This window comes from Barbatula barbatula (assembly GCF_947034865.1).
Source record: "Barbatula barbatula genome assembly, chromosome: 6".
Taxonomy (NCBI): domain Eukaryota; kingdom Metazoa; phylum Chordata; class Actinopteri; order Cypriniformes; family Nemacheilidae; genus Barbatula; species Barbatula barbatula.
Window position 1 is genome coordinate 13,653,806 of NC_136765.1, and position 144,179 is coordinate 13,797,984.

The 144,179-nt window shown below is 39.0% G+C and overlaps 3 protein-coding genes and 1 long non-coding RNA gene across 6 annotated transcripts; 2 read left to right on the plus strand and 2 right to left on the minus strand.

Moving 5' to 3' along the window:
* Positions 1 to 15,260: 15,260 nt before the first annotated feature.
* fut8a (fucosyltransferase 8a (alpha (1,6) fucosyltransferase)) lies at positions 15,261 to 82,795 on the minus strand. Of its 2 annotated transcripts, XM_079458927.1 has the most exons (11): positions 82,527 to 82,795; positions 61,849 to 61,908; positions 43,868 to 44,363; positions 28,991 to 29,109; positions 26,993 to 27,155; positions 25,634 to 25,748; positions 23,030 to 23,267; positions 20,319 to 20,565; positions 18,526 to 18,702; positions 17,520 to 17,670; positions 15,261 to 16,589 (listed from the first exon to the last, which is right to left on the minus strand). In XM_079458927.1, exons 3-11 carry the CDS (start codon positions 44,068 to 44,070, stop codon positions 16,257 to 16,259), a joined length of 1,746 nt encoding a protein of 581 aa, XP_079315053.1. In that variant the 5' UTR covers positions 44,071 to 44,363; positions 61,849 to 61,908; positions 82,527 to 82,795; the 3' UTR covers positions 15,261 to 16,256. The 2 variants fall into 2 exon arrangements, with proteins under 2 accessions (XP_079315053.1, XP_079315054.1); XM_079458928.1 differs by lacking the exons at positions 61,849 to 61,908; positions 82,527 to 82,795 and adding an exon at positions 48,518 to 48,731.
* On the plus strand, positions 74,084 to 86,289 carry dnal1 (dynein, axonemal, light chain 1). 2 transcript variants are annotated; one of them, XM_079458931.1, is made up of 8 exons: positions 74,084 to 74,172; positions 84,207 to 84,245; positions 84,366 to 84,475; positions 84,577 to 84,632; positions 85,039 to 85,094; positions 85,183 to 85,309; positions 85,433 to 85,573; positions 85,916 to 86,289. In XM_079458931.1, the coding sequence occupies exons 3-8, from the start codon at positions 84,441 to 84,443 to the stop codon at positions 85,963 to 85,965; spliced, it is 465 nt and encodes a 154-aa protein (XP_079315057.1). In that variant the 5' UTR covers positions 74,084 to 74,172; positions 84,207 to 84,245; positions 84,366 to 84,440; the 3' UTR covers positions 85,966 to 86,289. The 2 variants fall into 2 exon arrangements, with proteins under 2 accessions (XP_079315057.1, XP_079315056.1); XM_079458930.1 differs by lacking the exon at positions 74,084 to 74,172 and having other exon boundaries at positions 83,759 to 84,245.
* Positions 86,290 to 87,214: 925 nt separating this feature from the next.
* tedc1 (tubulin epsilon and delta complex 1) lies at positions 87,215 to 94,932 on the plus strand. Its single transcript, XM_079458967.1, has 8 exons — positions 87,215 to 87,454; positions 88,077 to 88,167; positions 88,249 to 88,460; positions 89,222 to 89,395; positions 89,495 to 89,584; positions 91,169 to 91,255; positions 92,800 to 93,000; positions 94,395 to 94,932. Exons 1-8 carry the CDS (start codon positions 87,272 to 87,274, stop codon positions 94,755 to 94,757), a joined length of 1,401 nt encoding a protein of 466 aa, XP_079315093.1. The 5' UTR covers positions 87,215 to 87,271; the 3' UTR covers positions 94,758 to 94,932.
* LOC306895598 lies at positions 91,546 to 93,980 on the minus strand. The gene is made up of 3 exons (XR_013786800.1): positions 93,883 to 93,980; positions 92,759 to 92,946; positions 91,546 to 92,658 (listed from the first exon to the last, which is right to left on the minus strand). It is a non-coding gene; the product is annotated as an uncharacterized lncRNA (long non-coding RNA).
* Positions 94,933 to 144,179: the final 49,247 nt, after the last annotated feature.

The window sequence follows — 144,179 nt, forward strand, 5'->3', positions numbered from 1 at the left end:
GTGACTCCTGTCACAACGAAGCAAAATAAAACTAATAGACGCAGTGTATTAGAGTTGAAAAATGAAATTTATAGAAGTTTATAGAAGGTACATTCTATATATAATGAGGGAATTGAAGCGTAGCGTTCATGTCAAAACGCATATACATTGGGTCTGGAAAATGATGAATTGTACTATGGTGAAATGTTAGCTAATGACTATTCAGAGAGTGTTTGCGTTACGTCGAAACCGTATTTGTTTTATTTGTAACAAAACCAGTAACCAGAAATTTACTATGATCATGCAGCCAAACTACAAATGTAAATAAAACGCCAAAACTACATTATTTCGTTTAATTTTTTTCTAAGGGATTACTAAAGTGAATCTACACACCACTGGTAGTTTGTGCTGTGCTCAAACATACAGACCTGCGGACTCAAACTGAATTGCAATGCCTAGGTGCCCTGAACAATAGGATTGTCCAGTAGATGGCAGCAGCGCGCTTATATAGGTTCTGATGGGCCTGAACGCTTGTGGTTTAAGCCTGTTTATTCCACTCAGTTCTGATCACATGTTATTGTGTTGTTAGCCCACTATTCTTGCACATCTTAATGTAAATCGTGGCACAAGTGCAACATGAAAATGACGCCATTGTTAAATAAGCTGGCTATATACAAAAAAGAGCCTCATAAAGGCAAATGGGCCAGAACTGGTGTTATTTCTTAGATTATAGCGGTACAAAGGCAGTGACGAATATAAGGGAGATGATCCGCCATCCTTGAATTACACACACACAATTTAGATTTGTATGAAATGAACAAAAACAGAAATGAAACAAACCTCTGTTGTCTCAGAACTTGGATCAGGTGGTGTCATCTCCACCTAAACCCACCGAGCTCAAGGAGCACTATATTTGACAACAAAGGTGTCTAAATGGGTCCAACAGGCACACAGTCTATTCCACTTTTCTGTAGTCTCGTTCTTTCAAGAAATAGTTCCATCTCAAAATCAAAACCCAGTCATTTACTCGCCCTCGTGTTTAAAAGCTGTATTATTTTATTTAGTCTGTGGATGGCAGGAGTTTTTCAGTATGTCCAAGTAGCTCTTTTAAATGCAATGAACGTGAATGTCCTGGCATGCAAACATTTCAAAGCAACATTTTCGATCCATTGCATATTATATTTCAGTCTGTTTCTTACAGAAATATATCACATTCCTTCAGAAGACTTGCAATGTAGTACAGAAGTTGTAAAGTCTAATTTTCATGATGCTTTATGATGATTTTAGGAGCTTGACATCTCCGGGTCTCTATCCACATCCATTGTATGGAAGAGAGCAGACAAACATGCACATTTGATGTGTTCATTTTGAAATGAATTTTCCCTTTAAAACATACAGCCAAACCGTATCGCGACAGGGAAAAGGCAAAGATGGAGGGGTTACAAAGGCGGCAAAAAAGACAGGATTTCGCCAGCATAGCACAGAAAAGTGTACGTCAGGCCAAGCGAATGCTCAAAGAGAGAAATCTAAAATCTCGTGAGACCCCGAAGAGACCGTTGTTGTGATCTGTGAGCTGTGAATAGCATCTAACCTCAACCTCCTACTTGCACGAGGGCTCGTTCTCTTGTCCAGATTGATGGCTTTGCATAAATGTAAAGCAATATACTTGCAGGGTCATAAAATCCAGGCGGATTAGAAGTGCAGAAGGGCATCATATGGCACAATGTGCTGTTAAAACACACCCCTCTGATCGTGATTATTGCATTACCTAGAAAATCTGCTGTACTGAGGTAAGCACTGCAATTATGAACCCTGCATCTCTGTGTGATTCCAATTATCACTCAACGTGTAATCTCTCGCTCTCACTCACTTTCAGACTTTGAACAAGAAAGGAAGAGCAAACGAGGGTAGGATAATGATAAGAACTACATTTTTACATTTTCAGACTGTGCGAAACTCATCATCATGATGCTGGTGGTGGTTTACCAGGGCTCTGTTGCTATGGTGTTCCGTGTAGGTGGTTGCTTACTGGCACAACCAAGTATTTCAGTCTGGCAGTGGCACATTCATGTGGCTTGGGTTTATCCTTCAATGGAAATCAAGTTTTTTTATCTTATTGTATTGTCCACAGGGCAAAATCTGGAGTCTGATCATTTAGAAAAATAAGAGCACACTTCAATCCACATTGCCCGTAGTTTGATTTATGTCTGTAGCACAAACAGTATGGAACGAGTTTCGTGTCAATGTTTGATACATTGGGCCAGGGATTTGTTCAGATCCCTTACTATAAGTGTGAGCACAGTACAAAAGCACAAGTACAAAAAGTGTAAGCAAATATCTGTTTCTAATGAGAAGGCGACGTATTTGTGAATTATTCTCCATGTATTACTTCCATTAATGATTCAAAACTCAGAAGTGACGAAGTCATCCAACGGCAAAGTGAAATTTAGTTTTCCTAAATGCATTTACAAATATTACTGTTGTATTGCTTAGAAGTGAATATGAAAAATACTGAGCATCTTTTCATCAACAAAAAACATTTTTTTATTAAAAATTGTATTTAAAGTAAGTCGTTCACAGAATGAAACAATAAGGATAGTTTTACCTAAAGAGTTATAATAATAATAATTTTAAATTTGATCTTCTAATATTTTATGTGGCTGGGTGATTGTCCTTCCATCTTCTGCAGGCTGAAATAGCAGCTAAGGGACCTTTAGTTCCTGTGTGCAGAAGAGTGGCCAATTTAGCTTCAAAGCCAAAAGAAACAAACCTCCACAAGGGTTTCTCCTGACGTTTCTTCATTTGTGCTGTTTTGATATGTTTTTTATCACATTTCAACTCTTGTGTTCTGTTCCCCCTCAGGCATAAAGAATGTGAACACACACACGCGCGCGTCCCATGGTCTTCTAAAACCATCAAACATAAACAAGACAGCTTGACTCTAACGTGTCCTAAAGCTTGGACACAAAATATGAGGTGTCTGTGTGTTCAAACAAGCGCTTCTGGATCCTATTTCTTACTGTCTTTCAGGTTAACACACAAAGCTTGTGAGCATCCAAACTCTGACTCTCCATGGTCAACAATGGCAAACGAGCCAATATGCAAACATGCGAACGCTAAGAAGGATCCAAATTTGGAGACCATACTCTAGAGGCCAACCCATATTTATCAGTTCATCAGAGGAGACAAATGAAAAAAGACAAGCTTTATTCCGCTCTCATTATTTGATACTGGCAAATCGAGCGCTTCCTTCTCGTTGCACGCCTGTCACGGCGAAACAAAAAAGCTTTTTAGAAGGGAGGAATTATTTGAGATAATGTGCCTTCTCCCTGTGAGACTCACAACTGATTTAACCTGGCTGCGAGTTGCCGTGGAGATGCGTGAGAAGGGTGTGCGCCACAGTGCCGCATCTCTCTTGGTCGCTGGTGGGAATAAAGTGGAGAAATTCGAAACATAATTTTTTATATTCTGTGCTGCTCCTCTACACAGCCAGTAAACTTGAAAATAACATTTGCCCTCGTTTGACATTGTTGCGATCATGTGAGTGTGTGTTTTTAGAGATGCAGAGGTAAATGCTTTATGTCAATGTCAGTTCAGAAAACAATGTCAATTCACGTTACCAAATGTAAACCTATAGACGGCAACCGTTGACCCTGTCACAGTACTTTTAGATTTCTTAAAATATCTAATTTATAAAACAATATCTTTGCATTAAAATCTTATCACTATAAACACAAGCATAGCAGCGAGTAAATAATCTTGGCTGCAGTTCCAGCAACATTGCAGTTTCCAGACAAGATATAGCCTACAGAAAGAATGGCAAACACAATACACTTACTGCACAGAATGTACAATATTCACAATATATACATAATAATTCACAATATACTGGATACAGTATATGTGGCATTGGAGTGCAGTAACAGGCATTAGCATTCATATGCTGTGGATATGGGATAGTCAGAGACCAGCATAGACTAATAAAGAGTCCAGTGAAGACTAATAAAGTGCAAAGGGTATCAGAGTGCAGAAGTCTGATAGCTCGGAGGAAAAAGCTGTCCCATAGTCGACTAGATGCTACAGATCATCTCTCTCCCTTAAATCTGTAATAATCCTCCAGGTTTTCCTCCACCGCGCCTGGTGTAGATGTCCTGGAGGGAGGAGGTGGTTCACACCACTGTGAATTAAATCTCATAGTAGCCAGTTTTATTGTGTTCCGATGTAATTAAGTGTATTTTTATAATTGAAAATTGATCATAAAAATTGGTGTGTGCCGTGATGAAATTGTGTGCCAGCTTTTTATATTGAACTTTATGTAAATTTAAATATATTTGCTAATCTATAGTATTATGTATTGTGCTATGAACAATATTTCTGACAGTAGGGTGAAACAAATGAAGTAAAAAGCATTTTATAAAAAGAAACCCATAGGCAATAAAAGCATGTATTTATTTCATTAAATAAAAATACAAAGGTAAATTATTTCATTTTGCAATCTATTCAAATATAATGATGATAAATGGATTTACACAAACTGTCAGATATTCTGATGAAAAACAAACACGTTAAAGTGTCACAGGAACACACATTGCATGCAAATGGCTCACTTTCAGTTCCATTAATCTCATTTTACCATATTTAAATCCGTTTCACAGAATTATGCAAATTCCCGCCCCACGATATGTGCTCAAAATGAGAAGAAAGGGACAGATTCCATGTGTTCCTAGTTTTCAACTCTTTTCTTTCTTTCTTCCTATAGCTTTCTTTTCTTTTTCAGGCGTTTTAGACCTTTATATTGTTGTTATGATGTGATTGAATCTATCTACTTGTTATCCTTCTTGTATTATTCCCATTTGCATGCTTCTGTTCCACCTTTCTTTCTTTCCTTCTAGCTTTCTTTTCTTTTTCAGGTGTTCTAGACCTTTATCTTGTTGCTATGATTTTCCTGAATCTATCTACCTGTCCCTCCTCTCGTATTATTCCCTTTTGCATTCTTCTGTCCCACTTTTCTTTTCTTCATTGCAATAGACCCGCCCATTCACACACAGCCTATTCTTCTTCTGTGGACTCCACCCCTGTTTTGTTACTTGGGCTCTCTCTAGTTTCTGCTTAACTTCATCTGTATCTCAATTTCATCATCCGAACACCTTTCTTTCCCTCTGTCACCTTCCCTTGTCCCCATTTCTCATCTCTTTGCCTGTCCTACCCTTTGTCTGTTCTCCTTTCATCCGAACTCTCTATTTCTCTTACTCACATCATTCCCACGTCACTAATCACCAGAGATGTGGAGTTAAATGTGGAAATGAGGCACATGCAACAGGAGGAAGAAGTTACTCCATTTTATGCCCGTTCAGCCGTTCCATCCATCACTCAGCACGGCACGGCCTCTCATCTCTGCCCTGTCTGATTCATTATTGCGCTCAGGCAACGTAATGTGAAATGGGCCCTAGAATGTTTTAAAGATTCAATTTAGGGTATCGCTCTTCATCCATTCCCAATAAATGCCATCATTATAGTGGCTTTTGCTTATCACGGAAAAGAGAGGTTGCATGGATCTTCCGCCGCCCCACGTGATTTGCCACCTGTGACCAATGTGGAGGTCTGGGTGTAATTTACAAGGTTCTTATTTGTGAATATTTTTGCTTCTCAGTGAATGAGAAAAGACATATTATACCACAGCATGTGTACTGTGCACAGTATGGACATTTTTTGTATGCATGGAATAATCTAATGACCTGGAACATTTGACGAAATGTGCATCAGAGCTCACTGCGTGGATGTATCCCACAATGCAATGCACTCAATTGAATCTTCCTTTTCCAGTGTAATGCATAAAAACTGGTAATATATTTCCCAAACATAGTTTGCAAACACAAAAAGCACAAGTGTGTGTTACATCAGAAAGACTTAGGGGCGGTGTCATGCACAAGTTTACATGTTTAGTCTTTCCTGTTGCTCAGTGGTTGCAGCATGGCGCTAGCAACGTCAAGGTCTTGGGTTCGATCCTAGGGTTTGCACATAGTCAGAAACAAATTTATAGTACAATGTAATGTACGTCGCTTTGGATAAAAGCGTCTGCAAACTTCATAAATGTAAATGTAGTCTGTATCCTACTGAAAAATAAAACAGGTAGAACAAGCCTGAGATGGTTAAGCAAGTTGGTTTTGGACACTTCGTAGCTGGTCAAGCTGGTTTAAGCTGCACAGGCTTGAACTCACCAGATAAAAACCAGCTTTGCCAAGCTGTGTTGACCAGCTAAAACCAGCAAGTTCAGCTGGTTTTAGCTGGTGGGTTTCAGCCTTACCAGCTAGACTAGTTAAAAAAGTAGACTGCTGGTGTAAAAAAATGTTTTCAGTAGGGAAGCCAAATGTATATTTACCGCACCACTGCAACCAGCGGAGACACATTTTTAACATACATCAAACTTTAAACATACAAATACGTCAACAAACTCAAAACAAACTTTTGAGTTAAACTTAAATATGTGTATGTGCATAGTGTAATACAGCATTTTTGCTCATTTTCATGGATCCATGTAAACGCATACAACAACATTGTTGTGTGTACGTCAAACTTCTTAAAACGCAAACAAAAAAACTTTCCCACTTTCTTCATCATCGCGGTTCTGCAAACAGCCCCCTAGTTTACGAGTAGGCTGTAGTACATGAACCCTGGAAGAAAAATGGCTCGATAAACGATACCTAAAATGGTAGGAGATTAGCTGGTAAAAATCAATTCAATTCAATGCAAGTTATCACCATGACAGAAATACACACACACATGGAACAGGATGGAGAAATACATCTTTATCTTCTACTTACAGTGTCTCTCTGACCATATGTTCACCCACACTACCTGTTTACTACAGCAGGAATGAGACACTTGGGACAGCTGCTGAAATGGACTGTTGGTGAATGTGTGTCCTCACACATATGTCAACTTGGAGGAATTATTCATCAAAGTGAGAGCTCCTGCTTGCTGTGTGTCAGCATTGGTTTGGTGATTGGATTCCGTCTCAACTTGGCAAAGCAGCTTACCCTGCGGAGGAGAGAAAGACACTTTGTTTGTACTTTCTCTCTATCGGCTGGGCATGTAATGGATTGCGGTGTTTGTGTCAGCTGAGTAAACAAGTCCATTTAAGCTGCTTCATCAACATTGTGTCCAGCCCAACTGACAACAGAATCGACACAGACAAAGAGACACTAAATAACAATGCATTTTAGGAAAAATTGAGCAAATGGTCATTTAGCAGACGCTTTCCATTCCGAAGCGACGTCTAGTGCGCTTATTAAAGAGACGATAAATCGGAGGATAAGTGGAAAGTACAAATCGAAAAATGGGACGAACAGAAAAAGGAAGAATGCTAGTGAAAGATAGACAGAGTCACCATTTACTCCCATTCTATGGAAAAAAAGAGCAATGTTAGCATTTTTTAAATGTCTCCTCTCGTCTTTCATGCACAGAAGTGACGCAGATTTTACATTTGTCTTCCTCCAACCCAGGCCTACATACATTCAAAAATCTAATTTATGGATGTTCATGTATGAATGTCGAAGATGTTTAACTATGCAAATATGTATTTCAAAATACTATAAAATTGTCAGCTTAATATACTGTAAGTTATGAAAATATGACATATACTTTATTCCCCTGTCTTATGGTCGAAGACAAACCTTTCTCGGCCTCTCTTTATTTCAAACCTGTATGACTTTCTTTTTTCTGCAGAACACAAAAGAAGATATTTTGAAGAATGTTGGTAAGCGAACAACTGTGATCCCCAGGTACACGAAACCAAAGCGAGTCAACGGGTACCGCTGTTGTTCGTTTTACCAACATTCTTCCAAATATCCTTGTTTGTGTCCTACAGAAGAAAGAATCAAACAGTGTGCAGGTTTTGAACCACGTGAGGGTGAATACATGATGACATTATTGTTTTGTTGGGGTGGGGGGGTGAAATCACCGACTTTATTTTTGTTCTGTTAGATCGGAAGTGTTGTACCAAATCTGTTTTAATCAGACGAGAGCTTGTGCTCAATCTGTAAAAAGAACCATATACATCAGCTCTGTTAATTAGACTTATAACCTCATTTTCTCTGTCCATTTGCCCGAGCACAAATGAACAGACTCAAACCAAATGATTTTATCTCGTGAAATGAAGCTTTTGTGCTTGGTGAACATCTTTGTCTAACATCGCAGTTAAATTGGGAGTCACCGAACTGCATTTCACAGCAGCGAGCCAGAGCTGGACACTTTGTACTGAAACAGAGACGTTTGAAGTGGTCAAAGCATAATTCTTTTTAATGATTTTAATTGTATCCATGAGATCCATTCATGCTTTCAGTCAAGGTTATTTGACTGAAAGCAATTCATGATCAATGGTTTTTCGCTACACTGTGTAATGTTAAGGAGGATCTAATGACAGAAATGCAATATAATATACACAACTATGTCTTCAGAGGTGTATAAAGACCTTACGTAATGAAGCGTTATGTTTTTATTACCTTAGAATGAGCTATTTCTATCCACATACACCGAGGGTCCCCATGCATGGAATTCATCATGTTGTTATGCCATGTAATGTTTTTTTGAATCTGAAAGACTGTTGTTCTCCCCCCATTGACTTCCGTTGCATGGACAAACATAAATACAGAGACATTTCTCACAATATCTTCTTTTGTGTTTGAGATTTTGTGTGCATGAGATTTGGCATGACATGAGGGTATGTAAATTATAACTTACTTTGAATTTTTGGGTGGCTATCCTCTTAACAAGCATTACCATCTAGATCAAAAGACGCTTAATCTAGAACCAAAAAAGCGAGCAATTGCTATTAAGATAAATGTCAATGTTAACAAAAAAGCTTTCTCTCTATGTTACAGATCTCGTAGATGATTCCTAGAAGATCAAGATCAATAAAAACGTGTCCCACACCCACACAGAAACCACTTTGGATCCAAAGAGTCTCCCCCGCACTGTAACAGGTTCCCTCACTGTAGTCCGCAGGGGCCTTGGCATTGCAAAGTCAGCGCATTTCATCCCATTATAGCTGTCACCACAAGGGCAGCCCACTTCTCCTTTCTCACTATTTCAAACATGGCGTCACACAGGGCTGCAGACTCTGACAGCTCTCCAGCTGCGCCTCTCGGTCAGGAGCCGTTACGTCTTCATGTTTGACATCAGAAGATCTGGGCACTGACCCAGAGAGCAACTTTAGGAGTTCCACCCAAGAGCAAGTTCCGGCATCTATAGTGGGCCAGCAGACTGTCAGAACACAAACCTCATCAACTATTCATCCGAAAGAGACGTTAGTCTCTCATCTCAGTTATCAGCAGGGAGAACGGAGAGAAGAACACGAAGTGTGTCCTTTTACACTCGAAGTGAGCAGAAATGAAACATGTCATGCCAAGATCTTGAATTGGGGGGGGAAAGAAGGACATCTCCAGTCATAAAATAGTCTGGCTTGGTTTTAAGAGGTTTTCATCCAAACACATACAGTGCAAGGTTCTTCACAACGATGCTGTAGAAGAACCAGTTTTTGGTTCCCCAAAGAATCATTTTGTCAAAGGTTCTTAAAAATAAACATTTATTTTGCACATTATTTTCAAAAGTCTTCTGTGAAAGGTAGCACCATACAGCCCAATTTCTTTAGCATCGTTTAGCACCTATATGTATCTCCATATTTTTTGTTGTTGTTGCCATAAATCATTATTATTAGCCACCCTTTATGTTTATCACTCGGTTTTGTAAATATATAACCAATAAAATTATTAAAAATGTGATTGGCAACTTAGGCTACACAGTATTCAATCATTAAAAAAGTACCGTGTTTTTTCCATTTCTTAAAAATGGTGAATTTGGACATCAAAGGTATTTATATGACCTGCTTGAAGATGCTTTTAAAAATCATATTTTTGTTCCACAGAAGAGAGCGTTAATGGTTTGGAATAACATATGGGTACAGTCCAGGAGTAATGAGTTGTACACTGTACAAACTGTATATTTGACCACTAACCCAACCCCTAAACCTAAAGATTGGCAAAAAGTATCGTTCTGTACAATATATAAGCTTTTGTGCACGTGGGGACCTAACTTTTGGTCCCCACGAGTTGGTGTGCATTCAGGTTTAGGTCCCCACTAACATATAAAAACCACACACACACACAATGTATGTCTTCAAAGCTTCTGCTTTTGTCATTCTTTAGGGCAAACCATGTGGACCAAGCCTCTCTGTTCCTCTAAATTATTCAGCCTCAAAGTCTCCTTCAGCTTAGCTAAACTTTGACTTCTGCAGAACATCACTAGTCACGCACACACTGCAAACTTCTTCATGAACTCAGAAGCACATTATCATGGCAATAGCCCCTTTTTACATACTAGATAGCATCACTGTAAGGCTCTAAGACCCTGATTAAATTTTCATGGTTTGAAGATCAATCCTTCATACCTCAGGAGACTTGAGAGCTCTCAGTCAGTCCTAGATGTTTCTCTTAAAATGTCGGAGGAAAAATACACACAACAGAAACTATTGGCTTTTTTTCACGAATACCTATAATTTACAGAAAATATACAACATACAGACATGCTGTGCATATACTGTGAATAAATAAATGGGCGATTCCATGCAGATGTCAACCTAAAGATGAAGAAAATTTCGCCCAACTGATTGGTCAGACGTGGTTTGAATATGTGACGTTTCTTTTAAAATTTTAAAACAGTTTTCAGGTCATAGTGAATCACAGTCTATATTCCTCATAAATGGACACATGAAAATTTAAATACAGTAACAATTTTATGTTCCATAGAGAGTCATCCCTTCTCCATTTGTTGGGTAATATTGCTTTTAGTTTTCATCCTTTTTTGTCACATACACAAGACTTACCTTATTCCCTCTCTTAAAATAGAAAACTAGCATTTTTAAACCTTTACAGGCTTAGTAAAATATAAACAGATGATTCAACCTTCTCTTAGCATTTATAGTTTTGACCCGTAACACTGGAATTGCCCAAATGCAATAAAGTTATATTTATTGTAATCAAAAATAGTTTTATCAAAAGATTGATGAGTAGGAAAACCTGTGTAAATGGAAAAGAAAATGCTTGATGTGTATTAGGATAACAGATATCTTCACTAGCTCATGGTAGCATCATTGAGGTCTTGCCCGCTGCGGTCACCAATGATTGAGTTCAATTGTAGCACACTAGAGAGTTCTGTAGGGATTTAACTCTGTTCAATAGCTCTTAAAGTCAACAATCTACTCTCTATTGAGCACTTCCGACCGAACAGCATCATATACCTGATGCAAGCTTTCACTGAAACACTTATCATATTTATATTCATAATATCCTTTAGTGATTTAGATTTGATTATGTGTCATGGGCCGCATGCGTTTAATATTTAATGAAGGAGGCAAAAAAACAAATGGAATTCAGTATAATACTCCTCCGTTATTTCCTTTTTATTTTCACGAGGGAATATAAACAAAGAGATGGGACATTCTCACACTGGAGGTGAGCAAACCGTGTTGTACGCCGCAATAGGATTCTTGAAAAGCGTCTGGAAAATGAAATGATAATAAAAAGCGCTCATTTAGCCGTCTAACAGCCAGCTGCCCACCGAACCATTCACACCCGCCCGCACGGGATCCCTCTTTTTAACAGACTCATTATTCAGCTATAACCAGACGACAGTCGCGGCAGCTGAACCAGAGAGAACTCTGGGAAATCAAACTTACAGGGGACTCCGCCGCTCCATCATTCTCTCACACGTGCAACCTATTCTCACTTCTCCACCAAGGACTAATCTTTCTCACAGACATTCATTACAGTACACAAACATAGACACAAGTGCGGATGACTTCAGGTTTGACCAGATGTGGCACAAAAGTCATTGTTTAAGATGAATAGAAACTTAAGGAGAGTGAAAAGAAGAGCGAATATTGACATAATGGCATTCTGTGAAAGGGAAAGTGGATTAAAATGAAGCAAAATTGTATTGCTATGCTGAATGATATATTTCAAACTTGCATGGCTTCCTTTCTTCCACAGAACACAAAAGAAGATATTTTGAAGAATATTGGTAACCGAAAAACGCCGGTACCCAGGTACTTCTGCTGTATCACAAAACCAATGCAAGTCAATGGTGCCGTCGTGGTTCAGTTTCAAACATTCTTCAAAATATCTTCTTTAGTTTTCTGGAGAAAAAGAGAGTCATACAGGTTAGGAATGACACAAGAGTGACTAGATGATAAACAGCTTTTATTTACAGATTTTCACAGTGAAGCATCATTTGCCAAAAGTGTGCCAAGAGTTTGCAGAAAATGTACCCCTCCGTCTTGCCAAAGCAATGCTGCCTTCACTACATATTTATTAAAGTGTCTAAGATTGGCAGCTTAATTACAACGGATGGCCCGTGTTCCCGGGATCGGTCAACTCTTTCACAAGCTCCTTTTCTCTCTCTCTCTCTCTCTCTCTCTCGCTTGCTCACTAACTGCCGTACAGGGTCACGGCCAGCGCTCATCATTTAATAGTGTTTGTTTATTCTTTAGTGGCGTTAATTAAAATGTCTCATTCTCAGAGGACTAAAGCAGCATTACCGGTACGATAAAACAGCTCGTGAGAGTGGGATATTGGTCAGGCAGCGATCCCAGCATGCTCTCGTGCACATGCACATGCAAGCATACACAGTCCATTAAATGACAGTCCAAATGACAGTTACTTCTTTTCAATGCAAAATCCCCTCAAAAAAGCTTTTAAAGTAAGGGATTCCATCTGCTGACTGATGTGGTTCAGCGATTTCTCATTTAAAGCGCTGACAAAGTCATTTGTCATTTCAAAGCATCCATACGACTCGCCTCCAATCGGCCGAGTGAAAATCTAAGGGGAAGTTTCTTCATTTAAAAGCTTCTGGGGTCATTGACATCCTTTAGAAGCGTCAGAGATTCTTTAAACCGCCGCATATTCAGAGTGGAGGTCAATTTAAATGGTTAGCTGGTTTAGAAAGGCTTTGTTTTTGGGCAGTCAGAGTCAAGACGTATAAGGACGCATCACTTAAAGCGTCTGTTATGTGTGGCTTCATAAAATAGGGCTGTTTTTTGAAGATGCACTACATGTATGGCAGTTATGGCAAACGTCGTGACAATTAATACGTTTGGAAGCATTTTTTGAAGTCATGTTTCAGGTTTAAAGGTGTGGTGTGCAATTCGTCATGTTGTTTCTACAGAAGCCCTAAATGCACAAAGTTAGTTTAGTCAGTTTATGTTTGTTAACCCCTAACCCGCTGTCTGCACTTGGGTCATCCGTCTCTGGTCCCGCAAACATGTCCCTGACATTCCTGTTTTTACAAAACAGTAAGTAACAGTATGAGTTACCAAAAGGGAGACAAAATGGAAATGTTTCATTGTGGCTAAACAATGCATCATAAAACGACAGCCTGATCGCACAAGAATTCATAGCTATTTTACTAGATGACTAATTCATGTGAGTTCCTATGATGCGAATCGTACCAAAAAAATCGATAATTGGAAAAAATGTATACTGAAGCCCCTCCCCTTGGCCTGACGTCACGTAAAAATCAATAAAGATTTTCTGAATTCATACGAATAAGCCACTTTCGTAAAATAGTTACGAATTCCTGTTAGATTGTGTGGAAAAGGTAACTGGTAAATGTCTACAGAGTGACTAAAGCTCACTTTTTAGTTTTCGCCATCAGGCCTGCAAAGGCTTACCTTAAGCACTCATTGACATTCAGTAACAGAGTTGAGATTGATTAAAGACAGAATAATACTGTACCCCGTTCCCTTCAAATCTCTATTCTACAGTCCCGCATCTGGAGTGGAAAAAGACAGATGGAGCGGCGAAGATGAGGGCCGGCTGTAAAAGCAAAGACGTTAACGTGTGAAGCGATAAGAGCCATGCTGCAATTTCTCGGCGTGCCGCACCGGAGACGCAACCTCTTAATCACCCGTGCTATCAGATCAGCCCAGCTGCTAACAGGCCTAAAAGCCCAGACGCTCGACGACCAGAAACACGCCGTTGCAGCCAACATGCTAACTAATGCCGATGAGATGAAGAAAGAGAGAGATAGTGATGTTGGGGTCTTTGGCAGTTAATTGAGGTTGCATGCAGACTGGGCGCTAATCGTTTTGAAAAACGTATTTGGCAGGTGATTTTTCAATTCCTACTTGGACAAAATGTTGGTCTTTATTGAAGCACTTCATCTTAGTCTCCTAAAGAACTACAGCTGCTGTTTGGAACGGTTCACAAAAATGGTAGGATCTTAGGATCGGCAGAGTGCCAAGACTTTCATTTGAACATTCATTGTATTGAAAATTCAGCTTTTTGAGGAATAAGTTCCTTAAGGGATACTCTGCCCAAGAATGAAAATTCAGTCTTCCTTTACTCACCCTCAAGTTCTAAATATTCGACATTTCTTTCTTCCGATGAACACAAAGCCACTAACATTGTTCGGACACCTTTGATTATCATTAACATTTCTCCAAATATCGTTCTTTGTGTTCATCGGAAATGTACATAGGTTTGGAACAACTTCATGACAGAATTTTCCTTTTTGGGGGGAGTATCCAGGTTTCTACAACATGAGGATGAGTAACCAATGATGTAATGCAATTCACAGTCCAGCACAGGTGAACCCAAAAGGCACCGGACAACAGATTGTGTCCTTTTGAAAGCCTCCAAAAACAACATAACATCTTGCTGGGAGTTTATTTATCTTTTTGTATATTTTCCCCTGTGCAAGTTGGCTCATTGATCAATAAAATGAATCAAAATGTCAAACACTTGTTCAAAATGTTGCGGTTTCATTAAAGAGACCCTTTGTGTTCAGAATCACCTGTGAAACGTTCACATCTTGCTTGTTTAGTCTACTGCTGGGAGCAGGACACGGTGCTGTTATTTGGACTATGAGACACAAACCTCATTAGCAAATAAGTTGTTTGATAAGACTAAACCTCTTTCCTAGGGTACACCCATGGACACGCCCCTGCCAAAGCAAGACTGATGGATGAGGGTGTTGTCCAAGTTCAATGTCACCTTTTACACAGCGCAAAGGAGTGACAAATTTCATAAGTCACTTGGATCCTTTTCCAGAGGCTTTGTACTGGGCAGACCCGCCCGGAGCGAAATGTCATTTATTCAAATTCCAGCTTCATTGATCTGAAAACATCAAGTTCCTTCAAGCATAAAACTCTTTTTTTATCAGATTAAATTTTAGAAATGTGAACACACGCACACACACAGTATTTAAAAATACATACAGAATCTTAGTTTGGCCGATCAGGTTTATTTGATCTGCTTACCAAAGACAATGCCCGCAAACATAAAACAATGAACAATTCCTTCATGGTTAGCTAAAACGTTGAATGACAACAAGTGTCACTGTTCCTATAATTACTCTTTCTCATCTCATATCATTATTAATAATATTAGTATCATTATCTTCATATTACATATCACTTTTCTTATCTTATTGTATTTTAAAACGCAACAACATAAAATGATCTCTTAAAAAACATGATGGAGGGGTGAGTGCGTGTGGATAAGACACCGTGTGGAAAGGGGGAGTGCAATGTAAATCCACGTGGAAAGGCTGGTCCGTAAGGCTCCAGAGTCAAATATCATGAAATTCCTAAACAGCATAAAAGTCAATCGTCCGCCCTGACAGGCACCGTTTTCCAAACGCACGTACAAACACATGATAAACCATACAATGAAAATTAAAAACAGCGAGAAGTCACATTTAAAAGCACAGTATGGCAGTGGAAATTAAAAGCTCATGGGTGTGGAGTATCAGTTGGCGTAGAGAAACAGGTGAAGTGCCGCTAGAGTACAGAATGCCATCATTGTGCACAAGGAGGTATAAGAGCATAGGAGGAAAAGCGAAACCAGGTCATTTCTATTTTCATGATCGGTTCAAGGGGTTGCAGAGTCGTCCAGTTGTGTTCTTAAATAAACGTATCAATTCCCTTCATTACCCGGAGATTCATTAGAAAGTACCTACAGTACAGTGCCTTCTGTTTTTTGTCAAGCTCTTCCTCTTCGTTATTTATTCCTTTTGTCATCCATGACCCTGATAGGCATTTCCGAGGGACTCAAAGTCCAAGCACCAGGGTTTAGGACGTGTCCAAAACCCTGTAATCAAGCCCTAGACTACACACACAAACGCACACATGAATACATTCATACACATTCACACACACAAAGTGCATTCCCGTCCAGGTGGTCCAGGGTTATCTCACTTCGGTACACAAGTATTTATACCGTTTACTGCTTCTTGATCAGTTTGTCCGCCTCTGGGTACGTCGGATACTTCACAGTCTCGATTTTCTCTTTGACTTTATAGGACGGGTACAAACCGGTGCGGCCCGTCTTGCGGTTGATGCCCTTGGAATACCCGTCCCAGTGGTTGCCCGCAACGCCGATCACATCTCCGGGCTCCAGCGGGATGTCGTCGCTGCTGCGCGGCTGATGGGGGTGGATGGCGATCTGGTTGTGGGCGTTCTGGCCGCCGAAGTAGTAGACGTCGTCGAGGGAGTAGAAGAAGGAAGAGGCATCCGGGTGCAGAGTTTGCATGATCTCATAGGCCACACGACACACCTGCGTGGAGAATAAAAGCAGAGATGCTCGTTCATGCGGCGCTTCAAAGCAGGACCATTAGCTTTTGTGTGGAGATGAGAGGACATGCAGGTGTACTTGACAAAGATGAATGCACTTTACAATGGTAAGTGCCCCTTATAAAAAGCTGAAGTGAAGATTAAGGAGCGTTGGAACAAAGTACCTGCACACCATTCAGAGAGAGATGCATACGGTATACTGGATGCAAAAGGTTTAATGTGATAGGCTGGTTTAATGTATGTTCAGAGAGTCAGATTGGTTTTATCGGTCTGCTGGAAAGCTGCAACAACCACTTTTGGGGACGTTAGTACGTACTTAGTAGTACGAAAATGGGAGATCATTGAGTATAACTGTATGTATTCAATCTGAAATATGTGTAATAAATCTCAAAGATTTGATTCACCGGCTCTGTAGAGTTCGATAAAAACAAATGGTGGTGTTTTTTTGTAACAGCCAGTCAGACCTTCCTGTCTTAGTCGACGGATTCAAGCCAAAATAAATCGAAAAGTGCACCAGATGTTCTGATGATGGTCAAAGCAAAGCTTTGCATGGCTATTCATTGTCAGACAACATGTCTGGAAATAAAACCAAAAGTTCAGACCGAATATAAAATTAAATTGCCATTTATCCAACTCAAAGTTAACCATAAAGAGGACATATAAAAAAAGCTGAGGATAACCAAAGATGGTTTAAAAAACGAAACAAAATTATAAAGCAAAGCCACAAAAGAACGGTTTAAAAAATGGAGGGTAATGTATCGGTCACGTCCTCACTGCACTCAGTACATGCAAGAAAACCCAGAATGATCACCGCAGTTAAACGAGTTCTGTGAAAGGACAAAATGTAATGTACTGTAGGTGACTGAGAGACCAACAGAACAAAACCGTTCACAAGAAGTGGGTCAAACTGTACCTGTGATGAAAAGGTGCACACGAGGAAGTTGGTCCTAGACAGGAAGTGGATATCCAGGATGACTCCTCGCAGAGAGTTTTCAGTGTAGCGGTTGTGTAGCCCAGCAGACCATGAAATTGAATTATCACTTATGAACTCATAGTCAGGATACCTGCATGCACACAAATAAAAACAAATGTGTTAATAGACATTTCCTACTGCAAATATTTGGCTTTGCTCCAAACCGTGAACTGCCACATACAGATACAACCATTATAAGAGCTCTCCTGATGCGAAAACTGTTTTAAACAGCAGGGAGGAAAATTATTCAATCTTAAGAAGCATCTCGCTTCGGCCAAATTCTACTTTGTCAATCCCAGAATGCATTACAGGATTTCTTAAATTGTCGGATTTCTGTAAATCGTTTTAATTTCATGTTTATGTTCAGTATTAAAAAGTAGAGATACAAAATGAAAAATAAATAAATAATTTGTTAGTGATGTGTATGTAATGAGATCACGTTAGCTTAGCAACATGCTAAAGTCCGACTCCACTACCATCAACTACTAAATGGCATAGTTCACACAAAAATGTAATTTATTTTATTTTATTTACTCCTCTTCATGTCATTCGCTACCTGTATGACTTTCTTCTGCAGAATACAAAAGAAGATATTTTCAAGAACGTAACCAAACAACACTGGACCCCATTGACTTCCATTGCATGGACACAAAACCAGCGAGAAAATCTTAAAATATCTTCTTTTGTGCTCCACAGTATAAACAGTCATATACAGGTTTTGGACCACATGAGGGTGAATAAATGATGAGATTTTTTGGGTGAAGTGTTCCTTTAAGAGTCTGTTATCTAGTAAGATGGTAACCTTGTGCTGTACAATCTTCTGTATTTAGCCACTTACAGGATTTTGTTATATCTAAATTCTATATAATCCCTTCAGAAAAGACCTTCAATGATCTGTCGAGCTACCATCATTTCTTAAAGGTTTCACACAGCCGTCCGCACTCACTTGGTCTTGGCCTCCTGCAGTAGAGAGGGGTCATCGGTGGCGAGGTAAACGCGTTTCTTATCCACGTGCATGCGCTGGGCCAGGCTCTGGTAATGGTCCTCCACGTGCGCCATGTACTCCTCTATTGGGTGGAAGGCAGCCTCCGTCCCCACCTTATCTGTCCGCCGCACATGCACCCTGGAGAGAGAGGCAACACCTGGGTCAGACCGATTGTGCGTCTGGGTGAGAAAGCCATTCAAGGTCAACAAAGAAAAGGAGAAATACAGCACGGAGGAATAACATTTCCCCCAGTTCTTTTTAACAGATGTTTAAAGGTTTTACACTTAAGTTCGGGAAATGCCAGCCATTGTGTGCCTGTGTGCGGGCAGAAGCAGGGGCGCAATAAAAAGGCGAGCGTGTGTGAGAGAGATAGATACAGGGAGATGGCTGCGAGCGCTTGGGCTCCCAGTAGACGGCAAAGTGGATGTAAGTGGAGATTGATTGTTGGAGCAGAGCTGGTTTGAGTGAAAGTGTCTCTCGCTCTTTCTCTCTATCCCCTGGTCACTCCTGTAGGACCCGCTGAGTGCTCTGTGCCCTCACATACTGCGGGAAGACCAAAGTACATGATCTCTTTACACACACACACATTCAAACCTGTCAGTGCTTTTGGTTCTTTCATTTGGGCTTCACATCATAGGTCTGCACACACACACGCACACGCGCTGCATCGAAGGAATGAAAAAGATTTTGAAAAAGCTTTTCGTTTTTTACTTTTAGACGGAAGAAAAACTCACTAAACCTGTAAGTTATAAAACAAATCGTTTTAAGCTACATTAGAAGAAATACAGCAGAGCGCTTATGTAACGTCGCATTATATATTAATGCACAAGCTGCCACACCATTATGACTGGAGGCAAAATGAACTTTAGTTTATTCAGATTTATTAACATTTCTTGAACATCGGAGGCTTTCATTCATAATGATATATTTATCATCTGCATATACTGAGCATCAAAGCCGTTAATCATACAGGTTTTATGCAAAAAAGTACTTTTGTTGGGAACTAAATGTATTTTCTAATAGACTTAAAACGCTATTTTATAATAAAAGGAAGTGAAGGGAATGCGGCGATAGGTAGGAGTCATTTCCGACATCACCACCAGCATTAATATTTATTTATATTATAATATTTAGTTTGAATAGATATTGCTTAATATGATGTGATGTTTATTGTCTTAAGCAGTGGTTCTCAAGTTGAGGCCCGGGATCCAGATGGACCACAGATTTTGTGGCATTTTATGAAATTTAGACATTTTTCATAAATGTTATGCACTCAAACATCAGAAAAATAAGACCACCAACCAAAATAATTGATGTCCCAGAATTCTATAACTGATAATGATAATCAAACTTTTAAGATTAAGATCATAAGTCTTTATTTGGGGGCCGCAGAGCGATGCACCCTACACAAAAGGGTCTCAAAAAAGTTTGAGAGCCCCTGGTCTAAAGAAACTATAACTTTATTTTGACTTTATTTATTTGTCTTTCAGGTCTCACCATTTAATAAATTGTTTTTTAAATAGAATTTAGCAATAAAAAAACTGTACTACATTATACTTCAAGTTTTCCAATGGTTGAGCAGCTGGGTGCGATATCTCCCTAATATTAAAATATCTCTGACTGACCATATTCAAGTTTAATGTTTAGGGTTAAGGGTGTGTTCAAATCTCGTATCATTCATATGCACAACAGCAAAATAAGAAATAAGACTATAATACAAGTAATGCAAGATGTGTTTAGTGCGTCAGTCTCACCCTATTATGGGATGCTTAAATCCCATCTTGGCAGTGGCCTCTTCCATTTCCTTAATCAGCCAGGCCTGAGGGCGGATCAGGTACTTGACAAACTGAGAGACCCACCACACGGGGGGATCTCCATGAAGCCTCTGCAGCCGGTCTGCCAGGTCCTCCGGGATGGCCAGGGGAAGGTAAGGGGGGCGAGGGTGGAGGCTGTCCACGATGGGCAACTCAATAACCTGAACGTCCCGATCGTTAGCCTCACCTACAGACAAAAGCACAAGATTGAGTGGAAATGATGGAGGAACAAAGTGAAGAAATGAATGTGGCACGGACTGTTATTTGGCACAACACGCTTTTCCAATATGAGATTAATTTACAATTAGCAAGTCAATAAGGCCTGACAGAGATGCACAGAACAGCGTGGGCACGGGACAGCAAAACACAGATGCAAATGCTTAGCCAGTACATCACTAGCACACGGTCCTGCTGGACATACTTAAAGTTCGTAACAAACCTCAAGATTTAAGGGGATGACACGTACTACATACGTCTGAGTCTTTGTAATGTGTTTCAGCAATATATTTCTAACATTAATGATGTGTTTAGAAATTATTCTCTGATTTCTCTTTATCCGCTCTTTGTGTTGTTATATAAGTAAAATTAAATGAAATTGTGCAAAATGTATAGTAAATACATTAAGTTTTAACAAGAGAGCAAGTTTCACCGTAGACTTTTTAGATAATAATAGTGAGAATTAAAGTCGTTTTCTTCATTATTCACTCCAAGTGCAAAGTCAACTTCTTTAAATAAAATGAATATGCTGAATAATGTTTTTTATTCATTTAAATTAAATTAAAAAAGGTTAAACATTTGAGTCAGGTGACCCTAAACATTGAATAGTAGTTTATAGTGTAATAAATGTAACATTTTTAATAACATATATTATATTTTGGTGAAATCTTATTGCTTATTATATTTTTGGAACTTTGGTGTGCCGACTTTATATACAATTTTTCCCCCTTTTTTTGGTCGAGCACCCACTTGGGGTTGATGTGCATGCTTTGGTCTTCATTTTATCATCAATAACATAATTCGTCAATCTAGACATGATTCCTTTAAATGTTTTAGTATGAGCAAAAATAATTCATCAGGACAATCCTCAGCAGTAAGCCTTTAAACAGACTGTACTGCATGTGCCGAGCTTCAATTCTGCCATTCACTGCATAAAATGTTAAGAAGGCATTGCTTCACACGAAGAAGAGCTGAAGAAACTCCCCAGTTGTTCTTATATAACCTTGCTGTCAGGGTTTGCATGGAGATGAGGTTTTTCCAAGCCAGCACCCCTCACTGCACTGATAAACAAAATAACTCTCTCATCCTCATTAGAGCTGCAAGAGAATCTAAATTACATCTTGTCCTTGTATCCTGATGAATAAATTGAAGGGGGCTCCAGGGAGGAGGAATCTTTATTATTTTTAATTCATAGGGTCCGTGTCTGATGCCCGCTCATTTTAATGCCGCTTGCGTTTGGATTATTCTGTGGGATTGTGTCTGACCTTTGACCTCCTGTGTGTCAGAACGGGAGATATTAAGAGGGTTACGTTATGAGCCTTGCTGGGCTTGTTTCGTGAAAGCTCCGCTGGAAAAACAGGAATTCAGTAGAGAACTGTCAAAATCCAGAAGTTGAAACAGCACTTTCAACATGGCTTACACTGTCTTTGGTTTATTGAACCTGCTTAAGAAAACAGACTACTCTAAGCTGACACACTGACATGGGTAGGGCTTGTTTAGCTGGTTTGCCATTTTCAATATCAGCTCTAACCTAGACCGGCCAAACCAGGCTGGTTTGGCCAGTTTTTTCTTCCAACAGGGAATAGGGAGAAATTCAGGCTTTAGGGCAAACTAAAAGAGATTCCGTCCTCTGGGATAAAAAGTACAAAGAAAGAGGGACAGCAAAGTGCTGCTTTGTTTTGAGGTCATTTCTTTCATGTTTTAAAGGCAGCATCTCCTTCCCCTCGGCTTTCTTTAAGAGGCACAGCAGGCTCACTGCAGCTGTAGAAAGATTACCCCGAACGCCGGATTCAGTCTATTAGCTTGATTCTACAGACAAGTCAGTTTCATGCATTGATGCATTTGGCAGATGCTTTTATCCAAAGTGACTTAAAGCTATACATTTTTATCAGTATAAGCATTCCCTGGGAGTCGAACCCATGAGCTTGGTGTTGCTAATGATATGCTGCTTGTATTGTTTCAAGACACTTCAAGAGTTATGGATGTGACATTTTCAGTCGAAACTTTAAATATAAACTCTCAAAGAATGTATTTATTACCGGTGTATGTAATCATAGGTTTATATTTTTCAAAACCCCTGTTGATAAGAGATCAGACATCAAATGTGAAATGTGTTATGGATGTGACAAAAAAGGACACGTTTTTAGGAGACAAGATACTTTGTAGGATTTCTGTGAAATAAAATGCACAAACCAGCAGCAATAGTACCCCACAAATGGAGAAGGGATGGCTCTTCATACATAAAATAGTTATTATTTGAATGTTCAATGAGCAATATGGAGCGTTACGGAGGTAACAATTCTGAAAGCCTAACTTACAGAAAAATGAAAAAAAAAGCTTTAAAACATTTAAAGAACATATTTAAACCACCAAATTCAGACATCTGAGCTATCAATATGGTGTTTTCAAATATCTTTTAGAAAATTGTTACTTACCAGACCAGTGTCCCGTAGAAGCGCCGGTCCGGTCTGTACACGTTTCGCTCACAGGTTTAAAGACCGTTTCCCAGCCGCCGGTGGCGTAACGCCAATTCTGTGACTCCAGTATGAGTGTCCGCTGCGTGCCGTAGGCGATCATGAAGCAGTAAACCACATGATGGAGTTGGCAACCGTAACCACAACCTTTATTGATGTTACACACCAGCTTGCGCGCTTTACTGCAGTCCTGAGGGTTCTGTGGATATAGATGAGCAGAGAAAGAATTGGAGAGCGTTCTGTATGTATAGTTTCTTGACTGTCAGATGTCAATGCGCAACACCACATGAATTAGCATTTGGCAAACACAAACAGCTCAGTGTTATTGTGCTGCTCACAGAGCAGGTCCAGGACATTTGTATTTTACGGCTTTAAAGGCAGCCAGCAAGAAAAAACATGACGGAACACAAAACAAATAGGGTGGAGAACATTATTCCGGTTCTCACTCATTTCAAGACATTATTTGTCACGACACTTTATGTGACTAACAACTATAAAATGTACGCAATAACACCGTAATAGTAATAGTCACCAACAAGCTAAAATTACATGTAAATCAATAAATGAACAGCATCTCCAGCAGTTTATAAATTCAGAAAAAAGGCAACAACATGACCAAGGAAATTTCATGGTAACATAAAAAGTGTCTAGCAACAGATTGTAACATTGCTAATGTTCTTTAAATAAAATTGTAGGACATTTACAGTAATCTGTGAGCAGTTTGTCACTGAACGCTCGCTAACAGGAGAACCGTATTTTGACATTTTCAGGGACACATGGAAACCCTGATGATGATTGGTTGAGGATTTTGAAATGCTTTTAGGACAATATTTTTAGAATGTGCTCGAGGAAATGATAAATGTGGACCTGATGGCAGAAGAGTACGATGAGTATGATGTGTGAATGATCTGGTCTTGATAAAACAGATGAAACAGACATAATGGAAAATAGAAAGAGCGAGCGAGAGACAGAGAGAGATTTAAAAAAGGATGAGAGAGAGAGCAGGTGAGCTGTAAATAAAAGATGGTGACAGTGCTGTAGTGAGACAGGCCCAAATGTCATTCCTCATAAGAGACACATAGACAGGCTTCTTTGTTATTAAACTGTCTCTCTCTCACACTCCAACAGTATAACACAGTCCATCACTTTAATCACACTTCTGTACTCATTACTTCTGTCTCTCTCTCTCTCTCTCTCTCACAGACACACACACACGTCTGGTTAATTATCTCCGTGGGGACAGTCAAAGCCGTAATGTTTATACAGTAAAAACTGTATATTCTATCCCCTTCCCCTAACCCAACCCCTAAACCTAAAGATCATAGAGAGCTTTTAGCATTGTTAGATTTAAAAATATATATCGTTCTGTACAATTTATAAGCCTTTTTGCCCATGGGGACCTCAATTTTGGTCGCCACTGTGACACAATTCCCCATTAGCTGGTGTTTATTCAGGTTTAGGTCCCAATCGGGATATAAAACAAGGTCACACACACACACTAAAGTTAACTTACTACTAAACATGTACAAGCCTGATGTAGAGAGTAAACACCTGTTCACAACAAGAATGATAACTATAAAAATAACTACAAGAGACAATATTGTTGGGGTCACTTCACATTTTCTTCTAGGTAATGAACAATAAACTGTGTAATATTACACAGTTGGATTTTGACACAAAATGTCTTCAAATTTAATAATTATTTTGCCACAATGTTAAATTTACAATTGAATGTCATTATATTAATTTAATTCCACAATTTCATTTCACTCTGACTAAAAAAAGCATTTAATTGAATCAATAAAAATAACATTTGAAATGATAATAACTCAGCAAAATAAAAGTGTGGATTCATTAAAACCGTTTAATCATCATTATGATTTACCTAGTATTTGTTTTTGATAACAAAATATCAATTATTATTGACATTACTCAATAATGCTGAATACATACTCGATTTAAGTCATATTTAGGATATATGGTTTTATCGAAGGTTATAATATAACAATTTATTTTATATCCATATTTTATTGTATATTCATTGTATAAAGTTAAAACTACTCAACAGTTATTGAGTGCGGAGGTCAACCGGAAGTAAAGTTTGGCCACATAAAGTATGTTCATGTTGTTGCTGCTGAAACAGTCTATATACTGGAAGTCAGTGATACAAGTCAATATATCACATGTCATAACTGACAGCGGTTTAACGTTTTTCTGAAGGTTAAATACAATCAAGCTCAGCTGGTTACACCCTGTACACTTTATCTGGTGCAAAACAACCTACTCTCATTTCACAAAGAGAGACAATACGCTGCTTTTCCACCAAATGCTATATAAAGACACCCGTTAATACATACAGGGGAATGCAGCAGGGTGTGTGAACATGTACAGTACGTGTACTTGTTCTGCTATAAGCTTTAGTCAAAGTACACGGCATATTTAATGTGATGTATGAAAATGAGGTTGAGAGGGATGGAAGTGGTGCTGTCACTACTGCTGAGAGGAACACTTCCACCGATTATAAGATTTCGTCCACCAATATGTGTGTTTGTGTGTGGGATCTACCTGTAGGTACATAATTCTGTTCTGCACTAGGTCGGAGAGTTCTTTGGCCTCCTTCTCCCTCCAATCTCCAGCGCCGTCTGCCTGGCTCAGATGATACAGGTCTGTCATGATGGACCTAACGATCACAAAACACAGTTACAGCTCCTAAACCGCACCAAGAAGCTTCAGTTAAAGCCATCAGTTATGACTAATTAAAGAGCATTTGCCACAGAAACATAATATTAAACGAATCTTGCGGTCAGGATTCAACCCAAAGCCGGGCTTCTGAGCATGGCTGATCATCCACACCACAATTATGATCGCTCTATTAATGACATCATTTGTTAGCTTCTGCACGGCATTACCCGGGCGACTTCTTTTGACGTGCGAGCAAACGCGCTGATCTGAACGTACACACCCATTAAAGCAGGCTAATGGCATTACAAGCCCGTGAGATTAAAGCGGTTCATAAAGAGATTAGAGAGGGAGAGAATTTTTCCCTTTAATGAAATGTAGCACATGATTATAGCAAGTGAATGCGATCTTAAGCGTGAAAAAGTGTGTTTGCGCGTGTCAGGATATTCTGCTTGCGTGCTTTATATTAAGAAATGCGCTCAAGCTATGCATGCTGTACTCTAACCCTAACTAGACGGAAAACTTTATTTCTTTCGGTTTTAATCATTTCTGTCATTGTGATTCATTTTATTAACCAGAAACGTATCAATTATCCGCCAAAGGTTAAACAGAATATCATCTTAATATGTAACTACAGCCACGGAAAAAAAATTCAAAGACTATTTTCAGTTTTTTTGAAATATTTATAGGTATCTGTGGTAGGTAAAATGATTATATTTCTTTTATTCTGTGAACTACTAACAATATTTCGGATCGACTTGTGTATAGAAAAGTCTGGATTGACTGGTTCTTGCCATGAATATAGCCTGAGGTGCTGGAATGGTGCATGAATAAAAGAAAAACAAACAATGCTTCTCCCAAATGTCAAACCAAAATCTTGTTTCTATTTGCAGAAAACTAAAAGTGGAATAACAGGTCAAAATAACAGAAAATATGCGTTGAATTTCTCTATATCTGTGTCAAATACTGCAAAGAAAACACGTTGATATTCGCTTTTAAGCAACACAACAGCAATACTTGTACATTTAGGAAAAGTTAAAAACAATGTTTTTATGTGATAACACAGTTTTCATGCGTCTTGTTTTGCTGTCAGTCTTTCACATTGCTGTTGGATGACTTTTTGTCACTCCTGGTTTGATTTGTTGAAATTGGACAGGAATGGCCACAACACCTTAAAGATTTGGAATGGTCTTGTATTTTTCCACGGCTGTATAAATATGTACTGTATATCTGTATGTGTATAACCTCTGCTGGTGTCCCAGGTCCTGCCGGAGAGTGTCGACATGTTTCTGCAAAGCTCCCGTCTCCACCTGCGGCAGTTTTTTCACCTCGCTGCGTACAAAATACCACAGTTCTCTAACGCCGTTCTCTACCTTCCTCCTCAGCTCCTCCTGATCTTTTCCTGGGCCTGCAGAAAGCACACACAAGCAAACATTCATTGGTATATGGCATATTTGACCACTTCAAATGTTAGTGTAGTTATATCGCATTTAACATTTCAGGTAAGGTTTACATGCTGTAGACCATGATGTGTCATTTCTGTGTGTGTGTTTGTGCTACCGGCTGTATGAAAGATGTGTGTGCCTTGTACTGCACCCATGTAAATGAGTGCAGAATAAAACGTTGAGTAGTGTAAGTGAATAAGGGTATCAGTGGCTGTAAAACAATCCTGCACAAGCCTGTGATCTATATACTGTTACACAAGTGCTTCCTAAGAACGCAGACACACAAAAGTGCAATACTATAAGAGCTGCTGACCCAGAAAAACTGCGCAGAGGGGGTATGTGTGTGTGTCTGTGTGCGTTTAGGGTCATACAGGACTAAAGAAAGGATCAAAGCTTAAACCAGGATTCCCACAGTATGAAGTTTATATATACAAGAAAGAATATTGAAACAGTTCAAAATAAAATGAATGTCTTTACATCAATGTGTAAATGTCACTTGTTTTTATCTGTAATCTATGCAATTTACTTTTATACTGTATGTTTGAATGTGAAAGTGTGAAGTGTATCATTTCAATATCAACAAATAAGTTTGAGCAAATAGAACGGGTTACAAAACACTTCCTGTTGGCCGTTGGATATATTTCTTCAAAATAACCCAGCTACTGCTGTATCAGGTTAGTCAGGATGCTCAAAAAAAGCTTTTTTTCATACTTCCATCCATCTACAAATGGTTTACTTATATCTGTATTTGCCAAATGTTTTATAAATTATACAATTCCCCTTATAGTGTCCAAAAAATGCTAAATGGTTGTGTGTTCAAAACGCAACTGGTCACTACAGACTCACAGTGCCCTTTTCTGTGAACCCACATGCACGCTTTTATCAACATTAAAAGGCTCCTATACATTTTAAACATCTTTCCTTTACTCAACATTAGCAGCATCAAGGCATCGAGAGCTTTCAGGAGAAATGTGTGCTTACGTTCGTATGTTCCAGTGAGCTTTCATATCATGTAAATGTGTTTTTAAGCTCAAAAGCTCAAATGCAAAGATTTACAGTGATTTTCTGAACATTTGTTTTTGTAAATTGGGATGATGCAAATAGTTGTCAAGCTAGCTGACATACAAGGTTTTGTCAGGGTGTTCAGTAATAAGTCATACTGTATGCCATCATCTTACAGCCTTAAAAGTTGTCACAGAGCGTAAAATGCTATTACCGTGGAATAAAGCTAAATCATTTACTGTACTTTTTATAATTTGGTGGGAATAAAAAAATGAGACGACCTACATTTTTTATGATATTTGAATTATGTTTAAATAGGCTTTTTTGGTACTTTAATAAATAATAAAATAGTTGTAAAATCATAGTAAAAATAGAGATGCACTGATATATATATAGATTTTACAAATGTTTCACACAATAGAGTAAAATAGCAATAGAGTACCTCAAAGATTACATATTTTTGTATCCAGAAGTGAGTTATAATTTTAGCACTTTTTGGTTTGAAGTTCAATATCAATACACATTATATCGATAAATAACATTCAGAAAGGTTAAGATTTATAAATATAATCTTTTGAATTGGTCAACATTTTGAATAATCTACTATCGTTTTGGTGGAGACATTTCTCTGTTGTAAAAAATAATACTATAGTTTTTATCAATGACAAATATATAATGTTTTTTTATTCAAGGTCGGTAAAATGAGCCTGAATTCTCTTGAGACATATTAGCTTTCTATAAAAAAATGATATGGTATGACCCCATTTGGATAAGTTAAACATTAGTTGTCACACACCATCAGCCGGGAGACTGCGGTAAGAGTTGATCTTCTCCTTAGCTCTGATCAGTTGCTCTTCAAGGTTGCGTAATTTCCCCACGGCTCCAGGACCAGCATCAGCCTGTCCGTCAGGCAACCTGGAAGAGGAGAGAAAGAGTTAGCATGAGCTTCGCCTGGGGAAGCTTTGCGTTTACCAGTCGTGCGTTCACACTTGTGAACATCAGTGGTCGTATGAGTGAGAGTGAATGTGAGAGTCTGGCCTACTGGGTCAAGGTGAATTGTGGTTGGCTAATTTCCCAGGGGTCTTTGCTCTTATGCTCCTTGCTTCCATTTCCAATTTAATGCAATGATCTGTTGCGGCAGCCAACGCGGGCAATTCATTTGGTGGCAGGAGCTATTCATCACACACACTGACACACAAACTGTTGACCTGAGCCTGCACGGCGTGGGTTCCTAACACCTATCACACACAAACATTTTCATCTCATAAACTTCATTACAGACAAACATCCCAAGACCTGAACCTCCATCATAACCTGACACTCCTTCAACCTGCAGTTAATTTATCAGATGAAAAACTTTAGACACACACACACACACACACACACACACACACACACACACACACACAGAGGACAGCATCACAGGGCTCTCTTCTCACGCAGCCACTGTGTCCTTGCATTGGGTTTGTAGTGGAAATCTGAGCTGGATTTGAAATTGCGTTTGACGTGAATGGAAATCATTGTGAAGCATTGCCACACCTGAAAGTGAGACGCCGATAGAGAGAAAGGGAGGAAAGGGAGGAGGTGTCATGATTCTCGGAGGAAGAACCCAATTGCAGGCCGCGAAAATGAAGGGGTAAACAGAAGCTTTATTATAAAGCACAAAACAAACATCCACGATGGGAAAAAACTCTAACCAAACTTGATACAAAAACTGAAAACAAAGACTTCCCACAAGGGGGGCAAAAAGAAACAACTAGGACTAACAAACACGGAACTTGAACTATACATACAAGAACATGACTGGGACCAGGGCAGGAAACATGACCAAGAAACAGGTACCGCATACAAGTATAACGAGCGAGCACAAGACAATAGACAAGAGGGCATTTTATAGGGAGACTAACAAAGGAGATAACAATGGGCAGGTGTGGGTACTGAAACACTCAGGGAAGGTTAACGAGACAAAAGGGCGGGAAACACTGACGAGACACGAGAAAGCACATGGCAAGTCAGAATCAAAACAAAGCCATGCCTTTCTCACACAAAACCTAAGGCCATGCCATGACTCCGCTGCAAGACTAAGAATAAACATGACATGATGGCGGAATCATGACAGGAGGGGGAGAGGGGGATAGGTAGCCTTATCTGAAGAGAAAAGGATGGAAATGTATTTGCGGGAAGGCGTGTGAGTGGTCTTGAAATGGTATACGATGCATTTCTATTCCACCTGGATGTAAATGGTCATATGGATGTCAAAGAGAGAGAGATTGGGCGAGAGTGTGAGTGGGGGAGGGATGATGAAATTGGGTGAAAAATCGCTATATCAAACATTCATGCTATTCTTGGCTGATCAAGTACAAAATGAGATTAAGAAAATTTGTTTATGTGCATCGGGGACTTTTGCTTCACGTTTGAGCGATATGTCAAGAAAGTATATGGTGTTAAAAACAGCTTAATCTGAGTGAATCCAGGGCTCTAGACTAACTTTTTGCACTGGTGCGCCTAAATTTTCGACGGGATAATAGAGACAATAATAGAGTTGTTACATGAACATGGATGATTTTGGTTACATGTGGAATAAAGTGTTTTTATCGACTTCAAATCTTCAGTTTCCTCCAAACTCCATTTTGCGATTCATTGCTGTATGCTGCATGTCTATTTACCTTACCGTGTTTCGATCTGAGGTCAGTAGTATTGTCAAAGACACTTTGTGTCGTTTCTTTAATTAAAATCTCATAATACTAGTTAACTTTAAATGTAGTAATTGATTAGTATTGGTGTATATAGGCTAATATATCTATCCATTTAATCTAAATTAGTAAAATAATCCCTTCAATGACGTTTTCAGAAGCCAATAAGGAACATAACACGTATGTCTAACCAGACTATATTAATTTACATCGCTTTGGATAAAAGCGTCTGCTAAATGACTAATTGTACATGAAGAAAGAACTACAAAGTCAGGGGAAACATTACAGTATTTCAAACTGACTTGACAGAACGCATAGTGAAATGAGAACAGGTGGACAGCAGCGAAGTAAATTGAGTATTGTATTTAATTTAACAGTAAAAACATATAAACAAAGTAAAACAAAGCTGCGCAAGCGTGGAACAGATCGTGCAGTGTCGTAAATCATCGCACAGCTAAATCATCATTTGCGCATGAGCGGTTTCTACAACGTCGTTGTGCGCATGCGCGAACGGATCGTGCAGGTGGAACGGATCGTGTACTGACATACGGACTGTTCGCAACGTGCACAGACGTATTTTTTTCAACGTATCTGCGATGACTCCTATAATTTGGGCGCGCAACATCGTTGTATTAGAACCTGCCACAAATGCACTTTTGCCGGGCATGGTCTTCCCACACTCTTTACAGTAAATGCAGTGCATTATTTCATCAGCTTTGTATCTCAGCCAGGGAAACTTGTCGAGCCACCCTCTTCGAAATCTATATACTTTCGCCCTTTTCATTTCAGTCGGCTCGGACTCGATCGTATCTGGCTCATTATCGAATGCCGTCTTCGGACCAATGCTTGACATATCCTGGGAGGTTGATGGCTCCGTGTCAGAGCAATGTTTAAGATTATTGCACGGATTGCTGCAGATTTTTTTAAATCGCACCATTGAGAATATAGGTCGCATGTGCGACCAAATTAGTCGCACTCTAGAGCCCTGGAATCTGAATCCAATTCACTTATTTACCAAGTTTTAAGGAAAAGTTCACCCCAAAATGAACTCTCATTTACTCACCCTCGAGTTGTTCCAAATCTGCATACATTTCTTAGATGAACACAGATAAAGATATTTGAAACAATGCTTGTATCCAAACACTTCTTGGCCACCATTGCATACCCTAGTAGGAAAAATTACAATGCTAGTCGAAAGTGCCCCAGAACTGTTTGCTTTCCTATATTTAAGACATTTACGAAGCAATTCTTTCTATGATGGTGGTCAATGGTGGCTAAGAACTATTTGGTTACAAGCATTCTTCCAAACATCTTTCCCTATGTTCATCAGAACCAAGAAATGTATAGAGATTTGGAACAACTTGAGGGTCAACGTTTCGGTGGTTAGCAAAGGCCAGTTAGCCCTTAGTGACCGAAGCTGTAACGGCACCTGCCACTCCCTAAAAAAGCATGCTTTGTTGGCCATTTAAAAGCAGCTTTGGATTCAGAGTAAATAAACCCATAAGTAAACAACAATTAGTATAATGAAATATGTTGCGTCGAAAGTTTCAATTCATCGGAGCACACGGCTATCTTTAAATGACCATCAATAGATAAACGTCTTACTCATACTAAAATGATGTAGTTATAAACTCAACCAGCAGGGGCTAATGGCACCATACTAACCATGCCAGCAACCTCTGACACCCTGTTTCATTTACAGTGATGTGTACTTTTAAACACCCAATTGAATCCTAAACAATAGATTTCGCATAAATAGACTTGTATAGATGTATTCATATATTGACTTAAATGAAAGTGTACACTTTTGTCCATTTTGAGCTCTGACAGCCTCTAGTCCCCATTCACTTCAATTATAAAACAGAACAGTAGTTCTAAACGTATCTGCTAAACTTATCCTTAATTCGTACAACTTTAGAGCTACACAGAGGTTAGGAACAGCACGTGGGTGAGCAAACGACATCAAAATGTCTGTTTTGAGTGTAACTATACCTTTAAGACACCTGCTCCTAACACAGAGTTTTGACACCCACATCACTCTGATTGTCTACATACAACCACAGAACTGTTGTTGCCCTCCACGCCAGGCTGTGTGTGTAAGAAACACTAGATGGTATATACTATATTTAATCCACTAAAAATAAAAGCGTGCATTTTGTGTCAGTTTTTTAAGCTCTGACAGCCTCTAATCCCCATTCACTTTCATTTTAAAACAGACCAGTACAGATTTAAACTTATCTGCTAAACATATCCTTGTATACTTCAATGTGTCACTTTTACACAGAGGTTAGGAACAGCACGACGTGTGTGAGCAAACGACATCAAAATGTCAATTTTGAGCATAACAATCTCTTTTAGACAGCTACTCTAAACACAGTTTTGACACCCACGTCACTCTGACAGTCTACATACAACCACACAAGTCCCTCCACGCTGGGCTATACGTGCCTCTAGATGGTCTCTTCAATCTGGTTATTTTAATGCCTGCGACAATAGAGGCTCCACCTGACGCTTGTTTGACATTTCTCTCCCTTTCGCCTCACACATCCCCTCGCCTCAGACACCTGAGCTTCATCATGTGGCGTTACATAACCAGCCATCACTAGCTAATGAGGATGCATCACTCACAGCAGGGACAGAGAGAAACATTTAGAAACACACTGCGCTTTGCGAGAATGGCTGTCAGGGAGGTGTGATGGAAATCCCATGAGGCCTTGTGTTTTCTGCTGATGCTGAGACGTTGTACCAGCCGCTGAGACACATGTACCGAAGTAGGATGCTCGCGCACACACATACGCTCGCAGAAGGGACCAGGAGAGTGTGTGAAAATGGAAAGTAACAGATGCATAAAACCGTCAGACGTTCAGGCAAAAGAACCCACGGCTTGCTTCCGGCTATGGGTTCGGCTCACTCTGAGTGACAGATAGACAGCTAACCTCCTCAGTTATTTTTGACGTTTTGGACAACGGTTTGTGATTCCTGGTGTGCAGGTGTGTGTTCAGATTTAAAAGCACAAAATGATGGGACAATTCGACTGCTGCTTCAAGTCGTCAGATCGAAGGGGATCGTGTGGTGCAGCGGTTAAAACCACTCTGGGCCGGTAAGCAAAAGGTTGCGGCTGTATTTCCCGCTGGGAGCCAATCACGATCCATCACCATTGTGTCCTTGAGCGAGGCACTTAACCTCACGGTAATCCTGCGGGATTGTCCCTGTAATAAGTTCACACTCCCCCTGCCCTAGTTGTGTGGTCACGAATAAATGAGAAGTTGACATGTTCGACTCCGTCTAAAACCAACAGACATTTCTAATTTTGCTCAATCTTAACGCACACCACCAATGAACTCAATAATTGAGGGACTACAATATTTGTACTTGGTATTACCGTGATCCTTATAACTCCTAGTATACAGGATATTATTTATCATAGGGCTGCTCGATTATGACAAAAATCATAATAGCGATTATTTTGGCCAATATTGAGAACCCGATTATTTAACACGATTACTCATTAACCTTTAAAACAACAAAGAAAAAAAAAACTCCACTAATTCTGAATTTAACTGAAAAATAAATGTAAAGAAATAGCACTGCAGAACCACAACATTGTACCAGACAATTTCTAAATCGTTATAATAAGCTAATTGCTGTGATTTGTAATATACTTATTCAAATATTTTTACTAACAAAATTGACAAATTGCAGCTTTAAGAATAAAAGGACAAATTCTGCCATTCAGTTATAGAAGGCAAGAACATAACCAAACGTTATGTGGCCCAAACTTAACTTCTGGTGGACCTCCGCAAAGAATCAATAACTGTTGAGTAGTTTTAATATTAATATAAATTTAGATGAATGTAGATTAAATCTAAAATAAATTGTTATGTTATAAACAGGCGTGGCCAGGCGTGTGTGTCTGATGAAACCGTCTATATTTTTTTTTTGTAAAAATGGAACCAAAACATTAATCACAATAATTTATTCTGTTTGACAGTTGTATCATAGAATAGCGCAATGAATCTGAACAGTAGTCCCTAGAATCTGATTATGTATCTTGGTTCACCCAGCCTCTGGTTGGGAACAACTGCTTACAATATTGCAAGTACAGCAAAAAACAAAAGCAGTGCCCATCTGTGGTAACGGTTTCTTATATTATTGATGCAAGATTTCATTCCCTATGACAAAGCTACACAAACCACAAAACTGCACAGCACACCCCACTGCAGAATGGGCCGGAACTACAGAAATAAACAGGACTGACCTGCTGGATAGCTTGGGATAAACCAGTGCGCAAAACCAGCTGTAAGAAGTGTGGCACGACCCATTTCAAATAATCACAGGCAAAGTTGTTCTACTTAAAATGTAAATACATTCCTGTATAAACATATGCCATATAACAGATATAATGCATGTATCCATGTTACGATTACTGTGTTCTGACAGTTATTAGACGGCCCCCTCCCAGCCTTATGACAAATGGAGAGTTTTAAAGGAATAGTCTATCTTGAAATCCAAAATTCTGCCATCATTTACACGCCCTCTTGTCGTTTCAAACCTGTATGACTTCTGCAGACCACAAAAGAAGATATTTAGAAACATGTTGTGAAGAGAACAGCGTAACCCCAATTCGCCTCTATTGTAACCGTTGCAAGTGAATGGAGGGGGCTGTTTACAAAATTCTTTAAAAAAGAAAGTCAAAGGTTTGAAATGACAGAAGGTTGAGTAAATGATGACAGAATTTTCATTTTCAAAGTGAATTACTCCTTTAAAAAGGTTTTAACCTAAAGTTTTATGCAATGCTATAGTTATAAAAATGTAAAACTATGTAAAAGTAAATGGGATAACGGGTAATTATTTAAGAAACGTTCCCACGGTGTGTCTTTGTGTCTGTTGTTCTGATGAGGAGAATGACTCTTCAAGTGCTCATTTGATAGACAAAAGTGTGTTCTTGCTTCAACCAACACAGTAACTTCTGTTATGGGTAGTTTGTTTTAAACGGAAAACATTTTTCAGTGTGTTCGTGCGTCTGTGGAGGAAGGGAGGGGTTTGCAACCCAAATCTCATGTAATTAGAGTTTGATATATTTTATTACAGCTGCACCAAACAGGGCGGCCAAATAGACCGACACCAGCCCACACCCGAGTGTAATTAGTCACATTTAAGAGGCACTAATGGACTGTCAAATCCACAGTTCACTGTCGCTATGGCGATACATCCTGCGCTGTGATTGGCTCCAACCTCACGCGTGTATGGCCTCCAGGCTGCGTTTATTGGCTGGCCAATTATTAAAATCAATGCGAAGACCTCATAGGAAAGAAAGAAATCCCAAAGGATATTTAATATTTCGATTGTTTTGCCAAGACAGCAATAATATTTAAGGGAGCAAATGGACACATTTGCATAAATCCAGATTTTCTTCTAAAAACACCAGTTCTCTTCTGTGTATATGTTTTAGAGTTTCATAAGTCAACTTAGTATTAATACCAAAAGGGCTCATGGGATAAGCACTCTCAGAAAGTTGGCACGATTTATTAGGGTCTTCATGAAATGTCGGTAAAAACTATTTTTTTGTCGAAAAAAACCCCAGCTACGCTAAAACAACAACCCGTCTCTTTAATTGATATTGAGTTCCTGCCCACCCCTCTTCCGTCCGGCGTGTCGACACAACACACGTGATAGATTTGTAATTCAATGACCCCTTTAAGAACTGCGATCAAAAAGTCATAAATGAAATCAAATATATGTAATAATATGGTAAGAATGAACTGTGTGGCATTTTTATTTTCGTGTTTACCTGAAAAACAAACCTTAATTTGTTTTCTTACATTCTAAGGATTTTCATTAACCTGAGGAAATGTTACTACCTGAAATAAATGACTTTAAACCTCATTACAAATGGTTTTTACTTTTCAGCCTAACAAACAACTTTTTAAATATTCGGTCTTTGAGCTATGAAAAAGAATGCTAAAATATTATAAAGACATTCATAATAAAACAGAGGCGTATGTAAAGCTTAACAAGAACTGTTGAACGAGTTTGATATGCTAGTGTGTGTCAGCAAGATATAAAATGGCATCAAATGTGACAAAACCAAAGCGACTTACACATGCTGGCACATGCCTTGATAAAAAGCGTGTGTGTATGTGTTGCCTTTGTCATAAAAAATGTAAATATCTGACCTCAGCGGCTGAAGTCCACTCCTTTTTCTTATCTCGCTGTTCACTCCCGCTTGCACAAACATCTCGATATAATTTAGCTTTCTGATGATATTCTACATACAGTACCTGATTATTTGCAAATTTTGTAAAATGTATAATTGTTTTTTGTTTGTTTATCATATTGATCACATCCACTCTCTTAACACACACGCTTAAGTATACTGTATATATGACTGTCTATTGTGTCTCTGAATATGGGTATTATCCTCATTGCTTTGTGGTAGTCCCCTTCTACCGACACCGCATTACAGCACGTCATTGCTTCTCTGTGTGTATGGTGTATGAGGGAGAAGCAATGAGTGCCTTTTTTTTCCATCAAGCTGGCTGCCTCTCCATCAATCACAGCACCATCTTTGGCCTGCCCCATCACTCATCCTCATATCTGCTGAACTCACCCTCTGTGTGTGTTTGTGCGTGTTTCATTTATCCAGAAGTCAATATAAAGAGAGACGAAGGCTCTAATGGGTCATCACGGTGTATGTGTGTGCGTTTCAACAGCTGATAAATCCTACAGGTAGGGTTTAATGAGAGACTGACAGTATTGACGCAATACTCCGGTGAAGAGATAGGAGGAGAACTAAGTGCTACAATTCATTAAGGTTGTATAGGTTTATATATTTCAAGAAGGATGGGGAGGCGTTTTAATCTACCATTATTCATATAGCCGGTGTGTGAATGTAACAGCAGGCCTACAAAAATGCACACTGGATTCTGGGCTACCACATTGAGTGTATCCTTTACAGAAAATGTACAGTCAGACGATTATTATTGCAAAATAAACCCAGACAGGGCGATAAGAATCACTCTAAATGTTTTATTTAGCGAATACGACCATATTACTGTACAATACTTGCAATAAAAAATAAACAGTACAGTATCTCCTGGCATGAGATCTGGAATGGGCTCCATCACCGCCCATGACCCAGACGTGCAGTATACATGGTAGTTAACTTCCGGTCTGTGTTTGTGGATTGGTCTGGCTAGTGGCTAATAATATAACAGTTTATATTTTATTTTATTTATATTAATATTTTATTGTATGCTAATTGGATTAAATTAAAATATTTAAGAATTCTATTGTATTTTCAGTTGTTTAAAGAGTAGATAACTAGGGATTTTTAAGGTCCTACTTTGGTTAATGGAGTGTCCAACAACAAGTGTATGTACATAGAAGGTGTAAAAACACTATTATTTCGTAATAATAGGCAGTTATTCTTGCTTTACTTCTTGACTGACTCTCAAATGATTCGTTACGCGATTCATCTGTTTAATCCCCTCCTTTCTGCTAGCCTAGTCTGATGTGTTTAGTCAGATGGTCTAGTCTGCTGTGATTGGTCTACCGCGAATGAGGAAGTTAAGTTTGGACCCCAAAAGTGTGTATGTAAAGTTTGTTTATGTTGTTGCGTTGAAACCATCTCTTGAAAACCAATAGATGGATATTGATTTAAAAATTCTCGTGATGTACGGCAGTGGTTATTCAGGAATATCAGACTGCTGGAAGGTGTGATTGACCAATCAGAATGTAGCCACATGCTAAACATAGTTATTGGGAGTAGGTCATTGAGAATGATTATAGACCTCATCTTCATTTACATGAGAAGGACGGGTACATTAACATTCAAAGTTACTCATTTACATGCTACCACAACCTCCAAAATGTAGGCTGTAAATGTTCAGTATTTCAAAAAATACAGTCGGATTTACTGAACAGAATGTCATTGCATGTGAAACTGCAATAATCACATTTTGTAAAAGTCACATAATGCCAAAAAAGCGTTTTAAGTAGGTTTGTTTTGAGTTCAGCATGTGAAATGCCAAAACATACATGGAGTATCTGGGCGCCAAAATGAATCCATACTATAAACACAATATGGGTAAAACAGGTCTAAGCCTTCCTTGTTCTTGTCCTAACCGTTAATAGTAGTGATATGTAGTGCATCCAAATTTGTGTACTGTATACTGCACATGGTTTCATTTAGTAGACTAAAGTGTACACGTGCCCTCTTACATTGTGTTTTTGTATTGTTCTACAGCTGTATGTACATAAAATTCCTCTGGCTATGATGTGTGGCAATATTGTATTCCTCTATCCAGTCCGACTCTGAGTTGGCACACACACAGTCGAGAAGTCAAATATCTGCTGCATGCAAACACTTCAATCAGAATGTGTTCTCGCTGTTCAGCACTGTTTACTTTACCAGTCAGATCAGAGCTACTGTAAACAGTACAGAGCAAACAACATTCAATGCCCATTTCTAAAGAGAGAAAGATGGAGACAGAAAAGAAAAACATACAAAAAATGGTTGTATACATTTTTCTGAGTAAATGCAATTGGTGCTCGCTAATGTAGGGTTCTGTAGGTAGTTAGCATAGCAATGCTTTACGATTAAAAGCGTTTCGGTTGGTTGGCAGAGGGTTGCTGTACGGTTGGTATATGGTTGGCAGAGGGTTGTGTGTACATTATATTCTGCTCCATCCAATAGCCATCCCTGACACAAATATTAATGAAACAATCTGTTTGGTGAAACCAAGTTAGAAATAAGGAACATTACATATTGGTTGCGGCAGCATTTCAATTAATCTTATTGCGCTAAAACAAAGACTTGGCCAAGTCTGCCCTGTTTAATGCCCGTAAAAGCCTGTCACTAAAATCATACTTTTTTCCGACTTCTTAGTCTTTTATCCTATAGCTTTCACAGCAGTTGTTTTCGTCAGTGTTCAACTGTCTGTAACTTAAATGATCTGTAGTGGAGAAATACATCGGGTTCTCACTGAAACTGCATTTATTTAAAGCCTTCGAGTTCAAAATAGCTGAAAAATCTTCTCTTTGAAAACGCTTCTAAAAACTGTGCTATAAACAGTGTCTGAGTTTCTGTAGATGTTCTGCCAAGTAAATCACCAAACGGATCTATTGTTTTGTTCATACTTGTTTACATCCTTGCTGGAAGTAGGATGTTGCGTTTCCTCTTTTTGTTTACAGAAGGCTGATTTTCATATTATCTGTAGAGGAAGGGTCAAAAGTAGGTTTGGTGTTGATATAAATAATGATAAATTTGATTTGTTTGATGTTAACCAAAGCTTATTACGTACGGTGTTCTGAATAATCCCAAATTAGGACTCATGACAGAAGTGTAATTTATTAATGCCGCACATAGAGAAAGTGAAGGTACGGAACGTGGTCAAAGTAAATCATACGAGTTGATTATACATTACAGTTTAGTCAATGTTCATCCGTGCACATTAAAAATAAAAAATAAACCTGTTTTCTGAGTAGAAAAAACTAACAATGAAAACAATTATGCTATTTCATATAATACATATAAACATGGATCATTTTAAATAATATATTATTATTAGTTCCTTTTAATTTTTTTTTCATATTTTTCAACTACCCACATGTGAAAAGGAATGCAGAACATGTAAGATGATCCTATAAACAGGAACTAAACATGTTCCTGTTCATCTCAAATAATGAAAATTACACAAGAACGTGCGTTTACTCATTTGCCTTTGGTTCACGCGTTCAGTACACAATATTTTCTTGCGGTCTGCCTTCTTTGTTGCGTGCTGTCTTAAGTGTGTACTTGTTTTTCGCTTGCAACACGCCGGTGCAAATTGTGCTGCTGAACTGAAATCATGCATGCAGCCCTGCCCCAATAGGACAAGTGACAGTTCGATTAACTGGCCCAAATCTCTCTTACACTGGCCCCGGGACAACCTTATTGTCGAGCCCTGCCATAAATCTAAAACATAACAAAAGTGTGTGTTTATGCAGCACATTTCAGCGTGGATTGTTTTGTGATCCTGTCACACTGTAATGCAGGCGTTGCAAAAGAGGGGCTGTTTGTGAAGGATGGAGCTGTGCCACGTTTTTAGCAGTTTTTTCATTTTTCATGTAAGTGTTGGTCCTTAAAATAGCCCCAAAAGGCACAGTAGCAAACATCAGTCGCAAAAATGATCTTTTTATGTGAAAAAATAAGCTTTCCTGTGGCTCGGTGGTTTGAGCATGGTGTTAGCAATGCCAAGGTCATGGGTTCGATCCCAGGGATTTCACATACTTAGAAACAAATGTATAGTATAATGGAATGTAAATTAAGATTTTGTTTCATTAAAAAAAAACAATATGTTTAAATTTGTTTTAAGTGTATCAGAAACAAAGCTACTGTAGAAACAAAACGGCGAATTCCATGTTAGGGGACCCACGGTGTACGTAGTTATAGTTTGAGATGTCTCTGTCATCCTGCTGACAAACTACATTTAAACTTACCTTTGTGCATAATTTTAGCCCTAGGTGTGCCATCTATTTTTTTGCAGACTTTACAGGCTATAATTTAAGAAATGCAAGGTTCAATTTAGAAAACCCCACTGACTTACATTGCTTACCATAGAAAACCTAACCTACAGCGATGACATACATTGGGATATTTGCATACTCAAATGTCATCAGTCTTGTCTTCCAATACTGCAAAAGTGCAAAGTCATATGTTGATTCTTACACACATCCAACTGCAAACAGGACACATGTCACGGCAACCGAGAAATGGCTATAATGCAGTATTTTATACTGTATATCCACAATCAAAACTTGAAACCTATTCTATTGATTCCGTGCAAGCTTTAGTATGTTTATATATGTATGAAGTCAAATGTCAGAAAAATTAGGAGGCACATTTGTAGACACACGGGTCATTTGAATAAATTACTATAACACTGATAACTGACCTTGACAGACCACAGTCCAAGTAAATGAATGGTGAGTGAGTTTGCATACTGTATACACACTAGGGGTTGAACGACCTCCGATTTTTTTAAGTCGACTATTATGTGATAAAAGTTAACGTCAATGTCGACTAGTTGATGACGAGTTGATGACGTCATTAATACATAAAATAATAGCGAGAGAAGTAATGTTTTGCAACGGGATGGTTGTGGGCAAAGACACTTGTGTGTACGTTCGGCTGCGGGAAAATGGTGGAACTCCCTTAAAAATAGCCTCTAAATATATAAAATACAAATACAAATAAACTGTTGTTCAACTATTGCACAAGAGCAACAACAACTAAAATAAAACTTTTTTAAAGTGTGAGGTCGGTGGTAGCAGGGCTATGCAGTAAAAGAGCAGCGGGCGGATCTCTACAGCAGATCTGAAGTGTTTGTACAGACCAAACTTCCCTGACATTTACACCAAGTCAATTGAAAGGGTCATGTGTAGTACTAGATGAAACAACTGAAAGGTGTGTCGAGTTTGTTTCTGACGCCGTTCGACTTAAGAACAACGTCAATATATTTATTAGCTAATGCAGCAGACGCTTTATAATAACGGACTTACAAAGACAGCACCTCAGTGACAGCAGACAATATGATACTTTTTGTTATTAATTTTTAGTTTCTTTCAAGTTTTATTTAATGGGGAACAAATAAAAAAATTGCATATCATCCGAAAATATCTCTGTGTAGAAGCACAGCGCACTGAAATCTATGTAAAGTTATGCTTTAACTTTACCTGCAAGCTTTCGAGGTGTCAGATCAAATCGTGAATGTTATGGACGATAACAGGACAAGATAACATATAGGAGTGTGACGGAATTGGCTGAAGCGGATGGGAATGACATCCGCCCCACAGGCAGTTCTCTTGGAGAAGCCTGTTCTTTAAGGTATAGTGTTAAAATCACATGACCCGCGACTAGTCGACTAATTCGTGCAACCTCTAATGCACACTGCAATAATTCACCATGGAACATACACACAGAGCAGACTTTAGTGTGTTTCAATGCAATATTTTACACTTGGTTCATAAAACCTGAACCACATGCATGCAGAGGCTACGGCACGAGTGGGTAAGCTGTAAAGAAGAGTGTTTATGTTGGTTGATGATATGAGGCTTCCTCCAGGATAATGATCATTTAATTAGCAAAGCAATTCAGAAATAGCTATGTGGCTATCTGTCAAACCCCACAATGCATAGCAGAAAGGCACTAAGAATGACCTGAACGTTTAAAACCAGCGCTGTCTAATGAGGTCCAGTGGTAACTAGGCTGGCCAATAAAGTAAGGATATTACATAAACTGTTTTTATATTTAGCAAAATTTCTATATAAATCTTGATATTTTTATATTAGCTTTGAATTGGCTTAAAGGGATACTCCATCTAAAAAGTAAAATAAATGAGTAACATTTTTGGGTAGACTATCCCTTTAAAATTTCGATTTTTTTAACCCAAACTATTTTTTAAGAAACCATAATTTCGTACAGTCATTGTAGGTCATAATTACATAAATGTAAAATACATAACGCTCAATACTTATTGTTACTTTAATAAACCACAATTTGTATTTGTTTTGGTAACACTTTACAATAAGGTTGTTTTTGTTAACATTAGTAACATGAACTAACAGTAAACATTACTTTTACAGCATTTATACATCTTAGTTCATGTTAATTTCAGCATTTACTTAAACATTTTTAAAATCAAACATTGTCATTGTTCACATAAGTAAATGCACCATGAACTAACATGAATAACTGTTTTGACATGAAGTAACATGAACAAGGATTAATAAATGCTGAAAAACTATATTGTTCATTGTTAGTTTATGTGTGTTAATGCATTTACTACTGTTAACAAAAAGCGTTACCCTAATTTTTATAAGGGACATCCCAGATTTATGTTAAATCATAACCATCTTAAAACATTTCAAGTTCAAAGAGAATTCCATTAAAACAATGTGAGATTTGTAAAGTGTTTTGAGAAATCCCAAAAGCTTACCTGAGTGTCTCGGCCATACGTCTCAGATCTTCATTCTGCTGTTTCAGCCTCTCCAGCTTGGCCAGGATCTTGGAGAGCTCCCTGCTGGACCGTTCCGGATGATCATTGTCCCGCACAAGGTGACCCCCGATGTAGAAAAGCAGCGTGCCCCAGGCCAGCAGCACTAGCATAATCCAGCGCCACGAGCCCGTCCAGGGACGCATGGCGCCTACTGCTGCCCAGAACACACTCCTTTCACAACACAGGAGTCTGAGGCATGCTCACACCAGCAGCGACGCACCACCTCAAGGCACCTCAACAGCAGAGGGTGAACGTCAGGAGTCGCTGGGGCTCTTCTTGAGTGCGTGTAAACGTTCAGAGGTTATATCATGGCAGTGGAGAAGCAGAGCGTTCAAGTATGCGCGGATCTTGTTTTCCCCCTGCCTCGAGATCCTCGGAGAACTGATGGCTCAGATTAGTTCCTCTTCCTCCAGGGCGTCTCCAAGGATTTATGCTTCTGTAAAAACACAGCAGCGTGTGTGATAAGTGAGATGGCAGGACATGCTTGCAGTAACAGCGAGAGATAAAGGAATAAGTGAGGTCTGAGATTATCAGCTCCGCCCTTCCCTCCACATGGATATAAGACTGAAATAAGGTCCACTGCTGAGAAGGCTACAGTCGCACAGCTATTAAAGAAGATTCAAATGAGCTCAAGAAGTCAAAGCAAGATTCAAGTCAGCAGAAAGTTATTGTGAATTATGAACTTCTGATGGGCTTGATGGAAAAGTGTATTTATAGAGTTAAAAATGATGCTTGATTCTGTAATAGTATAAGTATTATGATTCAGCGAATATGTAGATTGATTTAAGCGGATAACTTTTTAGTTGTAAGTCTTTTGATGCATTAAAGGAAACTGTATAAAACATCATAATAGGGCTCCTGTTATATACACAGTATGTACGCACAGTACACAGTGTGGGATACTGTATTTGTACAATGCACTCAGGTTGACCCGTAATTTTCATGTGACCATGGAATAGAAAGTTATGCCTACTAAAATGCTTATTATATTTTGCCAATGTCTTTCTAAGGTCATAACTCGATGCAACTAGTGAAAATAAAGGCGTAATGAAAGGCATTTTGTTAAACAAATTTATTGTTAATGTCAACACAGCATTTGACTACATGATTGCGAACGCGCACGCACGCACGCACACACATTTATATTAGTATAGGCACAAATAGCTAAAAAAGATTATATAGAAAATTCATAACTTTCATGCTGTTGAGTAACTTGAGGTTTGTTTCTGTTGAAATTCAACAGACACAAGTCTGAAATGACAATGAATACGAGCAGGAATGCCGATTTAAAGCAAAACTAGAGTTGCCTTGCCTTGCCTTTACATTTTATACACACACATTCAATGCACCCCGATACGGAACCGTTGCAAGCACCATTTAAGCTCTAGGAACAGCAACAGAAAGACATGTTTTATTGTCTTTGTATTATGTATGGCACTCTGTCTTTTTTATCTCATCACATTCAATTCAGACGACGAACTCACGGCTCACAATAATTCATTTCGCCGTGGCAGCGCAGATTGAGGCTCGGTGCTGAAAAGCGGCGTGGGACACGCCGTGACAGGCACGCACAAACCTGCGTTGTGACTTTCGCTCGACTCGAGAACGCTTGTACATTCATTTATTGACTCAAATGAGCAATCACAGTTGAACTGCACTTGTATCACAATCTTAAGTTAATACAAACGGCACACCCACGGCCATATCTTAAAAGCAAAGCATTTACGGAGCCGGTATAATGTGCCACTCACTGTGCATGTAAAACGAGGCTGACGGATGGGAGTATCTGACAGATAGGGGAATGCAAGCAGTGCTTATCCTTCATTATGAATGAGGGCGGAATATAGAGAGCCATTATGGATTTCTGCGCGGAGCATATACAATGTATTATAGATTGTGGTGGTGTGTCAAACCCGGTAATCAAAGGCTGCAGTGCGGGACTGAATCAATAGAGTGACCTTCTGCTTGTGTCTGAGTACAGCATACCGGCAGCTATTTATGCACATCGCTACTGCAGTCAACAGGGCGTATGTGCACCGGGCGCTAAACGTAAACAAAAGACGTTGCACACGCTCTTATTAGCATACACAACATCATCTTATGATCTTATGCATGCATCCTACTGATTAAAACAGGGCTAAGACATGGAAATCTGGATTTTTCTTGCTCTTTTGACACAATAGTACACAACGACACATTTTAACATCTCTAAAAATAATTGTATCCAGTTCCAGGCACTGATGTCGAAAGCGATGTCATGCTAAGAATATTAACATTACTCCCTGCGTTTACACATCATATTCAGCTATTATGGTAGCCTCCACATAGCACAATCTCATTGGCCCAAATCTGACTTATAACATTTGCTATCATTGTCATCTCCGCTTAGGATGCAATGTGAGGTTCAGAGAGAAGAAGAGTCACGGTATTAAAACGGTAAATTCAATCTGTTCCTTAAAGGTCCAGTGTAGGAAATGTAGCGGCATCTAGAGGTGAGGTTGCGAATTGCAACCAACGGCTCACTTCACCGCTCCCTTTCAAAGCACTACGGTGGCTGACACAGTGACTGGTTTTCACGTCTTTGCCAGAGGAGATTACATATTTACGAAATTAAATCTGTAAAGCAGTTTGTCCGTTTAGGGCTACTGTAGAAACAACATGGAGAATTCCATGTAAGGAGGCCCACGGTGTATGTAGATAGAAAAAGCTAATTCTAAGGTCATAAAACATCTCTAAAGACATAGTTATGTACCGGAATATTATATTGCATTTCTGTGAATAGATCCTTTGACCTCAACACAGATTATTTCATATTATTTAAAAAAAAAAATGTTTATTTTTTACTCCAAAATCGTACAAATACAGCTCTAACCGCATAAGTCGACATCTGCTTAGCAAAATGAAATGTGTAAAAATGACACTACGACACCTTAAAATCAAGTCACTCTAGTGCCATTCAGCACAAATACATTCGTGACAAAGAATGATATATAATTTCTTCAGGCCTGAAGTGTGCAATAGGGGACGACACATCTATTTACAACACCAAATAAAGTGCCTCTCCACAATGACATTGTACTTATTTAAGCTTATAATTAACTTGGCACACCCAGGGGTGAATTGGGCATTCCAAGTTTCCTGCACAAACATACATCACAGACAGCAAGTGTAAGTATACGCTCAACATCCTCATTACAGAAATGTCACCAGTCACTGCTATAAGTCTTAGTTTTAAATGGAAAATGGGTAGCAAGTCATTAAAATGCTGCATTAAACCGAACCGGACGATTTGGTCCTGAAAGAGAAATAATCTGTAAACTGCACCGTCCTGCATGAGCGCACCCTCCAGTATCCCGCTCCTAGAGCTCATGAATAATTGAGATCTGCATAGTGACACAGCAGCAACGTGCAGGCAAGGACAGCAATAAATCCATAATTAATGCCTGCAGGATGGCATCCTGGGTATTACCAGTCATGCTTCTCAACAAAGTAATGACATATAAACCCCATTTATGAAAAACATACAACCACACATTGGTTTTACAGCAAAACCATCAAATGATCTTCTTTGTTCACCCAAAAATGAAAATTCTGTCATTGTTTACTCACACTCACACCCAAATCTGTTGGCATTTCATTGTTCTAAACACAATTGAAGATATTTGGAAAAATGTCAGCAACCAAATAGATCGCATCCCCCATTGACTCCCAGTATTTACTTTCCCTACTATGGCAGAAAATGGGGGATGTGATCTGCTTGGTTACTGACATTCTTCCAAATATCTTCCTTTGTATTCAACAGAACAAAGACATTTGTACAGTTTTGGAACAACACGAAGATGAGCAAATGATGACAGAAATTTCATTTCTGCATGAACTTTAAGCTCCAATGTGTGCTGTGATGTAACTGCTGATACCCAGCGCTAATTTCAAGCTTGTTCTTCATTTTAAAACTATAAAACACAAAGTGAGCCAATAAACTCAAACAGCTGAGCAGCCATTTATACAGTCATGCCACAGTGACTTTCACCATTAGGTTTTTCATACCGCAGACCTTCAACGTACCATGAAATATGTGTAACAAACGTTCGATGCACGGCTTTTTCGTAGAGCAGCTGGGAATGACAGACTCTTAAAAGTGTCAAATACTAATATTTAAAAATCAATATTTATCGATTGAATGCTACCATGACAAACTATCACATTTTGCCACAGTGTTTCCTAAACGATTTTTATGCAGTATTTCATCAGTAAAACTCCCCCTCATCGACACCAAACCAGTTTTATCATTAATATCACTAAAACTGCCATTATTACAATTAATCACACATACATAAACCATTAGGAAATTTACGATGTGGTTGAAAAATAAACTCGGTACATGTCTCAGGTCATTGAGACACCCGAGCTTGCATGTTTTTTAAGTTTTTACAGTTCTGCTGTAAGTCATGGTGACACTTTCGAGATGAGTAAACAGAAACTTCTGTCATCAGTAAACAAATCGGACTAAAAGTGCTATCTACACATAGCCAAAACATGTTTTGCATCCTTCACAAACATTCAGCACGATAAATAAAAGCATCTACTCACTTTTCCAACCTCTGCGCCATACAGTGATGTGATAATACAGCATAAAGTGTCTTTAAAGGTCTGTAACATCTCTCGCTCTCTCTCCCGCTCTCATATGAGCCACATCATCTCTCATTCAAACACAGGTGTTATGAGGCGCACACCCACAGGTTTAATGGATTAGTCATTTAAGAACCAACTACATGCCTTAGTGGACGATAACATTGTTTACTTTAAGCTTGCAGGGATTCAGATTCACATTTTAAACGAGTCAAATCTCCTCCTTTACCCCTGGAGTAGCCTATATGTTAGCTTCTTCTGTTGGTTATACTTATTTTAGCACCATTTTTACAGCGTTGCCTTCAGGAGCGTATTTATTTCTGTCAGGATAAATGTCCTCTAAAAGTAATTTTCAGAAACATTTTGTTACAAATCACACAGCACACAGTTGTCATTTTATGTCAAATACTACAATTGAATCAATACAAATGGTCACTATGCTGTCTAAAGCTATGGGCCTAAATGTAATACTCTGAAACATAAACCCACAGGAACAAACTACATGTGATTTTTATATTACCCATAGCATTCATTTTCTGATCTTACTATATGTTTTATTGAAATCCATATGGCGATTGAGAGTAGTTTAGTTCAGTTTGTTGTCTATGCAGCTATAAATAAACAAGATAGCCTTTTGATAGATGAAGCACACACAAACATCTAGAATAATGGATTCTCTGACGTTCTTTCCCATTCTGAGAAATGTCAGGTGAACTCCTTTTATCAATAGAGGTGCATTGTGGGAGCCCTATATGTCTATCGACCACTCCCTCTTACTGCATTATCTAGCCTATTCTTCCACCAGACTGCGGTACAGATCCGATGTCCTGTGAAACTCTGATAACCTATTAGCTTTCAGCTTAAGTAGAAGATCAACATATTAATAACTCGGAAGGAGGACGAGGAATGGGTTCATTATATGCTATGAAATACAAGCATGTTAAATTCAGGTGTGGCCTATATGCTTGTGTACTGTAAGTGTGCTTTATACAATATCTAGAACAGTTTATCCTACGGGGGATAAATGTGAGAGGGTTCATTAAGTCATTACACACAAACAAAAACACAAAAGTTGACAATGTTTTCACATGAAAACCAGGCTTTGCTTTTTCAGAGCTTGAGACTTCGGAAATGGGACACTTCACATACTTCAAGGCATCGTAAGGATGACGTGGGATCTTTAAGAGAACGTTTTTCTCTTAAAAACCTCTCAGAGGACAGACATGCTATCGCTTAAAGCAACCCACTTAAACGTGGGCCATTCAAACATACCTCTCATGCAAACTCTTCAGAGGTGAAAAGATCACATGGTGTGAAAAATGATGTGCTTATCTATAAAATTTGCATCATGCCTCAAAACATACCATATGCATAAGTTATTTTTATCAACAGGGATAACAATGTAGCCCAGTATAATCCCACCTGGTATCATGACTAACAGTAAACATCCAATGTTCAACATTTTTAAATCCTGGATTCTATGTTCACTGTATTTTGTGTCTTACATCGAGGAATATTAAGGTGTTTACACTGCAAAGAAAAACTGCACCTTATCTCTATAGCTGGAAGCACATTTAGTCTTACTTAAGTTAAAGAAAACACACTGCAGCTGTCACACACAGAGACCCAGAGCCACTGCGCTAACGTCTGCCTTAGTTAAAGATGCGGCCGGCCATTTTCACTGACATTGGCTTATTTAAACTCTTCTAAGGCATTGACAGGTAAGTAGAAAAATTGATGGTCAATGTTCGTTTAAAATGTATGTTATTATGAATTGTATATGGAGTATTTTACGGCAATCCTTCCATCTCAGATACTTGAAATAACAACACGATTTTGATTTTTCCACATTTTTCCAGAACTCCTGAAGAGCCGGTTGAACGTTTTGCTCACCTGGGGCGAATTCGTACTTCAATGCTGAAACTTTCTCCTGAATAAGGACAGGCTAATCAATTAAATGAAAATGTGGACTGACAATTGAATTTGCATCTTAAATTTGCAAACTTTGAATATCAGTAGAAATCTGCACGTATTGTTCCTGCGGAGACGGAAAATCAACATGCTCAAAAGAAGACATAAAAATAAATTCCCTACATCTTCTGTATTTAATATTTTTAACAAAAAGGGAGAGAATTATGGAGGCTGATCAAAACAATGAATTTATTCCACTAGACAAGAACTTCTTTGGGACATTTGAAGTGCAAAAAAGCACCAAAGTAGACTCATCTAAGAGGTTGCTTGCTCACAATACTCAAAAGACCTCTCCACAAGCAATTATTATTATTTTGTATTTAAAGGGCAGTTGATGATTTCCATTGCCAACCAAAAGTCCCCACAAAAGAGGATCTGTCCACCCTCAAATGATCAGCCCTCTGGCCCCATTACTGCCGGCCCAGGTCCAGAGTCACAACAGGAGCAGGTGGCCAGGAGGACAGGCACAGACCACCACTGGCAGGGTGTGATGACATGAGGTGCACCTGATGCGTACCATGCCTCATTACCGCTACTATAAACCCAGCATTAGGTCACACCTTTGGAGTGACAGATCCCCCCACGTGCAAGCATCAGGTGTCTTCAAGGTCCGTGGATGTGCGACATATTGTCGTTGAACTGAAGAAAAGTTAATGCCAAGTTGGTACGTGGTCTCTCGACCTACTGGCACGTGTGCAAGAGCAGAACTGAACTTATCTGGCACAACAAGGACACCATGCCCCATTTTGATGACCCTCTAGATATTTATACACCTACTTCACCTATTTATACTCCTTTTGTCTTTTATTTGTATGACTATGGACACTTTCTGATATAGCCTGAATAAACTTTTGACTAAATATACAGTGTCCAATGTAAAATGACAACAACAAGTTTGGTTAGTCTAGTAAGCTTGTATACACATGCCTTTTCTAAACATTACCGGTGCACATCTTACGACAAAAGACTGAGTATAATACAAGTTTTCGGTTAAGCCATTCTATCAGCATTGTCTTAATACATGGATTTCTTTGTTCGTTTCAATAGAAGATACAGTATGTAAAACAAATGATGCATTTACACACCCATGCCAGACCAACCCATATGACTCTCTCCTATGGAACGAAACTACAAATAAAACACTACAACCAAGCCAGTCAGATGTATGTGATCGATTAAAATATCAACATTTTTTCTATACGTTTTAGAAAATGTTCATTTCGGTGTGTTCTGTTGGTCTACATACCGAATAGAGCACGTTTCACTTTGCCTTTTCACTGTAAGCTTTAGGCCCTGTTTGATGTAGCGTTAACCTGAGACAATATAAATTTTTGACTTCTCCATTTCTCTGCAAATGAAGCTGTGAGCAGAGTTTGTGTGAGGTTTGTCAGATGCATCGTGAGACTGTTGAGTTTGTGGTTGAACGTGTGAAAGTTGTGCAGGAAAACTGGCGAGGTTGCAAAACCTCCACGTTGAAGCAAGACAATGCGAATGTGTTACCCCGGTTGTTTGTGTGTGTGTGTTTTGTTTTAGTCTGCTCTGATAGCGAGTGGAGTTTATGTAAAAGGTGTGGCCTGAGGCTATCTCTGATCATCAGGGAAAAGGTCACACCTGCTCGGAAAGAACAGACACGTTCTCCAAGGGTTCATGTGTATAAAAAACAATTATGCAAAAGAGTGGGCCTGTTCGAACAGGGGGTGGGAGGGCAATTAGGAGAGGGAAGCTTGGGTTTGTCTCTTTCATCAGTTTTATATTCAATAAGTGTCACATTAGGCAGGCAACACCTGTTAAGGCAATCTGGTGTTGCCTCTGTAGTTGTGTGTGTGTATGAGCATGTGCGTATTGTACAACAAAGCTGATGTGAAGTTAACTAAATACTTGAGGCTATACAGACTGTATGTGACCCTGGACAATAAAACCAGTCTTTTGGGTAAATTTGTCAAAATTGAGATTTATACATAATCTAAAAGCTGAATAAGATAAGCTTTCCATTGACATATTGTTTGTTATAGAATATAATATTTTGCTGAGAAACTATTTAAAACTCTGGAATCTGAGGGTGCAAGGACATTTACTAAAAATCTTCATGGAACATGATCTTTACTTGCATAAAAGAAAAATCAATAATTTTGACCTATAGAATGTTTTGTTTACTTTGATACAAATATTCCGTTGCCACTCAAAACTGGTTGGTGGTCCAGGGTCACATATATCACTATTTTCCTTCTTAACCTTGTACCTCCATATTTCGTGATTTTTATTTTTGCCATAAATCATTATAATTGAATTGAATTAGTCACTGTTTTGCAAATGTCTTACCAATAAAAAGTATGAAGAACTGCTTTTCAACTTGAACAGCGCAGTATTTAATCATGTAAAATGTACAGTGCCTTTCCATATCCTGAAAAACTTCAAATTTGTATAGCCGAGGATTCAGAAGGACAGCAATGAAACGGTGCTTAGTGTCTCTTATTGTATCAGAATTGCAGTGAATACAATACATGAAATGCCCCAAAAAGATGTGGGTTGTTGCCAGAGAGATGCTAAGGTGGTCTAAATAGATTTTAGTGGGTTCCTTTGGCGTTATTAGGTTGTTTAAGGTTGGTTGCTTAGTGGTTGCGTGTTGGGCCAAGTGAAAGAGATACCACCTCACCTAGTCTCTACGATACTCTGGTTTATAGCTCATTTGGAGCACACAAATAGATCAATTCACATCTACAGCACAAGTAGCACGTCAAAATCTAAAAACTACAAAACTAAATTGCAATGCAAGAACAAATAATAGTAAAGGCTGCCTTGCCAATCACCATTAACATCATTACCACCCATAATCGCAGTCCACTGCTCACCACATGATCACTGGGGCCCTCAGGGATCGGTGCTTGGACCGCTGATTTTTTGCTATCTACACGACATCCTTGGGACCCATCATACAGGCACACAGCTTCTCGTATCACTGTTATGCTGATGACACACAGATCTACATCTAGTTTCACCCAGACGATACCACTGTAGCAGCTCGCATGTAACAGCCTGTCTAGAATACATCTCAGCTTGGATGAAAGAGCATCACCTCCAGCTGAACCTGGCCAAGACAGAACTACTTGTGTTTCAGGCACACCCCACGGTGCAAAACAATCTCACCATCTAATTTTGACAATCCCACAATCACTCCTTCCAAAACAGCCAGGAACCTCTGAGTCATATTTGATGAACAGCTGTCTTTCAATGATTACATTGCAAAGACAACCGGATCATGCCGATATGCCATATTCAACATTAGAAAGGTTAGATCCTATCTCACTGAGCATGCAGCACAACTCCTTGTCCAGGCCCTGGTAATGTCAGGGTTGGACTTATGCAATGCTCTCCTTGCTGGTCTTCCTGCAAAGGCTACCAAACCACTCCAGCTGGATCAAAACTCAGCAGCACGCCTCATCTTCCAACAGCCCAAAAGGGCTCATGTGACACCCCTTTTCATCTCTCTCCACTGGCAACCGGTTGAAGCCTGTATCCGATTCAGGTCACTAATGCTTACCTGCAGGATAATCACTGGATCTGCACCGGCATACTTTCACACCCTACTACACCCCATCAAGAACCCTTCGTTCAGCAGACGAGCTGCGGCTTGTATTGCCTTCTCATAAGGGCAGTAATTTTTCCCGCTCATTCTCCTTCACAACTCCTTCCTGGTGGAACATTCTTCCTAACTTGGTCTGGTCAACCACATCTCTTACAACCTTCAAAAAACTACTTAAAACGCATCTCTTCTGTGAATACTTGACAGACAAATGAAAAAAAATATTTCATGTACACTAAGCCTCTCAGTTTCTCTCAACGTGTAGTGAGAGTTTTGTTGAAACGAGTGACTTTGTATTAGAATCTATTGTATTATTGCTCCTGTTTGACATATCGTCTATTGTTCCCTGAACTTTTTGTAAGTCGATTTGGATAAAAGTGTCTGCTAAATGACTAAATGTAAATGTAATCTCTAGTGACACTATATATAAGTACAGTCCTTTATTTAATAGCAATATTCATGATCGAGGTTCAACAAAACTGATCATACAGATGACTCTGAATGAATCAGCTGCTGAATCATTTCAGTCCTTTAAAGTTTTGAGTCAAGAGCTGTAATAAACTTAATGACTCTCATTGGGCCACGAGTGAGATTGGGGGTATACGTGTGAAGGAGGGGATAACTTTGATTTAACTTCTTATTAGAGATTAAGTGTACATGTGGGTGTTTTATTGACTAGCTATAGTAGATCAAAAAGACAAATCTATTTCCATCCATCACAGCAGTAGATTAAAGTTTGAGAGATGTTTAAAAGATTAAGAGCCGTCACAATTCAAACTGAAATGTGTGAGGATGGAATTCTGTTAAAGGGGACATTAGTGGACGACTGGATTTTTGAAATAGACAATAATATTTGTATATGTTAGATAATGTAAATGAACAACAGAAGATTGATAAACGAATATCTTTAAGATTGCATTATACATGTCTTAAAATAATGAAACTGTAATGGCTTCTGAACTGTGGTGTGCACAGGCCTGTTATGTTGTTTTCCTTGAAGCGACAGCATTAGACCATTTATTGCAATTATACATATTTTACTGACAGACCTTGAAAGAACACCTTATAGCCTTGCACAAGAAGTCAGTACAAAGCCATATTTTGTCTTAATAGCAAGGCACTAGATGTCGAGCATCACTGCAGTGGTCCCTGGAAGGGCGTCAAATCTATTTAATGTCAAGTTAGTTTACTGAGGCTGTATGATAGAGCAGATGCGGACAGCGTCAAGACTTGTTCTTTTTTTATGAGCTAATACAACACATGACCTTTACTTCATCATGTGTGCTAGAGATGGTTGCCAGAGTACGACAGAAAGAGAGAAAGAGAGAAAACTCTCATTTTGCCTTTAAGTTAATGGTTGTTTATGGTTTGCACCAGGAAATGTGTGAAGATATTTAGGAATGCACCGATACCAGTTTTTCTCTGCTGATCCGATTCCGATACTGAACCAAATCCGATACCAGTTATTGTTGACCTTTTAAGGTTTAGAATGTCTGTAACTCACACAGTCATTAAATTTATCTGCTTAAAGTCAAGCTTTGTATATTCATGAAATACATCAAAACTTAGATAAATAATATACGCAGTATGACGAACATCTTTATTAAGAACACTGTGCTAAACTTGTAATTGAAATAAATTAAATTGAATCAAGCTATGGAGTCATCCAAATGACAATCTGTATTTTCCAACCATCCAGCATTTCTTTGATTGAAGCTGAAATCACGCTGCTTCTGTGTGATCCTCGCAACTCTTTAGCATGTAGCACAGCACTCTGCAATGCGTAACCAGAATCCATCCAATGCGCTGTTACACTCAAAAGGGAATGGGACACACGTCGGAGCTCAAAATATTAGTAGTGAGGCTCAAAGATTTTACATCTTTTAACTGATCCGCAACATGCGACGAGACTGTAAAATAACTCGGGGAAAGCGGTTTCAGAAATGTATTTACGCGATGGTAAACTAACGCGGTTCAGGCGACGGAAGCCTACATTTTCCACAACAGATCGAGGCTGATCATCTAGTACAATAAATTCCACAACTTTTTCTGTGATTTTTACAGATTTTTTGTCGGCTTTATTAAGTTTTTCTTGCTTTTGAAATACTTCCTGGAAGGTTTGGTGCTTTAATTCGTCCTTTTTGTGTTTCGCTTGTACAAACTCTTCGTGATCTTTTCCGTGATGCTTCTGAAGATGTTTGACTAAATGTGTCGTATTGTAACACGCAACAGTACTTCCACCTCTTCCACACTGGAAGCTGTGCTGCTTTCTGTTATTTCAAGCGTGAAATATTTCCACATCTGCGACATCTTTAACGCGCTGAAGTTAATTTCCATATAGGCATAAAGTTGGGTCCTGAAAGGTCTCCCCGCTAAACTCGACTGTCAGGCAATTACGCAAAATAAATTTCAAAGTATTTAATTATTATTTTTAAGTAAATGCATTTTTCGTTTTACTGAAAAAGCAGTGTTTTCTTAAATACAGCTCCCCGTTCAACAATTGCTGGTAATTTGGTATTGGATTTGGATCGGTCGTGCTGACTCGCGCATGATCGATACCCGATCCTTTCAAAAAGGTATGGATCGGAGCGAAATCCGATCCAGAATATCGGATTGGTACATCCCTAGAGGTATTCAAAGCTAAATAAATAAAGGGTCACCCTCACGTGATTCCAAACATGTATGACATTCTTTTAGAAGTGAGACTGGGGTCACAGTTGCGAGAAGCAAGTTAATGCCTGAAGTGTTTAGAGACATCTCTCTACGTCTTCCAAGTCTGACAGTCTCAAACACTCCATTTGCGTCTCTGAGTGAGAGAACGTTATGTGTACTGACATAGTGATTACACTCCTTCACTGTCAAACAACCCTACACAGGACTCCCGAAAAGAAGAAACAAAATCACGAAACAATGAAAAAGCAGTGTTTAGAGAGTTGAAAGTACAATCTCTCACAACTTTTCAAATCCTTGGACAAGATAATGACAGCGAAAGAGAAACCTAAAGCCCCCCAACCGAAAGATGGAGAACACAAATCAATTACCTCCGCTTTCTTCAAGTATGCTCCCTTCAAAGTGGAACAGGAAGAAATTAGCCGAACGAGTTGTTTTGCGTGTTAGCAATTGAGTAAGATGTCCTTCTGTGTGCTTTAATTTAGTCTCTGGACAGTCTGGGCAGTTGTTTGAAATCGGTCTCGGAGCTTCTTCTCTGGCTTACGCTCTGAGCATTGCTTGGTTAATAAGGAGTCGGTCTCAGTGACGAGCATAGAGCTAATCGGTTTGTGACTGCCTCTGAGAGATGAATGAACATGGGAAAACCTGTGTGTGGGGGCGTGTCAGAACTCTGCCCATCTTTACACCTCGGGCTGTGTTGAGATCGCTGACGCGAGAGCATGCATTTTGGAGTCTCGCCCTGTAGTTTCATGTGTAAAAGTCACTTTATTATTGGAACATATGTCTCACATGATTCCGTCTCGCCTGCTATTGTTCTGTCTTGTATCTCTTTCTCTCTCTCTCTAATACCTCATCTCTCTTTCATTCTTTGTCAGTCCGCCCACCCTATAATGGGTATGGTTATGTGTTTCAGACCAGTTGGAACAAAAAACTTATATTGCGTGTATATGGATATATACAGTATTATATGACTAAGGGCTTACGTAACTTAAAGGTATAGTTCACGCAAAACAAAAAAAAGGTATAGTTCACGCAAAACCAAAAACATAATAAATTATGTTAAAAAACATAATTTACTCACCAACATGTCACTCCAAATCAGTATGACTTTCTTTCTTATGCAGAAGAAAAAAGAAGACCTTTTGAGGAACATTGGTAACCGAACAACATCGGACCCATTGACTTTAATTGTATGGAAACAAAATTCCATTACTCAACATATCTTCATCTGTGTTCCAAAGAAGAAAGAGTCATATACGGTTTTAAATTACATGGGCGTGAATTAATGATGACAGAATGTTTATCTTTGGGTGAACTATTGCTTTAACTAGGCACAGGTTTCATCTCCCTTTTAACCCCAATGTTGCTACTTTTAGGGTTTCTGTGCCAGCCATCTTAGTCACAATAGGGCACTGGCTGATCCTCGCACATCAACCTCTTTCCATCCAACCACAATGGGGCCTCTTACAGCATCCGAACGCTCTTGTCTAAGCAAAACTGGCTCCCCTGACGTCTCCGAACAATGGAGGGCAGTGATCTCTGACAGTGACCCTCAAGGCAATCGCCTAAATAAAAGAAAACAAAAGAGGTGGGTGACCACAGTCCCAAACATCTAATCTTAGAGCCAAACAAAAGGGAGGCGACGCTTTCTTCGAATCTCAGTTTCTCAAAGGCTGTCAAGTGCTGGATGTGGATGGAGGAAGCTGGGGTGGACTCAAGCCGGCATGCTGAAGGGGTCTTGCGGAGTCTGAGCCTGCTCCCAGTTTGTGCCGTTACAGCCTGGAGAGCAAACAACTACACGCCACACAAACAAACATGACCACACACGCACCAGTGCCTGCACAAACGTTATCTCCAATCTCATAAACAAGCCAATCTCTGTCTGTACTGTTTATGGCTGCTATGATATGGGTTTTCTAGCGAATAGACGCAGCGTGCAGGAATGTCAACATCACAGCCTTCTTCTGGATGATGTAGGTCAGTTCACATCCCGTTCTTCTTTTGCACCGCTGTAGGAGCAGTCAGCTCACGTGAGCTCTGATGAAAAACGTTTGCCGAGCCAGCAGCTTCAAAGCAAATATACAGTTTATATTGAGAATATTTAAACGTCTGGGACTTGCTGGTCCAACCGCTTTCTCTCAAACAGGAAGGAACAGCGTTTTAGTAGTACTTTGGCCGGCTTTTTTGAAATGTGTTAATTCTCGTTTTTTTACTCTGATAGCAACTCTGCCTAGTTTATTTATTTGTTATGGTATATGACACGCATTGTTTGCATGCCATAACAGGAATCAGTAGCGACTTGTAAAAATACAAGATTATTTCATTTTGGCATTTGGCAGACGCCTTTATCCAAAGCGACTTACATAGCATTATCCTATACATCTTGTTTTTCTCTTTTCGGGTGTCACATGCTGCACCTATAGGAAGGACTTTGTCGATATGACTTCATTTTTTTATGGTCTTTAATATTACAGTTCTTGTTTACTTGATTTCACAGTGTTTTCACGATAACGATATATTTCAGTGTAACAATCTCCCATTATAATTCTATTTCTCATACCTAATTTTTCTTAGATTGACTTAATTTATTTATTACAGTTCATTTGAATGCTCATCATAGTTATAAAATATCAAATTAAGTTCTGATAATGAAATGTATTATTTATTGATCTTTTGGCTATATCATATGTATACACTAGGAAGATAGACAACAAGTATAACAATGAAGAATAAATGCATAAACAATGAGAGTACAGTATTTGACTGGTTTTATAAACTGGTGTTCATGGGGTCTGTACTGTACGTCTTTATTGTTCTTTACTTTCTATTAGATGCTCACTTTTAGTTTTTTTTATTTGTTGTGACTCTCTTTCTTTAGGTTTCTTTATTCTTATGCTTGTCTTTGCACTGCGAGTCTCTGGTGACTCCACACGCGTCTCCCAAAACGGGGGTTCACGTCAAAGCGCTCACGCTGTAAGCATCGTCGCGCATTTGAGCGCAAGTTTCGCCTCGGCTCGACTAAAGTTGAATTTTATTAAAACTATTAACAGCTTTACAACACAATCTGACTTCTGAAATACGTGAGAATTCGTTTTTTTTATATGCACGTGCAGATAACTGCACCCCTACTCAAGAACTCTGGGTGAGAGAGAGAAAGCGCCGATGTGGTGCCGAAAAACGACTCCCCATTTACATTAGGTGTTAGGATTGGGTGTGGGAGAGGGGTAAGGATTAGCTAATCCCCCAGCAGTTTCAATGAGGGGAGTCGGAATCTGGTGGGGAGTCCAAATTTGGGACAACACCGGACTGGAGCGAATCACGAAACTACAGACTGAAAGAAAGTCAAAAGTGTATTTGATTTGTTACTTTGTTATGGGTGCATTCATTCACATATTTCTTCTTCATAACTCCCATATTTTTTTTACTTATTTACATTCCGTGGAATGCACGAAATAGAAAAATATTTGACAGTTGACATTTTATTCCGTGGTAACGGTATATTCCGTCATTCTGCCCAGCCCTATTTACGTCATGGGATTATTTCTTGGCTCCCATCCTAAATGCATGTACGTGTGTCAATTTCAGTGACTCTTCTGTTAATGTGTTTGCCATTGTTCTTTGATAAGGAATGTGTGATGTAACATCACTGTTTAGATGTTTTACATTCCAGTGTCTTTACAATTTAAGCTGGTAATACCACGTCTCATTTATCTCCAGTGACGACAATGGTGAGGAGAAGGCTTCTGATTTCATGACTTATAACATCAGTATGTCATTGTATGCTAATAATTGCTGTATGTTAATCCATGTTGATTATTATTATAATTATAAATAAAAAACATGCCAGTGTTCCAACCCAACATATTTGAACTTTAGTCTTATGGCATTTCAAAAGAAAAGCTCATTGTTCCATGTCTGAATCACAGCACCGTTTGTTAAACAATATGCTGGCATGAAAGAGGAAACTGAAAAAGAGGATGTACCAAATTTAGATCCGTATTACGAATCTTTAGGTAGAAGTTGTCATGTTAGGGTTTTCTTGTTTAAGGATGTATACGTTTCAAGACCTTTCCTAATAACAGTTCTGCTTTACGACCCTCATTAAGTCCTGCAGGTAAGGTTGAATGAATTAAGTAGGTTACTAGCAACTCTGCTTAGGTCTTGAAGAAAAGCCTGTAAGAATGTTACAGAGACATGCAGGTGAAACATTAGACTTCGTGATGTCTGTCATATTAAACATGGAAAAAATGAAGAGCCACATCCTGAGTGTCTATCTTTAGGATAGGCGAATAATGAAACTCTTGAGCTATGAGATGTGACACATTTGCCCCCTGACTGTGGCGTCAGATGGACGGAATGCAGAAAAAGAGAGCGAGAAAAAGAGAGGAAGAGTGTTTTCAGGGGGTTTAGGGAGAATGAGGCCGAGAGGCTCCTGTCATGCTCTAGTTGGCTTGCTGAAAGATGCTTGAGACATGTTTAAGAGGGTGGGGAGTCTGTGCTGGGATTCTCCTTCACTGAGCAGCTTTGAGTCTGGACAGAGACAGCAGTAACAAGCCCGACTCACTCCGTACTTCCACAACCCACATGGAGGACAACATTAACTCACTGAGAGAGAAACATTACCAAATACAGCCTCGTGTTTAACGCTGCCAGACCTGTAACATGCACACTCGCAGCAAAGAATGTAGAAAGAATATGTGGACATAAAAAAAATACTTCAGCAGATGCATGTTTGGATGGAGTATGCATGGATGCACACATACAAACCTAGATCTTTAATATTGATTAAAAGGATAGTTCACACAAAAATGTAAATTCGGTCACCATTCACTATTTTCTTGTCATTTCTAACATGTATGACTTTCTCTCCTCCGCAGAACACAAAATAATATATTTGGAAAAATGTTGGTAACCAAACAACAGCGGTATACGTTCACTTCTATATAGCAGAAGGTAACGCTGGTTTTCGGTTACCAACATTCTTCGAAAGGTCTTTTTATTTGTGTTCTGATTGACAAATATGTATTGCAGTTAAACAAGCAGCCAAAATGTGAATGCAGATCCCACTTACCAGACTAGACGTCCCGTAAATATGCTTAGCTGTGACACATGCGGATGGTTCTCTTTCCTCCTGTAACACACACAAAAATTCACATCACTGACACACAGTAAATATTCTCACTGTTTTTTTTTTAGAGTCAGCAAAAAAAGAGCTCTTAGACAGGGGTAATTTATCTTCTCCTCAAGGGTATTCATGGAGGACCGGAAAGAGCATCTGGGTAAGTTACCGCATAAAGTAAAACAGTAGAAGTTTTGAGGGGAAGTGTGTGTATGAGATGCCCGCTGTTTCAATCACAAACTAGTGCTGATGCTGAGGGCTCAAAACAGCGACACCCACTCTCCCCTGCTGCCGTAGCAACAGAACTTAGGATGGATGGTGCCATCAGCTGTAACAGAAACCCATTAAGCCAAGCTCAGGTCCAAAGCAACGACATACAAACACACGCTGTATAAACACCTTTAAAGAGATCAAGAAGCAGAAATGTTAGTGTCTGGCTTAAATGCTTATGAGACACACAACATGACTGTAATGCCACAATGTTGGAGTACTTTAAATGCACCGTTGCATTGGATAAAGTATCTGGCAAATGCATAAATGTAAATAAAAACATCAATGTATGAATAAAAATAATAATTTAGATACAACATGGCAAATAAGGCAAAACCCTTTTCACAGAGGGGATGTTAAAATAATTCTTACTTCACTGCAATGCCAAATCCTAGGCTACAGATATTAGATATAGAGGCTAGTTATGTTTTATTAAATGCTCTCTTCCAGAGATAGTGCACCTACGAGATGCTTAATATTTCAGCGGTAGACATTGGAATTCTGACTGTGGTGAAGGGGAAGATGTGTGGCTGCTGTCTCCACGAAGTCTAATCAGAATGGTTTATGAGGGGTTTGGTCATTGGCATCCCAGTCAGTCGCCAGGATGCCGTCCGCCGCTCTGTTTGCCCGTACAGTTTGGGATGACAAATTCTTTGCAAAAGAAATGTAGCAGGTCATGCCTGCTGCGATTCACATCTCATGATAGTTTTTTCACATAAACCATTCACACCAATGCTACACATGGCAAAGAAACTTTAAACTTAAAGGGATAGTTCACCCAATAATGAAATGTCTTAACCTACTCACCCCCTTGTTATTTTATACCTGTATGACTTTCTCTGCAGAAAACGCAATAAGACTTTCTGAAGAATGTTGGTAACCAAACAATGACGGTATACATTGACTTGCATTGGTTTTGTGTCCATACAATAGAAGTGAATGGGAACCGCTGTTGTTCGGTTATACCAACATTCTTCAAAATATCTTAGGGGCCGTTTACACGAGACTGTTTTCAAGTGAAAGCGCAAAACAATTTATGCGATTTGGCTGTCCATTTACACGGAAACGGCGTTTTAGGGGACTGATAACGCAAGCTTTTGAAAACCGCGGCGTTCTCATTCCCGTGTAAACCCCGAAGTATGCAAGAATGAGAAAACGACATTGTGCGCATGCGTATTAGGTGTGGGGGTGTTGTATGCACGTGTACACCCAAACAAAACGAAGAAGAAACAAATACAACAGTGGCGGATGACATGGGATTTTTTGTGCTGCGCAATAGTTTGTTAACGCTTCTCCAGCAAAGTGTAGATTTACTAAACCAGTTCTAGAACCACCAGCGGACACAAATTATTTACCAACAGCAAAATCTTAACAGTCATTCACGGCGATGAAGGGTTTTTAAACGGCGCTTTTGGATCAGATGTGGGAGGACGAGAAGATGGAAGGAAAACTTTCGAATGTCCACTTTTCGTCATCTTATTGGTTTGTATATGTGCGCACGCTTCTCTTAACTATAAATGAGGAGAAATGCAGCGCTCTGTATTGTATGGTCTCTTTAGCGATGGAAGTCCGCCTTCCAATAAACCGTCAAGGCCACTTATTTAGGATGCATTGCTTTGCTTTCAAACCTGTTGTGACAAAAACGCTTTTGACAAAAATTCAGTGCGAATAAGCCTCGATAAACCCTGCAATCTATTCTCGCCTTTGAGGCAGCAATGTTTAGCGCACATGCACGAACCAAAGCAAATGTCATCAAGCTCATTAGAAGCATCGACTGCTGAGCAGAGCCTTTTACTGCAGTAAGTCAGCAGTGCTGGAGATCAAAGGTGAAACCAAAGGTAAAATGTCAGTGGGGATGTGATGGGCACCACTGTAATCTGTTTCTCCTCATGCTGTGCAGTCGCTGCAGACTAGCACATTTTCTACAAGCGCACGGAGGACGGGACGGAGGGACAACGAAACACCCCTGCAGTGTGTTTGCACTGTCAATGTGTGTGGAGCTGCCAGGTATAAGAGCATACACACGGATCTCACTGGAGGAGGTAGAAGCACAGATGGGCATTTCTGGATGGATGCTTCTCCTGGAGGGGTCAAAAGCGGTGGGCGGTGTTGGCAGACCTATTATGCTGCCGCACCAGCACATTGCGAACACATGCTCAACAAACATATGCCCTCATTGAGAAGTGTATATGGGCATAACAAGACATCTTGGCCTTATTAACCTAATGCTGAATTCTGCTCTTACGATTGCTCTTTAGTTTCGAATTTAGCATACAATTGGCTTGACTTGGGTCACGACAGCACGGCTAAAGATGCACCGAGATTTCATTTTTCTACCGATACAAATATTCTGATATTATTCATAGTTGGAATCTGCCGATGCTGATTTTGAAGATACATTTTAAGATAAATAACTTTTATTAATTAATATAATGACAAATTATATTGAACAAACTGGTGATGCTTTTTAAAAGGATACTCTGTTAGTACTCTATAATTCTGTTATCATTTACTCTGTATCCAAACCTGTGTAAATTTCTTGCAACTCTGGGAGATTATTGACTACGTAGTAGAAAACAAAAGTTAGTCAAAAGGTGGCCCAGAACTGTTTGCTTTCTTAAAGGGGTCATATGACACGGCTAAATTGAATATATTTAAGGTTCAAAAATGCTGTATTTTCCACATACCCAGCCTCTCTGAAACGCACAGATTTTTTTACAAAGCTCATCTCTCTGAAAAGCGAGGTGTGCTATGATTGGCCAGTTAACCAGTGCGCAATGATTGGTCAAATACTGCAAGCGTGTGATGGAAATGTAATGCCTCTTAGCCTATTTGGAACATCAGGTACTGCATGCTGTAGTGCTGGCCGGTATGACCATGAATTTATATAACAGTCTTTTCCAGATTTATACCAGTTCCGGTACATGACGGTATTTTTTAACCACATTTTATACTGATTAAGATAGGAAATCATGCAGTTGATTGACTTAAAATGCCCTTTTATACCGTCATATGGTGAGTGAATATTGTAGAAAAATGCCAAACTTGTGTTATATAGATAAGCAAGTCCCACAAAATGATGTTTTTTATTAAGAGGTTGAACTCATGAAATGAAGGAATCAGGATGCAAGACAGTTGCAGTCAAAATACAGAACCTTTTAATTTAGCAAATTTTAGCAAACTTCACAATGTAAACAATCCCCTTCCTATATTATAACAGCAAAATTAGGCTACTGTAATAACTGAATCGCATGCAAAGGTAACTTGCATACATTATTTAAGCAAATAAATAGAGACCAAAAAAAAAGTGTCCAAAAGTGTCACGCAGTGCCGCGTCCAGCACATTCTTTAAGCTACATACATCGGTAACACAGTATATTCAAAATGTAATAACAGAAATTCACACTGGTATTCCGTAAGAACCGGTATACCGCCCAGCCCTAACTGACAGGTATATCCACCTTACTTGCGTAAACATTTGGGCGGTCTTTGTCAAATCATACCACCAACTGACATGGATTTGTGAGGGTGTGTTTACACAAGGCAGGATTGGGTAAGCATTCGCTTTCAGATAGAATGCATCTTTTGTACCGACACTTTAATATTTGCAATTTTAAGTGTCTAATACATGCATGACACACCAAAGACACAGAAAGACACGTATTTGCATCATGTGACCCCTTTAAATTCCTCAAAATATCTTCTTGTCTGTTCTACAGAACAAAAAGAATGATGCAATATTTTTAGTTTGTTTTTTTGTGGGTATCCCTTTTACATTTTCTATATACAGAGCACATATTCATTGCATTGTCCTGTCCTCTTTTGATTGACAGGATGGATCTACCGACCCTGATCATCAGCTGTTTTAAAATGGCCATTATTCATTAGTATGAATCATTACCGATTATTTGCCGATTCTGAAGAATTAAACACACAAGGCAGTTTTTTGACCATTAGTGGAAAAAACAATTCAAGAGACATGATTGTGCCTTACGACAACACAAAGAGAATTGTACTATGTAAAGATTTTAAGTAAGACTGCAAAGCTTGCATGCGGCACAAGTTTCGGTGTGTTTCTAAAGCCCTACACAGATGAGCTAGTGATCCAAAGAAAAAGGAAGTAGAAAGAGAGAATAGTGCAAGGTAGACTGAAATCCTTGTTTGGAAATAAGTCTTGTTTCTTCCTCTCTTCTTCCCGCAGACACCATCACAAGTGTTTGCACAACAAATGCACATAATCTTCAGGAAATCGTGCACTCCATAATTAAATTGTAATTATTATTTACTCACCCCATTATTATTGTTACAAACATGAATGAGTTTACTCTTGATGTGTACCACAAAAGCTTCCATATAATAAAACAATTTAGGACTAGAGCTGTCAATCGCTAACAGTGACAGACTATTCTGTACAAAATCTGTCTAAAATCTAGAAAGGTCAATAATACTGTTGCTCTACTCAAAAATCTGCTTTAGCTCTATTGGTAATGATAAAAATAAAACTGTCCAAATTCCTAAACAAAGTTTGATTGTTTTAATGAATTGGCTGATCTAGTTCACAAAACCAGTCTGAATGATTCATTTATGAACCAGACCGATTCAGCTCTTACTGACTCAATGATTGCGAAGTTTGACAGTTCACTGGAGGGGAAAATTATCACTGAATAATGACTCGAATTTCAGGCTGTTACTTACACAAGAAAATGTTAAATATAGTGCACGAGTCTCATGAACAACATGCCCCATTTAAATACATGGAAAAAAGCCTTTCGTGATTCACAGAAAAAGAAAAAAAACTGTTTGGGAATAATAAGGAAGAGCAAATGACAGAATTTTCATTTTTGAGTGAACTTTTCGAGTCCGACAAATGTTTAATGGCTATGAACCAATTCAACCAAATGCTGAGTACAGCAAATGTGCGATATATTATACATTTCCAAACACTCTCTAACTACAGACGGTGTGAAAGAGGTGCCGTGCCATCACTCAGAGCCCTGCAGGCAGTGCAGATGAGGAGTTAAACCACGGAGGTTGGGGTAATTTGCATAGTAGATAATAAGGATGTGTGAGCAGTCATTGGGACTGTAGGTTTCCACTATATGCATTATAGGAAGGTGAACTGGAGCACCGTGGAACGTTAGCCCCAGGGTATTTTAAGCCACATATAATTCCATTAACATGAAAGTACGGGCACACGTGTACCCTTACGCTTCACTTGTTTAATTGACTAACACACTGATGCGTCAAAAGCAAATTGCTCCCATTATAGTCTATAAAGCTGTCTTCACATTTCCTCATGTCGATATGTCCTCAAATAATTGGTCTGTGTTACTGAATTAAAGTTGCATTCATGATATAGACAAGGTGTAACCATAACTTGCTTATAAAGCTGTAAAACTTTAGAGCATCAGGTCATGTATTCATGGACGCGTGCATTCATAGAGACAAACGACAGTACATGGTGCTGCTAGCTGAGCATGTGAATATTAAATTATGTTTGTTGTGGAATTAAGTCGGTTTAAATGATATGTTGATGAACTTGAGAAGCTCTTGTCTTGGAAGCATCCTTAAGTAACTCTATTAGCTTCCCTGGGTTATGGCTTCTAGGTATATGAGGTCACATATGTTTACAAATCTTCATATGCTTGTTGCATGAATTGAATTGATCGATTGTGTCATGTTTGATAAATGACAACAATATTAAGTGTCTCAGCACACAACCCAAACGGGAAGAAAATGAAATGCTTGAGAAACAAGATAGAAGGAGTCTGTCTGTTAGTAGAAGAGAGGCAACCAAAAGCTAAATGTACGTATTGCTATGGTGTTACTGGATAGCTGAATAGCAATTTCTCTATATTGATCCCTCTGATTCCTTTTTAATGTTAGGTCTATTGGATTTCTATAGCTTCTTTGTACATGTGCTAGGTGAACACCGTAGGTCCTCTCAGAAGTTACACACTCAAAAAGAAAAAAAGGGTTGTGGATTTTGTCTTGGAAGCCCCAGTGATTAACAAACAAATTAGCACCTTGCTGAATCCTACGAAGAACAGGGCATACAAAGCATGCACACCGGTTATCTCATAGAGGCGAAATCATTTATATAATGAGGAGTAGATAATCCAATTCGCAAAAGAAAAGATTGATGGTGTGTTTAATAAATGACATTATTGGCATGTACCCAAAAGGCTTTCAACGCACAGACGATATAATTTGCCTGACAAGGAACAGTTTGTATTTCATTTGATTATACAAATAAAGAACACTGGACTGGGTAAACTTTAAAAAACTTTAAGACTGTTTGAAATTATATATATTGTCGCTGTCCTTACGAACGTAAGTTCTCAGGAAATGGAAAAAATACTGTACGTTTTAAATGATTATGTTACAACGCCAATTCTTTTAGTTTATAAGCACTTTTTAATATGTGGTTTGGTTATATATCTGCAAACCCAGTGACAAACATAAATGTACAGTAACTAAGAATAAACAAAACATTAAATGACGAAAAATGGGTCTTCCAACACAGGTCTTCGAATTTGTGGCTTACACTCTTTTTTTGCTTACACAAAATGAATGGTTGTTTGTTACCAAGTGTTCGGTCAAAAGGGGACAAACCTAACCATTGGGTAAAATGAACCCAGAAAATGTTTTGACCCAACAAAGGATTAAAACAACCCAGCACATGTTCACTTTTAACCCAGTGGTTGAGTTTGTCCCAATGCACTGTTGAAACTAACCCAGCATTTTAGCATAAAATGAGCTCACACAATCAATTTTCTTAAATGAAAGGAACTCTATATAGCAACAGTTCTGAATAAACTCCTTCTACCCAACACATCGGTTTGTAAATCCTTAATGGAAATTTCACCACATAAAAGACAGAATTATAAAGATAAATGTTGGGAGTGCAATTAGTACCGCAGACCCCGTGCCAGACACGACCCTGCGGAAGTTCACTCAACGTTGGGCCTGATGGTGCTATCACATCTTCACACTCCGCTCTACACACAAGACTTTTCATGACGAGGGTGATGAGTTTCAGCATCATTAGGCCCGTACCATTCTGCACCAAATTGCTGCATGTGTGCAAGTGTAATTTGCCTGGCGGAGAAACCGGGCCTATTCAGTGATCAAGAAAGACTGAAGCAAACCGACAATTGGTTATGCCGTAGAGACAGATTTGAGGGAGTGTTCTTGTGTGTTTCTGAGAATCTGTCTGACAGATGGTTTTCAGTGGGTTCTGGGCAAAGACTCAAGCTAATTTGGAGATGGTTATATTGATTGGAAGGCAGTTGGCTGAGGGTGGTAGTACTGAGCTGAAGAGGTGGGTACAGGCAGAGCGGAGCTTAAGGATCACTACCACTCCACCGCCTCATTCTGGCTTATGTGATACTCGTAATCGCTCAGGATGTTTTTAATAAAATGAGGCACAGACGGAGTGCTAGACTTCTTTTTGAAATACAGCTTGATTAAGCACCTAATCACACATCTGAATAAAAAAACAACCCATTTGGCATTTGAAATACAATTTATTATAAGCAAGAGCTGTAAAGGAAAGAAATAAAAACGTGTGTACAAGACTACATTACTAGTACAAGAAATAGTCATCAATGTTTCTCATGGACACACCATAGCACTCAAACACTAACGGCCATAAAGAGCAACAACTTTACCACCCGCAGTATTAACATAAAGGTGAACTGTTGTATTTGGCAGAGGAACAGTGCCGGATTCGATCTGATAAAAGATCAGTTTTGAGTTGTAAGTAAAGTGTAAAACCCTGCCCTTTATTTAAAGTGTAAACATCAAACCAAAAAGCTGAATCTGAATCAAGACACGTGTCAAGGGTAGGTGACAGTAGGTAGGTAACCAGGAAAAAGCTGGTTAGCACTCCCGGAGCTGGGCTGATATCAGAAACTGTAATTGCCAGGCAATAAGACCCCTCATAAACTGAAACGTTCGAAGTGCAATGTTACTAATACACTAGACATGACTAGCATGATTTAACACAAAAAGAAAAGGTACATTTTCTAATTCAGGATACATTTTTTGTCTACAAAATCAATAAAAATCAACATGTATATAGTCACATACACAGCCTAAACTCAACTGACACATCTGTAGTTCGAAAATCCTTCCAAAAAACATACAAGAAACCTGCAGTTTCTAATCTGTCATATTTTGAGCCTTTTACGTCAAGCAATCTTTCACATCGTTTCTTGAATGCGCAGCATAAACAAACCTGTCATCTGCGATTTTATCATACATCCAGAAGTCAACATCACCCCCGTTGAGTCCTTGACATTTGCGTATAGAATAAAAAATATCTTTGCATTTCTCAAACCCATAGCTTGAAAAGCTTAAAACAAAGAGCTCAAAGATCACATCAAGAATGGTAAATCCGATAACACTGTGCTCTCAGAAAAGGGTGAAAGAGGCCTCTGTGCACTACAGTAAGTGAAGAAACCTACACTACGACATGCATTGCTCCAAGACAATAAATCAGAGATCACCAACAATTAGCCTTTCTGTGGAAAATCTTTGGCCTGAGCAATGCTAGGCTTGACACTGAAAACGAGCTGCAAACGGTGTATGATTATACCCAACATAGAATTGTGTATCCTAAATTCTAACCATAACGAAAAATAATCCATAAGAAACCAAACAACATTGGCAGTGGGTTGGAACCAAAGGGCTATTTCTCACGGGCACGTATGTAATGGACCACAACTCTTTGTCTTGAGGAAAATTGTAACAAAAAACAGATGAATTGTGGAGGAGATCTCAGACGCAAGTAGCCCCGCCATTCTGATCCATTGCCGAGGGCAAGAACGTTAAATGAAAAAGTTCTCATCAAGAGCGAAGAGGGCTTCTCCTTTGAAATAAATGGCACCCACACCTCTAGCTTGTAGAAAGGAGACGCAAAGATAATGAAACGGCTGGCGGATGTTTATCGACTTTTATGAATTCTATTTGATCCTTCTTGTTTGGCAAAAACACAAAATGCCCTTGTGCCGCCGGTGCCGAGGGTGGGCAGGACAGCAGAGGGAATATGACAAGGAATGCAAGCAGGCAACAGATGGGAAACAGAGTGGCCAATTACATGATGCTATAAAAATCGCTGGGTGTACGGCATGAGAGGAGGAGATGAGGTGATTCATTCAGACAAATGATACCTCTCGCACGATGCCTCCTGCTAGAACCCGCTTTATGTCACGCTTTGTTTCCAGCTACCGTGCACATTAGGACCCACACGGAAGGTATACTGAAGAATGCTAATGCATCACCCAAACCGCACAGAAGAAGCTGCTAGGTGAATTAATAGTGGCGATTGATCTCAAATAAATGCGGTATTGTCAGAAGAACACAAAGTGCTTGCCGTGCGGTAAGCCACAGGCATCCCAAAACATTGCGAAGCTTCTTTGTGATTGTTTCCCGAGGGCATTCTCGCTGCCCTGAAATTCAGTTTTGCCATCCCGAAAAGCCTGTTTACGCGCAATTCTTTATGCTCACAAAGGACGCTCTGATCGCACCAATAAACCGTGCAAATCGCAGAATTACCGAAACATCCATTCAAACCAAACTCATGAGAGCAGCGACTGCAACGTCTGTCACTAGGCATGCTTATTACCATGCATGTCAGTGGATCACTGAAGAGGCCAGTTTACTCGATATCTGGACCTCAGCAAAATAAACCACATACTGCTGTCTGTCCTGTCTTCTTCTGTTCTCTGACATGCTATCAGTATTCATTATTCCTGCAAATCTCAGCCAAGGCAAGGTGCATACATTTGAAAGCCTAATAAATTAACCTTAGATTATTTATTACATGCCAGTTTGGTAAATCTGTTGTCTACCTTTAAGGCATTCAAAATTAAATCAACTGTGTCATTTCTTATCAGCATATCGTCATATAGTTTGGCCTTAATTCTAAGGTGGCTCCTAAGATGTCAAACAAAAACTTTTAAAAGAAACTTGCATCAACAAACATGATCTGCAATGTTTACAAAATGTCCATTTCATAGCATGTTTTGCAAAAAAAGAAAGAAAAGAGAGAAGCAATGATGTCTAAGCAACTTTTATAAATCCTACCTAGTAATTAGACATTAATGATGTAATAATTATATGTGGAAATCTTCAGTAGTGATAACCAATAGTCTTGTAAACAGTTTTTTAAATCTTTTTATAATTTTTTATCTGAGAGAAATAAAAATAAATATTTTATAGGTTGCCTTTTGGAAGGTACAGGTTGATTTGTTACTTCAAACAAAATCAAGCTTAATGTAAAGATCTCTGTGTGTGTGTGTGTGTGTGTGTGTGTGTGTGTGTATACAAAATGTTGCGGAGGATGAGAACATCAGTCATGGACACTTTTCCCCACACTTCTTTATTTGTATTATACATGAATTTTCTGACAATTTCTTTATCAATTGAGAAGATCTAGTAGAGCATCCAATTACTTTTTTTCACAACCTTTTAATTTTATTCATGTAGCTACTCAGACATAGCTGGACGCATTATGGTAATGAGATTTTCCAGAAGAAAATTAAATAAAATAATAAAATAACTTATTCCTATGTTAAAATTATTCTTTGTGCAAGGTAGAGAACATAATTATCTTTATCAGTGTTTCCCCTACCATTACATTAGGGGGACGCTCCAACCCTCCAACAGCAGCCCCCCTCCAACCTCCCTTGAAGGTCAAGTTAATTTTATTTTCTATATAGCGCCATATCACAAAAGAAGTCATTTAAGGTTACCTTTCCAATAGAACATGTCTATTCCTTGTTCTTTTATTAAACCAACTAAATAGCATTATGTTACTTATCTTATTTACACGGTGCAATTTCTATTTCGGTTTCTAGATCTGGCCAGATACGCGAATTTTGTCATTTAGGAGACACTTTTATCCAAAGCGACTTTCGAAGTAGGGCTAAACAATAGAAGAAATTTGTGCAACCAAAGAACAACAATGCATAGGTGCAGTAAAACTGGTCTCACGTGTCGGGAAATATGTCGCATCATCCACCTGCTCCGAGTCTAAGCACAGCCTGCCCTGCACCTGACAAGCAGCAAAAGTTCAGTCACCACCGGATGACAGGTTTTCACCCAACTTGGCTTTGTTCCATCCGGACCGCGAATCAAAATGAAACATCAAAACATCAGACTATTTCTGTAGTTTAAATTGAGCAGCGCGTCTACATAACTGAGCTGTACACATCACGTCATTCATACTGTGGAATATGAAATAAATGGCCTGATAATACATTACATGCTAACTTTTTATATACATATTCGACAGGGCTCAACTGATTAACTATGATTTATCAAAAAACATATTGTCCGGACCTCCACTGCAAAGAAAATATAGACACCACCCACCCGTCCCCCAAAGCTGTAAACCTTTAGGGGAAACACTGTTTATAATAAAGATTTTTGTGTAGCTATACGTTTAATATTTAAAATCATTACTGCCATGATTAGGGTGGTGTATAGACAACAACTTCAAGATACACATCCCGATACGATATGTATTCTGATATGGGTTTTACAAATAGACAATATGTATGATGAATAAATATGAATATATGCATAAAACGTGCAGTCAGAGTAAATAGATTTAATTAAAAAAAATAAATGTGTTGAATTGAAATAGATAATGGATTTCTAGATGTTAGAATTCTAGATATAAGATTATATATGTAAAGGTGCTGAAAGTTTAAGCAGGTCTTTGCCCTTCAATTTCTATTACGTGCACGTGGAGCTCTTCCACGTCTTATCAAATGTGTTACTGTATTATTAGCGGGCGCCGCGTCACTATATCCCTCCAGCGGTGGCAGTTTCATTGATTGTAAGCTTGTGCAATAGTGCTAGTTTTATGGTGGATAAGGCAGAAGCAGTGCTGCGTCAAGTATGTGTTGAATCAACGTCTAAATTACACTAACTGTACACTTTGCCTTAAACGCAACCGTTTAAGTGAAGTATACTGCGGTCACAGATGTAGAGGTAAGCTCTTAAACTTTCATTTTATGATGGTGAAATTTTGCAGTTAATCTGCCGGTCACATGCATATAGAATCCTGAGGGGCGATAAAAACATTCATAAACTCATAATTGTTACACGATATTTTTTGCACAATAATTGGCTAATTTCAAAAGTGCAGCAGAATCGATACGGAGGCCGATGTTTTGATACGCATCGCCAGGAGCTCATGACGATGTATCAATATTTTGAACATAAATCGACAAATCCACTGATCAGATTATCTCTCTGAACAGGATCTTCCCTGCCTTACACTCGCTAGCACAGGCCGGTGTCTAAACTGCATTTGATAGTCGGGTTCAACCCATCGATTCCAAGGAAAATGAAAGAAAAATGGAAGACTGAAACAGCCCACAAATGAGAAATGAAGAGTTAAAGCAAGAAAATTAAAGGCAGGGTAAAGACAGTGTGCTTTTGCTAAACAACTCACCTGCACGATGAAGTGAAAAGGTTACCTGCATAACCTTTTCTGCACTGTTCAAAACGATCGAAGTTGAAAATGCAAAAATAAACATAAAATGTGACAGGTCTACGCTCTGTGACATCAATGTCATGTGAGGTTTGCTTCTGTGGCTCTGAACCAAATTTGCATTCGATTCATGTGGCCATGTAAACCACCAACAGATGATAAACAATCCATGATCATTAACTTTTGAGAAATGGTACAATGCCCAAATTTTTATATCACATGGACAGCAGTTACTTCTCTGTATCTAGTAATGGTTTGTGATGATGAACGCAAACGCATTCCAGATAGATACGAAAAAAGATTCCAGAAAGGGGACCTAGTAACTAACAGGATCAGTCCCGGAAAGCGCCCTGTGTGAACAAAAGGCAGAAACAATGCCGTAAAAGCCGTGTACTGATGGCACACATCTATAATAAATTGTAAATAATTTGGCTATGAAAACAAATATGGTTAAGCGATTAATTCTTTTGATTGTAAATCAAAAATTAAAAAATAGGCCTACTATTAGTCCTAATCGCCAAAGTTAAGGTCAGATGCGAGAATAGAGTTGTCTGCTTCTAGTTGTCTGCTGTTTAAACTTGAAATTACTTTTATTAAAACTATTAACACAAAAATACACAGCGCTTAAATAAACTTGATCACTTACCAACCTTTAAAACAATGCTGTGTGCACTTTCCGTGCACCTGCTGCGGAGAAGCCTGTGTGTTTCTGTGCAAAATTTGAAATATCGAATAAGCACCGTTTCCATCCAACTAGTCGGCCGTCACTGTCCTAATAAACTGCCACAAAATATCAGTATGAAAAGTAAGAGAAGCCACTGAATATCATAATTTTCATATATAACAATACCTGCGCAAGCAGACGATTACGCAACACAATAAATGCAAGATCAGTACTCTAGATAGTCAGGTTTCGCCATCTCATAGCGCAGTTATGTGACTTTTTGGCTCCATCTGCCATTATTCGCATCAACTCTTATCCGAAAACTAACTAATTAATAAAGGAAGGCAGTAATAATAACAAACTACGCTATTTAGCAACCTAAAAACACTTTCACCGTGATCAACCCTCATTTCACGACAAAAACATTTCTTTGCAGTATATTACACCACGTGTCTTTACAGGATCTTCACAGGATGTGTGTGAACGCACGCACGGATTTCATCAAATCACTGGCAATGTGAATCAACAAATTCTAACGATCCCGGGACAAATTCCCGGACACATTTTCTGTGTATTTTCCGGGATCTCTATGTCAAAAGGGCTAATAATGACAAACAACTTAAGAGTTTAAATCGGCTTATGTAAACATCAATGGAGTGAGGCAAATATTTTCCTACCTCTACGAGGGCTAAAGTTCAAACAGCAACTATACAAATATACGACTTGGGATTGGGATAGCAATTTTCAAAGGACAGAAAAAAGACCTCATTGATATGAAGTCATAAAATGGAATTAACAGTAAAAGGAGTACAAGGAAGAACTGTAAGAAATTGTATGTTAAAGAAAATGAATCAAAAGAACAGGCGGCACAATTAATCAAACTTTAATCGCAATGTGGCCTAGTGTGATTATTAAACCGCAAAAGGCTTAATTATACATATAGTCTGCATGTGCTGCACACTTTAAAGAGAATGAGCATCGCTCTGTCGTGTCTGTTATGTTTTTAGCACATGGAGTCTTGTTTTATGTCCAAACTTTACACAAACTCTTGAGGTGCTGTGAGAGTTCAGCCTGGATTTTATAAAATCATCAAATACGCATAAACTCCCTGGCAGTTTTTATGCCTTAATAAAAGCTTACAAAAACAATATTTTCCTATGATTGAAATAATTTCCACATAAAAACAAAACAATTGAAAAGTGAATAAAACACAGGATAAAGTTATCATTATTCTTTATATTTAAATACACTAATTATTGAACCCAAATATGAACATTCTGTCATTAATTCACCCTCTTGTCATTTCAAACCTGTATAACTTTCTTTTTTCTGCAGAACACAAAAGAAGATATTTAAAAAAATTACTGTAACGAAGCAACGGTGGTACCCATTGACTTGCATTGGTTTTGAGAATTGAATTGGTTCAGTAAGACCAACATTCTTTAAAATATCTTCTTTTGTGTTCTGCAGAAGAAAGGAAGTAGTTCAGGTCTGAAATGACAAGAGGGTGAATAAATTACAGAAATTTGTATTTTTGGGTGAACTATGCCTTTAAGTAGTACATCTGCTTCATGCATGGTTTGTATACTAAGAACAGAGGGAAGACGACAGCAAGGATTTATGGACAGTCATAGCCAAGATGATATACAGACCAATTTATGATAAGGAGCCTTCTGCAGCTATGTATGTGAAGTGAATTACCCACCATGGTCCTATAGCCAGTGATACAAATATAGTCTATAGGTTCTGTATGCTGTATTGAATATATCAATCGGTACAAGGTAAAATCCAATCATGCCAATCTAGCCATATTCCTGTGAATCCTCTTAGCATTACAATCCCCCAACCATGCTTCAAGGATACAATATGCTGATGTGCCCCGCTCCGACAACCATCAACTATAGCCATGTCTCCCGAGGTCTAGCACTTAGCAGATGATATGCCCCTATCCCTGCAAATCTGGTTTGTTTAATAACTTTCCAATAGACATCTTTACGGGCCCTATGACCCGAACTCTGTTGCTTTTTTACATGGAGCCCCATCTATCGTTGTGAGCACCGAAGAGATTTTTAATTGTCCCACAGAAGCAGTTAGTGATCCATAAGGCATTTGAGATGCCATAGAGCATGCTCCGGTTGAGCTGAGACAGCGTATTATTGCTGGGGTAACTGCTGAGCAATGCAGACTGAATACTTCAAAAATATTTCCATCCTCCTTACCCTGGATAGGAGTCCCTAGGGATTTTAGTCTAACTCACTCCCTCCCTTTTTTGCAGTGTGGCTCTAGGTCCTTTAGTTTTAGAGGGCGTGTTGGTGTACCTTTGGATAGGGCTCCACTGTGAAGGTGTGTATGTTGGCACGAAGGTAAATTGCAGGGTGTAACAATAACGGAAAGCATGGCACTGTCTGTCAAAGTAATCTTCACAGTCATAGAATAGAAAACAACACGCCTGGAGGTATTGAAAATTATGGACTTCCTGTAATGGGCAGGTCATTTATTCTGTGAAAAGGTCAACCATTTAAACTATGAATGGGTTGGATATTTTAAATGAAACATTTAAATTATGTCTTCATTTAATTCCAAATAAGTATACATTTCTTTGTTCTGTTGAACAGAAAATAAGATATTTTGAAGAATGTAGGAAAGCAGACCGTTCTTTTGACTACTATTGTAATCTTTCCTACTATGGTAGTCTATGGTGGTCAAGAGCTGTTTTGTTACAAGCATGCCCCCAATTTTCTTTCTCAGTGTTCATCAGAACAAAGAAATGTACACAGATTTGGAAGAACTAGATGACAATTTTTTAAGGGTTAAAAATCTACAAGCTGATGTAAGTGTCTCCAAATTATTCAAGAGACTCCATGTTCTTATCCGATGAAAAGACATTTCACTTAAGTATTCCTGAGCATGGTGCTTTCCTATGACAGATTTCTCAAAGGCGAGTTCCTTTTGCGTCCTTGAAGGGGTCACACAAAGGGTCTTTCCAAATAAAGATTTTCTTTTCTGTCGCCAAGCACAAAAAAAACCCCATTCCAGGTACTAGGTACTGTGCCCAGTTGAAAACCCCCCAAAAGTGAGCGAAAAGCACCTTAAAAAGTCTCTAAAGGGTCTTGGTTTGGTTTTCAAAACAGTTATCCGCTATACAGTCTAGGAGTCTCCCAACAGCTCTTGCAGATGTTCACTTGGCAAAATGGTTCATGTTTCATCTGTCGGCAACGGCACGGAGGACTCGGAGTAAAGCGCTGTCATGTGCTACAAATTTCCCCTAGTTTAACTGAAGACCTCCAATAGGCAATCATTGACTATTGTGAATGCAAAATTAAAGGCTTGCAGGGTGAATTTGCCCATTTATTCATTTTAGCCGCATGTTTATGCAAAACCGTGCAGGGGTCACACAAGGTCTGCGCATGGTGTAATTCTGACCCTTCTCTGCTTGTCTGTGGCCAATGGCAAAGCAGTTCCCCTGCAGCTGCTAGATCGTCGCTCCACATTGCAGTGCGGTATTTATAGCCGATGAAACAGCTCCCTGAGGTGGGCCGCTGTCAAATCTGATGGGTGCAAAAGCAGTCAGCCAAAAACCTACCAGCAAAACACACAAAGATTTTTACTATGTCCACGGGGCTTTGAAGAATTAGTCATGGTCTCCTCATTCTGGAAAGTAGAGAGTAAAATAGAACGTTAGGGCTCTTGATCCTCACCACGCAACTATAATGGAGTAAGAATAAGTGGAAATGTTCATCATGTGTAAGGCTACATGGTCTGCTATTAGGATCCCTGCCAGCAATCTAGTCCTTGTGATTATCCCACCCCACTGCTGGCTTCTTCATCCATCGCAAACACCTGCACGTGCACACGCTACGCCATATTTCCGTGCCGCCCCCCCCCCGTCCCACGCCTCTTTTCTATTCCAATCGAAACCTATTGGACGATATTTTTCATCTCCTCCTCAGAGAGGCAAACTACACTGCCATTAAAACTGATCAGAATCTCTTTATCCCCGCCCACTGCCAACATTGCTATGGAAACTCAGCCAAGACTAGTCACCTGATATTGGCAGAACAGAGGAGATGAGCATGGGCAGTGGGGGAGGGGAGTAAAAATCCCTTCATTCCTGTCTGATCTGTGATTTGGAGGTTTATTATAGCCCCATCCTGACCTTCACATCGCAGCACGAGGGCAATGTATGTAGCAAAAGTGGCAAAGCCCCTGCACTCGATTACTCCTCCATTCAATCTCAATAAAACGAGCATAAACCAGAACCGTCTTTTCCTGGGTTAGTAATTCTTCTTCATAATTCACCCCAGGAGACAATTATCTATCGCGGGCATTATTAGATTTCCCAGTTCATTACTCAAATATGACAAATATGACAAGCAGTGGATTTCCGCTAGACAAAGTGTCCTGTTATGTGATCATGTGACCGACGTGTGCGACTGCCACATCAGCATCATTCATTTAAATATCTGCTGAAATGAGGACAAAACACTTGCACGCACAGGACAGGTAGATCTGAATCAAGTGGAAAGACTCTGAGCTACACATTATGGAAATCTCGTTACCACGCTATGCTTTCGAGTTAATGTTTCATGACCATAATAGGCCAATCAGATAGCAAAACTCTCATGTGTGGCAGAAACTGAAATGAGACTACAGAGGGCTGTGACAAAGTAATATTTGTGTACGATTGATTTGTAAAAAGTTAAGATGTTAATATCTTTTACACAACATCAATAACTAATAGACGCATTTATAAAACTAAAAGTCTGATAAATTGGTACTGTAGAGTAAAGATTCACTGAAGCTTTCCTTGGGCACCAGAACCTTTTCTTTCACCAACAGCACAGACAAATATAAGCACTTTAGATTGAAGTTAAAATTTAAACCATTTATGCATTCTTTGCACTTATTTTAGATTAGAACGTGAAGTTTGATTCCGCACTATATAGTGGAACCACACAGTTGTTACCTTAAAGGGATAATTCACCCAAAAATAAAGATTCTGTCATAAGTTATTCACCCTCATGTAATTTCATACCTGTATAAATGACTACTAGTCAGACAAACTTTGATCTGACATTAGTAAGAATGTTAGTCATTTCAGTTCCAAAACATCATTGACTACCATAGTAGGAAATATTTTATGGTAGTAAAAGGTGTCCCAGAACCGTTTGTTTTCCTAAATTCTTCATTGTGTGTTCAACAGAACAAATAAAAGAAATATAAATGTTCTTACTATCAGAGGTGGGAAGTACAATCAGTATTAAGAAATGTATGCAGGTTTGAAACAATATGAATACAAAACAGAATTTTTATTTTTGGGTGGACTATCCCTTCGAAGGAATTCAAAACGCAAAAGAAGATCATTTGAAAGACGTTGGTTACCAAAAATCTTTGGCCCCAATTGACTTCTATTGTATGGACACCAAACCAATGCAAGTCAATAGGGTTGGTTTTCTGTTTTCCAACATTTTTTCAAAATATCTTCGTTTGTGTTATGCAGAAGAAAGAAAGTCACACAGGTTTCAAATGACAAGAGGGCGTCTAAATAATGACAGTATTTTAGTTTTGAAAGTGAACTATTTATTTGATACATACCGTAATCTAACCTTTAACAATGACTCGTTTACTTTAGGTTACCTAATGTCTTTGATCTAATCATATTAAAAATACATTGTGCTTAAATGACACCACATAAAACACATGTAGGTCACCTAAGAAAACATATTTACAGTGTGCGAGACTTTTCTTTTTAATTCCCCGTGGCTAAATAAACATCTCTTTGGAGAAGTTCCAGGGAATGGATTGGATAGCTCTGAGGACCACTGTAAATAAACACAAGAGAGCAATGTCCAATAAGTTCCATCAATTTGTGAGAATTTGCAGCTGCTTCCCAAAGGGGCTATTTCTACCTGAGCCAAAAAAACGGTGCTGCAACCGGTGCTGCCCAATGCAATTCAAAAACACAGGTTTAATCATTTGATGCCGACTATTTGACCTGAGAGGCTAAACATTGCATCATCTTTACTCAAAAACCCAAAGCACGACTAGAATCCTTCGAAGGTATCATCTATCACAGCGAATAATTGTTTTGTTTAATTCCAAGCAGCAAGATAAGCTGCTCAATTTCGTGAAAGCGTCATTAAACATGTATGAATGCAGAGAGAATGCACAAAACTCCAGGTAGATGAATTAGCACCCTTGACTGAGAACGTCTGTTAACGTGTACACCTGGAAAACGGGGACCGCGTGACCAAACATCGGTAAAAGACATTGATTTTACAAGACTCCTAAGCGAAGCTAATGCTTTTTTTAATTAAAAAGGTGGAATACATGGCAAGCGATAAAACAAACAATGTCAAAAGAGATAAACCAAATAGTTATCCCATGATAATTAATGATGCCCATCCCAAAGCCTGTCAAATGGGTTTGCTTTAAGAGTGAAAACACCTGAAGATAAAAACAATGGTTGTCTATGACGCCCAAATATAACTTACTAGACTCCTTCGGATAACAAATTCTGATCCTAATGCAGAACGGCTTAATAATGACAGGTCCTGTGGGAACTGAGTTAGGGAAAACAGTCATCATGATAAACATTATTTATTATTGAATGTTTGAGAAACAGACTTCTCAAGATAGGCCAATGTGTACTACGTTCACTTCGCAGAGTTCATCAGTTATACCAGGCTTCTTTACAAGGGTCTAAAGGTAAACCATCTTTATTACGGGAAAGGAGGCAGTCTTATCATTTTCTACCCACATAAACACAGACACTCTGCGCTGCTGCTGTGATTTCTGCTAAACGTCTGCCCGACATATCGGCCATTTACGCCGCACCGCTTCAACAGCCATTTATTCAAACCTTTATTCGTCCATTCGTGTGGATGGTTTTAAAGGTCCGTGCTGAAGAATGCTGTCTCTGCATTTGACATGTAATTCGTCCTCACCTCTTTCCAGCACAGAGACACAGTTCACGGTGTGCCGTGGTCATACTGGTGCCAGAATGACTGTATGAGCAGGACGTATCACGGTGCGACAACACAATGCACTCCAGCGGCAGACCTGACCGTTATTTTTCCGCACAACAATCGAGTTAGCTAGCAACAGGCCGGGATGGAGACAACTCGCCGGCGGACAAAAAACGTCGCTTTCTTTAACGTAACGCAGTCGTAAAATAACGCTTACCTTGTTTTCGCGTGAGAGTACGCGTATCTCCAAAGCGCGTATGCTTTATTGAAATGGATGCTTTGTGGCGATGTGCGTCCTGAGTCGTGGCGGAAACAGGAACTGGGGAGACTGACTGCCGCTGTCTGAATTCTCGCTCGCTGCTGCTCTCGAGGAGACTGCTTGCCAGTCACTGGGCTGCACTGCGCATGCGTGTGTCAGATTGCCGCGATACGAGCGCTTCTCGGCTCCTTGGATCTCATTATTCATAGTTTTGTCGGCTGATCGTCTCGGTACACGTGTGACACAATATATTAATACAATAATGGGACTGTGGGGAAAGCTATTTAATGCAGTGCCTCAACCTACATTTCACAGCAAGTTTCATCCTGTGTCTAATGTATTATCTATGTAAAATGTATAGGATAATGCGATGTAAGTCGCTTTGGATAAAAGCGTCTGCCAAATGCCTAAATGCAACTGTGCCAAACTGTTGTGACAAACAGACATATTTAAGATTTGTCGGTTTCATTCAAAATCAATGATTAATAATAGTATAATATCATTATTATTTTATAATTATAACACACGGATGTATATTACACCGTAATAAAGTCCAAAATAAGGCTTGAAACACTTTCATATGATGTGTGATCATGCCTTTAAACTTAACCTTCACGCAACTGTTGACATCATTTGATTCAGAGCATCATGACTTGGCCATTTTGTGAGAATTAAAGAGCGAGGGCGACTTCACAAGTCGGTTTGCAACATCATTCAATAGTTTTATGAGGACCTTTTCAATTTCAAATGGCCTTCAAAAGTAAAGTAAAACCTGCTCGCACACCTATGCAATATTTTAACGTTACGTTATGGTCTTCCACACCGAATCAGTAGGAATTAATTCGTTGTTGCATCACTCCCACCTAGTGCTGAAACTTTAGAATCACACCACGAACTGTTTTTGGGCTTAATAAAACTCAGTCAAATTTACACCGGTGGAGCATGAGACTTACATTATACCCAATATAAAGGTAATAGCGAAATACAAGAAATACAGGGCTATAAACTTTGTAAAAACTATTGTTATTTGTTAACGTTTACAAAACTGGAAATCAAATAACATGGTTAAGTTTTAATATGATAAAGTACTATGATAGTACAAATCATTAACAATACATGGACATTGTGCTTGTTTTTTCTCGGACGCATACAAGCGCGATGTTTGTGTTGTGGATGACTACAAGTCGGAAGCATGATTTTGCGCACGCGCTTTGCGTCAGGGTAGTTCCATAGCAACCGTAAACCAACATGGTGAGTTTCCGTTCTTCTTTGCATTCAATACACTTTATTCTGCGATATTATATAGCGAAAACATAACACATTGTCCTAAATTAGTTATGCAAGAATTTGATGTTTATTATGTTTATTTTGCAAATATTGCGAATCTGCATTTGTACGAATCTGTATTCATCAGACAGTAGCGATGTATTTGATGTATCTCGATGTCTTAGGTATTAAACGTATTAATATCAGGTAAAAGGGGTTGCAGGTTGTGCCAGAGTACACGTGTCGCCGTAAATGTCGTTAAGGATAGCGAGCTTCTCTGTGCTGAGTTTCGTGGAAATCCAACAATAAATGTATTGATGTGTTTAACATAATTTTCCTCACAAAAATCATTTATGTTTGTTTTTCCCGCAGGCAAAAGCAACAACAATCAAAGAGGCTTTGGAGAAATGGGTAAAACGTGTATTATATGCTATACTGTACATACATAGAAAAAATTGAATAAAAGCGTCTGCTAAATGACTAAATCATGTGTTAATCTGTGTTAATCGATTGCAATGTGTTTTTTACTAGGAGGAGAAAACTAAAGAAAAGGCGAGCGAGGCCACAGCAGTGAAGCTTTACTGTCAGATTCCTCCCATTGAGAAAATGGATGCATCCCTTTCCAATCTTGTCAACTGCGAGTGAGTCGACAAAATATGCAACTCAGTTTGTGTTTTTTCCTAAAAAACAACTTCCATTTCTATCAGATTTATTAACTCTTAAATATATCCTCACTGTCTAGGAGATTATCCTTATCTACAAACTGTATTGAGAAAATTGCCAACTTGAATGGCTTGAGTAAGTATCTGAATTCCCTCACATGCGCAGCTGGTGAATACAGTAGTGATGCACCGATAACAATATCGGTATCGGGCCCAATACTAAGCTCACGTACTCGCTATATATACTCGTAGAAATGCATATCAAAGACCGATACCTCATTTGACATAATTGACCAAACTGACAGATTTCTTTTGTTCTTTTGCTTTGGAAGTTTGTGAAAAGCACATACCATTTATTTCATATTGTGTTTAAGGTGGAGATGTTTGTAATTATGGAGCTATTCTATTTTTATTAGTCTCACTGTGTTGTGAAAAGGTACAGGCATCGGTACTCGTACTCGGCCTTTAAGAAATGGTATCGGTGCATTCCTAGTATACATATTTATCAAATATGTATAATAATGAAACTATTGTTTGCATAGAGAACCTGAAAATACTGTCCCTAGGGAGGAACAACATCAAAAACCTCAATGGACTTGTAAGTAACAAAACAAATGCTTATGTTGAAGGAGATTGTTCGACATGGATCTTGATGATATCTTTCATGGCTTCTCTGATCCCCACAGGAGGCAGTAGGTGATACTTTGGAGGAGCTGTGGATCTCTTATAACCTCATAGAAAAGCTAAAGGGGATACATGTTATGAAGAAACTCAAAGTTCTGTACATGTCCAACAACTTGGTCAAGGAGTGGGGTGAGCATAGCAGAAAGATTACTTTAAGAAGCACAGGAACTTTATAATGTGTTATGAGACATTACCATGTTAATGTGTTTTGACAGTGTGTGGCACCTATTATAAGGTTCTTTGTTTCTTCAGCTGAGTTTCTGAAGATGGCAGACCTTCCATCTCTGGTGGATCTTGTGTTTGTGGGGAACCCATTAGAAGAAAAGTATGCTGCTGATGGGAACTGGATAGAGGAAGCTACAAAGAGGCTTCCCAAGCTTAAAAAGCTAGATGGTGAGCTCAGTTAATTTCCGGATGCTTCTTTTTTAGCCAAATGTAAACAGATTATGAATCAAGAATGATGCTGTTTTAGGCAATATCATACAAGCAGTGCTAATATCGAGGACAAAAGCATTAATTCGAGTTTGTTAATAAAGTGTTATGAAATAAAATACCATACAACAGACACAATGATACAAACAGTGAGACTTCCCAGTGCACTGCTTGAACCAATCAAACTTTCCCAATCAAAACTGCTGCATAATTGTAATCAGTATCAAAGTCTCAATTATTTCATTAGCTTATGGTGCCAGGATGGCAAAACTTGATTCTGAAAATAATTATTTTTATTTTTAGGCATCCCAGTCATCAAGCAGGAGGAAGAGGAAGCTGAAGGGGAAAGTTAATGCTTTTTTAAATTCTAAAATTGCTATGTTCTATGTCAAACACCAGCATTTTACCAATGAAAATTCTGTGCAATATTTGAATTATTTTCATTTTTATTGTGTATTTATATAAGCTGGAAAGCTACATTCACTTTCTCCAATACATGATGTATGTATTACGGAGATAATTAAAACTCCTTTCAATCTTAGAGGGTTAAAAAAAAGTCTAATCTAAGGGCAGTTTTTGCTCGACGGGTTCTTTATTACACATTGTTCTTATAGTAAATTGTAAGCACAAGGTGATTCATTTGATATAGAAGCCTTTTTTCTTCGAGTCATTTTAAAAATCACTGGGACTGAGTAATTCACTATGTTTGGCAGTGGCGCTATAACCACAATTGTAACCATAATGTAATGTTATTGGATTTTTTTCCTGTAAATGCCTTTTTTATTGTTTTTTAAATATATAATAAACTTATTAATATTATTTAATCAAACATGTGTAGCATGTGTTAAGGAATGGTAATAACTGAGGAATTCTGTGACCTCTAAATGGTATGAAGATAATATTTTTTGTCTACTATTTTATACCCCAAGGAATTTAAAAAAAAAATTCCTCTGCTATAAATTGTGATTACATTTTATTATATTCAACAGATTTGTATGGCAATGCATTACAATTTTGATTAAGCGAGATGACAATTCTTCAACAGCAGAGGGCACTGGGTGATTTGAAAACAATACCAATAACAGAAACTTACTTTTCTGACTTTAGATCAAAATGAATCAACATGGACAGTAATGTGTTTCCAGATTTACAACAATTGTAACATATTAACAAACTATTAAGAAAATCTATCATGTTACGTGTCGTATTAATTTATTGACCAGGTTAAATGCCACTCTCTCTGTGAATGTTCCTTATTCTTTTTTTTAAGTAAGACAAATAAATAAAATAAATGTATTGTCGAGAATAGAGAATTTTGACAGGTGATTGCTTCGTTTTTATAATAATTAATTTTATAAAGTGCAACAGAATACCGAATAATATTGAGAATACACATAATAAAGCATTGAGTAATTAGTTTTGAGTAATATTTTTTTATAAATGTCCTTTAAAAATATGTTTCTTTTTTAAAAATATCTGCCAGCAGTCTAACTCTCATGTTCAAATGAAGCCTTTGAAGTCTAGAATCCTTATTGGACAGCTTTCACGTGACGCCTTTGAAGTCTAGAATCCTTATTGGACAGCTTTCACGTCAATCATATAACGCGCCAAAACAGTAACTAATCAAAACTGGGTAAATGTCAGCCAACTAGGAAGTGTATGTTGCTTAACGACTATCAACGCTGTAAACAAACTACACAACCCAGCAAAATGCAGCGCGAAAGGAGTTTTAAAGTGAAGGAAGTCATCACGGCTCTTTGCAGACTTCTCTCGGGATTGAACGTCGGATCGATCCCGACAGCCGAAGCGTTCAGGAGAGCCAAATTTAACAGAATAGACGCAGTAGGTTATATTCCATGTAATGCTGCCTGTACATATATAGCACTGTAAGATGTTAGACAACAGATCTAACGAGCTTTAACGGTCTACACTTGTTTATCAAACCAATATACGGTTTGTAGTTTGAGCTACTGATATAATAGAAGTCATGATTGACTCTTAAAGTGACTAACCATTGCATACCATGGGAAAGCCACAGTACAGCTTTACAATGTACAGTGTGTACGGATGCGCGCTGTCACTTAAATGAATAGTAAATCTTCAAAATGAATATTCTGTCATCACTTACTAACCCTGTTTTAATTTTAAACCTGTGTGATGTTCTTTTTTCTGCAAAACACAAAAGAAGATCATTTGATCATTCTAGTCTTTGGTCCCCATTGACTTCTATTGTATGGACAGGACACTTTGTGTTATCAGAACCAAGAAATGTATATGGGTTTGAAACAACCCGAGGGTGAGTAAATGATGACAGAATGTTTATTTTTGGGTGAACTATCCCTTTAATGTTTCTCTGGTCAAATATTGGAAATCTGATTTAGCTAACTGAGGCTCTGTCTTCATTCGTTTGATAAACGTGAACCTTAAATATCCCAGTCTTCTCAAACACGCATTTTTGTTTTAGGCAGTGGACATGTGGAGTTTGTTAAGCAGTCTCCTGCAGAGGACCTTTGTGCTAGATTGCGCATGCCGGGACTCTAAAGACAAAGATTTTGGTAATATATTTATTTCTGCTCATAACGAAAGTTCGTCTGGGATATGTTATATTATTGCACATCTTACTATTGTATTTGCAGACATGCAGCTCCTGTTTGTAAGGAGTGCCTTATGGCACTGTGGTTACAGGGCCTTGTGGGTGGTGGGACCCCAACCCCCTAGTCACATAGAAGGAGTGGGAAGCCGAGATCTGCTCCTAGCATTGGGCTGGATGCTGTCGTTTAGAAATCCGCTGGAGTCCCTGCTGGCAGAAAAGGTTTATCAGTTAGACACGCTCTCATCTGCACCAAAGGTGAGACCTTGAGTTTTGATATGACCATGTGATATACAAATATTGTGATCCAATCATGACGAAGATTAAGAAGTTAATAACTCTACTACTGCAAAATAAATCAATTTATAATGGGATAGCTTATTAACTGCTATTCTGTCTATGGCCAGCAGAGAGCAGAATAGCACCACACTGTGTTCTTCGCACAAGAATCTAATCCGCACTATTAAAAACAACAATGGTCTATGGAAATCTTATCAGTGGCCTCTCAGGAGCAATGTTACATAAGCTGAATGATTACCTTGCGGTTTTGTGTGTTCCTTTCTGGCCTAATGTAATTGACTTTCTAATAAAAATAAATCGCAAACAGATCAGAATGAATCAAATCCTGTTTGCTTCTGGATCAATTTTAAAGTTGTTTCGCCCGTTCTTGGAAATCTAATTGGTCAAATCCTAAAACTCTAATCTAGTAAAGCTTTCAGAATCTTCTTAGTTTATCTATTTATTAGAGGCACTTGCTAAGGTAAGCATTGTGTGGATCAAGACGAGTGCTATTACTATTCTAAGCATTCAGACGTGTGTTTTTGTTTTGTTTGGTGGATGGGTAAAATACTGTCGATTTCTATATCTAGGAACAAGAATATCAGGAATTTTGAGTTGGGCCACCTTGTAGGTTTGGGGGTCTGCATAGCAACACCCTGGTATTGTGCCATTAAGATTAAGTGATATATTTAATGATATATTTGATCATATCTTAACATTTGGACATGTATGTCCTTAAGGGTATAATGCTGGGTCAAAGGAACACATTGTCACATGGACCACAAGAAGAAGAGACAGACGCTATGCAGAATGATCAGACACTGCAGACACTACAGTGGCGATATGGGAAACTAAGGCTTCAGTGGAAGAGCTTACTCTCAGCTCAAGAGGAAAGGTCCAGACTCACCCACAGGGCAAGTCACTCAACCTTTGTACTATAGTCTGAAATACTTGTAAATACGTTTTAAACTACAGAAAGGTAATAAAGCAGTTGTCTTTGATCTGTTCTTTAGGTTGTCTCCAATATGAACGCCTCTGCTAACTGTCAGATTAACATCACTGGTTCCCATCACATCAACATGACATCAACTGCACTCGACAAGGTGACCTGAAAACGAAAGAACATTCGAATGAAATTTCAGTTTGAGATAAAGGCTTAAGCTTTATGAATTTACCATTACTGAGCCCTTTATTATTGTCATTACGTGAGAACTAACACCTTCACTAATATAGATTCGGCACTGGAGATATTTAGCATTTGCATTCCCTGGGCGTATGTCAAGTGCATCTATCTTTTGTCAGAGCATATGGTGATCAGCGCTCGATAATAACCGCCGTAAGCTAGGTAACAAGCTCATTTCGATCGCGGGATGATTGCACGCAGCTGTCAAACAGTTTTTTATGCCCTGGCTTATTCTGGGGAGATTGTAGTGACTATAACGCCTCTGTGGATCTGCAGTCGCGTGGTTTTGTGCGACAGGTTGACAGGCTGGAAAATCCTTGTGTGATGAGGCCGGATCTTGATCATAGAAGTCAAAAGGCCCACGCTTTCTCATTCCCTTCATCTTTCCCTTGCTCTTAAGAGGCTTTGTTGGAGTATTTTATCTGAAAGAAAAAGGGTTCCTCCTGACATCCAAAGAAGGGCTGGTTGTTTATGATGTTCGGAAAGAGAAATGAATTGACAGACACCAAGAAAGAGGAGGAAAAACTAAAACTTGGCTTTGCTGATGATTTATTAATCAGAGGAAACATTATTTGATCCGTCATTGTTGCGGATGCTGAAGGTTAAATCGGAAAATTAATAATTATAAAAATGTATGCATCATAATATAGTAAACAATTAAGACATGTTTTCTACTGCATACACTTATTTAAGATTATTATTATTCATAATATTTTTTATTAATACTTTCTAATTATACAAATTATTTTTATTATTAATAATATGGTTAAATAATAATTATTAACTACATTATTAATACAAATATAATAATTATATTATTATTATTAGTAATTTCATTACTAATAGATTAATAATAATTGTTAATTTATTAATAAAGTATTTTTCCTTGATTGATAAAAACGATTTCTGTTTGTTTATTGTTATCATAATTATTAATATTAATTTAATACATAGTAATAAATAAAAAATATTTACCAACAAATATTTTTAACAATTGCAGTTTAAGGCAAGCCAAATTCCATGTGCAGCCCATTTGATGAATTATGCGAGCTATTAAAATACCTTTCTTTATCGCTTTTGTTTCTCAGTTTGTCAAAGAAAATGCAGAAGTTAGCACAGGGGGTGGGTTTCTATGTCAAGTCTCGGGAGAATACGATGTGGGATGAGGCCAGACAGATGCTAATGGGTCGCTCTTCTCCAGCTCTGTGAACGATGGGGCAGATCAGGGATCTCTCTCTTTCTCATCATTGCCCTTTAGTCTGTGTGGGGTACAGAGAGGAGTTATCGGTCTCAACTCCCTTCAGCACTTCTGTTTTAACTGCATGGACTTGAGGTATTAGCCAGGCTACTATAGGGAAAAATTGCCCAGGAGTAAAGATCAAAGTGTCTGCCGAGCGTTCACTTACCTGTACTTGCACTGTTGGGCCACTGGGGGTTTTATTGTTCTAAAAACAACAGAGCCAGACTGCGTGTAATCGCTTCTTACGCTTTGCTTGTGTTGTAGGAACTGGAGCGAATACAGACGCTGAACGGAATTCTAGAAGCGTATCTGGATTGGAAACTTCATGAGCCTTTATTCTGGTGCTGGATGGTATGTTTGCTATAGTCAGATGGCACTTTCACAGACCTCCTGCAGTTCATTCGATATCTGTTTGATCCACGTTGCATGCAATTTTAATATAGACTATTTTACAACACTGGTCCAAAAGCACTCGCTGTCTCATTTTAACAGGACACACTTTTGAACAAAATGCAACCAATGGTACATTTAGAACTGAATTGAAATTTGAAACAAACATATTAAGACTTAATTACATGTGTGAAATGTAAAAAAAAGAAAGAATCTGAAGTGCTTCATGTCTTGCAAAAAATATACCAGTCTGAACTTCTTTATGGTTTATTTAATCCAAGCGAGAATTATTTGAACGACAAACACACACCACTTTATCGTATATTCTGTTTGTTCATTCTGTTGCGTCATTGTTTAATGGTCGATCATCACACGTATTCGTGCATGCCCGCCAGGTAAAAGTGGCTCGCCGCACATTCCCCCTTCTAAAATCCTACTAATGACTCTTAAATCTAATATGTATATTAGCCCAGCTGTTGTCTGAGAGCCAGACTGCTGCTCCAGCGATGGTAACCTTGCCCAGCTTTGAGCTGTCACTCACGGTGATACGCTAGCGCTCCCGGGCTCTGAATCTGCCAGACAAGAGCCCTCACTCAGGTTGGCACATATTCAAGTTGAAATGAAGTTGTAAAGAAGTCTCCGGCTTGCAGGAGTGGATTCCGAGCACTTGGCAGGAGTTCAGTTTTTCATTCTGAGTGTGCATATTGAAGTAAAGAAGGGGATGTTTTAACTGCTTTTCAGTAAGAGAGGTGATCTCATGGGTATCTTTGAGTTGAACAAATGCAGCAGGGTCTGTGTTGTCCTAGGGCAACAGAGTGTTAAAAGGTCTGAAATATTTCATCCGTGATTCCTTTTTGCTGCTCCTTAGAGTCATTAGAAGAAGCCCAATAAAAATAAAGTGCATTACGAAGATCACATTATTTTAGTTTCATTGAGAACAAAAACCTCTATCAAACGATGCATATTGAAGAGAAAGCTGATTTTTAGAATGACCCCTTAAATTCAAGCAGATTTTTAGAATGACCCTGTAAATCCAATTTGCAGAGGCCTTTAGTGAGATATTCAATCAGCGGCTCTGAGGCGCGAGAAGACTTTCTCTTGTCCAATAAAGAGGAAGTCAGGGAATGGAAATCAAACAGAAGCGCCATCGCGACAATGGAAAATCTATGTGGCTTGATGAAAACCAAACATTTTGGGGATGGAATGCTATTTGGACAGGATTGTCTTGTCATTGTCCACACGGGAGGGATTGTAGAGCTCAGGTTCATGATTTTCTTTTGGAGAAACTCAAGGAAAGTTTCATTTTGTGAGGACCAGATCATGTACAGAGTATGCTTCTAACCTGGGATGTGAAATAAAAATGTCTATGGACAAAGAAAAAAAGCCTTTTTAGAAAATGAATTAAGGACATTCTCATTCTTTTAGCAAAGCATGTTGATCTGGCATGGAGCAATATAACCCAACCTTGATAAACCTGTTGCACTAGCTCTCTTGTCTTTGCTCAGGACAGCGTGATTGACAGCTCCCTCGTCGATGCATGCGAGGTGAAGTCCGACGATTGGACACCGGGGGAGCGGGCTGTCACTCTTAAGTGTCCCCACGGCGACAAGGCAAGGAGGGCAGTCAGACGGCTTGACAAGATGTTGCTGAGGCTGCAGACAGAACTGAGGGTCAGAAGAATAGAGCGGCCCACGCTCACCTCACAGGTAATGACCGGTCAGTAGATAAGATCCATCTGCACGAGCTCCTGACAGCAAGGCTTAAACTTATAAAAAGGTCAGGCTTTCTACCGCAAAACTTTCAGTTCCTTTCAGTACTGGAGTTCATGGTCTGTCAGTTTTAGTGGTTAAGATGCTGAAAGCGTGGCTTAAAGCATCACGAAACAAAAATCGATATTAACTCAATACACAAATAAACATAAATATACCTAGCATATACGTAAATAGTTTTTATCTGGTTTTTTCCACTATTTTATTAATCCTGTATTGTCTGCTATTTTTGTACATTAAATCAATGCATTCTGGAATTACATATTTTACAAAGCTAATGACGCTAAGCTAGCAACTATATTTTGTCTTCGTCTATCATTTTTCAGTACTGAATACATCAAAATCAACCTTCTACTCAGTTTGTCTGCTATTTTTGTGTTTTGACCCTAAGCAATGCTTTCTGGGATTACATACTTCAGCAAATGTAGCTAAACTTTCAATAACACGCTAATGAGCATAAATATACAGTACACAGCGCATACTAGTTTTTTTAACCAACAGTTGTTCTGTATTCTGTATTTACATGCTAAACAAACCGAGTAACCCTAGGCCAACAATATATGCATATTTAGCATAAATAAATAAAAAAATGGAATTGTTTTTGTATTGAAAACATGTACATCAAAATCAACCTTTCTCTTGGTTTGTCTGCTATTTTTGTTCCCTGACCTCAACACGATGCATTCTGGGATTACATACTCCACTAAAGATACATTCAATGCTTCTTTAGACTTTGCTTTTGGCGACTATAATATTATTGGAATAGCCTTCACCTTAGAAAGCAGCTAGGTTTGGAAAAGAGATCACTTCATTTATTACCTAGTTTGTTTCCCAATTTCTTCCTAATCCTTCTTTTAAGTTTTACCCGTATCACCCAATTTCTTTTTAAGATGGGTGGTTTGCTGCGAAGTTTCTTCATCATGTTTTATTACATGTGTTCAAAGGTTCTTTCAACAGACTTCAGAAGGGTTTTAATATCCTGATAATGATAAATGAGATAAAAAACTGGGTCATCTCATCATTGCATTCTGTTATTTCCTGAATAAATGAAACCTCATTACAAGAAAATCCAGTGTGGTGGGTCTGACAGATAATTAGGTGGTCTTTATGATACACAGATGGATAAAACCAATTGGATTAATGAGTGTCGGCATAGTTGAATCTAGTCTGAATGTTTTCTTCATTTCAATTCTCAATGTATTCTTTGTGCTGTACGAGTCAACTATTTATATCCCAGCTTTATCTTCCGGGCTCTGCTTTTGATATTAGTGTCCATTTGAAGTTTGATCAGTATTCCAGTCTGTTAAGACTTGTGCTCTCGTTCTCATTAGGGAAGACATCAGGAGGTCTCTCAGCTCTCTGAAAGGCAAAGAATAGAGGTGGAGAAGAAGGTTGCGGGCTATTTGGAAGGCCTCCGTTTCTCAAACGCCTCCACAATGACATCAAGAGGGTTCCTGCCATGTCTCCAGGACTCGCCACCCGCAAAGCCATCACACAGGCTGCGGACGGGGGAACCTGGCTTGACTGGGACAGTTGGAAAGCTCCAGGCATCGTGGGCTTTAAAAGAGCTGAGGGACAGAGAAGCTGTACTGCAATGGCAGCTGGACAGACTGAGGCAAAATATGAGAGGCGAAATTCATAAACTTGCCAGCACAATGGAAGGGGTGGTACTCATCCCCCCAATCAAGAGATAAATACTTTTTATGACACTTTATATACAAGGAGATCCTTATATAAAGGTGCACAGACTGAACTTTGAGTTCTTAAACGATGGATGTACTGTATATGGTAGATAGGGACTGTTTTACAGTCTGTTTATATATGAACCCACTGCAATGTGTTTGGAAAATAAAGAGACTTTCTACATTCAAGGCTGTTCTTTTACTCGCATAAAAAGGTTAAGTTCACGAACAGAAGAATATGAAACTACACACTGAAAACAACTCTAATGACTGACTCAAACAAATAAGTTGACCTCTGTGCTCTAGTACTCAATGCGGAGGAAATGGAAGACGTTTCAAAACATTTTTTAATGCCTGCCATTTCTTGGAAGAAAACAGCCTGCCGTTTCAAAAGTAGGTCATTCTTCTCGATGTTTTTCAACACGTAAAGTTAGGATCGAAGTTAGAGATATTAAACGCCAATCATTATCAGCAGCTATACTTCTCAGAGACCAAAACATGGTTTGTGGTCAGCAGTTCATAATACAGATACTGAGTTTGATACTATACCAGCCAATACCAGCGTGGTCTCGATTACATTTGGAAAGCTGTAAACACGCTAGGTATGCAAGATTACATGAGCGGTTGGCAAACTAAAGCAGCTGGCACAGGGGACGGCATTAGCTTATTAAGAAAGTCATTTCCAACACTGATTTTCATTAGGATTATATTCAGAAATCCTTATCTAGACGCTGCATGACAAGTTCTAAAAGGATTACCCTCAGCGTTCTTATCTAGGACAGAGTTATTGTTTACAACGTGAATGCAGACATGGCGGATCTGTTTTGCTGCTTTTTCAAATGAACTACTGTAAGTGAAATTGTATGTACGGTTGTTTGGTGAGAGCCTGTGTGGGTGGCTACAACTTTCTGAACATTTGAATAACAAGCCCTTTTTCACGCATATCATCTATCATAAATATCTGTTTCAAAATCTTTTTGATGACATCCATTGTCATCCAGAACATCACAATACTGTTTGCTCTGTTAAAATGTCTGTTAAAAAAAATGGAACTCAGGAGTGACAAAGTCATCCAAATGCAATGTGAATGACTGACAGCATGACAAGACACAAGGAAACTGATAAAAATCTAGTTTTTTTTAACTATTTTTAAAAACATTCTAAATACAAATATTACTGTTGTATTGCTTGTTTTCTTTGCCGTAGTTGAGGTCTGAAAAAATACAGAGCATCTTCTGTTATTTTGATCCATTTCCCCAGATTTGATTTTCTGCAAATAAATGCAAACAGAAACAATATTTTTATTTGGAATTTGCTAGAAATTTTGTTAGTAGTTCACAGAATGAAACAAAAATGATAATTTTACCGAAACACATAACTTTAAGTAGTAAATTCAGACAAACTGAAAATAATTTGAAATGGTCTCCTATTGAAAGCTGAAAATAGATGGTGCATTTTGTTGCAGCTTGAATTGTTAAATATAGATCAAATAATTTATTTAGATAAGCTTTTTTACCTGAGGGAGGGGTTCAAGCCAGGACTCGAACTTGGGTCGCCCGGAGCGCAATAGCGCCATATGTCAGAGCACTTACCACAACGCGATCGGCTCCGACAAACTTGAAGGACTTTTGCATTAGTCTGGTCCAGTCAAGTGAGCTTTATTGTCATTCCACTACATGTGGCATGTAGTAACCCAACTATGGGTTGGTATAGCACCTTCCCAACTATGGGTTATTCTAACCCAATTAATTGGGTTAAAAAGCCATTGGGTTAAATGTAACCCAACTATGGGTTGGTGTAGCACCTTCCCAACTATGGGTTATTTTAAACCATTGAATTGTGTTAAAAAGCCATTGGGTTAAAAGTAACCCAACAGTTGAGTTTACTGTAAATTGACATAATTTTAACAAATACAGCATACATTTCAAATTCAGATAGTTTATTTGTACAATTTGTTTACCAATACGATGTAATAAAATTGGTGAGGTTGGCATTTCATATTTGCACATGTCTAAAAGGTTCAAAATAAACAAAGAAAAGGAAAAACCTACACATAGAAAAAAATAAAAATTACATTCAGAACACAAATGTGCACTTACAAATTACACAAGTTCAAAATACATATCACATTCTATTAACGCATTCAAATCACAAATGCACACACCATAAACAAATGTGTATACTGTACACCAATTCGGAACACAAATGTGCATTTACATAACACAAATTCAAAACAAGTGCACATAGCGTACAGGAACAAATGTGCACATGCCAAAACACATTCAAATCACAAACGTGTACACTAATTCAGAACACAAATGAGCATTTACTGTAACACATTCATTTAATCACAAAATCTGTAAACACACTGTGCACCAATTCAGAACATGTGCATATACTGAACACAAATGCAAAACACAAAATGTTCACATACCTTACACAAATTCAGAAGGCAAAATCTGTCTACACAGAGGACATAACTTAAAGAAATACTGTATAATAAAAAAGCATACAATAATAAACATTTTTCAATCAATGAATTGTGTCAGACACCTACACTTTTATGTCTGCTGTTTAGTGGAATTACTTACTGAATACAAAGTTTTTAAGGAGGCAGCAATGTTTTGAAGGAACTCCTCCAGGAATATTATAGACTGCATGCTGCAAGAACTCCCAAATGGGAGCAGAGGGCTTTGGATAGTTAATGTCATAGATGTAGAACATTGTGATGCATAAATCCACTGCTTTAAGTGAGGTCTCCTCTTCAACTGCCTCTTCGTCGAAAAATGGTGAAAACTTGAGTAATTCTCTTTGTTCCCAAGCACAAAGATATGTGTATCCCGGCTTGTCACACTGTTCAGATACTGCACCAAAAAAGATTAACTATAATTGGCATAGATTGTTACAGCTTTTCTCGATTGTTTACACACAAATATTGGTACTTGAGACACAATGACCACAACATGTAACTCATGCACCAACCCCCTGAACCAATTCTGCTAAACTACAAGCACAATTCCTGCTTTACACTCACATTGCAGATCTAAAACACACTTTTTTCAAAACACAAGTCATTATGATGAATGGAGAAGTTTTCCATTCATCATAGTGTAGAGCACATCAGTGTTCAACTGGTTCTTATAAATGTCTATTCATATGATGGTTTGTGTTTGTCATTTGAAAACAAAATACCATTTTGAGAAGAAAGAACATTGTTTTGAATCTAAAGTTACATTTTGCAGGAGAATTGAGGGGTTTTGCCCATTGTGTGTGTGTTTTTTTATTTGTGTGTAGAGTTCTGAGAGTATGAGGCATGCTGTAACAACAGAAAAACTGTAACATTTCATGCACAATATAACAATTTTTATACTGTAAATTAATCCACAAAATCGCCAGTGTAACATTGTCTTCAAGTAACACAGAAGCAGCACTGTAGTGAATTAAAGTTCATTAACTCTTAAAGTGAGGAGTGACCGTTAGTCGTAACACATGCCAATAACAATCTTATATACATAAAGCAGACGTTAACGTTACTAGTTGAGTGATTTTTGTGACGTGCAATCTTTATCGGTACAGATTTCACCAGGCATTTTTATAACATTAAGCAAAACTTCTCTAAACAGTTACCATAGTCTTTCTGGTAATGCTTTATTGATGCTAGCCATCACCACTGGGGCAAACTTGGCTAACGTGAACTTATCGAGCATTAGTCGGAAGTCGGAGGAAGAGAAAACTGACTAAAGATCAGAACTTTTCATTTGCAATTAAAGTTTATGTAACATTGTAACTTTTCCCCAACAGGTATCTTGAAGGATTCAAAGGAGGAAGCAAGAGGCTGGTATACAAAACATTAACCTTATTTTATTAGTACAAATGGTATAGTTCAAATGTTGCGGCTCGGCAAGCAATACTGGACATAGGCACACTCACGGCCAATAGCAGCACCTCACAATCACAGTGTATCAAATACCGCAATCTGAATTAATTAACACAGCATTCCCAATATAACAACCCTGTACACAGCAAGCTCAAACTGAATAGTACATGTGGAACCACTCCAACTCCATGCTAAAGGTAAGCTATGGGTAATTGAGCACAATGTTACGATACCATTTGCCGAACCGTTCATAAAACCACAGAAAAGAAAACAAAAACAAACAAACAAACTAAATACAATACAACTTGGAGGTACAGTACAATTATCTAAAATATAATAAGGGGAAAGCGGCAATTACACCCCGAAGCACTCGGTTTCTGCAATAAATAAAACATACCATAAGCACACATATCATAAAACAAACTGCACCAGTTTCCTTCCATTTGTATTATTCTTCCCTGGGTTACCACAATAGTGTTTCACCAAATATAACATCCCCTTTCCAACCCATCATACCGAAGAAATGTATAAAACTCTGTTTCTCATCACAGCAATAACGCAACCCCTTTAAGCAGGGAAGGGATAAACAAATGGCACCATACATTCCACATTAATGCTTAAAATCATTACAGCTTGCAACAATAAATCACTACCTTGCACTTAGGATCCTAGCACCTAGTTGTGTCGATTCCCGGTGCTCCGCTCGGCTACTTGGCTCCCCATTTAATCCCAGAAAACTGAGAGCCAGGAGAATATCTTAATTAAAATACGGCCTTGGTTACTTTCCAAGTTGCACGTTACAGCCAAGAAACAGCTGCTTACCGTTTCTACTACAACCAGTTGGACGTCTCCCATGTGAATGAAAAACTGCAAACCCTTCTGTTGTAGATCACTTCCACCAACTCGACCTTAACACATGCTGCCCGGGCCAAACAAACATTTCATTCACCCTACACGTGCACATGCTTTTATCCACTTCCTAGTGGAACTAAGCAAAGGCGGTTAGTCTGCAAACGACTCCCTCTATAGGAAGGGAGTAGGTATAGGTAGCCTAAATAGTCATCCAAATCCTGACAACACTTCACCTGGTCACATCCACCCCAGTATTGAGAATTCACCGTCCCGGTGAGGATATCCCACGTTCTAATTATACCCAAGGTCTAAATGTTACCAACACAGGAGTAGGGGTTATGAGTCTTCCCTCAATTGAGTTAGTTTGGCCCATGTTGCCACGGGCATTTCTAGGCAGATTGAATGGGTTACTATGTTGGCCTGCAGTAGCCCTTACTGAACGCCTTACTACAGTGTCGGGGTTTGGGGGAATGCCTTGCTCAATCTCCATGGTGGGGGTGACATTGCCTTCAAAGTACGGGTGGTCCTTGGTCCCGTTAGACCCATTTGTCATCAACCCAGGGGGGCTAGGTGGGTGTAGGTGATCTTCGTGGGGTGCACCACTGTTATTCTCCCTGTTAGTCAATGGTTCCATCAACACTATCACATCCTCAGGATCACTATCCCCCACCGAACGCAACCTACTTATTCCAAACTTCTCTGGGTCTTGACAGTCTGTTCTCTGTTCTCTGTGACGTATGGTGGAGTAGTTCCGGTCTGACCGTGCCTTAGTTGGAATAACTCGAAGCTCTGATCTATGAATGTTCTTCCCCGGTCCAGTCCCTTCCAGTGGGCAGATCTTATACACCCTCCCCTCCTGGTCCAAGGCTTCTTGTACGCGATACACTGTAGCATCCCAAAAATCTTGAATCTTATGGCGGCCCAAAGGGTGACTCCTCCGGTGGACTAATGTGCCAGGGGCAAGTGGCTGGTTCGCTGATGGGGTGACCTGCTGGTTTCGATGCTCTGCTGCGAGCGTTAGACGGTCCTGTGCATGTGTGTAAATTTCCTTGAGATTATGCTGATGTTGTATCATCCAATCGTGGGGGTGCCCAGGTCCAGTTTCCTCTTCGGTACTGCCCAAAAGAAAATCCACAGGCAGTCGTACTTTCTGCCCAAACATCATTTCAAAGGGTGAATGGCCAGTTGATGCATGCTGAGTGGTGTTATAAGCAAACAGAACGTGGGGGAGCGCTTGGGGCCATTTACGTTTCTGGTCCGGAGGTAACGAGCGAAGTAGATCGTGTAACGTGCGATTAAATCTTTCGCACTGTCCGTTACCCTCCGGATGGTACGGTGTCGTTCTGCTCTTAGCAATATTGTACAACCGGCACAACTGTTTCATGAGATCTCCCTCAAAACTTCTTCCCTGGTCACTGTGAAGCCGTTTGGGCACCCCATAACGATAGAACCAACCCTCTGTAAGTAATTTAGCTACTGTGCTGGCCTTCTGATCACGGGCTGGGTATGCCTGTGTGAACTTCGAGAATACGTCTGTCGCAATCAAAACATATTCACGCCCGTCTGTTGCTTTCTCCAAAGTGGTGAAATCAATGGCCACCACCTCCAGAGGTCTGGACGCAGTCAGGTTCCCCGGAAAAGTTCTCACCTGTGGGCGGACAGCTTTTGCCACGATGCAACGGCCGCACTCTTGACAATAGTCCTCGATTTCTCGAGACATACCAGGCCAAAAACATCTTTCTCTAATGAGGCGGGTTGTACGTTCTATACCTTGATGTCCATGCTCATCATGAAGACCTCTCAAGACTTCCTGTTTCAGGCACTGTGGCAAGATGAGCTGAAACGTCTCTCTGCTGTACCCTGGCAGCCGAACGCTGCGGTACAACACCCCATCCCGACAGCGAATCCTTAACCAATGCTTAAGTAGTTTCTGAGCCTCTGGAGGCAGCAGTATCCGTTCTGATTTTGTGGGCATTGCTCCTTGTCTCCAGAACTGCATGAATGGCCCAATAGCAGGATCCTCTCTCTGTAGAACTTGCAAATCAGCCTGCTGTCGGATTGGTAAGGCACTGGTCTCTTGGCACAGGGTTTGGGTCTGACGGTCCCTAGCATCCGAGGGGACTGACGGGACCTCGAAGCCTGGGGCCACGGTGGCAATAGATACAGGGGCTGGCAGCCTGGAAAGGGCATCCACATTCGTGTTCGCAGAGCCTGGGCGATATTTGATTTCAAAGTCAAACATTGCTAGCTCTGAGGCCCAGCGATGTTCTGTAGCCCCTAACTTAGCCGTCTGCAAATAACTTAATGGATTGTTGTCTGTGAAGACCAGAAACTTTGCACCTAGCAGGTACTCCCTAAACTTACTGGTTATAGCCCATTTAAGGGCTAGAAGTTCTAGCTTACGGGAGCTATAGTTGGACATGTTTCTCTCGGTCGGTCGTAACCCTCTACTGGCAAAAGCAATGGGCTTCCTACGTCCATCTTGCTCTTGGGCTAGGACAGCGCCGAGCCCAGCATGACTCGCATCAACTTCCAAGACGAACGGTTTCGTGAAATCAGCATATGCTAAGACGGGGGCACTGATCAGTCGAGTTTTTAGAGTCTGAAAACTCTGCTGGCACTCTGGGGTCCATCCATCTCCCAGTGCGTTGGTCCGGGACTTAGACCTACTGGAACCGGTCTGCCCCTGGGCCACAAGTCTATGCAACGGGGTGGCAATCCTTGCAAATCCCTCGACAAAACGACGGTAATACGATGCAAACCCCAAAAAGGATCTTAGTTCCTTTGTAGTGGCCGGCTGTTTCCATTCTGCTACTGCCTTGACTTTGTCGGGATCAGTGGCTACCCCATCGGCAGAAACGACATGTCCCAGGTATTTTACTTCTCTTTGGAAGAAATGGCATTTAGATGGTTTTAACTTGAGATGGTTACTGTGCAGACGGTTAAAGACTAACTCCAAGCGCCTCAAATGTTCATCAAAAGAGGTTGAAAAGATGATTATATCATCTAAGTAAAGTAGAAGTGATTGAAAGCTTTGATCTCCAAAAATTCTCTCCATCAACCTCTGGAATGTACTCGGCGAATTACAAAGGCCAAATGGCATACGATTAAACTCGAAGAGTCCAAATGGTGTACAGAATGCGGTCTTGGCCTTATCCGCTTCCGCGACTGGCACTTGGTTATAACCACTAGCAAGGTCCAACGTTGAAAACCACTTCGCTCCAGTCAGTGCATCCAAGGACTCATCTATACGGGGAAGTGGGTAAGCATCCTTCCTCGTCTTTGCATTCAAGAGCCGATAGTCAACACAGAGTCTAAGGTCTCCTCCTTTCTTTTGCACGATAACTATTGGCGACGAGTAGGGACTAGAACTAGGTTTCACGATTCCTGTCTCCAACAGCTGCTGGATATGGGCTTTGACTTGGTCGTACTGGGAGGGAGGCAATCGACGGTATCTCTGCCTAATTGGGACATCATCAGTGAGATGGATCTGATGCTCTACCAAAGTGGTACACCCTATATCACCCTCCCCCTGACTGAAGATATCACTGTGCTTCTGCAATAGCCCCTTGACTTGATATTCCTGGTCTGCAGATAGGGTTTGCCAAGACATGTTAGAAAAATCAATTGCGGGCGTAGCTTTCATCTCAGCTGACTGGACTACGGCAACCTGTTCCCCACTACCCCCTTCCACAATGTTCACTGAACACCCTGAAGACATAACCTGAACAATGTGGAGTGTGCCCAAGATTGTGTGTGGTTGTAGCCACACATCTTGTAAACTCACATTAGTGACTGGTATTTCTACCAGCCCGTTCTTCACTGATAGTAACGCCTTCGAAATCAAAATACCCACCGGCAACTGGGTTTCCTCTGTGGGCGGTTCCACTAGTACAGAGTGGAGGGAGAGGTTAGCAGCGCTAGGGCAAACTATGGAAATTAGTTTCAGAGACCCGGCAGGAATGCGTACTGCCGAGCTCTGAACTCTAGCCTTGCCTAGACACCCTTTGCTATGGAGTTTCTCAATGGACTGGCATGTAGCGAACGCCTGCCGCCATACTCTGCTTTCTCTGTCTACAGAAGGGACCTTGGCCGAAGTTGACATTACATCGGCGAACAATTCTTTATAAAAGCTCCGGATAATGTTCATACCTAATAGACCGGGGACCATGCGCTTCTGTTGTTGGGTGAAAGGATCGGTTGGATCACGCACTACTAAAATGCCCAAGCTAGGGGAGGTTTTACCCAATATGGTCACATCCACTTCAAGGTAACCCGAGTATGGGATTTCGTAACCATTAGCTGCTCGTAATTGGAGCCAACTGCAGGGTTTAAGGGACTCCCTACGGGATTTAAAATTTTCCCAAAAGAATGTTTCCGTTATTGTGGACACCATAGAGCCTGTGTCCAGTAAACATGCAATTGCCTTTCCCCCCATCCAGACATTTACTACTGGGCACTGACCTATAAGGTGGGGCATGGTATCAAAACCCGAGTGACAAGAGCCTAATTGAGCCCCCCTTGGTGTTTGGCTCTCCACACCAGAGGGCACTAGTTTTCCTTCGGCTGCAGAGGAGCGGGTGATTCTGCTAACTGATTATGAGCTACAGCCCTCTGCCCCACTCCCTGTATTGCTGCATCCCTAGAATTTAAATCAATACGACAGTATTTGGCAATGTGACCTGCTCTGTTACAGCGATTACAAATTGGCCTACCATCAGAATGAAACCGGTATGTTTTGGACTGGCCTCCTACACTCCTTGAGCTAGCATGTGAACGAGATGGATTTAAGTGCGACAAAATGGCATCTAATTGGGCCTGTTGACTCCGTAGACATTCCTTTAGCTCTGTCATTTCGGTGTTGGTTGCCGATATTGCGTTGGAATCTGCACCCCGACTACTCCCTACAGGTACATGATTATCAAAAGAGAAAGCTCTAGTTCTAGTCCTCATTTCTGGCTTCCCCTCCTCTGCCCATTTAATAGCTATGCTACGAAGTGTAACAAAACTCATGTCAGGGTCTAATGCCAGCCGTCTTTTTAGCTCCCTTCTCAGCATGTCATCATTTACATTTTCAACAAACTGGTCGCGTAACACTAAGTCATGATTCAAAATTCCACCAGGTGTCTTTTTTATGACCGCATCCATTAAAAACTTTAAGACATGAGAAAAATCCCTTAGGGACTCCCCCTCTTTCTGGTGTCGCCGAAAAAAACACAACTGTGCGGCCACATAGGACTGAGAACAACTGAAATTTTCACCAAGAATCTTAAAGATCTTTTCAGCTGTATCTCTATCTGAAGCTTCATGAAACTCAACCTCTGCTTTTGCGCCCCCATCCAGATAATCGTACAGAAACAACACTTGTTCAGCATTAGGCATAGGCCTAGCTTCAAGGCATCTACGAATCTCCGTGACCCATTGATCTAGGGTAACTAGGTCAACAGACATTTTACCAGTAAATTTAGAACATTTACGTTCTCGTGGGACATAAACATAGCGTGCCTGAATCAAAGCAGACCCCGGTGCAGTAGACTGTTCAGAATCAATAGGGGCAGATGTTGTACGAGACTCACTGTTCGAAGTTGAAGCATCAGTATCCCTGTTTCTGTCCTGTCCCTGTGCTTTCAATTGTTCATTTTCAGCCTGAAGCTGTCGAATTTGGTCCATTAGTTCCCGTAGTTCTGTCATTCCTTGTGGAGACGACATAGTCGCGGCTGATCTTCCGTAAGCACCTGCTGACGAGTCTCCCACCACGTTCTCCCTGAAGATGGTGAACTGCCGCTCTCCCCCTAAAACAACCTTGTACCTCCAAGTACCACCACAATATAAAAATAAAAAAATAATAAAAAACACCCAAAACAAAAATGTTCCTATGTAACCAGCCTCAAAACCCTGCCGACTACGCCAGATGTAACATTGTAACTTTTCCCCAACAGGTATCTTGAAGGATTCAAAGGAGGAAGCAAGAGGCTGGTATACAAAACATTAACCTTATTTTATTAGTACAAATGGTATAGTTCAAATGTTGCGGCTCGGCAAGCAATACTGGACATAGGCACACTCACGGCCAATAGCAGCACCTCACAATCACAGTGTATCAAATACCGCAATCTGAATTAATTAACACAGCATTCCCAATATAACAACCCTGTACACAGCAAGCTCAAACTGAATAGTACATGTGGAACCACTCCAACTCCATGCTAAAGGTAAGCTATGGGTAATTGAGCACAATGTTACGATACCATTTGCCGAACCGTTCATAAAACCACAGAAAAGAAAAGAAAAGAAAACAAAAACAAACAAACAAACTAAATACAATACAACTTGGAGGTACAGTACAATTATCTAAAATATAATAAGGGGAAAGCGGCAATTACACCCCGAAGCACTCGGTTTCTGCAATAAATAAAACATACCATAAGCACACATATCATAAAACAAACTGCACCAGTTTCCTTCCATTTGTATTATTCTTCCCTGGGTTACCACAATAGTGTTTCACCAAATATAACATCCCCTTTCCAACCCATCATACCGAAGAAATGTATAAAACTCTGTTTCTCATCACAGCAATAACGCAACCCCTTTAAGCAGGGAAGGGATAAACAAATGGCACCATACATTCCACATTAATGCTTAAAATCATTACAGCTTGCAACAATAAATCACTACCTTGCACTTAGGATCCTAGCACCTAGTTGTGTCGATTCCCGGTGCTCCGCTCGGCTACTTGGCTCCCCATTTAATCCCAGAAAACTGAGAGCCAGGAGAATAGCTTAATTAAAATACGGCCTTGGTTACTTTCCAAGTTGCACGTTACAGCCAAGAAACAGCTGCTTACCGTTTCTACTACAACCAGTTGGACGTCTCCCATGTGAATGAAAAACTGCAAACCCTTCTGTTGTAGATCACTTCCACCAACTCGACCTTAACACATGCTGCCCGGGCCAAACAAACATTTCATTCACCCTACACGTGCACATGCTTTTATCCACTTCCTAGTGGAACTAAGCAAAGGCGGTTAGTCTGCAAACGACTCCCTCTATAGGAAGGGAGTAGGTATAGGTAGCCTAAATAGTCATCCAAATCCTGACAACACTTCACCTGGTCACATTTAGGACATATTTGCCGTTTCGATAAGTAAAGTTACACATAAAAGTTATAACAGTTATAGACATTATAAAAAGATTACCTTTGTAATCAGGCTGCTGCTGTTGTCTGTGGTCTTTCACGGGATCGTTAAGATTTGAACAGGTGTGAGCGGGAATCGTATTTAACCCAACTGCTGGGTTATAACTATGAATATCCTAATTACAAAAATGACACTCAAAAATAGTAAGATAACAGAACACAGCAACGAAATCTCCCTTGGTTGGAGTAAAAAATGCTTTTTATAAATCCAACAAATTTGCCGTCACTGTAAACCACTCATGGATTGCAAACTCCAGCATCAGATGACGGTGAAAATGACCCAACATGTGACCCAGCGAGTTGGGTTGGCAAACACACTGAGGAAAATATAACCCAATAAAATGACCCAATCTTTAACCCAGCGAACTGGGTTACACAAAAACTACCCAATGTTTAGAAAATAACCCAATAAAATGACCCACTCAGCTCAACCCAGCGTTTGGGTTAGAAAAATAACCCAATGTTTTTTACTGTGTAGAAAGCGGTAGAATGATCTGTTTTTCCTTATCCAAGTAGACGAGACTTGGTTTTACATGACACAGAAATAGCTACCCGGAGGCATTGCAAACGGTTGTCAAGTGCTACAACTTCTCTAAAGAGACTTTGACTAAATTCGGTTAATTTCATCAGTTTTACTTTGAGGCCATGGGTTCCATGTGCATTATTCACCATTTAAATGTAAATTTGCCTCCACCCCTTACGTAAATGAATTGTATACCGACGAAATTAAGTTTGTTCTAAATGGCCCACTCCCCATAACCATTTTATCATTTATAGCTATACAGCTTAAAAAAAAACAGGTGCACAATGTCACATCTTGCAGATGCAAGATGTATATGACACGGGCTTAAAATCACCAAGATGTTCAGCTGGAAGTGCCTACGGTGTGCTGTACACACTTTCGTTGTCTCTACAGCCTTCAAAGTCACGATCCTGATTAGGCTTTTCTCTCGGGGTTCACAGTCATTCTTCCATTTCTACACGTTCAAGCCAATCCCAACACTTTCACTTCTTGCTCTCGTTACAAAACACCAGCCTCCATCTGGGAATGACCATAATGCCACAAATGAGATCTCCCCCTGCATGGAGCAGACAGCCCACTGTATCCAAAGACGCCTCGCCTAATAGATGACGACAGGGTCAGTTCGGTACGACTGCGCGCGCTGCGGCTTCTGATTTAGACAGAGGGCCATTAGTGAAGCCCGTTGTCGCTGCCATGCCTCTGAAAGGTATTCGGCTGGAAAGGAGAAAAACGAGAAAGCGGTCGTCGTCCCTCATGGAGGCATAGGAGAGTCACTTTACCCTTGAGAACCCTGATGTACAACAGGGCCAGGCTAAGTACCCACTGTGCGGAACTAGAGAATGTTTTGCAAGAATTATCCCGGTATGTCTCTTTATGTAATTGGCCGCCCTCTCCTTTGCCTTCTCTCCAAGGCGGGGGGCAGAGGGGCAAGGGGGCGTGACTCCAAACCTCCTCTGATACACGAGCATCGTGATCTATCAGACTAATTAATGAAGGAGGACTTGTGATGTTTGGCACACATGGATGGCATCTTGCTTTCATCCGCTTTCAAAGGTGTAGGAGCACAAAAGCAATCTAACCCTCAGTGCCAGATATAGTGACAGCCAAAAAATGAAGAGTTTACTGCAGGCGGAGGGTTGAAACTCTCATAAAACATGGAAGACATCAGGCTCCAGCTCAGGGACATAATGCAGATAAAAGAGTGCTTCAGAATGGAAAAATGTTTATGAGTACCTCACATACGCAAGCAGGTGTCCTGATTTATATGGAGTTTTTGCTTTATTGGGAACTGCTTGCCTTTTCTCTGAAAATCTCATACCTAAAGTTTAAAGAAACAAGAGATGAAATCTGAAATCATAAAACCATGTTTAGATACTATAGTTTATAATAGTACCCATATAAACGTGCATAAAGTGCAGCTATAGTCAAGCCTTTAAACCCCATTAGAATTTAAAGACACGAGGTGTATTATTTAAGCATTACTCCATAAAATGTTGAGACAGCTTGAACTTGTTCTGTAGTTTGGAAGAATGTGAACAGAACAGAACGGAAAGTCACGAAGTCTAAATCCAAATAAAAACAGTTAGAGTATAAATGTAAAGATACACTAAATATCCTCGCTGTCCTTCTGTTTTTCAGGAAATGGCAAAAACACTGTACTTTTTCAATGATTAAATAGTGTGTTGTCAAAGTTTTATATTTTGTATTGGTTAGATGTTTGCAAAACCCAGTGACAAACAAAAAAGGTGACTAATAATAATAACTCATGGCAAAAAAAGCCTTAAGAAGGACAGCAGCAACATGCTGATTTCTATAGTTTTGGGTTTATTTAAAGCAGCATACAGATGTAATTTCAACTTGATTATAAAAAAAAGAGAATTATGATGTAAAACTTTGCAATAAGGTGGTATGATTACTTAATGCATTAGCTTAACAATGAGCAATACTTACACAACGTTTATATCTTTATGAATGAAACAAACAAATGTAAACAAATATTAATAAATTCTGTAAAGTTTTTGCTCAATGTTAGTTCACGTTACTTACCATTAAACTTTTGGTATGGATCCCAGAGGGGAAATTTACCTACAAAAATCTCAAAAGGTAAACATTATCTCCAGTAATACACATATTGCTGCACAAAACTGCATTGCCCAAAACTGGGCTAAAAAAATGTTTTCATTATATTGTATATTGGTCCAATAAAAAGTCAGCATGTGTTTTTCCACTCTCATCACTTATTGAGCACTCAGTCTTATTTAAGACCCGCAAACTGTTTAATACTTTAAAGCTTTTTGAGAAAATGAATTGGCAATCAACTGCCACAATATTGAAATTCAGAATGCATCTGAAGACTAATTCTGATAATTTGAATTCCAACAACTGAAAATGGACATCGTCCAGCAAAGTGTTACAGCAAATTGGACCCGCATCCCATTTGACTCATTTTTAGAGTAATTATCCAAGGGACTCTTTACTCCATCAATGGGGACCTCGGTAACAAAGCAATTATAGAGAACAGACTAATGTGATTTTGCATCTATAATAGAGGGAGAAACAGATAAAACAGTGAGATCTCACCCCGGGGCACATCAATGGGACATAGAAGAGAGTAAACCTGTACCATGGAGAAGATAGTACGGGCTCTGAGCGCTAAATCAATAACCATCAAAATGGCCAGAGCATTTACAACCCTATATTGATCCCTCCTGTATCTTCTCAGCAAACCTCAGACCAAAGTGGTTGAGCATGAAAGATTGATCGCATGAAAGCCAGTATTTGACCTGTAAGGATTAAACGTATACAGACCAGAGCAGCAGATTGCTGATGATCAGTACAGATCAGGATCTGGGTACAGCTAAAGTCATTTGAAAGCAAGTTAGTCCACTGGGCAACCATGTGATGGTTTCAGTTTGCCTGAAATCATCCTGAAATGACTTTGCTCATCTCAAGTTAATACAGGTACTTTACTACAGGTACTTTAATACAGGTCATACAGGTATACTTACTAAAAAAACTGAATATAAGATAAAAAGTGTAATTGGAAGAAACAGTGTGTTGCTTTATTGGAATTTCTTTATAACATTCCTTATAAGCATGCGTTAAGTAGGGGTGATCCACGGCTAGAACCACCTGAGGCGAAGCGGAGGGTGATAACGGACATCTCTACCGTACGGTAGACCTAACTTTGAGTGGCACTAAGTCAGTCAAAATGAGGGTATGACAGATAATTCTCCTCACAGGTGTGCCGCCCCACTCCTTTGTCTACTATATGTATGAGTGGATTGGGCTTATCAATTTTTTATTGAAATACATGCCAGAATTTTCCAAAATCACGCATGACTGTACGGTTGATATGTCTGTAAAGGGTACAAATAGTCGGATGGGAACTCAGGCAAAGTGTGATGAGATGAGAATCTGTCAGTGGATTGTAAGGATGGAAATTGAAATATTTCTGTTTGTTCCTCATATAAACATTATAGTAGAAAAGCTTTGAGATTTTGAATACATTGCATAATTATTATTCATACATCGAACCCTGACCCCAATTCTAAATGTTTATATCTAACCCTTTTTGGCTATGTTTTGGATTTGGCAGAGTAATTCTTTATTTCTCTACAAACAAGAAGGCAAGAATAAGTAAAATGGGTAATTCTTAAAATATATTTTTTATATGCACATGCAATTTATGTATAAGTCATGTTATGCAAAATACATTAAATTGTTTTTAAATTTATTAAATTTAAATTATTTTACTGTAACTTAAATGTATTATGATTGTTTAGACTTCAGGGACTCAGGAACTGAATAAAAAATAATTACAGTCAATGGAAATGCAGATATTATACATATATGACCACAATATACCAATAGGTAGAAGTGTGAATACTGTTATCAATTGGACTATGAATAAATATACATGCCTGTGGGTTGAACAAGTAGCTATGAACTTTTCACAAAGTTAAGTTTATCATTGGAAAAGCTAATAAACAGTTCAGCAAATGTAAACCAAGTTTAACCATAAACGACATCTCAACTGTACGGTAGAGTTTTATATCGTATGGATAAAACATATTTTTGCAGGATGTATTTTGGTGTCTATTAATAAGAATTTTAAGCCAGTACATTTTTTCATTGGCTCCTTTTAGGGGTGAATATTATAAGGTGAAAATCCTTTAATGCACGGCTAGCCATGGATTACCCCGTTTTTACCATGGTCATTTGCCAAGTTAAAGATTGGATATCATGCTATGTCATGCATCCTGACTCATGCTTAACATGGTCAACTTGTTAAAAAACGAGTTGGACGTATGATGTAGTATTTCAGTGCTTGATACATTACGTCTGCAATATTTAAATAATGCATGCCGTCTTGTTAATTGTGATTGTCAATATGAATTATAAATACTTCCTTCTAACACTTGCAAAGCTTTAAAAACATTTGAAACCGAAGCACCGTACTGCAATATATGTATGCTTCAGATCAGGAAGATTTATGGTTCAGAATACATTTGTACAATATTGGTGAGAATAACCCTTGTTTGTATCAGGAAAGTGGTGCCTAAGACAGAAATATGATTATAAAATACAATCTCTGTGGTGTATCGCTATACAATCTATGAGGTGTACTCGCTAAAAACTGTCAGAACAGAGCCAGTGTTATCCTTGCATGGAAGCAGAAGAAAAGAGAAAGATCGGACTATTTATTTGGTTAGGACATCAAGGGGGTCAGTTGTATATATTGTTTGTTTTTGTATTAAGTTGATTAAAGAAAACAGCCTATTTGCTCTTTTATCTGTCAGGCCAGACCCTTACTCACCATTACAATTTTAATCCATCCATTTTTATTTACGTAGTCTGTCTCAGTGGATTTGCTAGGGACGTTTTCCTGAGGCAAAACTCAAGAGAAAATTGACATGGGTTCATTCTGTGCAATATGTTTATTTTCAAGCCTGGTCATATGTCTAAACATTGTATTATATCAGCTTTCCACTGTATGTTTTGGCTACTCATCACCATTTGGCCAAAACCCCTCACCAAATCCCCCCGGTCATGCAGACAGGCAGTTCTCTGATATACACAGCAATAAATAGAACTCGACGTGCTCCCTCAACCCCAGCGGGCCAATCTCTCATCCACTGAACTTCCTCTATCTCCCCGGCAAACACCCACCCCAAACCATCATAAATACAAATAAATACGTCAATAAAGACTCTGGGTTCGTAGAGGAGAGCATTACGCTGAATGTACGTGAGTGTACGTCACTACATTGGATCTTTTTTAATATGTTCCAACATAAACCCATTAGCTAAAGCTGAATCTGCAGAACCTTTCAGTTTAGGCCTATAACATTTTACCAGTATTAACAACCAATGCAGTAAGTAAGTACGTATTGATAAACTACACACTGTTGCTGTGAAAAGGAGCTGAAGTCTCACCCAAAACTGCTACATTTTAAAAAGGTAAAAACATTGTATGTATCCTAACTGGGCTGTACATGTCCAACACCATATACAGATAAATAAATTCGAACATCATAATACAATATTAAGAATAAATAATTGCACAATTTCTTATATGTATCATGCATTCCTTGTGTATGCTTTTTTTTACATAGTGTACACATTTCCATTGCATTTATTTCCATACTAGATATCAGCCCACAGTGGATTTGGAACAGAGTAACAATGTGTGAAATCCTAGCAGTGCACCAGCACACATGGCAAATTTCAGATGATTCGACATGCAGACAAGGCCATTCATTATACAGAACTGGGATATGATCCAAATCAGTTCTCAGAGTGTATTATTCCAGTAGAACAGAAGGGATAACAGCATCATCTACCACATATTGTGCATATTATGCATAAATGTACAAAACAGAAAACTCAACAAAAACACAGGAATTGAACTGAAAAAAGCTAAAATTCCCCATCATTACAAAGCATCTTAAATTGAAACGTTACGGTGCATCATGTAATATTCACACATTGATGCATTTGGCACACACTTATACAAAACAGTTTAACGGCATTCAGGCTTTACATTTAACCCATGACCTTGGTGTAACTAGCACCTCTGAATTTACACCGTATTAACAAGTTTAACAGCTTAAGTGTTGCACTTTGAATTGTTGTAGATTTCGTCAATATATGTGACCCTGAACCACACGGCCAGTCTTAAGTAGCACGGGAATATCAGTACAGACAAATCCTAGGCTATGGGTCAAAATAACAGATTTATCTTTTATGTCAAAAATCATTAGGATATTGAAGATGAAGATATTTTGTAAATGTCCTTCCGTAAATATATCGAAACTTTATTTTTGTGGCCAGATACACGCCTACAAACATCACTCGCTCCTGCCCGTTCTTTGACAATTACCCACTCAAGTTTGGTTGTAAAGCCTAGAATTGCAGCTCATTGGTTTATCTACTCGGCACAACGTCATTACAGTGGTAAGCCCAGAGAGTGTTAAAACAAATCTGTATCTTCTTAGCTACGGCATGCTACAGCGCCTCTGACTGGCCTTGTCCTATCCTTAAAAATCATAGTCAATGGAAAGCTTTCAGAGGATGTATAAATCTCCATTTCGACCCATAAAATTGACCCATAAGACTGGTTTTGTTGTCCAGGGTCACATATGTACATCTCCACCAACACAAAGCCTTCGACAGAAAACAAAATCACGACTACGGTAATGGCATCCTCCAGTTGTCCAGTTTACGTCACTTGAGAGGTCCTAATGAATTTCCATTTGTAGGTCCTTTAAGCAACAATCCTTCAATCCTTCAGACACACACGAAAGCTCACCACGTCAACATTTGGCTCTAAGAGACCATGCTTAAAGGTCTAAATGCAATTTTTAGAAAGTCTACAAATGTATACAGAATGTATGCCAGATGTTGACAGACGTTACCTCTGGCTCTAAGAGACCATGCTTAAAGGTCTAGATGCAATTTTTAGAAAGTCTACAAATGTATACAAAAAAGGACTCCAGCTCATATAAGCATACTTTAATGCAAAGTTTGAGCACTTCTAGAGATTTATATAATAGTTATTAACAAATTGGTCATATTATTTAACTTTCCACATTTTTGAAGCTTTTCAGGACAGAGTTCTGTCATTTTCTGTGCTGCCTTTTTTCTAGAAAACCTGCTGAATTCTGTACTATAGCACGGATAGAATGATAAAATGCATTAAACAGAGCTGACACTACACTCATATTGATAGCTAAAAACATGTTTTCCCAATATTTATTGCAACACAAACACATCTCCACAGCTTGTCAATCAGAAAATGGCCCGAGCGAGACCCCCAGGGACGAAGAAGGTGTTTTTACTCAGAAATAGTCTGAATGTTTACAGTTTAATAGGCTATCCACATTTTCCACCCATCAGCCAAACTCTTTAACAAATGCTGACGTACGGCATATTTATCAGAATCTGCCATGGAACTCATTTATGGGACTGCTGATATTCAGCAGTTTTTCCGCTACGTCTTGGACAGGGTAAGGGATCCAGCCAAATTTATATGCTTTCTTTTACATACTTGTTATGATGGATGCACAATTACAGTGCATGTTTCTCCTAAACAAAATCCAAAGCAAATGTTAGCAGAGTTCAATAATCTGTCCGAGTCAATCGCTCAAAAGGGAACAGGTTGCTTTCCCCGCAGACAAGTCATTGAATTTCTGAAATGTAGAATTAGGGAGGGCTCGACTTTTGGGATTAGTAAACTGAACTGACATGCAGCCAGTTCGGACAATCTCTGCCTTGTCACATGACCATTGGGAATGTGAAGAACCCATTGGCGATAGATACCACAGGATTTTCCTGACAGACTGGTCACCTGATAGGCTGGTCGGCAAACCAATGCAAATATACAGACATTAAAGGAGAGCGGGAATGTTCAACATCATCTGTCCGTTTAAGGTGCAGTGGCAGATTCTGGCAGGCGATATTGATAACCCCATAGGGCTGCACAGGGCACACCCGCAAACACAAGCAGCTCTCAGATGTGCAATCCACCTCTACTTTTTCATGCTTCACAGTACTTTAATGGAATTGCACCCACAGTACGTTCACGTCAGCTCGATCTGTCTGCACAGGATTCTTCTCATCTGCAAACCAAGCATGTTGTTTGATGGGTTTAATACCAATAGTAACATAAACTAATAAGTTACGGTACATTGAAATAGCATCGTTCTCACATGCTTTATGGTAGCTAGTGAGTGGAGACAAAGTGACATAGCAATACTCTCAGATCAGTCTACAGCATCAATGATAATTTAATGTGCAAGGGTTCACTTGTGTAGTCTAAAAATAACTAACAAATCTTAGAAAATCCCCCCAACACACGTATAAAAAAGCACATCTCAGTGCCACTAAACACAAAATTATGGAAGAATAAGGATCCTTAAGATCGAGTACATTTTAGTTATAGTTTACTCATATCAATGTACTGGAAGTAGGTGATTTATTTCAATGGTACTTTCTTGGGACTAAATTGGCCCACATTTTAGTGTACCTTCAAGTGTACCACTAGTAGCTAAACTTGTAGTACGGAGTACACAACTAGTTTACAACAGCATTTTCATATAGTGCAAGCGAATTCATAGACATACTGGTTTACTACTTTTAAGTTTAAAAAAGTATACATTGAAGTATACTCTCAGACAACTTCGAGTTTACTATAGGTTTGTACTGCAAGGTGAACTTGACATCATAGTTTACTATTTATATAATATATTTGCATTTTAACTGTACTACCAAGTTCCTATTTAGGTATTGCATTTACTACTTAAATATAAATATATAGCTGTAACTGTACTAGAAATCAATTCTTATCACTGTGTACAAAGATCCGCTTCAGTTCAATGCATGTTTTATTTTCTCAGTTTCCCCCCAAAGTTGACATGTTAATACAGTATATGAATTGGAACTGTTTATAAAACAGTTATAGTGAAAAACTATGTAGAAGAAATATGCTACTCGTTTAAAAGAGGAATATCAACTAATAAGTACACTATACTTAGAATACTTTTAAGTATATGTCCATCGAAATATTTATTACGAGTATAGGCCAAATATTCCAGGCAAAAATAGTGCACTAAATTACACTTTATCACAGCAAGCAAACTTCCATAAGTGCTTTATTCTCACGGTTTGTACTTTATATACAGAAAATATAGCCTTTAGTACTTCTGTTGGTGTCTCAAATTAGCAGTTGTGTATTCTTAGATCTTCTTCAGACTATCTTGAAAATGTGTTAAAGAGTACATTTTTGTATATTAATTACAAAATGCATGTGTCAAATTGAGCACTGTAAAGTGTATTTTAGTGCACTTCACCCAAGTACCGCACTGTACTTAAACCCTTCGCTTACTACTGTAGTTTATTTCTAGTGTTTATTTATTTCTACATAAAAGGCTTTTTTTCATTAGGAGACCCGTTCGTTTCCATCAAACCACAAAAATCTCCAAATAAACAGATAAACCAAGCATAGAATGAGCCAAGCTGTCTGGTTTCCAATTAATTATACTTGCTGGATAATTTAAATGTGGATAATTTAGCGTTCTTTCCCTGCAGCGGAAAATCACAGGGGAAGCGTTGCTATCCTGAGAGCCATCCCTCTAGTGATTTTTGATTCCATGCTTGCCTTCACTTGTAGACATGCTCAGTGTGGCGGACGATGCAGTTAATGAAGCCTTGTGGAATCAATGGGCTTGATTCATAAAATTACACCGCGGCGAAGCACTGAAGACAACACGATACCCAACCCATGAAAAATGACACCTGTTGCCATGATTGAAATAAGAAATGCTAATTCATGCAAGGTGTGCATCATTTCCATCACTAAATGCCCATTGAAAAGAAAGATGGAAGCCGAACAGAATCCCAGATTTATGTTTTTTGTGAACTACTGGTTACATAAAGACCTTTATCTAATCGTTTTAATAATCTCATCTATTTTTAGGGCTGAGTAGTTCTGTTTAAATAATCTAAAAATCAAGTATATAGTAAAAGAGTAAAGTATACATAAAGTATACCATAGATTATCTACAATACAGAGGCCAGTGACATTCTCCATTTATATTAAAATCAGCATCCTGCGACCAGTGTTATGTGTGTGAGACTGATAGGGGGGACAGAAATGTTAAGCACACTTAAGATGCACAGTCATGTTGCCAGATCTTTCAGGTGTGAGTTCATGTGTGACGTGCATAGCGGGAAGACAAGATGCCACCACGAGGGCTTTTTGAACGACGGTCCCCAGTGATCTCGACCCTGAGGTAGCGTAGACGAAAGATCAAAGGTGTCGGTGGAGAGGTTTAAAAACAAATGATTCTCTCAATTCTTGTCTCTTTTAATGGCATTCACATATGACATTGCACACCGCTAACCCAATGGAATGATTCACCAAACGCAATGTCAATGTAATTTCACCTCTGTGACTGCAATTGAACCAGAGAACTTTAAGGCTTGTTTGAGGAGCGTTCTCATCCCACCTTTAATAACATAGTTACAGAATGGCCATGCATCATAAACGTTTCTGGACTCATGAAGCAAAAGTGTGGCTAATTGGAAAGCTGTCGGGTTCAATTTAGAGGAAGCTGCATTAACAAGCACAAGCTATGAACTCAATAAGAGTAGCTGAAATAATTGCGACGTACTGTGCGATCAATGCTGTGACGTGCGACATTTTTGGAAATGAGTTACGTTAATAAACTTTAAAGCGTTCCAGTCACAAATAGCAGATTGGGTCGTAATATTAAATGACGGACTGATTTCCAGTTTATTAGGGAGGAAAGGCTGCGCATATTGAGGTGTGGCAACATATGAACAACCTTCACATGCTTTCAAACAGTGATGATATGGAGGGACTTAATACAGATATTTTTCACATGCTTTGGGGAATTTATTTTAAAATTGTGTAATATAAAACATGGTTAAAGGCTAAACATTTAAACCAAACATGAATGAATATTAGCATGAATATATCCAATTTTGTTCATTTGTGTACTCGCATTATCCCAAACGTGTCCAACACAGCTCGAATCTAGACAAAATTGCAGATTGAATTTGTGTAACATCGCTTCTCATAACATCACGTCAATGGCGTTTCATCTGTGTTATCAAAGTCCGTTACAGTTGTCATGCCACTCGGCGGCCATGTTTGCCATGCCTATGGATCATTTTAAATATAGGCAAGACCACAGTCCTATCTACTTGAATGGGTGAAAACAGATTTCTCTATAAACGCTGTCACAGAACACAATGAAATGGCGTATTAGTAATTAAATGAACAAGTCTCATAAAATCCCTATCTACAATTAATTTATAAATAAAATAAATGTCAAATTAAAATTCATAACAGTGAAAAGGTTCCAAAGAACACTCCAGAAATGGAGCTGTGAGCTTTCCCATTGCTGTGTTACCGTGCATCAGAAAAACCAGCGACGGCAGTGCTGCTGAGCTTGTCTCTCAGCCCAAGGGTGACTTTTGTAGGTCTTTCAAATGTGGTCTGGCACAAGACCCAGAGCATGGTGTGCTGCGGGCCATTCTCGAGCAGCGGGACACGCGCTGAATACATCATGAAAGTCCTAGCGACTGTAAAGAAAGCTCCATTACCTGCGAGTCTGTAGAAGGCTGATAATTATCAGGCACACAGGCTCCCATCATTACCTTTTTTAAATACTTTATGCATCTGTTTCCTTCCACTATTAGCATTCTCTAAGGCCTGACCATATGCATTTATTCTCCCAGGCAACATTCTGCATGATCAGCTCCCTTTTCTAAGATGTAGGTGTGTTTTGGCGTTTCATATGAGGCTGATATTCTGTGTAGGAATGAATGTGGTTGCTCTAAGCGAAATGGACCCATATGGAGAGCATCTTAAGAGATGCTCTAAACAAGGACTGTTAACTTGATTTTCAGAATTTCAAAATAGTTTTCCTTTTACGGGTTACCATACAAAGGTAATGATGTCAGGAAGAGCAGATGATCCATTTGTTCTAGTTTAGTTCAGATTTTCTTATTTCATGTTAATTTTCTATAAAAAAATGTATGCTTGTTTTCACTATGCTTGTTTTAATTTGTTCAAAAGTAAGTAAATGTAGTACAGGACATGTCATTGAAACATTACAATTATTAAATTGGCTGGAATGTACCTTAAATATATATTTTTTGACATTACAACATACAGTATTCCAACCAGGCAGATCACAATTCTGGAAATGTTGTCGTGGCAACACAAAACTCACATATTGTCATATGACCTACTGTTACCTATTTGTTCAGTATATGTCACTTAGGAATTCATGAGTTAAGTCAAGAAAAGTCAGAGCTGATAGTCTGGCGGCCAGTGGTCTGACATGTGGCACCAATGCCCGTACAGTGAACCAAGTTTGAATCCTGGCTCAGGGTCCTTTGCGGATTCCTCTCTCCACCCTATAGTTTCTGTCTTCTCCCAACATACCGTTCTGTCCAATAAGTACAAAAATGCCCTTAAAGGTCAAGTTTGTAATTTTTTTGGATCTATTGACAGAAATGCAATATCATATACATAACTATGTCTTCAGAGGTGTATAAAGACCTTACACTTTCAATTTGATTAGCCTATGAATGAGCTATTTCTATCTAAATACCCTTACATGGAATTCACCATGTTGTTTCTACAGTAGTCCTAAACGGACAAACTGCTCTAAAGAGCGTGTTTCGTAAATATTTGATCTCCTTCGGCAAAGACGTGAAAACATGACGACATCTTAGTCCTGTATCAGCAGCTGTAGTGTTTAGAAAGAAGGGGGAGGGGTCTAATAAGCCGTTGGTTGCACTTGGCAGCCTCACCACTAGATGCTGCTATATTTCACAAACGGGACCTGGACCAAACTGTTTAAAGAATGTTAAGAATAAATCTTTAAAAAGACCATAATCCAGATTATTACTTTAATCCGATCATGACCGACACATGGGCAGTGGGCCCCTAAGTGTTAAAACTGATGTAAACTTTAGTTCTTGTAAACTACTGTAAAACGAATATGTTCCTTCAGGTCTTTCCTTCAGGTTTTAATGTTCTAAGATGTTCTAAAAAAGGATAGGAAATACTACTGTGTTTAACTGTATGTTTGGATGTAGTGTACACAGCCTGAGGCTGTCAGCAGATTAAAAATGAATCACTATTAATCTCAAGCAGTTAACATGATTAATCTCAATTTTTGAATCAGATCAGATTTGTATATAAATATTTTCATTTCTAAATGGCGCATCCAGTTTTAATACATCCCTACTTTAAAGGTCAGGTACAGTGTGAACGCGAAGAAACCACTCCCAGTACAATTTTTGTCCACTTACGGGTCTACGTTTGGTTGTTGAAAAGACTACTTGAGTTAAATGACGATATCGACGTAAGAAAGGTTTTAGTCATTCTTTTACTGACTTTAGGTTAAGAAGCCCACTGGTGATCCACTATCTTTTGGTCTTTTACCAAACAAAACCCAGCCTTCTTTCTTACTCTGCAGATCTAATGCCCTGCAGAAGAAGGGGACTAATTGATGTTTGTTTTCCATGTTTGGAACTGTGACAGAAGGACAAACGATCTTATTATTATGCAAATTGCATCGCTATCTCATCCCAGTAAAAGCAATGGCCTGAGTTGGGAGCAGAGAGATCGCCCGCAGACACTGGCTGCTCAAGCTCCATCGACTCAGCCAAGTCACGCATGCAAAGGAACCCTCGCTGAGAGCTCGCCACGGGGGTCCGCCTGGCTCAGCAAACACGGCGTGCTTACGCACACGCACTTAAGCTCGCAATCCCTCTGATTCGCAAGGAGGAGAATCGAGTTAGTCAGAAATAGTTCGTGAAAAAACAGGGCCATCTACAGCGTGACAGAAATAAATAGGCGACTGTGACACTCCAATTAGGAGAGGAAGGGGGCAATGGTGAGTCTGACTAGCTGACTCACAGAGGAAGTGTGACTGTAATCAATTGCCTTATTGAAGTTAATGTGAATAATTCTCTGCTTGGAAAGCACTCCCAGCTCCCAGAAGATCAGAACATCGGTAGCCGCTCTGAGTTTAGAGCGAAGATGAAAACAAATGCACCACTGGAGGAGCCACACTGACAAAAACGTAATTACGGGTAGATATCAAAGACGGGTAACTCGGTTGCATCGTCTCGGTCCCGTACCACCCCGACTGCTCCCCAAGTTCTTAAAAGGTTGTCTGTGAAGCTTCTTTTGTTTCGTGAACATAAAACAAGTCTCTTCAGTGCGTTCTTTGGTGGGTTTCACCTGTCCAAATCACCTGACTTCTGACTGGCTCCCCATATTGCTGCTCAATTGGTCCCTATACTGTGCTATGAAGCAAAGAATATCTATTGCAACAGTTATTTAGTCCCTTTGATATTTTGTCTGTTGCTGATGTATTTGTGGGTTGCAATCTAATCCACAGAGTACACAAATGGATCGGCAAGAGAAAAAATATCAAAGGGAATAAGCGAGTTTTGGAACATCTTCTCTCTTATGCACTCAGAGACACAGTCCTATCACTTTAAACAAGAAATGCAAAGAACCATAATTATAGCAGCTACAGTACACAGCACTCCAGGATGCTTTGAACCGCCTCATTACAAATATGTTCCTGACAAATTACTGTTGTGGTTACATTGGGATTGGAAGAAGCTTTGGAAATTGTAACTGAATACATAGGGGTGCAATAAATATGTACAACAAAGCCATTTTGTTGTAAGAAATTTCAGCTCCAAAACCTGCGTCTGATTCATTAGCATGCAATTCATCATTACCAGGTACCAAGTGGGGGGCAGTAGATTTAAATGAAATATTTGTCATTCTTTTTGCATGTTTTTATGAACGGTGCACAATTAATGATACACTGTTACTGCCTTTGGGAAAGGTGGTAAATGGCATTTCATTTGGAAAGGGGGTTTGCCTCTAATAAAGATGTTTATTTTATATTGATCATGACCAAAGTAGTTCATAATGTAATGAACGAGTGATGAAGGAAAAGTTAGTGCCAGGCTCATATCCAGAGGAGTGGTGTAGGCGGGCACACTTCGGGCATTTTGAAATGCTGGTTAAAGTTTCTGGACCGCATGCTATATTACTTAAATATAGCTGGTTTGTCCTCTGCCGTACCAGGATTCAGAACTAGCCTTGCAAGATGAGAAAGTGTTTCTTGCAAGCATGAAGTCAACACAAATTTTGTGGACCGGATTGCCCTGTTACCTCATTTACATAATTCACTTAGTAAATCGAAATAGATAAAATGACAGGCTGATCTGCAGTGTAAACCAAATATAAATACATTTTTTGTGGCCTACATTTTCCGGTTTGGGAAATGGTTGTGTAGGTAAATTTGCTAAAGTATGTGTCCATACTACAATCCTGAAATATAAGCATGACCATTCTTAGTGATGTATCTCAAATGCATTCATTATTTAGCCAATAAAACCTACAGGGGGAATATGCTGCAATGTTTTTAAAGGGTGTGTTTTAGGCTTTTGAAAACTCTTCAGAAGTGACTGTTTAAAGAAGTAGCATAGAAAGTATTTGCAAATGCACACAGTTACTCAGGAGATGATGGGGCTGGAAACCATAATTACTTATTAATACGCAAATGTAAGCCACCAAGGAGTTTGTCAGTCATTACTGTGGTTTTCATCATTGTGTCTAAGGGTAATCTCACATTGCTCACTTTCTTAGAACTTTCTACCAGTTTAATTGCTAATTAAAAACTGCCATCTTCAAGTGAATTGGACCATTAGCAAGAAAATCATGTTTTTCCCAAAGAAACTGACAGTAACTCTTCAGACCAAAAACACAAATGGATCGTCACAGGCTTTTAATTTTTCTATGAGCCAGTTTAAAATGTCCTATTGCAGGACATATATCACACTAATGTGTTTGTGCGTGTGTGTCCAAATCCCAGGTACAGTATATAGTAAATAATTATTATTACCTGATTTTTAATCTTAAATAAAAGGACGATAAATGAAGGAACACCATCTCTTTGCAATGTAAATTACGTGCATGTAAATTAACCTTTAGAGTTTAAAGCTACAGTACAGTAGTTTCCTACAGAGCTCTAAACATCTTTCTTGAGAATTCTAGGCCTTTCCACCATTAGCGAAGGGCAAACTTTGCATGATTTCCTCTGTTACAAAATCAAACATCACATGAATATTCAGCTGCTCTATTTTGACTATAACAGTAAAAATTGTGCAAACACAAAAAAATACTGTATGCTGCATCGATAAAAAGAAAAACAAGTACACAATTTTCTCACAAAGATATTGTATAGTAGCCTGTGTTTATGCCATGTCTATGTTTTAAACCTTCTGTTAAATAGAAAGTTCAACAGCGTTCTGTAAACGCAACAGCCATTATGAGAAATAATTGCAGTACTGTATGTTGCAGCATTTCTCACATCCTTCTCCTCATTTTATTGTATCATAAAAACGATCTGCTTTTACCATATTCTATTAAAATTATGTTTTTTATTTAAAGTTTTTTTTTAAAATCACTTATTTAAAAGCATCATTGTGGTGGAAGCATTACTGTCAAATTAAGTAAACGTTTAATTGCTTTAAATCTTCATTTCAGTGATGTTTATGTTTATGCATAGGCCTATTTGTGATTCAGTTAAATGACAGAATTGGCTCTGCATTTGCATGACTATAAAGAATCCTTTAATAAGCTAGAATCCCTTGGTTAAAACAGGCACTAAGCAAAGAGTCAGCTAAAAATATATTTTTTGCCAGGACACATCAGGGGTCTTGTTTGGATAATAACATGACATGTTTGTGCACAGGGGTTAGACAGAGCATTTGGAGTAAATGAGACTAATTTGATACCTCCTCTGCCTCCATATTACTGTAAATTGAGAGTAAGTAGTCCGTAGCATGTTTGGCTGTATGGGAATACAGAAATCAATAGGGCTCATCTAGCATTAGCAGGACTTTAAAAGGTCAGTGTTGAAGAGAAGAGATGAAAGTGGGTTAATGGCATGAGCAGCACTTATGAGATGGTGGGTTTGTCTAACCTGCAGGGGAGGGGCCAATAAGCCTGCTGATAAAGTAGACTGAAGGAAGAAAGATGTTCTAGGGTAGGCCTACTCTGTTTAAGACAGAATACTTGCATTCTACTCTTACTCTTACTATTTATGTAGTTAGTATATACTCTGCATTCCATAGTATGTACTTCTGCTAGACTGTGACAAAGAAACCACACCAATGCACAATAAACGCATAAATGTATTGCTAACAAATCAGTATATTTTGTAATGTACAAACATTTTGTAAGTAACCAGCCCTATTTGAAATATTAAAAAAAATCAGTATCTAAAAATACTGTGTTGTTTCAATCCATGTTCGGGTAAAATATGGACAACCATAACTGTTGCTTTACATTTACCTTAAAAATGTCCATATTTGACCAAATTAAACCACCAGGCAATAAAAAAGTGAATTAACCCAATACGGTCATTTACCCATTTCTTTACAAATCAACAAAAAGATAAAAGAGGCCACATGAATATATGAACACTGCTAGTGAGCATCACCTAAAGTAGGGCTGAATAAATTGAATGTAGATCCTCAGACCAACTTGAGAAAGTTCAATGAGGAACTGCCGTTTCAGATACACATTCAATTTAGGTGATTTCTGTAGTGAACAGTTAGTTAACATTTAGTTCTGGTGCTCGAATATGATTGGCCTAGTGGCCTATTACAAAAAGTATAGCATTAAAATTATAAAGCGATAAATACAAATTAAAACCATAATATACATAGTTTTGTAGTGAAAAGTCATTAATATTACAGTATATAGCGGTAATATATGGCACTCAGTGCAGACCTATGTAATTATATGAATCACTCTGCTTGTCTGTGTTCTCAACCTCACACGAATAAAAAAAAATGAGTTGATCATTTTAAAGAATACCTAACTTTAGCTCTTTGTATTATATGTAACTCTGCGTAAATGCAGTACAACCAAGTTATAATGCATAAAGTTTCCAAGTTTGACCACAGCATATTTCTGAAAGTCTGTTACATCCTTTTACAGAAATATGTCCTTTAATTAAAACACAAGTGTGAAAGGCACTTCACAATAATGACTCTATTATCACTAACTGCAAACCACAAGTCGATCACTCGAGCACAAAAGAAGGAGGGGTGGCACTTCTGTTTGTTTTTAAACCACAGCAGGTCTAAGTAGTGATTAAAACATTTTTGAGCATAATGAACGTCTGCAGCACACAAAGAAGAAGACAACAAAAAATGGACAGGGAGAGAGAGAAACGGCTCTATGTGCACTACACTTCACAGGAACTCTAAGCATTAGTCATGTTTCATGATGTCACTAACTAGAGCACATAATGTGTATAATTATAATCAAGTCTGACAGGCCCACACACGAGTGAGTTCCAGAAGAGTTTTATTTAGCAGCCTCCGGTTCGTCTGGTTCTTTCTGATCTACCATGATTCATCTCCAAGGACTTACGGAACTGATATAAATCTCATCAGCTTTTATGTTCGCAATATCTCAACAAAGTGCTTAAATTGTGCTGTTAATCTCAAATTAGCTGTGGCGAGTGGATTGCATACACCGAGTGTGTACTTCAATAAAAGCAATTTGAAGATGGCATAATTCAGTTATAATTGACTGCAGACTGATGGGAACAACACAATTGACTTGTAAATAATCACCTCTTATATTTGGAGTGGATGGAGGAAGTAATGTATGGTTATTTGGATTTAATAAGTGAATTTAATGTAAACTTCTGTTTTTAATTATAACTACAGACACGACTTTTTACTTCTCATTGTGGTATTTATTTGCTTCATTTTATTGTTTTCTAAACCTACCATTTGGAAAAAATATTAGTCATGTCATGAAGAATAAAAGGTTTCTTCGTGTTTTAACATGTACATGAAACATAAACTTAAACTCTTAAACTGTTTGACTTACATGAGCCCTCGAAATCCAACATAATAACATGAAAAACACTTACAAAAAACTATGACTCTAAGTCTATTAATGCTGTCTGTACCCGTGGGTGGTGCACAAGGTGTCGCATGCTGTTAAAGTGTCATTAATGCAAGTAAAACAGCACTTTTGTTTTCCCCAGATGCCTTTGACATTAATGCTAGAATGAACGAATGTGTCTAAACCAAACTTCTCCCTCTCTTTTTACGCTGTCTGTCATTACACAATTACTAGCACTTATCTGTACAGACCACACACTGTATTACTGGCTAATTTATTAGAATTTGTGCAAGTGGTTTTACTGCCTGTGTTTGTAAACCAGCAGGTTTTTTTCATTGTGGCCATGTCTGTAAAGCTCTAAAATGAAGAAAAGGTTGAGGATCAATTTCATGGTCTACAGTCCAAGTCTTTTCACAGCAAGTTATTATTAATTCTAGTTGAAATGTAAGTCATTTTCACTGATGTAATTTTTCCTCCTGCTGCTTTTCTTCCACAGCTCTCAAATCAAACATGGCACCTGCGGTGCGGGTTTGAGATTGTGATGACGTTTGCCGCGAGACACATGTCTACATGTGATAAATATATGATGACATCCAACCTACGGCTTGTTTGATATTTAGCCAGTTACTGGGTTTTCAGGCTTTGCGTGTGTTATGTTGTCATGACACTGCATGCATGAAAGATTTTACATAACTTTACATGGACGAGGTTGGAAACGGATACGTGACCCGTAAAATATTTTGTTGTGTCTGTGAAATCCTGGCTTCAATTGTATAATATAGTTACAAAATTAGGAGCAACAAAGTCATAGCACTAAAAAGGAAAAATAAGTAATGTATTTTTTGCTATGAAATATAGATTATGTGATTTTAAGATACTTATTTATTTTCATTTGTTAAATACTGAAAACAAGGATTTAATTGACACAACATGAACATGAAACATCAGAAGCTGGCTTCCTAAACATTAATTTTAAAGTTTTGGCAAGGCCTTACTGAATCAATATTAAAGTGTGTTCGCTACTCAATGGATGGGTTAAATGCAGAGGTCACATTTCCGGTATATCTGACAAATAGGTCACTTTCACTAGATAAATTGTTGTTCTGATGAACACAGAGAAAGATATTTGGAAGAATGTTAGTCATTTTCAGTTCTGGGACATCATTGACTACCATAGTACGAAAAATGTAATGCCCCAGAACTGTTTGTTTTCCTAAATTCTTCGTAATATCTCTTTTTGAATGTCCTAGAACTGAAAATTGTTAACATTCTTACAAATATCTAACATAATTGTTTTGGGGCTGAAATATCACTTTAAAGATACTTTATCAAGGTTATATTTTCACAAAATGCTCTTTACATGAATAATGTTATTTGAAAACAGTTATTCACAAAAAAAATGACACAACCTAGGTTTTCCCAGACATTCACAGCTTTCCACACCTGTCTGACATTAATACATTTATGTCTCTGGTCTATAAACTGTTTGTATTTCAACATTTATATATTGTAAACATTTATATTAGCAATGTATAAAATATAACACAAATATAAAATATTCAAATATTTTATAAAATCAAATTGTTATATTTTTCCTTTTGTGTAATCACATATTTTATTTTTAATAACAATAGTGAAGGTAAGAAAGAGACAGAGGCTTGTCCAATGTGTGTGCGTATCAATGTGTCATACACACTCTGCAGGGATTTATGACCGCTGCAGGATCGTGGGTAGAGAAATCTTCCTTTACACAAAAGCTTCCAAACGCTCACCTGGGAGCAAACAATAAATAACCTCCAACAGATGTAGACAATATGCCAAATAATCTATTGCGTTTATAGTCTCATTTGTCGAGACCGGTCTCTTGCTGTGTGACATTAACAAGATTTTGGTACCAGTTAGACCTAACCTCTGCACTTTGCAGCCCGAGGAGAGAGTTTAGTCCTTTTTATTTAACAGCTGTCAGTGTGGAAGGTTAGGTTTACTGGGCCAACAATGTCTCACACTATATTGCCAAAGTTGAAACAATATTTGGATTTTTCCAAAAATGCTGGGTTGTTTTATCTTTTTTGGACCAAATGTAAACATTTTCTGGGTTAATTTAACCCAAAAGTTGGGTTTGTTCCTTTTTGACCCAACCTAGTACTATAATGTAGTTTTAATTATGGCACCTATTGTCATGTTATTGTTTCAACAACCTTATGCAACATCACAACAATTATTTCCATTTAGAGTTGTATTATATTTGGGCTGTGGTCTGGAAACTTGATAAATGTAAAGTCAAACAAAGTCCACGTAGCACATAGTAAAGACTTTTTATTGGTTTAAGGTCATGTCCCTGTGATGGCCAAGTCATTTTTGTTTGTTTGTTTGTTGCCGGCCTCTTCTGAAACACATCATCTACAAATCATGCTTCTTTATGTAATAAGAATGTACACACAAATACGTTATGATTAAAGGAAATGTTGCCAATTTTTATGATGAAATTATATGAAACATTAATGACTGGAATGAGTCTTCTTTTGTGTTCCTTAGAAGGAAGAGTCATAACAGGTTTTGAACAACATTTCTTATTTTTGTGTGAATTATCCCTTTAAGTATTTGATAACTTAATTCCAAATCGTTGTTATTTTTAGTAAGGCGGTCTATGTATTTCCTAAATAAATAAAGATTTGTTCTGACAAACACATGCTGTCCTTTTTTGTAAGAGATGTAGATACTGTCTTGATCCGTGGACAGAATTTAGATGACAAATCTTGCTTGGTGGCAAGCTGTGAAACAATGTCACCACGGCAACTTGCACAGTGAGCGGAAGGACCTTCATGCTGTTCCTTTGAAATTACACAGATGTTTTCGCTGTCAAAAAAGATTATGTTTCATTGCATGAAAGCTGATTAACTTACCACCGCTGCCCCGGACTATTTAGTCGTCTCTACCTCCTGACGGAGGACTAAAAAAATTAATGGAGAATTTAAGTTGTTGACAAATAGCACTGTACAGCTGAGCTTTGTACAGCCACGGCAGATAAGAGACAGTGACATCTTTCTCTCTGTGTTTACACTGATAGCCATCTGATAAGTCCACAGACTTTAAACATATATACATAGATGATGTATCTTAGGAATGAACAATATGTACAGAAAAGGGGTAAATTGATGTTGCAAGCAAGATAAGCAAGATATTGGTTTGTTTGCTGAAGGTGATGGAAAGAGTTTGTAGCTGTATGTGGCATCTTCATTTCGATTCCCAAATATAAATGCGCCCTCCCACGTTTTCTTGACGTTGTTCAATAACTGTGGTGTCTCCCAGCTGCTACCCACTGATAAAAGGCTTTTGTGTTGTTTGCCTCTGTAACCGGCAGTCCGTTTGTACAGGCACGCCAAGTTCCCTTCTCTCACCCTCACGATGAGGATTAAATAATGTCCACTCTCCATTGACGTGGGCACTGCAATCCTGTTTGGGTTCCTGGGACCCCATCAATGGCTGTGGGGCTCCTATGGGGCATTCGCAACGCTGGAATGTTTAAAGAAAAGTCTGATGTTACATTGTATATTCTCATTGCCATGTTGCTCATGGCCATAATGAGGAAGCTGCCCTGATTCAGAGGAAAAACTGGGGCAGGAGCCTGGGGCTGCTGTACTGAAAGGAAGTAGATGAGGGAAAGAGAAATAGAACAAAGACAAAGAAAGGTAATTTATACAAAGGTTTATAGTATGGACTCTCAAGACCGGTGCATTTTGGCTTCTGATAGACATTTTGTTAAATGTACAAGATTATATTGTCATATTGATGAAATGTATTTTTTTGCCATTATTTAGTATAGTGAGAGAGTACGTCCAATGAAACTGTCTATACAGTATGATTAATATTCACCATTTACCTCTTTTAAATAACATTCATTAAAAAGTTCCTGTTAGTTTTTTTCTTGAAATGTACTAAAACAGAAAATCTATGATAAGGGTAGTTGACAAAAACAACTAATATTGTCTTAATCCTATTAGTTAACGCTGAAGCAGGTTCCACAGACCTTAACTGGGGTCCATTGGACTTCTGCTTCTCCTTAACCCATGCAATACAAACACTGTAAAAAACATTGTAACTGAAAATGAGGGGTTTATCGAAAAGCATTAGAATGACCCTAATCTAATCCGAGTGCAATAAAAAGTTCGCTAAAGTGAGGGGTCCTAAATTGAATGTTTTATTTTTGACATAAAATCGGCATAGGGATGATAAGGGAGGTTAAAGAACTGTTTTGTTTGGATCAGATTAAGAGCAAAAAGCTTTTTGGACCGCTGTAGCCAATTACGTGTGAGAACACACGAAAATCAAGAGCACGATGTTAAATCTTTTCCTTAAAACCTCTGCCACTAAGAAAACCAAAAAATATGTAAATCAGTGCAGCAAATGAATGCCACGGGTCAACCCTGCCAATCAAAGAGAAAATCTATGTTAATCTTTTAAAAGCCCACAAGCCAGTGTGAATATGTATGGCTATGTGTGAATGCACTCTTTAATTAAGGTCTCACCTCCATCTATAATAGAATTTTAATAGAAATATTAAGCAAGGATGTCTGATTTAAAGCTTAGTTAATACTATAGTAGGACTGCTATGCATCACATTCAGTTTGGGTGTTCCTCAGCACAGCTGTTGATCATGTGACCACAGTGTGGCAAGTGATGGGCAGCACAAGCGGTCTATTTGTTTGTTTGCTGTGATTTCCAATTTCCTGCATGAAATCACACCCAGGTTGCCCTTTAGAACAGCAGCTAATCGATCACATGAAATGCAGGGTTCCACCTCCAGAACACTTTTCATTTACACCAACACACACCCAGACCTGCACCGGAACGCTCGCATACGTATAGGCACTCCATTTACCTTTCTTGGTGCTGAGGTAAGCCAGACACACTGGAGGCTCATTACCTTAATTACTGTACCCAACATGCCTCATTAATCCACTGCACCAGTTCAAGATTATTTGTGCATGTCAGGATTTTTTACATATTATGTACACACATGAACATCATGTATGCAAATGAAAAAAATGAGGACACTGTATGTACACTGTCCGAGTCAAGGTTGGGCGTAACGGTCTTAATTACTGTGTTTATTTAGAAAAAAAGAACATTTAAGCTCAACAAAAATCTTATGGCAATCCGTGACTATTTGAAAAGGTGTTTTTAATGAATTTGTATATTCTCATTCATATGTTTTAGCATGATTTGCTCTCGCACCTGAGACGGTTATGGTTCAGAGTTAGGGCTTCATTATTGCTTTTTTCTAATAGTTCACTGTAATGAAGATCCATAAAAGGGAAGGAAGGAGGCGGGAACCGACGAACTTTAATCAAAATAAACAAACAATAACACGGAAGTCAACTGCCGGCCACAAGAACATCAATTCAAACTTTACACGTGTCCGGGCCCGCTCCTCTCTGTTGTCAACAGTCCTGCCGCTCATCCTCTTAAGCTCCCGATGTCCTCCGTCAGATATGCGGGACCGGTGTGCGCACAGCTGATTCCAACTATTTTGGGATCGGCCCGCCTCACAGCTCTCGTCCCGCCTTCCTCACCACATTTACATAATAGCCACTATTCGGGCTGAAAAGTCAGAATTGTTTGAATATAAATAGGCCAATATTAAGATAAAATGACAGCTACATACTAGAAACTGGAAAAAATACTGTGCCTGTCAAGCTTTTTGTCAGTTCGTATCAACAACACAAAATAAAATGTGTCTGAAAAGCATCTAGTCGTTGCACCAGGTTTGATGTGACAGAAGACGCTATTTGGTATGTGCATCTTGATGTGCCATTTCTGAGTTTATGCGTAAACAAAAATGATTTGAGATCTTCGACAGTCAAGATTTTCTTTTACTTTTGTATGGTTATGGAAGGTTTGGAATATACTGTAGTGCACACTTGGACAAGTTCAGAACGAGATGCTTGTGTCTGTAATGATCTTTAAATGATGACAGATTTTTTAGCTTTGGGAGAGCAATTCCTTTAAGAATTAAACAAACACTGAAGTGAAACCAAGTAAAACCGCTACATGAAACAGATTCTCGATACACTTGTTGAAAGCTGTGTCATGCACCTTTTTCTAACAGGAGAGCTGCGGAAGCAAACACAAAATTGTTGCATGAAAAATATGCTGTTTGCGTTTTGGCAAGCGATGCGCCTGAGCAAATGACCCAACCTCTAGGGTGCCGGGGCAATGACAGGGCAGTTTGTAGGGCAACCAATGACAGCTGGAGGCGCCCCAGCGTGGAGCGCTCAGCCCTGAGCTCCAACGTCTTTCTCAGGGCCTGTGAGCTGACGGGAACAGAGCGCAGTACAAGCTCAGCTGTTTCACCTGCCATTTCAAACTCATGCCGAGACACGACAGGAGTGTCGTACTGAAAGAGACATGGATTCATGGTTGACAAGCTGGGAAAGAAAGCATTCTTACAGAGTGTACATACTGGAGTACTGGTGCATAAGTAGGCCTACTTCAGCGTTGTCTTTACTGCACAATGCATCGTGCATTTAAGTCATTATTTATTCATCCTCATGTCATTCAAAACCTGTATATGACTCTTTGTTCTGTTTTTCCAGAGTAAGCCATGCATTTATGTTTGAAAAGTATATAATTTCAGCATTTTCTTAGAAAATGACCGATCGTTTTGCTAGACAACACCCTTATTTGTCGGCTGGTGTCATTTAGAGCCTTTTGAACCATCCCCGTTTAAGTGCATTATATGGATAAGAAGTCTTTTCTCAAAAGCCTCAATTTGTTTTCGACAGAAGGAATAATCACACAGACGGCTTATATGACATGTGGGCGAGTGAATTATCCTGAAATGAAAATTTGTAAGTGAACTACTCTTTTAAATGTACCATTACTGCCCATAAAAAGAAGGTGGTAAAAAGGAAGAAAGAAAAAAGACGTTCTTGAAAATATTTTGTATTTATTTATAGCTGATTATGTTAAAAGTAGTTTAACAGGCATCTTGAAGTGTCGTTGAATTAACTTTGACATGTTATATATATATATATATATATATATATATATATATTTCCCGTGATTGATACACATTAATGTTTATTAAAGAAAACAACCTTTTATTTGGTAATCCACTTGCTCGATATTTACTTTAAGAGTTTGCCTGCACAAATTATAAAAGAACATCAGATCAAGTTTTCATGGAGAAGCTGAATTCTCTTTGTTAGCGGTACCTTAGCTTTCGGTTGTTATTATGAAGAGAAAAGTGGCGAGCATGCTTACTTGCAGCCTCTTTAATTGGATATCAGCTGTCTAATAGGTGAATGCTAAGGCTTCACTCTCACTAATTACAAACTACTAATAGACTGTCCTTCACAGGCCCATTCTCTTCTCTTTGTGTCACAGACAAACCGCAGCGCTGCACAGAAATTGCAGAATAGTGCTCACATCATCTCACCGCAATCTGCTCTACCACGACGGCCTCCTTCAAGCGCGTGATGAATCCTTTTTTCCACAACAGATGCTTTTTGAGGCAGAGGAAAATAAGGTGGTAGCAGTTTCTGCACCAAAACAATGGTTTACTGTGTCAGCATTCAAATAACCTCGCAAAAGTTGGAATTTGAAAACGTGCTTGAGATGACCTCCTCGGATTAAGTGGGAATAGAGTCGAAACTACATTTCTACAATTTCTTTCGGTTGCTTGGATGAGCATAACTCGCTAATATGTGTTATGCTAATAGCAAATGCGATAGTGTTGTAGGATATTTCCATTGCTGTAGGCATTGCTTCGTTGTAAGGCCCCCTTTCTGTAGGGTACAAAAATAGGCCCCCCAAAAATAGACATATAATCTTAAACTTCAAATTTTTATGGAACCAAAAACATATTCAGTTTCAGTTATATTTTGCATTAAATTGATGATACATTTCATAAAATGCAACAAAATATGTGTCCCCCCGGATCCATCTAGGGGCCCCCCAGCAGTTTGAGAACCACTGTTTTTTTACTGCTCATTTTTAGTCTGAAAAGTAAAAGTGCACCTCTCCTCAACAAGCCCCACTGTACGAGTATAATCTATACATCGTCCTTGCCGTTTGATTTTTTTCAAATCCCAACAATAGTTATAAGCAGTAGCAATAGAGAGGTTCACCTTGGCAAGCACCGCTGCATGATGATGCAACACAAGGCTAAATTTCACCATCCAAACGTCGTTAGAAATGAATAAAAAATGTGAGTCTGATCTGGCTTGAACGACAAGCAGACTATACATTTTGTTTGGTAAGTGTCCTTTTGTTGCACAAGTTCTCTGAGGCTATGATCATCTTTCCTCATCTTATATCAGCTCTCCTTGAGACTTCTCCTGGGGTTTGGAGACAATGTCTCATGTGTGGTAAATTGCAACATAATTGGAGCTGTTGAGAGCCCTGTTAAAAACGTCTGAGATGATGCCATTACAATTAATAAGCTGCACAGGTCCCAGTTCAGCCTACGGGAGGAAATAAAAGACTCATAATAGCAACCCATCTGCTTTCCAATATCCACTACATTGTAGAGATTTCAGATTGCTCCTACACTTGCAGAGACTTTCTATATAGATTCTAGCCACATCTGCATCCACTTATTTTTTTAAGGTGTTACCATGGTAACCTAAGATATTGTTGCTTGTCATTTTTATATCTCTGTTACTTCTAAACACATGTATTCTATAAGCCTAGGGTCAAGAAAAAGCCTTGGAGAGACACAACAACACAATGGTACACAAACATAATTATATCAAAACCGAGGTGAATGAGTGAGAGGTGTAAACCACAGAAAGCAAAATGCTATCCGCCAAAACTCCTCCGTGCATGTAATCCATCACCTCTCTGAAAAGCTGGGAAACAACCTTTTCCTCTCGAATGAAAATGTCACACTATGTTTATGGCTGTGGTTCGGAAAACTTACTTGGAAAGCATTAAAGGTGCAAAGCCCAGAATCACTGCACCACCACTACGACTGTAGTCTTTCTGCATAGCTTCCGTGCCAGCACGCAATTGTATTCTGCCAGGTCATTAGCACATTTAATTAACATGAAGAGCAGAGGAGAAAAAGACTTGGTACTGTGGACGAAGATAATTCCTCAACATCTATTCGCTTTATTCCATATGCTGCACATGGCAGTTATAATTAAAGATACTGGCTTGCAAAAATATGGACCAATTTAATGAGCATGTAGTTAGCACAACGTCGGGTTGAGTGTTAGAATCTTTCTCTTGCTCGGGTCTTCGTATTTAATCGATCTCATTTGAGTGCCTAGAAATGTTTTTTATGATACTTGGTGCTGTTTTATCATGTTTGGAGCCTGACAAGAAACAAGCACATCCAAAAATGTAATTTAGTTTTTGACTGCGGAAAAGAAAAATCATGTTGGTTTCGAATAAATGATGTAAATGATGACAGATGTTATTATTGACAAATAGCACTATATGCTGTTGTAAATAGGAAGTTGGGCCTTTTTGAATTCCAAATAGTTGCTCTGCACACTCTTAAAAATAAAGGTGCTCCTTACTGTTTTCCAAAAGGTTCATTAAGGTTCTGAAAAAGGTGACTAGGAAAAAGTTAAGAACTTTTGACTGAATTGTTCTTTGGGAATTAAAAAACAGTTATTTTATGGCATTGTTGTTAAGACCTTTATTTTTAGGACTTGCATTATAGATATTATTTGGACTAGTGGTGCTTTAATTTTTGGGTACGTTGTCCCTTTAAGGCTGAGCGTTCCTAAATTAGCACCATTGGACTTTGGTGGCCTGATATAAACCCCTACAATCTGTGCATGCAAACAATAGGGCACGTTAACTTTATACTGCTGCACCTCTCTCAACTTTAGAACTTCTGTCAAAAACTGAGGAAACTGCCAGAGATGATGTGCATTAAAAGCAGATACGTGACGAGCGCAGCTGTGATATCTGAAGTGTGAGCAGGACGAACCCGCAGCGGAGACATTAGCTGCCAGAGCGACGGGCGTGTGCGAGATTGGTTCCTTCTTTCATTACGGCCTGGGGTGACAGGTCCTTGAGAGACCGTGCCACAGATTCTGTCCAATTAGATCAGCCACCCACTAAAATGACCCATTCACCATTTCGCCCATCAGATGTTCTCATTTATCAATTAGCTCTCTTTAGGGGCATGTCTTTATCTAGGACTGCAGGGGTAATCAGCCTGACTAATTCTCTCCGTGTAGATGACAGAGCCTCTCCAGATTGCACAGAATGCATTTTGCAGCGTGTGCATCTTTCTCCGGAGACATCTGTCTGGACTTTCAGGGACTAGCTGGTGTTCCTCCATCCTCGCTCTGCTTCCGTATCTCCATCCCGCTGTCTTAACTGTATCCTCCCCCATCTCAAATTACATCTGTACGTTTCAGGCAAAGACAGCTAGACTCTAATGAGTGAGAGCACAAAGGCATCTCGCTCTCGGCCCCCTCCTTCTTAGTCTGAGTCCCTTTTTATTTCTCTCTCTCTAACTCACATTTTGTGCCTACAGCAGGGAACACACACACAGCTGAATAACAACAAGGATCAGTGATGGATTGATGACCCCGAAGCCAGAAATGGAGAGTGCAAACAAACAAACTCTCAGCAGACGCTCAATCTACACCCTTTATCTTCTGCATATTGTCATATAACCGAGTGTTGTTCCCTCACCAAGACTGCGTGGTTACTGTGGGGGTCAGGCTAAGCCACATCTGCATGATACGATCACAGCCGTAACAAAACTAAAAGGTCAGCGGTTTTGCTGGTCCGTAAATCCGTCATGGATCTGCTCTCTTTCCCTCAGGGCTGGGGAAGCTCCATCAGTGAAAGATGTTCTCCGGTGTAGACGGTAGCTGCCTTACCGATCACCACAGTGCCGGAGTGCCATTTTTCACACACAGCCTGAGCAAGAGCGTGGCACGAGAGTGATGTGTTCGACGGCGTGCACCTTGTCTGTACATGAGGTATCCTAGTGTGGTGTGCTTGAAGAGGAGGGTTGGGTTGGTAATAGTATTTATCTGTTAACAACCTGAGACAGTGGTGAGATATTTCCTTACCTGGATGTTCTGATTTGACCTTTAAAACATCCACTTATTCACACTTATGTTCACAAATGGAAACCGCCAGAATATTGCACTGTTGCACATTGACATTTTGGTGACTTAATCTGGTGAAATGCAAAGAAAAGAGCTTTTTAGAAAACACGATTTTAAAGCAATTTAAAATGTAGGGTTTTAAATAATGTAATATAAAGTAATTTTTAAAGACTGTTAAGAATTTTACCATATACGACACAGCTTCAAAATGCATACAGCTTTAATCACTTTGTGGGCGAGTCAATGATTTTTGGACACACCAAGACAATCCAAATTTGCATACATTTCTTCTTCTGTGAAATATATAAGGACATTTTTCTAATATACCCACACTCCCACAAAAGGAGTGTATATAACTTCACTTATAGTCACACCACTTCCTGTTTTTACCCTGAAGTTTAAATTAAATGACACCCTTTCCACAAAGATGGTCTCGATCTTGTGTCTATGGCGAGAGCTGATGAATGTCACAGATCACTATGATAGCTGCTATCAATAGTAGTAAAATCATTATTGTGATTTAAAAAAAATGTGTGAAAGTGGTTGATCTTCATCCTTTTGAAATTGTGCCCTTAACACATAAAGGCCTTTAGCTTACAAAACTACAAGCTATGTGAAGCTTCGTAAGATCACAGAAGAAATCTTACAAATTATAATCATTAAATTGTGATATTTTTTTAATGACTCTCAGTTCTGGTCCTTGATTCTGATTGGTTGAGCCGTGTTCTAATGCGTTATAAAAACACACCAATTACTTAGCTTAAGTGTAACTGTGCTATTGTTATTGCATCTGTGTATCTTGGCCTTGCTACGCATTTGGAATAACCGTTTTATAATGTAAAAGCAATAAGCCCCAGAAAGCAGGGGGCTATAATGCAATAGGCACACCTAGCAACGCCCCTTAGCTGTTATAAAATGTACTGTAACCCACTGCTTCCTGGGGCTTATTGCTTTATTACTGCATGTCCAATTTCAAGAACAATTTTGTTTGTCACAACATTTTCAATCATCATTTGTGTTGACTGTGTTAAAACTAAGAGGATTATAGGATTATCAGCACTGCATCAGGAGAGTTTTTTGTGTGCTTTTATGTGTTTTTCAGTAAAGAGAAAGACTAGTAATGCTGTGTTCACACTATACGTGAATTAAGCTAAATAAAATCAATGCAAAGATGCGAATAGTCAGGAGTTAGCGAATAAGTCACATTAACAAAGAATATTTAGGTTGACAACTTAATCCAAAATTGAAAAGGTCTACAAATAAAATAAAATGTATATAAAAAACATACTGTACATTTGGCAACTTAAATAATGCTGTGTATACTTAACTTTAATATGTGTAACAGAATTTTTTTTTCAATCTGTTTGGTTTTTTGTGTCAAAATACATTCCTTGATGCCAAAATTATGAAGACTACGCCATTCATAAACACTTTGGTTCTGTTTAATTTCAAGCCCAACATACATGATGGTTTAACCGATCGTGTGTTTAAGACAGAACTACCTGCTTGTTTTCTTCTGCCAGTGGGATAGGAAGTGTTTCAAATGAGTAGGCTGTGTTTCTCTGGCTGCTGTATTTCCGATCTTTTATCACTAACATGGCTGTCACTTCCGTATGTAAATGTGTAGGTTTGTTTATGCTTCTGCATGTTTAATACATAGATATAGAGAGAGAATGAGAGGGGGATGGGATTTAAAGATCATTTATTATTTGTATTTCTCAAAACCTAAGTGATAACGACAGTTCTGTGAGGGTGTGAAATGTGAATTGTATAATCAGAATCCGTAAACTTTTTGTATTCATTTCATTGAATATACAGTTTGCGTTGATCCAATCAACAACATTATACAGCATCCACAGACTCTAATGGACTCCTTTTGGAAGAACGATAGTGAGAGGCCCCTTCAAATCAGCATTGCAAAATAGCCTCTATACACAGGCCGGCGAAAGACAATTATTGCGTTCCAGAAGAGGGGCTGAGTGAAACCCAAACTTATCATACAGATGATGGCAGAGCCAATATCAGCACTGGGAAAAGAGGAAAGCAATTAGATCATCTAAGAGGGCGTAACATTTTTCTGGTACTGTTTCTCTCTTTTCCTTTCACAGTCTGCATAATAGTCCCTGATGTGTTATCTTACTTTAGCCTGGACATTATTTTCGGGGGAATAGTCGCTAGCGGAGAGAAAATGTTTAGAGATGCTTGTGTAAATAGGGGCTTAGAGTCAGGAGGCATCGTAACATAAAATCTTAGAAAGCACAAGGAAAGCAAAGAAACAAATACTTTTAATGGGATTGAGAGAAAAACAGTATGCAGGCATTTATTTTTGGTCTATTTGTGAAGCTCGTCGGAGATGCTAGGGGTTTCTGATATAGTCTTTGATATGGTAAAGAGTGGAACATGTCTGGTTACTCAGCTGCTCACATGAAAGAAAGCAGGAAAGGGGGCATCAAAGAGACCTGAAAGGTGGCGAAATCATTTATTGTTCTGCTTTTTTCATTTTCTGGACATTGTTGACGCGCAAACACACCTGGACACAACCAAACCAAACACAAAGCTGTACTTGCACATCCTTCGGTTCCACAATCCTTGTCGTGCATCTTGACAAACACATGTGGAGCAGACATCAAAAGCCATCAGAGATTGGATCCAGCATATACGTATCAGTAAATTCATAGCCTTTTAGCATTCCATGAGTGCAAACATTGAGTGAGGTGAGAAAGCATTACTGCCATAAAAATAAGCTCGAGGGTGGAATGCGCAGAATGCTCTCACTTGTTCATTAGACGATTAAGCTAGCCATATTTCAAAAGGAACAATGATATCGGAACTTGAAGTAAATCTGCATTTGATCTCGAAGCAGGTTTTCGTAAAAGGCCTATTTTCCTTCATTGCCTTTCAAATGCCTTTCGGCCTCGAGAAGCAAAAGAATATATCGCTCTTCACAGCAAGAATGCAAAAGAGGGAATACAAGTTTACAGACTCCAGAAATTAATCATTCAGATTCTGTGCTTTAAAAAATAAACTGGACTGAATTTAAATGATGTTATGGTTTCATTAAGCTTCAGTTTGATACGTACTTGTTGCTTGCACAGAATAACAATTTTGCATTATTAGATGTACAGAATAACTTCTAAACAACAGCAGGGTCATTTAAATGCATATACTGTATCAATACCACCTTGGCGTCACCTTTTTGCGACCAGACATACAGAGGCCACCGTTTTTAGAGCCGAATGAAGATGTTAATGCCCACGTGAACATCTCAACAAACTGCTAATTAGTTTTCCCGAGCAGTTAAAGGGCCGGTGCTAATGAGAGGCAGTGTGTAACGCGCACGGTGTCTGACTGCTACAGGGAAAGCAAGTGGAAGGAAGCAGAGCGTGTAAAATCGGAGTGATTTTTAATTTAAACTGCATGTCAGTCTATGGCCTAAATGCTGCCAGCCCAACAACGGTGCAAGATGCTCTCAATAAACATCCGTCCATTAGGGCGGAATGTGTGCTGAGAACTGATGTTTATTGTATTTACTGTTTTTCTCATTAATGTATTTCTTAGATTCCTCCTTCTGGGCCAAGCATGCATCGGTTTTATCTCACTGTCGGTATCAAAAGAAAGATCATTATGAAATGTTTTGAGCTATTGTGCTACTTTTTCATACGGGGAACTCTCGGATCTCTAGAGTCCTTTGTCTCTTGCGTTTGTTCTTTTAATCTAAAACATTATGCATTATTCATTTAGTTCTTAAAACTTATCCAATTAACAATGTTTGAAAAATTCGTAAGTTAGAGAAAGTTGTGCTCCGTGATACTCAGCGAAAATAACATTTGGGTTCATTTTATTATTCTGTGCAATGCGCGAGAGAGATCTATAAGTAACGTAACTGTTTGTTATTCAAATACATATTGTTGGGAAAATGCACATTAATGTTAATTCAAACATCTTGCAGTGTCATTTTTATGTAACGTGATGTGACTATACCCAAAGTGCTGGATATGAAATAGTTTTATTTCAGACACATGTAAGCACACACACACACCCCCACACACAATATTGACTGGGATTTCATTTAGCTGTTGCAATGTCCACTAAAGGGGGAAGGCAGTGGGCTGATGGTCTCCCAACATAAGCAAATTGCCAATAAATTATGTTTTCTGCTGGGAGGGTGAGGGGAGCCAGAGGCACGGAGAGAGAGAGAGAGAGAGAGAGAGAGAGAGAGAGAGAGAGAGAGAGTAACGTGGATCGCACTGAAGAGGACCGGCCAGCACACGCGTGTCTATTTCCTCTCAGTGGTGCTCACACGCGTTTCACTACTTTTGACACGGAATTGTTTTTTCTCCTTCGAGGTGAGATCTCGCAACACTGTTTTCCATCACGCCTTTTCCGGATGCGGATTAAATCACATCTTGTCTCAGAGCGGATCAGCACCGTGGACAGCGGATGCCAGAGGTACAGTTTGCTGAACGGTCTTTTTTGGATAAGGGAGGGTTCCTGTCAGAATCAAGACCCAGAGCCGTTGTGCAGTGAGCTGTGCCTGACACGTAAGGCGCGATGTGCTTCCTAAATTAATATCAACTTAATTAAACTCACTGCATGACGGGTGCCGGTGAAGGACAATTAGTTAATGGTTGCTTAAATGCATGTATGGATGAAAAAGTATTTAGGGTTTGAGCTTTTGTGAGTTTTTAGTGCAGTTTTTATCGCTCGGGTGGTTCGTGAATGTCTGGGACAGCTCGCGCACTTTAACTTTAAATCGTCGACGTTGAAGATTATTTCACACAAATACTGAATTCGTGGTATTGGCAGAATCGCATAGTGTCTGAAACGGATCGACTTCGAAGGTATTTATTCAGGCTTATTCAACAATGTTGTATATCAAGTGTGGATTTAGTAGACGTTTAAAAAGTAGCTGGTTCAGTTGCGGTAATGTTCTCATAACACACTCGCTAGTCTCAAACACGACATCTCCATCCAGAGACCAATATTTCCCACCGTTTCAATAGTGTTTGCATGGGTTGCTGTTTACTGAAAAACATACCGGGGGGTTTACAGGGGGTATTCCACGAGACTCGCCATCCATTTGCACTTAGAGCAATAGCACGCGAGCCGTTATCATTATTCACGCTGCTGCAGTGAGTTCTGAGGTAGAGCCAAGAGCACGAGCCCCAGGCACCCACTCTCACGTGACACATCAACATCCCGAGGGATCCCTTTCACCCCTCGACCATCTTTACACTTTTACCAACATGTCTGGATTTCTTTTTAATTTCTGTGAAAGCACATTTAATGAAATTAAATCAAATTGAATTGAATGAAAGTCTTGTGACAACGTGCCCCAATATGTATATATTGCATATTTGATCATATGTTGTCACGCTATACGGTAAGTCATCACAATGGAAACCTGCCATTAGAATTATATAGGCCATTTAGCCATGTAAGAGCCTGAAACCTAACTCTGCAGGATGGTCATTGAATTGCAGTTCATAGGTTTTTAGCAACATTTAGGCAACAAATATGAAGAGCAAAATGAATGAATAAAAATATACAAAAATCTTCTGTCCTGCGTTTTAGCCAACAAATAGGCCTTATCGTATTTAATGAAGATTTAGTGCGTGTGACAACATTCCCTGATCTGACAAAAACGACACTTGTTCTAAAACACTGTTCAGCCTTTGGGTTAAAATCAATCTTTTGGCAACTGGAAGAGTCCTGCAGTCCCCTTTGTCCTTTAGTTATAAATACTTGGATTTAGATTTCTCTTTATTCCTCTTTGGCTTTTTCATTGCTTTTTAAATACTGTACATTAGGTATTAATTTGATTTTATCATATGAAGCCAAGCGATTTCATCTGACCACAGTGCTGTTCAGTTTTGTAGTGTAGAGGAAGAAATATGTCAGCCGACTAAAAAGTGACTCATTTTAGCAGCAGGATGTCTTAGTTTAACTGGTGCGTTCCTTCAGTTATTGCTGATAATATATGTGATATTATTAAACATATTCATGTTATGTAGGTTATTCCATAATTCCTAGTGATTATGTTTCCGTGTCTTTCAATATCACATTGATTTTATGTGACATTTTTTTGTCGCAGTGAGCCCGCATAATTTAATGCTAAGTTGTCTGAGTGATCTAAGGGCATTTATGTGGAAACCATGTCAGTTTTATCATTAATAGACCACAGGAAGTCAAAAGCAGAAAATTATGGTTCACATGGTTCATTGCTCTTATGTAAATTAAGAATACTGTAAATACTTTCTTTCTGTTAAAGAAAGGTATCGATATAACCCAACCCAACTTCAGCATACTTTAGGAGACAATACTCTAGCCATTTCATGTTGTCTTTAAGGTGATCATGAAATGCAGTTTAGCTTTTACTTCTGTTATTTGGGCTAGATTGTGATTGTTGAATACCAGAATGGAGGCATATGATTGGAGGTAAAGGGGTCAAAAAAGAAAAGGCTTTGATGACATCAGTTGAGAAGGAAATGCCATTCTAGGGGGAAAGCAAGTCATTATATTACATTATTTGTTCATTTGGGATAACGTGCATGTACAGTAAGAATCATATGTGTTTTAAAAAGTAAATAGGGTCGATTTGGATTTCCTGATAACTTGGTGACATTTCCTTCTCGTCTGATCAAAGTAGTCTGGGCTGTGCTGCAGGCAAAGACACATGCCCTTTATCACATTTTCCATTTCATAAAAACTGAAATTGGTTTTCAGGAACCCACACACCCTCCTCTTCCTCCCACTACTCTGTCTGCCCATTATCGGGACATCTGTATGACCGGTGCATTCACACCCTGCTGGTAGCGGGCCATGGAAGTTACACCTGCAGGTCTCCTCGGGGGTCTCAGATGTGTGACATGACCGCCTCCATTTGC

What these genes read in the sequence shown, in the direction of transcription:
- dnal1 (XM_079458931.1), top strand. Translation starts at nt 84,441, where the DNA reads ATGGATGCATCCCTTTCCAATCTTGTCAACTGCGA. An exon ending in TCAAAAACCTCAATGGACTT is followed by an intron (nt 85,095 to 85,182) that starts GTAAGTAACAAA and finishes TGATCCCCACAG; the next exon opens with GAGGCAGTAGGTGATACTTT. An exon ending in CAACTTGGTCAAGGAGTGGG is followed by an intron (nt 85,310 to 85,432) that starts GTGAGCATAGCA and finishes TTGTTTCTTCAG; the next exon opens with CTGAGTTTCTGAAGATGGCA.
- tedc1 (XM_079458967.1), top strand. Translation starts at nt 87,272, where the DNA reads ATGTTGCTTAACGACTATCAACGCTGTAAACAAACTACACAACCCAGC. An exon ending in GGTCCAGACTCACCCACAGG is followed by an intron (nt 89,396 to 89,494) that starts GCAAGTCACTCA and finishes TCTGTTCTTTAG; the next exon opens with GTTGTCTCCAATATGAACGC. An exon ending in GGCCCACGCTCACCTCACAG is followed by an intron (nt 93,001 to 94,394) that starts GTAATGACCGGT and finishes CGTTCTCATTAG; the next exon opens with GGAAGACATCAGGAGGTCTC.
- fut8a (XM_079458927.1), bottom strand. Translation starts at nt 44,070, where the DNA reads ATGCGTCCCTGGACGGGCTCGTGGCGCTGGATTATGCTAGTGCTGCTG. An exon ending in CTGCAGGAGGCCAAGACCAA is followed by an intron (nt 17,671 to 18,525) that starts GTGAGTGCGGAC and finishes GTGTGCATGCAG; the next exon opens with GTATCCTGACTATGAGTTCA. An exon ending in TGTGCACCTTTTCATCACAG is followed by an intron (nt 16,590 to 17,519) that starts GTACAGTTTGAC and finishes TTCTCCACGCAG; the next exon opens with GTGTGTCGTGTGGCCTATGA.